At 53.0% G+C, this 137233-nt stretch overlaps 8 protein-coding genes and 3 long non-coding RNA genes across 14 annotated transcripts in view; 5 read left to right on the top strand and 6 right to left on the bottom strand.

Moving 5' to 3' along the window:
• Positions 1-926: 926 nt before the first annotated feature.
• Positions 927-6398, top strand: LOC142068946 (CD276 antigen-like). The gene is made up of 4 exons (XM_075119060.1): positions 927-1072; positions 2577-2912; positions 5450-5788; positions 5898-6398. The coding sequence occupies exons 1-4, from the start codon at positions 1006-1008 to the stop codon at positions 6014-6016; spliced, it is 861 nt and encodes a 286-aa protein (XP_074975161.1). The 5' UTR covers positions 927-1005; the 3' UTR covers positions 6017-6398.
• Positions 6399-22651: 16253 nt separating this feature from the next.
• Positions 22652-33223, bottom strand: LOC142069162 (uncharacterized). Its single transcript, XR_012665004.1, has 4 exons — positions 33045-33223; positions 31527-31688; positions 25838-26677; positions 22652-24545 (listed from the first exon to the last, which is right to left on the bottom strand). It is a non-coding gene; the product is annotated as an uncharacterized LOC142069162 (long non-coding RNA).
• Positions 33224-40479: 7256 nt separating this feature from the next.
• Positions 40480-43194, bottom strand: LOC142068996 (uncharacterized). Its single transcript, XM_075119118.1, has 5 exons — positions 43128-43194; positions 42337-42408; positions 41521-41868; positions 41302-41424; positions 40480-40983 (listed from the first exon to the last, which is right to left on the bottom strand). The coding sequence occupies exons 1-5, from the start codon at positions 43192-43194 to the stop codon at positions 40910-40912; spliced, it is 684 nt and encodes a 227-aa protein (XP_074975219.1). The 3' UTR covers positions 40480-40909.
• A 1196-nt stretch (positions 43195-44390) lies between these two features.
• Positions 44391-51291, bottom strand: LOC142069161 (uncharacterized). 2 transcript variants are annotated; one of them, XM_075119603.1, is made up of 7 exons: positions 51117-51291; positions 49785-49919; positions 47958-48296; positions 45822-46169; positions 45593-45712; positions 45311-45348; positions 44391-45008 (listed from the first exon to the last, which is right to left on the bottom strand). In XM_075119603.1, the coding sequence occupies exons 2-7, from the start codon at positions 49849-49851 to the stop codon at positions 44898-44900; spliced, it is 1023 nt and encodes a 340-aa protein (XP_074975704.1). In that variant the 5' UTR covers positions 49852-49919; positions 51117-51291; the 3' UTR covers positions 44391-44897. The 2 variants fall into 2 exon arrangements, with proteins under 2 accessions (XP_074975704.1, XP_074975703.1); XM_075119602.1 differs by lacking the exon at positions 51117-51291 and having other exon boundaries at positions 49785-50554.
• A 3523-nt stretch (positions 51292-54814) lies between these two features.
• LOC125621272 (uncharacterized) lies at positions 54815-61012 on the bottom strand. Of its 3 annotated transcripts, none has more exons than XM_048817996.2 (4): positions 56193-61012; positions 55468-55815; positions 55249-55371; positions 54815-54930 (listed from the first exon to the last, which is right to left on the bottom strand). In XM_048817996.2, exons 1-4 carry the CDS (start codon positions 56449-56451, stop codon positions 54857-54859), a joined length of 804 nt encoding a protein of 267 aa, XP_048673953.2. In that variant the 5' UTR covers positions 56452-61012; the 3' UTR covers positions 54815-54856. The 3 variants fall into 3 exon arrangements, with proteins under 3 accessions (XP_048673953.2, XP_048673952.2, XP_074975702.1); XM_048817995.2 differs by having other exon boundaries at positions 54832-55371; positions 56193-56264; positions 56552-61012; XM_075119601.1 differs by having other exon boundaries at positions 54832-55371.
• On the top strand, positions 57656-64774 carry LOC142068995 (uncharacterized). The gene is made up of 8 exons (XM_075119116.1): positions 57656-57722; positions 58261-58452; positions 59588-59762; positions 60435-60553; positions 61022-61369; positions 62646-62768; positions 62959-62984; positions 63936-64774. The coding sequence occupies exons 1-8, from the start codon at positions 57656-57658 to the stop codon at positions 64044-64046; spliced, it is 1161 nt and encodes a 386-aa protein (XP_074975217.1). The 3' UTR covers positions 64047-64774.
• A 472-nt stretch (positions 64775-65246) lies between these two features.
• Positions 65247-69049, bottom strand: GPANK1 (G-patch domain and ankyrin repeats 1). Its single transcript, XM_048817992.2, has 3 exons — positions 68782-69049; positions 66878-67502; positions 65247-66618 (listed from the first exon to the last, which is right to left on the bottom strand). The coding sequence occupies exons 2-3, from the start codon at positions 67450-67452 to the stop codon at positions 66159-66161; spliced, it is 1035 nt and encodes a 344-aa protein (XP_048673949.1). The 5' UTR covers positions 67453-67502; positions 68782-69049; the 3' UTR covers positions 65247-66158.
• Positions 69050-70864: 1815 nt separating this feature from the next.
• CSNK2B (casein kinase 2 beta) lies at positions 70865-78158 on the top strand. Its single transcript, XM_048818008.2, has 7 exons — positions 70865-70991; positions 73010-73092; positions 73308-73410; positions 76054-76169; positions 76480-76555; positions 76896-77085; positions 77832-78158. Exons 2-7 carry the CDS (start codon positions 73021-73023, stop codon positions 77920-77922), a joined length of 648 nt encoding a protein of 215 aa, XP_048673965.1. The 5' UTR covers positions 70865-70991; positions 73010-73020; the 3' UTR covers positions 77923-78158.
• Positions 78159-81128: 2970 nt separating this feature from the next.
• Positions 81129-84243, bottom strand: LOC142068945 (uncharacterized). Its single transcript, XR_012664805.1, has 3 exons — positions 84137-84243; positions 83892-84025; positions 81129-82288 (listed from the first exon to the last, which is right to left on the bottom strand). It is a non-coding gene; the product is annotated as an uncharacterized LOC142068945 (long non-coding RNA).
• Positions 84244-84302: 59 nt separating this feature from the next.
• Positions 84303-87207, top strand: LOC125621279 (16 kDa beta-galactoside-binding lectin). Its single transcript, XM_048818012.2, has 4 exons — positions 84303-84655; positions 85297-85376; positions 86291-86462; positions 86981-87207. Exons 1-4 carry the CDS (start codon positions 84578-84580, stop codon positions 87125-87127), a joined length of 477 nt encoding a protein of 158 aa, XP_048673969.1. The 5' UTR covers positions 84303-84577; the 3' UTR covers positions 87128-87207.
• A 49455-nt stretch (positions 87208-136662) lies between these two features.
• Positions 136663-137233, top strand: part of LOC125621278 (uncharacterized) — a 12352-nt gene continuing 11781 nt past the window's right edge. Inside the window, exon 1 of the long non-coding RNA XR_012665003.1 lies at positions 136663-136716. This is a non-coding gene — a long non-coding RNA (uncharacterized LOC125621278). The remainder of the gene's footprint in view (positions 136717-137233) is intronic.

The raw sequence follows: 137233 nt of genomic DNA, 5'->3' as shown, positions 1-137233 counted from the left end.
CAGGGTTCAGCTGATCGCCGTATTTGGGGTCGGGAAGGAATTTTCCCCCAGGGCAGATTGGAAGAGGCCCTGGGGGTTTTTCGCCTTCCTCTGCAGCATGGGGCACGGGTCACTTGCTGGAGGATTCTCTGCTCCCTGAAGTCTTTAAACCAGGATTTGAGGACTTCAATAGCTCAGACTCAGGTGAGAGGTTTATCGCAGGAGTGGGTGGGTGAAATTCTGTGGCCTGCGTTGTGCAGGAGGTCGGACTAGATGATCATAATGGTCCCTTCTGACCTAAATATCTGTCAGCTCCAGCAAACGTTTGGAACCCAATTAACATCAACTTAAGGTAGATATTACTGTTGTTTATAGTACAGGAATCTTGGCATTTAGCCATGAAAGCAATATGGTCGTGTTCCTGTTTCCCTTCTCATACAAGAAGAACAGGAGGACTTGTGGCATCTGAGAGACTAACAAATTTATTTGAGCATAAGCTTTCGTGAGCCACAGGTCACTTCATCAGAAAACATTTCTGTACAAAACATTTCTGTATAACGCAGATAAAGACTGTCCGGAGCATGTTTGGTTTTTTAGAAGGAATACGCCGATGGCAAGAGATACGTGTTGCAAAAAATAAATATACCTCAGTATGTGAAAATAAAAGATATTAAGCAAAAATTCCTTTCTGTAAAATAATGTTATTCCTCATGACAAAATATCCCAGAGAGGGTAAGGAGCATGACCCAAGATGAGAGAATGAACTGAGGACTGAACCCAGGAGTCCTGGCTCTCAGCCCCCCATCTCCCCTTGCTCTAACCACTAGACCCCACTCCCCTCCCAGCACGGGCCAGAGGAATGCACCCCCCCGCCCCCGTCCAGCCCTCGTCCCCAGCCTCTTGCAGCAGCCATCTCAGAAGCTCAGGCCACAAAACTTTCCACCGGCCCCTCCCCGAGGTGACATTTCCGGAGGATGCTGAGGCTGAGCTGAGCTGGGCTGCGGAGCTCCCCAGAGAGCAGGGACCATGGAGCAGCTGCCAGCCCTGAGCACCGTCCTCTGCGCCGTCCTCCTCATCCCCACCTGGGGAGCAGGTACTAATTTAACGTGTCCATCTATCCACCTACCCCACCCCTAGATCCATCTCTGTCTGTCCATCCATCCACCTACCGCAACCCTAGATCCATATCTGTCTGTCCATCCATCCATCCACCTACCCCATCCCTAGATCCATCTCTGTGTGTCCATTCATCCACCTACCCAATTCCAAGATCCATCTCTGCCTGTCCATCTGTCCTTCTACCCCACTCCACTATATTCAGCCCTATCTGTCCATATACCCTATCCCTAGATCCATCTCTGTCTACCCATTCACCCTACCCCTACATCTCATCTATCTTTTTATCTATGTACCCATTCATCCCACCCCAAAAAGAATATCTATATCTATCTATGTATCTATCTATCTAGATCTAGGGGTGGAGGATGTGTGCATGGATGCATAGATAGATATGGATATGTCCCATCAGGTCAATGAGAAGTATTCTGTTTCCATAAAACAAATGTTTCATTTCAGTATTGACTCTTCTTCATAATATCAAATCAAACCAGTCTGGAAATGCAAAATCAAATCATTCCCTATTGACCCTATCCAAAATGCTTTCTCTGCCCCAGTTTTAAACCAATTGTCACCCTGTCGATGAGACGGCATTTCCCAAGAGGAAAACGTTCCGTCAGGACGAATTCTGACCCCCTCTGGTTTGAAGCACTAATTGTATAACGTGGAGGCATGTGTTTGTGGTGTATTTAAAAGGGTTAAAATGACAAGCTGCCAATTTAATTTGTAAGGGGGTTTCCTGGTCCTTGTAAGGGGGAAACCGTTCCATACCCCTCATTGTTTTGGTTGCCCTTCTCTGTACCTTTTGCAATTCTAATGTATCTTTTTTTGATTTGAGGCGACCAAAACTGCACGCAGGGTCCAAGGTGCGGGCGAAACATGGATTTATATAGAGGCGATAGGATATTTTCTGTCTTTTTATCTCTCCCCTTTCTAATGGATGCTCACAGTCTGGTGACTTTTTTCACTGATGCTGCAGATGGAGTGGATGTTTGCAGAGAACTATCCACAACGGCTTCAAGATCTCTCTTGAGCGGTAACAGCTAATTGAGACCCCATCAGTTTGTATGTACAGTTGGGATTCTGTTTTCCAATGTGCATGACTTTGCATTTTCCACCCTTGAGTTTCATCGGCCATTTTGTTGCCCTGTCACCCAGTTTAGTGAGATCCCTTTGTAATTCCTCGCAGTCTGCTTTGGACTTAGCTGTCCTGAGTGATTTGACGCCTAACGTCTCTGTGGGCATCTGCCATGCCCAGAGCTGTGTTGATGTTGGGTCTCTGTTGGGGTGGAAGTGAAAGCCCCGTGCAGTGTGTTATCGAGAGTGTTGTGAGCAATAGCAAGGTGGACAGGAACGCACAATTCTTTCCCCTTAGCTTCTTCTCTCTGTGCTGCTAAGGTTTCAGGCGGCTGGGGCGTGTCTTGATACCACTCGTCGTCGTTTTCCTTTGCTGCTGTAATGTTTTTTGCTGGTTCACGAAGGTCTCACAGTGCGTCAGAGCCCCGTTGTCCGAGCGTACGTCGGCGAGACCGCGACACTCATCTGCTCCTTCGAGTATAGATGGGGCAGCATGGTCAATGTGTGGTGGACTAGAGCACCCGGGGTTGTGCTGGAATCTCACCATCCCTTCTGCAGCGGACGGCTCAATGTGTCCTTCCAGGATCTGTTCTGGAAAGGGGAGGTCACGCTGACCCTGTCGGAGCTGGAGAAGCGGGACTCTGGTCTCTATCGGTGCCACGTCAGCATCCGCCAGGGAGAGAGCGGGACAGGAGTGGGCACCGAGCTTCTGGTGGTGGAGAGAAACCAGATTGACACAGGTGAGGTGGGGAATGGGGCATAGGGTCTTCCCCCTCAATGGGGTGCCAGCACCGATCCAGCCCCAGGGTGGGGGACTGGCTGGCTCAGGAGGTGGGAATGGCTTACGGGGCTGTCCCCTCTATCGGGCGTTGGTCCAGGAATCTCCTAACCCCTCATTTCTATTGTCTATGGTTTCCAGGGGGACGTCCACATACCCCACCCCTAGATCCATCTCTGTCTGTCCATCTGTCAATTTGCACCACCCCTAGATCCATCTCTGTCTGTCCGTCTGTCCTTCTACCCCACTCCACTATATTCATCCCTATCTGTCCATATATCCTATTCATAGATCCATCTCTGTCTGTCCACCCATCCACCTACCCCACCCCTAGATCCATCTCTGTCTGTCCATTCATCCACCTACCGCATCCCTAGATCCATCTCCGTCTGTCTGTCTCTCCATCTGCCCCACCCCTAGATCCATCTCTGTCTGTCCATCTGTCCTTCTATCACACTCCACTATATTCAGCCCTATCTGTCCATATACCCTATCCCTAGATCCATCTCTGTGTGTCCATCCATCCACCTACCCCACTTCTAGATCCATCTCTGTGTGTCCGTCTGTCCTTTAACCCAACCCCTAGATCCATCTCTGTCTGTCCATCTGTCCTTCTACCACACTCCACTATATTCAGCCCTATGTGTCCATATACCCTGTCCCTAGATCCATCTCTGTGTTTCCATCCATCCACCTACCCCACTCCTGGATACATCTCTTTCTGTCCGACTGTCCATCTGCCCCATCCCTAGATCCATCTCTGTCTTTCCTTCTGTCCATTTAGGCAACCCCTACATCCATCTCTGTGTGTCCATCCATCCACCTACCCTATCCCTAGATCCATCTCTGTCTGTCTATCTGTCCATCTGCCCCATCCCTAGATCCATCTCTGTGTGTCCATCCATCCAACAACCCCACCCCTAGATCCATCTCTGTCTGTCCATCCATCCACCTACCCTATCCCTAGATCCATCTCTATCTGTCCATCCATCCACCTACCCCCCCCAGATCCATCTGTGTCTGTCCATCTATCCACCTACCCCATCCCTAGATACATCTCTGTCTGTCCGTCTGTACATCTGCAACACCCCTAGATCCATCTCTGTTTGTCCATCTGTCCTTCTACCCCACTCCACTATATTCAGCCCTATCTGTCCATATACCCTATCCCTAGATCCATCTCTGTCTGTCTATCCATCGACCTACCCCATCCCTAGATCCATCTCTGTCTACTCATTCAGCCCTACCCCTACATCCATCTCATCTATCTTTTTATCTATGTACCCATCCATCCCATCCCAAAAAGAATATCTATCTATCTATCTATCTATCTATCTATCTATCTATCTATCTATCTATCTATCTACATAGATCTAGGAGTGGAGGATGCGTGCATGGATGCATAGATAGATGTGGATATGGCACATCAGGTCAATGAGAAGTATTCCGTTTCCATAAAACAAACATTTCATTTCAGTGTTGACTCCTCTTCATAATATCAAGTCAAACCAGTCTGGAAATGCAAAATCAAATCATTCCCTTTTGACCCTATCAAAAACGCTTTCTCTGCCTCAGTTTTAAACCAATTGTCACCCTGTCGATGAGACGGCATTTCCCAAGAGGAAAACGTTCCGTCAGGACAAATTCTGACCCCCTCTGGTTTGAAGCACAAATTGTATAACGTGGAGGCATGTGTTTGTGGTGTATTTAAAAGGGTTAAAATGACAAGCTGCCACTTTAATTTGTAAGGGGGTTTCCTGGTCCTTGTAAGGGGGAAGCCGTTCCATACCCCTCATTGTTTTGGTTGCCCTTCTCTGTACCTCTTCAATTCTAATGTATCTTTATTTGATTTGAGGCGACCAAAACTGCACGCAGGGTCCAAGGTGTGGGCGTACCATGGATTTATATAGAGGCAATAGGATATTTTCTGTCTTTTTCTCTCTCCCTTTCCTAATGGATGCTCACAGTCTGGTAACTCTTTTCATTGACGTTGCACATTGAGTGGATGTTTGCAGAGAACTATCCACAACGACTCCAAGATCTCTCTTAAGTGGTAACAGCTAATTGAGACCCCATCAGTTTGTATGTACAGTTGGGATTCTGCTTTCCAATGTGCATGACTTTGCATTTTCCACCGTTGAGTTTCATTGGCCATTTTGTTGCCCCGTCACCCAGTCTAGTGAGATCCCTTTGTAATTCCTCGCAGTCTGCTTTGGACTTAGCTGTCCTGAGTGATTTGACATCTAACGTCTCTGTGAGCATCTGCCGTGCCCAGAGCAGTGTTGATGTTGGGATCTGTTGGGGTGGAAGTGAAAGCCCCGTGCAGTGTGTTATCGAGAGTGTTGTGAGCAATAGCAAGGTGGACAGGAACGCACAATTCTTTCCCGTTAGCTTCTTCTCTCTGTGCTGCTAAGGTTTCGGGCGGCTGGGGCGTGTCTTGACACCACTCGTCATCGTTTTCCTTTGCTGCTATAATGTTTATTGCCCTGGTTCACGAAGGTCTCACAGTGCTTCAGAGCCCAGCTGTCCTCCGAGCGTCCCCCGGCGAGACCGTGAACCTCAGCTGCTCCTTCGAGAACAGACAGGGCAGCGTGGCCAAAGCATCGTGGACTAGAGCACCCGGAGTCGTGCTGGAATCTCACCATCCCTTCTACAAGGGGAGGCTCAATGTGTCCGACCTGGATCTGCTCCGGAAAGGGGAGGCCACGCTGACCCTGTCGGAGTTGGAGAAGAGGGACTCTGGTCTCTATCAGTGTCACATCAGCAACCGCCAGGGAGAGAGCGGGACAGGAGCGGGCACCAAGCTGCAGGTGACGGGGAGAAACCAGAGTGACACAGGTGAGGTGGGGAATGGGGGCATGGAGCCTTCCCCCTCTCCGGCCCCAGGGCAGGGGACTGGCTGGCTCAAGGGGCTGAGAATCCCCTAACGCTCCTCTCCATCTCCCAGGTAAAGAACCTGCCCCCGTAGGGTGCTGCAGCTGGGAGCTCCTGTACCAGGTCACCATCGCCTTGGGGCTCCTTCTCATCCTTGGCCTGGTGGCCACCCTCCTCCTGAAGAGATGCTGAGATACGAAACCGGAGCCTTCCCCCTGCTAAACTCCTGGCCCCCATGCGCCAGGGCCTCTGCTCGTGAACACACCCGAATGGCCGTCTGTCCGTTGTGGCCCATGCTGGGTTGTCTGTCTATATAATTAACCCCCCCACGTCCTTCCTTCTTCTCCCGTCCCTAGATCTCTGCAGCTTCCCTCTTCACCCCAGACTCTCTCTCACACTCCTCCGTTTTAACGTTCCTTTCTTCTCCCTTCTTCCGCAGCGCCGCCCCCCTCGCAGCCCCGCCAGCGGCAGCCGAAGGTGAGACAATGCAGGCTGGGCCCTGTTCCATACAGTGCTTGGGTCTGGTCTCCGGGTGCCAATAAGGACTGGTACAATACAGTGAGAGGAGAGAACCCAGGAGTCCTTGCTCCCATCCCCCCTGCTCTAACCCACTAGACCCCACTCCTCTCCCAGAGCTGGGGATAGAACCCAGGAGTCCTGGCTCCCATCCCCCCTGCTCTAACCCACCAGCCCCCACTTGCCTCCCAGAGCCAGGGATAGAACCCAGGAGTCCTGGCTCCAAGCCCCCCTGCTCTACCCAACTCGACCCCACTCCTCTCCCAGAGCTGGGGAGAGAACCCAGGAGTCCTGACTCCCAACCCCTCCGATCTGGGGTAACACTGTGGGATTTGCTCCCTGGGAGCTGCCTAAATTGGCCAGAATTAAGAGACCAGATCTGGGGTGACGGCGTCCTCACAGTGTGTCTGTCCAACACAGGGCCACGGCAGCCGGGGGGCCGAGGAGAGCGAGAGCGTGCAGTATGCAGAGATTAAAATCCAGACTCCAGGACGCAGGGAACACACCTCCAACCACGCCCAGCGGCGCTGAGTCCCTCCGCACCCAGCACCACCTGAGTCCCTCACACTCACAGCCACGCCGCCAGGAGGGAATTCCCCACAGGAGGAGACCCTCACAGGGTTTGAGAGAGAGCAGAAGAAAATTATGGGTGTGAAAGTCCATGTGAACCCCAACAAAACCCAAGTAGCCCTCTCTACGGCAGGGAATAATCGACTAGGGCATGGTCTGACCCTCAGGAAATGCCTTCTCCGGGCCTCCTGGATATAACTATATCACGTCCCTGTGTGTTATTTCCCTGTCCTCTCTGGCGTGATTGCAACGCCTCCCTGTGGAGCGTGACCAGCTGGGGGTAATTAGCGCAGCGTCTGGTCCCTCTTCCTAACTGAGCACGAAGAGAAACGCTCGCCCAGCTCAGCATGGTGTGGGCGGTGGAACTGGTCTGAGTGACCAGCATGACTGCTCCAGCCAGCTGGTCTTGCTCAAAGAAAGTGATTTTTTTTGGTCTAAAAATAAAATAATTTCTTTGTGTGAAAAATTGTCTGTTTTGAGAGTTTTTTGAAAAAATGTGTTTGGGTAACCTTCCAACGCGGCTCCTGTTTCCCACCCGGACCCCATGAGGAACTATGGGCAAGTCCTTCGTTGAGGTTAGAGGGGTTGATGCCACTTCCGTTTTCTTTCCGCCCTCACTGAGATCCACTTCCACTGTCTCCCCCTCCCTTTGAAGCATTAATACCAGTTTCACCCGCCCCCCACCCCGCTTTAAATCCTGGGGGATCCACCACTCCCCGGAACCCTCCCCCTCGTCTTTCCCACCCGGATCATCGAGAGCGTGGCACCCAACTGTGGGCAAGTCGTCTGTGGCTATAGTCCTGACGCCACATCCGGTCCACTCCCGCCCTGTCTTGGACCCACTTCATGGACGGTCTTCTGTCCCCCTCCCCCACCACCTGCTCTCCTTGGGGCCATTTAACCGCTGCAGAACCAAACACACCCCGAAACTTTCCCTCGAGGCCTCCTGTTTCCCACCCGGAGCCTGTCGGGCTTTGCACCAAGGCTGTGGGCAAACGCCCCATCGTGGCAGGCGGCGTGACACCGCTTCCACGTCACTTCCGCCCTCCTTGTGGCCTCCTGGCCTCCCCTCCACTTCTCCTCTCCTGGAACATCAGGTTGTTACAGACACAGCTGAAGTGTTCGCAAATCAGTCAGTTCCTCTCTAGATATGAAACAAACACACGTCCCCTTTGAAAAATATGGAGACGAAACTCACTTGAGTAACGCACCAGAAACTGATGAACTCTTGACCTTGCATTTTGAGATTTCCTTATGCTACCCCCTGAGCTGCTTCCCTTTTTGTCTAAACGTGAGAAACCAGGTGCAATAACTTGCAGGTCGAACACCTGCGTGGAGGATGCTGATGCCAGAGAAATCCCCCGGGCTCCATGGTGTACCCCTGGCTTTCATTGTAAACGAGCAAGAGTCAGGCCCACGCGCGGAGCGGCAGATCCCACAGCGCTAACAGGTAGAATTGGCGGGAAAAGCGAAGGGGGGCAAAGGTCAGCCGATCCGAACGCTGAGGGAAACAACGGCTGCGGGCTAAAAACAGAACGGACCGTCTGGAACGCGGGCAGTTGGGCAGCAGAGGAGCCAACCGCGGCCTCCCAACTCGACCCCCGTCTGCCCCTGGCCCCGCCCCGACTCCGCCCTTGCCCCGCCCCCATTCCAACCCCTTTCCCAAAGGCCCCGCCCCAACTCTGCCCCCTCCCTGCCCCCATTCCAACCTCCTTCCCCAAATCCCCGCCCCATCCCGAGAGCGCGCCGAGTCCCCGCTCCTCCCCCCTCCCTCCCGGAGCTTGTTCCGCCACGAAACAGCTGTTTTGCGGCAGCAAGTGCTGGGAGGTGGGCAGAGAAGCAGGGACGCGGCGTGCTCAGGGGATGAGGCGGAGGTTCAGTGACGTGAGGTGAGGTGGGGTGGGGGGGGAGCTTGGCTGCTGGTGTGTGCAGAGCACCCACTAATTTTCCCCCATGGGTGCTACAGCCCCAGAGCACCCACGGAACGGTGCCTGTGCCTGACAGGGTGGTATAAACGTCAGTGTGTCAGCAGACAGCCAAGAGGTAGGTGGAGAGCGAGTGGACGGTGAGGAGAAGGAGAGAAAAGCAGAGAGACGCTTGCTGAGCCGTCCATCTGTCCAACAGCCGAATGGGGAGCCGACGGAGCAGCAGGACATTGCCCCGTCCTGTCCAGCAGCAGAGGGAGGAGATGCAGAAACCCAAAAACTGTGTGTGTGCATTTGCATTTTTGTGTGTGTGTTTACTTCTATATATAAGAGCTGACACAATATGCTCCACCCCAGTGCTAGCTGCATTTATGGAAATTCATGATTTTTCTTGATAAAAATATTGTTCTCTATATAATAATACCTGTCAAGCTTCACCCCAGTGGTAGTTGCATTTATGGAACATATTTGATTCTTCTTACATAAATATCAGTGTTATTGAAACAAACACATTTGCACTTGGAAATATATCTGTCTTGTGAATGGACGACACACCTGGCTGCGAGGAAATTTCTAGCAGAACGAACGGGGCGAGTTTCTTCAGGCTTCTGACTTTTCCCCAGTACAAATGTTTGTTTTGAAATCACCCTAGGTCCCGACTCGATGTAGGGGGAGAGATTGAAACAGAGAAGAGGAGGTGACAGAAGGCTGGAAAATAAGGCTGTTCACCCCGTCTCAGACTACATGAGGAAGGGGTGTTGGGTGGAATTTCAAGCACTCCCAGGTCAGATGTTCAGAAAACAGATTTTCCATCTATATTTTAACGCTTGTTTTTCTCTTGAATTGGGACAAAAAGGTGAGAAATTGGAAATTTGGGTGGAAAGTAAAATTCTAGCAGGAGAGACCCCCCCCCGAGCCAGCCCACTCCCATCACTGCCTGGATCACATTAGGGGCAGCTCCCCCCTCTCAGAGCGATCAGCTCACGCTCTCTGCAGACTCAGGCATGGGTCCCACCCGTCCCTGGTTAGAGAGATTTCTTTGCACCTGTGAGGGCTGGAAGTATTTTTGGCTCTGCAAGCTGAGCGCCTAGAGATCGACTCCGGCTCACGGGACGGAAACCGTGGTCAGTTATTTGTGCGTCGCACCCGGCCCTGACTCCGACACTTCTGTAGCTGATTGTAACTCACCCCTGGTCCCCCCTCCCCCCAGGCCCCCCCCCAGCTGCCACCTTTGCAGAAGCTGCAGCCATGCAAGAGGCTGAATTTCCTGTTTCTCACCACGATGCGCAGGGGTGAAAGTGAAGACAGAGCCCCGAGCAACTCGGCACGTTTCAGCCCACCACAGAAACTGCAGAAAGTACCAGTCGCAAATGGACCCTCCCTCATGCTGCTCAGTACTGCACAGACCCCCTCCCCTCTGGGAAAGATCGGGACCCCTGTCGTGCCAGGCTCTGCACAGACCTGAACTGAAGGATGACAAAGGGTCTGGACTCCTGGGTTCTCTCCCAGCTCTGCGATGGGAGTGGGGACTAGGGGGTTAGAGTCAGGGGGGCATGGGAGTCTTTTTCTGCTAGACCACACTGAACCAGAACTTAGGATAGAACCCAGGAGTCCTGACTCCCAGCCCTCCCCCCGGCTCCACCTCTCCTCACTCTCTCCCCACAGCTGCAGTGTGAGGATGGTGCCCGTGGGAGCCAGCTGAGGTCACTCAATCAGGGTAAATGGCAAACAGAACGAGGAAGACAAACCCCAACAGCTGGTGGATATTCCAATACTGAGATTTACCCAGCCAGCCCCAAACAGCCTCTGTACGACCTCCCTGGTTACTCAGAAGTCCAAACAAGGAGTTCCCTTAAACTGCCCGGCCTCGTTGCATTTCAAAGCTCTATTCATTTACAGATCTGTCTAACCAGCCTCTAAAGTTCAGCCATGGATCAGGTCAGTCTGGGAGTTCATTGACTCTTTCTGGCCCTGTCACCTTTCAATGAGATATATTACAGTCATAACTTCACACCCCCAATGCAAAATGGATGCAGGAAGGGATGACAAAACATCGCTGAGTGCATCCCAAGAGCTCCCCACCCTTGGTTCTGATTTACTACAGCAAGTATTGGGTTAGAAGCCGTACCAGTGTAGAAGAGAAATGGTTTATCCAAGTCATGGTCCATAACGTGATTGAATCTCTTTATAAACTCAAGGTAAAACTTGGTGAGAAGAATAGTGGATTGGATCTGCTGTTGCAGCAGGATTCCCGTATATCTCACGTGATCTTGCCAAGATCTATAGAAAAGAGCTACTGGATCCATACAGGAAAGAATTTTCTGTAGTATCTGGCTGGTGAATCTTGCCCATATGCTCAGGGTTCAGCTGATCGCCATATTTGGGGTCGGGAAGGAATTTTCCCCCAGGGCAGATTGGAAGAGGCCCTGGGGGTTTTTCGCCTTCCTCTGCAGCATGGGGCATGGGTCACTTGCTGGAGGATTCTCTGCTCCCTGAAGTCTTTAAACCAGGATTTGAGGACTTCAATAGCTCAGACTCAGGTGAGAGGTTTATCGCAGGAATGGGTGGGTGAGATTCTGTGGCCTGCGTTGTGCAGGAGGTCGGACTAGATGATCATAATGGTCCCTTCTGACCTTAATATCTGTCAGCTCCAGCAAACGTTTGGAACCCAATTAACATCAACTGAATGTAGATATCACTGTTGTTTATAGTACAGGAATCTTGGCATTTAGCCATGAAAGCAATATGGTCGTGTTCCTGTTTCCCTTCTCATACAAGAAGAACAGGAGGACTTGTGGCATCTGAGAGACTAACAAATTTATTTGAGCATAAGCTTTCCTGAGCCACAGGTCACTTCATCAGAAAACATTTCTGTACAAAACATTTCTGTATAACGCAGATAAAGACTGTCCGGAGCATGTTTGGTTTTTTAGAAGGAATACGCCGATGGCAAGAGATACGTGTTGCAAAAAATAAACATACCTCAGGATGTGAAAATAAAAGATATTAAGCAAAAATTCCTTTCTGTAAAATAATGTTATTCCTCATGACAAAATATCCCAGAGAGGGTAAGGAGCATGACCCAAGATGAGAGAATGAACTGAGGACTGAACCCAGGAGTCCTGGCTCTCAGCCCCCCATCTCCCCTTGCTCTAACCACTAGACCCCACTCCCCTCCCAGCAGGGGCCAGAGGAATGCACCCCCACACCCCCGTCCAGCCCTCGTCCCCAGCCTCTTGCTGCAGCCATCTCAGAAGCTCAGGCCACAAAACTTTCCACCGGCCCCTCCCCGAGGTGACATTTCCGGAGGATGCTGAGGCTGAGCTGAGCTGGGCTGCGGAGCTCCCCAGAGAGCAGGGACCATGGAGCAGCTGCCAGCCCTGAGCACCGTCCTCTGCGCCGTCCTCCTCATCCCCACCTGGGGAGCAGGTACTAATTTAACGTGTCCATCTATCCACCTACCCCACCCCTAGATCCATCTCTGTCTGTCCATCCATCCACCTACCGCAACCCGAGATCCATATCTGTCTGTCCATCCATCCATCCACCTACCCCATCCCTAGATCCATCTCTGTGTGTCCATTCATCCACCTACCCAATCCCAAGATCCATCTCTGCCTGTCCATCTGTCCTTCTACCCCACTGCACTATATTCAGCTCTATCTGTCCATATACCCTATCCCTAGATCTATCTCTGTCTACCCATTCACCCTACCCCTACATCTCATCTATCTTTTTATCTATGTACCCATTCATCCCACCCCAAAAAGAATATCTATATCTATCTATGTATCTATCTATCTAGATCTAGGGGTGCAGGATGTGTGCATGGATGCATAGATAGATATGGATATGTCCCATCAGGTCAATGAGAAGTATTCTGTTTCCATAAAACAAATGTTTCATTTCAGTATTGACTCTTCTTCATAATATCAAATCAAATCAGTCTGGAAATGCAAAATCAAATCATTCCCTATTGACCCTATCCAAAACGCTTTCTCTGCCCCAGTTTTAAACCAATTGTCACCCTGTCGATGAGATGGCATTTCCCAAGAGGAAAACGTTCCGTCAGGACGAATTCTGACCCCCTCTGGTTTGAAGCACTAATTGTATAACGTGGAGGCATGTGTTTGTGGTGTATTTAAAAGAGTTAAAATGACAAGCTGCCAATTTAATTTGTAAGGGGGTTTCCTGGTCCTTGTAAGGGGGAAACCGTTCCATACCCCTCATTGTTTTGGTTGCCCTTCTCTGTACCTTTTGCAATTCTAATGTATCTTTTTCTGATTTGAGGCGACCAAAACTGCACGCAGGGTCCAAGGTGCGGGCGAAACATGGATTTATATAGAGGCGATAGGATATTTTCTGTCTTTTTATCTCTCCCCTTCCTAATGGATGCTCACAGTCGGGTGACTTTTTTCACTGATGCTGCAGATGGAGTGGATGTTTGCAGAGAACTATCCACAACGACTCCAAGATCTCTCTTGAGCGGTAACAGCTAATTGAGACCCCATCAGTTTGTATGTACAGCTGGGATTCTGTTTTCCAATGTGCATGACTTTGCATTTTCCACCATTGAGTTTCATCGACCATTTTGTTGCCCCATCACCCAGTTTAGTGAGATCCCTTTGTAATTCCTCGCAGTCTGCTTTGGACTTAGCTGTCCTGAGTGATTTGACGCCTAACGTCTCTGTGAGCATCTGCCGTGCCCAGAGCAGTGTTGATGTTGGGTCTCTGTTGGGGTGGAAGTGAAAGCCCTGTGCAGTGTGTTATCGAGAGTGTTGTGAGCAATAGCAAGGTGGACAGGAACGCACAATTCTTTCCCCTTAGCTTCTTCTCTCTGTGCTGCTAAGGTTTCAGGCGGCTGGGGCGTGTCTTGATACCACTCGTCGTCGTTTTCCTTTGCTGCTGTAATGTTTTTTGCTGGTTCACGAAGGTCTCACAGTGCGTCAGAGCCCCGTTGTCCGAGCGTACGTCGGCGAGACCGCGACACTCATCTGCTCCTTCGAGTATAGATGGGGCAGCATGGTCAATGTGAAGTGGACTAGAGCACCCGGGGTTGTGCTGGAATCTCACCATCCCTTCTGCAGCGGATGGCTCAATGTGTCCTTCCAGGATCTGTTCCGGAAAGGGGAGGCCACGCTGACCCTGTCGGAGCTGGAGAAGCGGGACTCTGGTCTCTATCGGTGCCACGTCAGCATCCGCCAGGGAGAGAGCGGGACAGGAGCGGGCACCGAGCTGCAGGTGATGGAGAGAAACCAGAGTGACACAGGTGAGGTGGGGAATGGGGCATGGGGTCTTCCCCCTCAATGGGGTGTCAGCACCGATCCGGCCCCAGGGTGGGGGACTGGCTGGCTCAGGAGGTGGGAATGGGTTACGGGGCTGTCCCCTCTATGGGGCGTTGGTCCAGGAATCTCCTAACCCCTCATTTCTATTGTCTATGGTTTCCAGGGGGACGTCCACATACCCCAACCCTAGATCCATCTCTGTGTGTCCATCCATCCACCTACCCCATCCCTAGATCCATCTCTGTCTGTCCGTCTGTTCATCTGCCCCACCCCTAGATCCATCTCTGTCTGTCCATCTGTTCATCTGCCCCACCCCTAGATCCATCTCTGTCTGTCCATCTGTCCTTCTACCCCACTCCACTATATTCAGCCCTATCTGTCCATATACCCTATCCCTAGATCCATCTCTGTCTGTCCATCCATCGACGTACCCCACCCCTAGATCCAACTCTGTGTGTCCATCCATCGACCTACCCCGTCCCTAGATCCATCTCTGTCTACTCATTCAGCCCTACCCCTACATCTCATCTATCTGTTTATCTATGTACCCATCTATCCCACCCCAAAAAGAATATCATCTATCTATCTATCTATCTATCTATCTATCCCCATACAACCTATCTATCTATCTATCTATCTATCTATCTATCTATCTATCTATCTATCAACATAGATCTAGGGGTGGAGGATGCGTGTATGGATGCATAGATAGATGTGGATATGTCACATCAGGTCAATGAGAAGTATTATATTTCCATAAAACAAACATTTCATTTCAGTGTTGACTCCTCTTCATAATATCAAATCAAACCAGTCTGGAAATGCAAAATCAAATCATTCCCTTTTGACCCTATCAAAAACGCTTTCTCTCCCCCAGTTTTATACCAATTGTCACCCTTTTGATGAGAAGGCATTTTCCAAGAGGAAAACGTTCCATCAGGATGAATTCTGACCCCCTCTAGTTTGACGCACCAAATTGTATCAAGTGGAGGCATGTGTTTGAGGTGTATTTAAAAGGGTTAAAATGACAAGCTGCCAATTTAATTTGTAAGGGGGTTTCCTGGTCCTTGTAAGGGGGAAGCCGTTTCATACCCCTCATTGTTTTGGTTGCCCTTCTCTGTACCTGTTGCAATTCTAATGTATCTTTTTTTGATTTGAAGCGACCGAAACTGCACGCAGTATCCAAGGTGCGGGCATACCATGGATTTATATAGAGGCGATAGGATATTTTCTGTCTTTTTATCTCTCCCCTTCCTAATGGTTGCTAACAGTCTGGTGACTTTTTTCACTGCCGCTGCACATTGAGTGGATGTTTTCAGAGAACTATCCACAACGACTCCAAGATCTCTCTTGAGTGGTAACAGCTAATTGAGACCCCATCAGTTTGCATATATAGTTGGGATTCTGTTTTCCAATGTGCATGACTTTGTATTTTCCACCCTTGAGTTTCATCGGCCATTTTGTTGCCCAGTCACCAAGTCTAGTGAGATGCCTTTGTAATTCCTTGCAGTCTGCTTTGGACATAGCAGTGTTGATGTTGGGTCTCTGTTGGGGTAGAAGTGAAAGCCCTGTGGAGTGTGTTATCGGGAGTGTTGTGAGTAATAGCAAGGTGGACAGGAACGCACAATTCTTTCCCCTTTGCTTCTTATCTCTGTGCTGCTAAGGTTTTGGGCAGCTGGGGCGTGTCTTGATATCAGTCATTGTCGTTTTCCTTTGCTGCTATAATGTTTATTGCCCTGGTTCACGAAGGTCTCACCGTGCTTCAGAGCCCCGTTGTTCTCCGAGCGTCCCCCGGCGAGACCATGAACCTCAGCTGCTCCTTCGAGAACAGACAGGGCAGCGTGGTCAAAGCGACGTGGACCATAGCACCCGGGGTTGTGCTGGAATCTCACCATCCCTTCTACAGCGGACGGCTCAATGTGTCCGACCTGGATCTGCTCCGGAAAGGGGAGGTCACGCTGACCCTGTCGGAGTTGGAGAAACGGGACTCTGGTCTCTATCAGTGTCAGATCAGCATCCAACAGGGAGAGAGCGGGACAGGAGCGGGCACCGAGCTGCGGGTGATGGGGAGAAACCAGAGTGACACAGGTGAGGTGGGGAATGGGGGTACGGGGCCTTCCCCCTCTCTGGCCCCAGGGGCTGAGAATCCCCTAAATCTCCTCTCCATCGCCCAGGTAAAGAACCTGGCCTCATAGGGTGCTGCGGCCGGGAGCTCCTGTACCAGGTCGCCATCGCCTTGGGGCTCCTTCTCATCCTTGGCCTGGTGGCCACCCTGCTCCTGAAGAGACGCCGAGGTACCAAACCGGAGCCTTCCCCCTGCTAAACTCCTGGCCTCCATGGGCCAGGGACTCTGCTAGTGAACGCACCCTAGCGGCCGTCTGTCCTCTGGGTCCATGCTGGGCTGTCTGTCCATATATCTAACCCCACCACGTCCTTCCTTCTCCTCCCATCCCTAGATCTCTGCAGCTTCCCTCTTCACCCCAGACTCTCTCTCACACTCCTCCGTTTTAACGTTTCTTTCTTCTCCCTTCTTCCGCAGCACCGCCCCCCTCGCAGCCCCGCCAGCGGCAGCCGAAGGTGAGACAATGCAGGCTGGGCCCTGTTCCATACAGTGTTTGGGTCTGGTCTCCGGGTGCCAATAAGGACTGGTACAATACAGTGAGAGGAGAGAACCCAGGCATCCTGGCTCCCATCGCCCCTGCTCTAACCCACCAGCCCCCATTTGCCTCCCAGAGCCAGGGATAGAACCCAGGAGTCCTGGCTCCCAGCCCCCCTGCTCTACCCAACTCGACCCCACTCCTCTCCCAGAGCTGGGGAGAGAACCCAGGAGTCCTGACTCCCAACCCCTCCAATCTGGGGTAACACTGTGGGATTTGCTCCCTGGGAGCTGCCTAAATTGGCCTGAATTAAGGGACCAGATCTGGGGTGACGGCGTCCTCACAGTGTGTCTGTCCAACACAGGGCCACGGCAGCCGGGGGACCGAGGAAAGCGAGAGCATGCAGTACGCAGAGATTAAAATCCAGACTCCAGGACGCAGGGAACACACCTCCAACCACACCCAGCGGCGCTGAGTCCCTCCGCACCCAGCACCACCTCACACTCACAGCCACGCCGCCAGGAGGGAATTCCCCACAGGAGGAGACCCTCACAGGGTTTGAGGGAGAGCAGAAGAAAATTATGGACGTTAAAGTCCCTGTGAACCCCAACAAAACCCAACTAGTCCTCTCTACTGCAGGGAATAATCTACTAGGGCATGGTCTGACCCTCAGGATATGCCTTCTCCGGGGCCTCCTGAGCTATAACTATATCACGTCCCTGTGTGTTATTTCCCTGTCCTCTCTGGCGTGATTGCAACGCCTCCCTGTGGAGCGTGACCAGCTGGGGGTAATTAACGCAGCGTCTGGTCCCTCTTCCTAACTGAGCACGAAGAGAAACGCTCGCCCAGCTCAGCATCGTGTGGGCGGTGGAACTGGTCTGAGTGACCAGCATGACTGCTCCAGCCGGCTGGAATTGCTCAAAGAAAGTGATTTTTTTTTGGTCTAAAAATTAAATAATTTCTTTGTGTGAAAAATTGTCTGTTTTCAGAGTTTTTTGAAAAAATGTGTTTGGGTAAAAACTTTTGCTTTTTCTCCCTCACTTCCCTCTTCTCTTCAGTCCCCTTGTCGTGGTCCAAAATCTTACAATCATTTCTGAAAATTTGATTTTCAGAAAATTAACCTTTTTCCGTATAAAAAAATGATATTTTCCTGAAAATATGATATTTTGTTCTGGAACATCATCCTCCCCCCGCCCAGTGAAAATGTTTCATTTTATCCCTGAAAATTGGGACATTTCCCTCCCCCCCCCCCCAAAACAATACTTTTTTTCATGAAAATCTTTTCTCCCCTGTAAATTGGAATTTTGCCCCCCCTGCAAATGTTATTTTTTTAAATGATGAGTGGGGGAAGAAGGAAAAAAGCGAGAAAAAGAAGGAACTTAATAGAAATCACTGGGGAAAATCAACCAGCAATGTTGAGAAGTAATTGAAACACCAGGGGGCAAATTGGTCTCTGATTTTTTCCCCTTTGGGTATTTACCATTTTTGTGGGACTTTTGTCCCTCCCGCACTTTTCTCCCCTCCCCACCTATCACCTCCCCATCGTCCCTGGCCTGGGGAAGGGGACTCACTCCCTTTCTGATACCCCCCAAATACATCCCGGAACCTTCCAACGCGGCTCCTGGTTCCCACCCGGACCCCATGAGGAACTATGGGCAAGTCCTTCGTTGAGGTTAGAGGGGTTGATGCCACTTCCAGTTTGTTTCCGCCCTCACTGAGATCCACTTCCACTGTCTCCCCCTCCCTTTGGAGCGTTAATCCCAGTTTCACCCGCCCCCCCGCCCCTTTAAGTCCTGCGGGACCCACCACACCCGGAACCCTCCCCCTCGTCTTTCCCACCCGGATCATCGAGAGCGTGGCACCCAACGCTGGGCAAGTCGTCCATAGTCCTGATGCCACATCCGGTCCACTCCCGCCCTGCCTTGGGCCCACTCCATGGACGGTCTTCTGTCCCCCTCCCCCACCACCTGCTCTCCTTGGGGCCATTTAACCGCTGCAGAACCAAACACACCCCGAAACTTTCCCTCGAGGCCTCCTGTTTCCCACCCGGACCCTGTCAGGCTTTGCACCAAGGCTGTGGGCAAACGCCCCATCGTGGCAGGCGGCGTGGCACCGCTTCCACGTCACTTCCGCCCTCCTTGTGGCCTCCTGGCCTCCCCTCCACTTCTCCTCTCCTGGAACATCAGGTTGTTACAGACACAGCTGAAGTGTTCGCAAATCAGTCAGTTCCTCTCTAGATATGAAACAAACACACGTCCCCTTTGAAAAATATGGAGACGAAACTCACTTGAGTAACGCACCAGAAACTGATGAACTCTTGATCCCGAATTTTGAGATTTCCTTATGCTACCCCCTGAGCTGCTTCCCTTTTTGTCTAAACGTGAGAAACCAGGTGCAATAACTTGCAGGTCGAACACCTGCGTGGAGGATGCTGATGCCAGAGAAATCCCCCGGGCTCCATGGTGTATCCCTGGCTTTCATTGTAAACGAGCAAGAGTCAGGCCCACGCGCGGAGCGGCAGATCCCACAGCGCTAACAGGTAGAATTGGCGGGAAAAGCGAAGTGGGGCAAAGGTCAGCCGATCCGAACGCTGAGGGAAACAACGGCTGCGGGCTAAAAACAGAACGGACCGTCTGGAAGGCGGGCAGTTGGGCAGCAGAGGCGCCAACCGCGGCTGGCGGGTGCTCGACCCCCGTCTGCCCCCGGCCCCGCCCCGACTCCGCCCTTGCCCCGCCCCCATTCCAACCCCTTTCCCAAAGGCCCCGCCCCAACTCTGCCCCCTCCCTGCCCCCATTCCAACCCCCTTCTCCAAATCCCCGCCCCTGCCCTGCCTCTTCTCCGCCTCCTCCTCTGAGTGCGCTGAGTCCCCGCTCCTCCCCCCTCCCTCCCGGAGCTTGTTCCGCCACAAAACAGCTGTTTTGTGGCAGCAAGTGCTGGGAGGTGGGCAGAGAAGCAGGGACGCGGCGTGCTCAGGGGATGAGGTGGAGGTTCGGTGACGTGAGGTGAGGTGGGGTGGGGGGGAGCTTGGTTGCTGGTGTGTGCAGAGCACCCACTAATTTTCCCCCATGGGTGCTACAGCCCCAAAGCACCCACGGAACGGCGCCTGTGCCTGACAGAGCGGTATAAAAGTCAGTGTGTCAGCAGACAGCCAAGGGGTAGGTGGAGAGCGAGTGGACGGTGAGGAGAAGGAGAGAAAAGCAGAGAGAAGCTTGCTGAGCCGTCCATCTGTCCGACAGCCGAATGGAGAGCTGAGGGAGCAGCAGGACATTGCCCCGTCCTGTCCAGCAGCAGAGGGAGGAGACGCAGAAACCCAAAAACTGTGTGTGTGCATTTGCGTATATCTGTGTGTGTGTTTACATCTATATATAATAGCTGACACAATATTCTCCACCCCACTGCAAGCTGCATTTATAAAACATATTTGCTTCTTCTTACATAAATATCAACGTTATTGAAACAAACACGTTTGCACTCGGAAATATATCTGTCTTGGGAATGGACGACACACCTTGCTGAGAGGAAAGTTCTAGCAGAACGAACAGGGCAAGTTTCTTCAGGCTTCTGACTTTTCCCAAGTGCAAATGTTTGTTTTGAAAACACCCTAGGTCCCGACTCGGTGTAGGGGGAGAGATTGAAACAGAGAAGAGGAGGTGATAGAAGGCTAGAAAATAAGGCTGTTCACCCCGTCTCAGACTACATGAGGAAGGGGTGTTGGGTGGGATTTCAAGCGCTCCCAGGTCAGATGTTCAGAAAACAGATTTTCCATCTATATTTTAACACTTGTTTTTCTCCTGAATTGGGACAAAAAGGTGAAATATTGGAAATTTGGGTGGAAAGTAAAATTCTAGCAGGAGAGACCCCCCCCGAGCCAGCCCACTCCCATGACTGCCTGGATCACATTCGGGGCAGCTCCCCCCTCTCAGAGCGATCAGCTCACGCTCTCTGCAGACTCAGGCATGGGTCCCACCCGTCCCTGGTTAGAGAGATTTCTTTGCACCTGTGAGGGCTAGAAGTATTTTTGGCTCTGCAAGCTGAGCACCTAGAGATCGACTCCAGCTCATGGGACGGAAACCGTGGTCAGTTATTTGTGTGTCGCACCCGGCCCTGACTCCGACACTTCTGTAGCTGATTGTAACTCACCCCTGGTCCCCGCTTCCCTCCCAGCTACCACCTTTGCAGAAGCTGCAGCCCTGAAAGAGGCTGAATTTCCTGTTTCTCACCACGATGCGCAGGGGTGAAAGTGAAGACAGAGCCCCGAGCAACTCGGCACGTTTCAGCCCACCACAGAAACTGCAGAAAGTACCAGTCACAAATGGACCCTCCCTCATGCTGCTCAGTGCTGCACAGACCCCTCCCCTCTGGGAAAGATCGGGACCCCTGTCGTGCCAGGCTCTGCACAGACCTGAACTGAAGGATGACAAAGGGTCTGGACTCCTGGGTTCTCTCCCAGCTCTGCGATGGGAGTGGGGACTAGGGGGTTAGAGTCAGGGGGGCATGGGAGTCTTTTTCTGCTAGACCACACTGAACCAGAACTTAGGATAGAACCCAGGAGTCCTGACTCCCAGCCCTCCCCCCGGCTCCACCTCTCCTCACTCTCTCCCCACAGCTGCAGTGTGAGGATGGTGCCCGTGGGAGCCAGCTGAGGTCACTCAATCAGGGTAAATGGCACACAGAACGAGGAAGACAAACCCCAACAGCTGGTGGATATTCCAATACTGAGATTTACCCAGCCAGCCCCAAACAGCCTCTGTACAACCTCCCTGGTTACTCAGAAGCCCAAAGAACGCAGTTCCCTTAAACTGCCCGGTCTCGTTGCATTTCAAAGCTCTATTCATTTACAGATCTGTCTAAGCAGCCTCTAAAGTTCGGCCATGGATCAGGTCAGTCTGGGAGTTCATTGACTCTTTCTGGCCCTGTCACCTTTCAATGAGATATATTACAGTCATAACTTCACACCCCCAACGCAAAATGGATGCAGGAAGGGATGACAAAACATCGCTGAGTGCATCCCAAGAGCTCCCCACCCTTAGTTCTGATTTACTACAGCAAGTATTGGGTTAGAAGCCGTACCAGTGTAGAACAGAAATGGTTTATCCAAATCACGTTCAATAACATGATTGAATCTCTTTATAAACTCAAGGTAAAACTTGGTGAGAAGAATAGTGGATTGGATCTGCTGTTGCAGCAGGATTCCCGTATGTCTCATGTGATCTTCCCAAGAGCTAAAGAAAAGAGCTACTTTATCCATACAAGCTCCGGCAAACGTTTGGAACCCAATTAACATCAACTTAATGTAGATATTACTGTTATTTATAGTACAGGAATCTTGGCATTTAGCCATGAAAGCAATATGGTCGTGTTCCTGTTTCCCTTCTCATACAAAAAGAACAGGAGGACTTGTGGCACCTGAGAGACTAACCAATTTATTTGAGCATAAGCTTTCGTGAGCTACAGCTCACTTCGTCGGAAAACATTTCTGTACAAAACATTTCTGTATAACGCAGATAAAGACTGTCCGGAGCACGTTTGGTTTTTTAGAAGGAATACGCTGATGGCAAGAGATACGTAATATTTATATATATAAATATACCTTAGGGTGTGAAAATAAAAGATATTAAGCAAAAATTCCTTTCTGTAAAATAATGTTATTCCTCATGAAAAAATATCCCAAAGAGGGTAAGGAGCATGACCCAAGATGAGAGAATGAACTGAGGACTGAACCCAGGAGTCCTGGCTCTCAGCCCCCCATCTCCCCTTGCTCTAACCACTAGACCCCACTCCCCTCCCAGCACGGGCCAGAGGAATGCACCCCCCCCGCCCCCGTCCAGCCCTCGTCCCCAGCCTCTTGCTGCAGCCATCTCAGAAGCTCAGGCCACAAAACTTTCCACCCCCCCCCCCAGGTGACATTTCCGGAGGATGCTGAGGCTGAGCTGAGCTGGGCCGCGGAGCTCCCCAGAGAGCAGGGACCATGGAGCAGCTGCCAGCCCTGAGCACCGTCCTCTGCGCCGTCCTCCTCATCCCCACCTGGGGAGCAGGTACTAATTTTATGTGTCCATCCATCCACTTACCCCAACCCTAGATCCATCTCTGTGTGTCCATCCATCGACCTACCCAATCCCTAGATCCATCTGTCTGTCCATCTGTCCTTCTACCCCACTCCACTATATTCAGCCCTATCTGTCCATTTACCCTATCCCTAGATCCATCTCTGTCTGTCCATCCATCCACCTACTCCATCCCTAGATCTATCTGTGTGTGTCCATCCATCCACCTACCTTATCCCTAGATCCATCTCTGTTTACCCATTCAGCCCTACCCCGACATCCATCTCATCTATCTTTTTATCTATGTACTCATCCATCCCACCCCAAAAAGAATATCTATATCTATCTAGATCTAGGGGTGGAGGATGCGTGCATGGATGCATAGATAGATATGGATATGTCACATCACGTCAATGAGAAGTATTCTGTTTCCATAAAACAAATATTACATTTCAGTATTGACTCTTCTTAATAATAGCAAATCAAATCAGTCTGGAAATGCAAAATCAAATCATTCCCTTTTGACCCTATCAAAAACGCTTTCTCCCCTACATTTTTAAACCAATTGTCACCCTTTCGATGAGATGGCATTTCCCAAGAGGAAAATGTTCCGTCAGGACAAATTCTGACCCCCTCTGGTTTCAAGCACAAATTGTATGAAGTGGAGGCATGTGTTTGTGGTGTATTTAAAAGGGTTAAAATGACAAGCTGCCAATTTAATTTGTAAGGGGGTTTCCTGGTCCTTGTAAGGGGGAAACCGTTCCATACCTCTCATTGTTTTGGTTGCCCTTCTCTGTACCTTTTGCAATTCTAATGTATCTTTACTTGATTTGAGGCGACCAAAACTGCACGCAGGGTCCAAGGTGCGGGCGAAACATGGATTTATATAGAGGCAATAGGATATTTTCTGTCTTTTTATCTCTCCCCTTCCTAATGGATACTCACAGTCTAGTGACTTTTTTCACTGACGCTGCCCAGTGAGTGGATGTTTGCAGAGAACTATCCACAAGGACTCCAAGATCTCTCTTGAGTGGTAACAGCTAATTGAGACCCCATCAGTTTCTATGTATAGTCGGGATTCTGTTTTCCAATGTGCATGACTTTGCATTTACCATCATTGAGTTTCATCGGCCATTTTGTTGCCCAGTCACCGAGTTTAGTGAGATCCCTTTGTAATTCCTCGCAGTCTGCTTTGGACTTAGCTGTCCTGAGTGATTTGACGTCTAACGTCTCTGTGAGCATCTGCCGTGCCCAGAGCAGTGTTGATGTCGGGTCTCTGTTGGGGTGGAAGGAAAGCCCTGTGCAGTGTGTTATCGAGAGTGTTGTGAGCAATAGCAAGGTGGACAGGAATGCACAATTCTTTCCCCTTAGCTTCTTCTCGCTGTGCGGCTAAGGTTTTGGGCGGCTGGCGAGTGTCTTGATACCACTCCTCGTCGTTTTCCTTTGCTGCTATAATGTTTATTGCCCTGGTTCACGAAGGTCTCACAGTGCTTCAGAGCCCCGTTGTCCTCCGAGCGTCCCCCGGCGAGACCATGAACCTCAGCTGCTCCTTCGAGTACAGATGGGGCAGCGTGGACAAAGTGATCTGGACCATAGCACCCAGGGTTGTGCTGGAATCTTACCATCCCTTCTACAGCGGACGGCTCAGTATGTCCGACCTGGATCTGCTTCGGAAAGGGGAGGCCACACTGACCCTGTCTGAATTGGAGAAGCGGGACTCTGGTCTCTATCGGTGTCATGTCAGCATCGGCCAGAGAGTCAGAGGGACAGGAGCGGGCACCAAGCTGCAGGTGATGAAGAGAAACCAGAGTGACACAGGTGAGGTGCGGAATGGGGGCACGGGGCCTTCGCCCTGTATGGGGTGTCAGCACCGATCCGGCCCCAGGGTGGGGGACTGGCTGGCTCAGGAGGTGGGAATGGGTTACGGGGCTGTCCCCTCTATGGGGCTTTAGTCCAGGAATCTCCTAACCCCTCATTTCTATTGTCTAGGGCTTCCAGGGGGATGTCCACCTACCCTACCCCTAGACCCATCTCTGTGTGTCCATCCATCCACCTACCCCACCCCTAGATCCATCTCTGTCTGTCCATCCATCCACCTACCCCACCCCTAGATCCATCTCTGTCTGTCCGTCTGTCCATCTGCCCCACCCCTAGATCCATCTCTGTCTGTCCATCTGTCCTTCTTCCCCACTCCACTATATTCAGCCCTATCTGTCCATATACCCTATCCCTAGATCCGTCTCTGTCCATCCATCCACCTACCCCACCCCTAGATCCATCCCTGTGTGTCCATCCATCCACCCACCCCACCCTTAGATCCATCTCTGTGTGTCCATCCATCGACCTACCCCACCCCTAGATCCATCTCTGTCTACTCATTCAGCCCTACCCCTACATCTCATCTATCTGTTTATCTATGTATCCATCCATCCCACCCCAAAAAGAATATCTAATCTATCTATCTATCTATCAACATAGATCTAGGAGTGGAGGATGAGTGCATGGATGGATGCATTGATAGATAAGGATATGTCCCATCAGGTCAATGAGAAGTATTCTGTTTCCATAAAATAAATTTTTCATTTCAGTATTGACTCCTCTTAATAATATCAAGTCAAACCAGTCTGGAAATGCAAAATCAAATCATTCCCTTTTGACCCTATCAAAAACTCTTTCTCTCCCCCAGTTTCAAAACAATTGTCACCCTGTCAACGAGACGGCATTTCCCAAGAGGAAAACGTTCTGTCAGGACGAATTCTGACCCCTCTAGTTTGAAGCACAAATTGTATAAAGTGGAGGCATGTGTTTGTGGTGTATTTAAAAGGGTTAAAATGACAAGCTGCCAATTTAATTTGTAAGGGGGTTTCCTGGTCCTTGTGAGGGGGAAACCGTTCCATACCCCTCATTGTTTTGGTTGCCCTTCTCTGTACCTTTTGCAATTCTAATGTATCTTTACTTGATTTGAGGTGACCAAAACTGCATGCAGGGTCCAAGGTGCGGGTGTACCATGGATTTATATAGAGGCAATAGGATATTTTCTGTCTTTTTATCTCTCCCCTTCTGAATGGATACTCACAGTCTGGTGACATTTTTCACTGCCGCTACACAGTGAGTGGATGTTTGCAGAGAACTATCCACAAGGACTCCAAGATCTCTCTTGAGTGGTAACAGCTAATTGAGACCCCATCTGATTGTATGTATAGTTGGGATTCTGTTTTCCAATGTGCATGACTTTACATTTACCACCCTTGAGTTTCATCGGCCATTTTGTTGCCCAGTCCCCGAGTTTAGTGAGATCCCTTTGTAATTCCTCGCAGTCTGCTTTGGACTTAGCTGTCCTGAGTGATTTGACATCTAACGTCTCTGTGAGCATCTGCCTTGCACAGAGCAGTGTTCATGGTGGGTCTCTGTTGGGGTGGAAGGGAAAGCCCTGCGCAGTGTGTTATCGAGAGTGTTGTGAGCAATGGCAAGGTGGACAGGAACGCACATTTCTTTCCCCTTAGCTTCTTCTCTCCGTGCTGCTAAGGTTTTAGGCAGCTGGGGAGTGTCTTGATACCACTCGTTGTCATTTTCCTTTGATGCTATAATGTTTATTGTCCTAGTTCACGAAGGTCTCACAGTGCTTCAGAGCCCCGCTGTCCTACGAGCTTCCCCCGGCGAGACCGTTAACCTCAGCTGCTCCTTCAAGTACAGACAGGGTACCGTGGCCAAAGCGACGTGGACTAGAGTACCCGGAGTCATACTGGAATCTCACCATCCCTTCTACAGCGGACGGCTCAATATGTCCGACCTGGATCTGCTCCGGAAAGGGGAGGTCACGCTGACCCTGTCGGAGTTGGAGAAGCGGGACTCTGGTCTCTATCAGTGTCACATCAGCATCCACCAGGGAGAGAGCGGGACAGGAGCGGGCACCGAGCTGCAGGTGATGGGGAGAAACCAGAGTGACACAGGTGAGGTGGGGAATGGGGGCATGGAGCCTTCGCCCTCTGTGGCCCCAGGGCAGGGGACTGGCTGGCTCAAGGGGCTGAGAATCCCCTAACGCTTCTTTCCATCGCCCAGGTAATAAACCTGCCCCAGTAGGGTGCTGTGCCTGGGAGCTCCTGTATCAGGTCGCCATCGCCCTGGGGCTCCTTCTCATCCTCGGCCTGGTAGCCACCCTCCTCCTGAAGAGACGCCGAGGTACCAAACCGGAGCCTTCCCCCCGCTAACCTCCTGTCCCCATGGGCCAGGGCCTCTGCTAATGAACAGATCCTAGTGGCCGTCTGTCCGTTGTGGTCCATGCTGGGTTGTCTGTCCATATAACGAACCCCCCATGTCCTTCCTTCTCCTCTCGTCCCTAGATCTCTGCAGCTTCCCTCTTCACCCCAGACTCTCTCTCACACTCCTCCGTTTTAACGTTCCTTTCTTCTCCCTTCTTCCGCAGCGCTGCCCCCCTCGCAGCCCCGCCAACGGCAGCCGAAGGTGAGACAATGCAGGCTGGGCCCTGTTCCATACAGTGCTTGGGTCTGGTCTCCGGGTGCCAATAAGGACTGGTACAATACAGTGAGGGGAGAGAACCCAGGAGTCCTGGCTCCCATCCCCCCTGCTCTAACCCCATAGTCTCCAGTCCCCTCCCAGAGCTGGGGATAGAACCCAGGAGTTCTGACTCCCAACCCCTCCAATCTGGGGTAACACTGTGGGATTTGCTCCCTGGGAGCTGCCTAAATTGGCCTGAATTAAGAGACCAGATCTGGGGTGACGGCGTCCTCACAGTGTGTCTGTCCAACACAGGGCCACGGCAGCCGGGGGGCCGAGGAGAGCGAGAGCGTGCAGTACGCAGAGATTAAATTCCAGACTCCAGGACGCAGGGAACACACCTCCAACCACGCCCAGCGGCGCTGAGTCCCTCCGCACCCAGCACCACCTGAGTCCCTCACACTCACAGCCACGCCGCCAGCAGGGAATTCCCCACAGGAGGAGACCCTCACAGGGTTTGAGGGAGAGCAGAAGAAAATTATGGGTGTGAAGGTCCCTGTGAACCCCAACAAAACCCCACTAGCCCTCTCTACGGCAGGGAATAATCGACTAGGGCATGGTCTGACCCTCAGGAAATGCCTTCTCTGGGGCCTCCTGAGCTATAACTATATCACGTCCCTGTGTGTTATTTCCCTGTCCTCCCCCCCCCCGTGAAAATGTTTCATTTTATTCCTGAAAATGGGGACACTTCCCTCCCCCCTCCCCCACAAAACAATATTTTTTTTCATGAAAATCTTTTCTCCCCTGTAAATTGGAATTTTGCCCCCCCTGCAAATGTTGTTTTTTAAAATGATGAGTGGGGGGAGAAGGAAAAAAGAGAGAAAAAGAAGGAACTGAATATAAATCACTGGGGAAAATCAACCAGCAATGTCGAGAAGTAATTGAAACACCAGGGGGGAAATTGGTCTCTGATTTTTTTCCCCTTTCGGTATTTGCCATTTTTGTGGGATTTTTGTCCCTCCCGCACTTTTCTCCCCTGCCCCCCCACCTCCCCATTGTCCCTGACCTGGGGAAGGGGACTCACTCCCTTTCTGATACCCCCCAAATACATCCCGGAACCTTCCAACGCAGCTCCTGTTTCCCACCCGGACCCCATAAAGAACTATGGGCAAGTTGTTTGTTTATGTTAGAGGGGTCGATGCCACTTCCGGTTTCTTTCTGCCCTCACTGAGATCCACTTCCACTGTCTTCCCCTCTCTTTGAAGCGTTAACCCCAGTTTCACCCGCCCTCCTTTAAATCCTGCGGGACATGAAACAAATACACTTCCCCTAGCGTCCATTTTAAGTAAGCAAGAATCTCTCCTCAATTTGAAGCTGCAGGTCACAGAGCTCTAAAAATAGAATTGGCAGGAAAACCGAAGTAGGGGAAAGGTCAGCAGATCATAACTCTGAGGTACACAACGTCTGCAGGGTAAAAACAGAACGGACCGTTTGGAATGTGGGCAGTTGTCATGCGCAAGACAGTCCTGACAGGGCCGTATAAAAGTCAGTGTGTCAGCAGACAGCCAAGGGGTAGGTGGAGAGCGAGTGGACGGTGAGGAGAAGGAGAGAAAAGCAGAGAGAAGCTTCCCTGAGCTGTCCGACAGCCGAATGGAGAGCTGATGGAGCTGCAGGACACTGTCCTGTCCTGTCCAGCAGCAGAGGGAGAAGATGCAGAAACCCAAGGAGAACACAGCAGCGGAGGGAGGCAGAGAGAGAGCGCAGGAGAAACAGTCAGCAAGCGGGGTCAATCGGTTCTAGCTCCATCTAAGTCAATGGGGCCAGATCCCAGCTGGGGTCAGCTGGCCCGTGCTCCACTGGAAGCAATGGGACCAGAGCCCCAGTTTGTGTCAATCAGCTGTAGCTCCATCGGAGTCCAAGGGGCCAGACCCCCAGTTGGTGTCAATCGTCTTTAGCTTTTCTGACTTCAATGGAACTGATTTACAGAGACTTAGTACCTGGCCCCACTGAGGTCAGTGCAGGTGTGGCTGCTTGACACCAGCTGGGATCTGGCCCCAACTTTTTGCCCCGATTCACCCTGTCAGGATACATGCAGTTGCTGAAATTAATGAGTCTGTCTCCTTAACGCTCCCAGGCTACAGGGTCTCCCTGCTGCCCCTAACCCGCCTCCCTCTCCTCCTACACCCCCAGGAAGGGTCACTAGCTCAGCATGGTGCTACCCAGGGCCGTCCTTAGGATTTATGGGGCCCTACGCAGTATTATTAAACTAGTGCCCCTAGGCCTGACAGCAGCCCTGCGGGGGGAGGGATGAGGCAGCAAAGGACACCGAGGCGCCTGGCCTGCCTCACGGCGGCGGAGCGTCACGGTTCCCCGCAGAGACCCCCGGACCCTCTGCCTCATGCAGAATGCGCGGTGCCGGTTCATTCGGCTCTGTGAATACGGCCCCTGCCTAAGACACTGCAGCGCATACTGGGTGTGCGGGAGCCGACCCACTCTTACCTGCTGTCGTGGGTGGGGGTGAAGCTGCCACTTGGGGAGGCTTGTTCCCCAGCCCACCTGTGGCCCTGCCCATACTCCACCCCTGCTCTGCCCCAGGCCCCGCCCCCACTCTGCCCAGGCCCCGCCCTCTCCCCACTGTTTCCCTCCGCTCTTCCCTGCTCATCCCCTTCCAGCCAAATCCCTGAACTCAAATGAAGCAAATGACATTTGAAAAGACCACTCTTCCGCCATTTCTTTCTAAAGAAAATGGAGCATGTTTCCCACTGCAGGCCCGATGGTGAAGACTGGACATGCAGAAGGTACCTAATTAAAAGCACTACATTTGGGAATAAAAAATGTCAGTCACAGAGATTTTGATATATCCTGAAGTTTGTCAGAGATTTATTTGCAAAAGCTTTGTAGTAAGGGTGAGTCAGCTGCCCTGCTGAACACAGCGTTAAATATTATGGGATACATGAGGCAGCTCTTCTCTGTTTTACATTTTCTTATTCAGTATTTCTAACCTGATTTATATTCTAAATGTACTCTTAAGCCTTCAGAAAGTAATCATTCCAGATTACTACATATTTAACTCACTGACACAAAGACATTATTTTAAATTAATTGATCACAGAGGTTTCGTGTGTTCATAACAACGTTCACTCCTTTTAGAAAAAGGGAACACTAATTTACTTTGTGTGATCTCCATAACAATAGACGTGTTTATGAAATTTCACCAACTTTAAAAAACATGTTTCCAAAGATTTTAGGCATAACAAAGGATTTTATATCTTACTAAGGTACTGATTTTGCTGGAGCGTTCTCTTAAAACTAGTTCATCAGATAGTCAGAAGAAAGGGAAACTCGTTTGTCCAGCTATCTGGAAGGAAAGGGGTGTTAAGGGCGTTCTTCACCAGGGGGGGTGAAGGGAGAATGGGATGGACAGAAAGGACAGGAAGACTTTGGAAGCAAGTTTTTTGTCCTATAGTCATTAAAATGTGTATTTTAGAGAAGGGTGGTCTTTTGAAGGATTTATTTAAAAAACTATATGTCTGAAGATCCAAGCATTTAAGGCTAAAGATGAATACTCAGATGGTGCATCTATAAATCTATGCAAGGATTTTTTAGAGATGTGATTTTACAATCTTCAGCGACACACTAATTAAATATTTTTAAAGTAAATTTTAAAGTAAGGTCCTGTAGACTAACAAGTTCCGAGTAAATATTACAGTAATGCACAACTGTTTTGGTCAGTAAATTCAGAAACTAACCGTATATACCTGCGGATTGGCAAATGCCTGTCACATGGCTTCATTACCCCATGAATGGCTCTTTAACAGTTTCAATGTTGTGCTAATAGGTCTGGCAGGCTGGAGGCTTTTTCACTTTTAAGTATTGGATCCCCTCTGGAGGAAGACTCACCAGGCTGCAGCAGCAGCCAGCTGTGGTGGGAGCCTACAGGAAGGGTCAAAAAGGGATAGGAAGAGGCAGGAGGGAGGACATTAAGACCCAGGGGTGCCCCAAATTTTTGGGTGCATATGCTGCATATGCCTAAGGATGGCCCTGGGAGGGATAGATCCTGTGGGGGGAAGGATGGAGGGACATATTGTCGAGGGAAGGCTGGATGGATAGATAGAGGGAAGGATGGGTGGATGGATACTGCACAGGGATGGATAGATAACCGAGGGGACGGTGGATGGATTAGTTTAGATAGATGGGGATGTATGGGGATGGCTCAATATGGCTGTGGGGATGGGGAGGGACGGACAGATGGATCTGGGGGAGTAGACAGACCGACCCCCAGGCTAGCTAGCCAGGATTTGCCGACATACCTGCTGGCCAAGTGGGGATGAAGAGGAGGACGCAGAGGACGGGGCTCAGGGCTGCAGTTGCTCCATGGTCCCCGCTGTCTTGGGTGGCTTTGCAGAGGGCTTTCCCCTTCACCCCCTCCCCTGGTTCTTGTCATGCAGACAGGAAGCAGAAGACCAGAAGTCCTAAGCGCAGACAATGCAACGTTTATTGGGGTTCATTTCCAAGCAAGAATATTCCAAAGCCCTTTGCACCAGTCGGGCTTATCTCTGTATGTGATAATCTGTTCCCCAGTGTTCCCTTCCCGGCTCCAACGCCGCAGAGCGTTTACCCCGCACCCCCCCTCCCGGCTCCGACGCCGCAGAGCCTTTACCCCACGTGCCCCCTTCCCGGCTCCAACGCCGCAGAGCGTTTACCCCGCACCCCCCCTCCCGGCTCCGACGCCGAAGAGCCTTTACCCCACGCCCCCCCCTCCCGGCTCCGACGCCGTAAAGCCTTTACCCCACGTGCCCCCTGCCCGGCTCCGACGCCGCAGAGCCTTTACTCCGCGCCCCCCCCCGGCTCCGACGCCGCAGAGCCTTTACCCCGCGCCCCCCCTCCCGGCTCCGACGCCGCAGAGCCTTTACCCCGCGCCCCCCCTCCCGGCTCCGACGCCGCAGAGCCTTTACTCCGCGCCCCCCCCCGGCTCCGACGCCGCAGAGCGTTTACCCCCGCGCCCCCCCGCCCGGCTCCGACGCCGCAGAGCCTTTACTCCGCGCCCCCCCCCGGCTCCGACGCCGCAGAGCGTTTACCCCGCGCCCCCCCTCCCGGCTCCGACGCCGCAGAGCGTTTACCCCGCGCCCCCCCGCCCGGCTCCGACGCCGCAGAGCGTCTACCCCGCACCCCCCCTCCCGGCTCCGACGCCGCAGAGCCTTTACCCCGCGCACCCCCTCCCGGCTCCGACGCCGCAGAGCCTTTACCCCGCGCCCCCCCTCCCGGCTCCGACGCCGCAGAGCGTCTACCCCGCACCCCCCCTCCCGGCTCCGACGCCGCAGAGCCTTTACCCCACGTGCCCCCTGCCCGGCTCCGACGCCGCAGAGACTTTACCCCGCGTCCCCCCTGCCCGGCTCCGACGCCGAAGAGCCTTTACCCCACGCCCCCCCTCCCGGCTCCGACGCCGTAAAGCCTTTACCCCACGTGCCCCCTGCCCGGCTCCGACGCCGCAGAGCCTTTACTCCGCGCCCCCCCCCGGCTCCGACGCCGCAGAGCCTTTACCCCGCGCCCCCCCTCCCGGCTCCGACGCCGCAGAGCCTTTACCCCGCGCCCCCCCCCCGGCTCCGACGCCGCAGAGCCTTTACCCCGCGCCCCCCCCCCGGCTCCGACGCCGCAGAGCCTTTACTCCGCGCCCCCCCCCGGCTCCGACGCCGCAGAGCCTTTACCCCGCGCCCCCCCCCCGGCTCCGACGCCGCAGAGCCTTTACTCCGCGCCCCCCCCCCGGCTCCGACGCCGCAGAGCCTTTACCCCGCGCCCCCCCCCCGGCTCCGACGCCGCAGAGCCTTTACCCGGCGCATGAAGGGCCCTGAGTGGTGATCCTCACGGGGGGGGTCACTAGCGTCCTGGGGGGGGCAGGGGCAGGTCTGGCTCTTGGGGGTGCAGGATTGGGGCCCTGGGGGGCTGGGGCCCAGGGGAGGGTTGGAGCAGGACTGTGTCTCTGGGGGGCAGGCAGCCCGGGGGGGGGGAGCTGGGGCCATGGGGGGGAGCTGAGCTGGGATCCCGGGGGGCAGGAGGCCCTAGGGGGTGGGGTTAAGTGTCTCGGGGTGGGGGCGGGGCTGGGTCCCTGGGGGGCGGGGCTGGGTCCCGGGGGGCGGAGCTAAGTCCCTGGGGGCGGGGCTTGGCCCCGGAGGGGGAGGTGGCTAGGGCTCGGTCCCTGGGGGCGGGGTTAAGTGTCTCGGGGTGGGGGCGGGGCTGGGTCCCTGGGGGGCGGGGCTGGGTCCCTGGGGGCGGAGCTAAGTCACTGGGGGCGGGGCTTGGCCCCGGAGGGGGAGCTGGCTAGGGCTCGGTCCCTGGGGGCGGGGTTAAGTGTCTCAGGGGTGGGGGCGGGGCTATGTCCCTGGGGGGGCGGGGCTATGTCCCTGGGGACCATTAAAAGGCGCCGGGCGCTGGAAGCGCACGCGCGTTAGATCCGCCGCGGCAGTGGCGCGAGAGGGCGGCCGCCGCTCGGAGAGCAGTGCGCAGCCGCGGGGTTCTGCTCCAGACATGCGCATTGGGGGCCGGGAAGCCGCGCGGGATTTGGATGCGCATGCTCAATCGGGAAGGAGGCTCGGAGGCGGCTTCCCGCCGGCTCGTTACTCTGGGCAAGGAAGAGCGGTCAGCGCGCATGCGTATTGAGCGGCCCCGGAATGGCGACTGCCCATGCGAATCTTGTGCACTCAAGGGGCGGCAAAGCTGGTTTCACGCATGCGCACTCAGGAATAATCCCTGTGAGAGGGAGGGGTAGACGCATGCGCACTGGAACGCAGTGAAACCAAACGAGTCGGCGCACGTGCCGCCGACTCTGGAGGGAACCGAAACTGAAATCAGGCGCATGCGCACCCCGGTGGCCCACCGAGGGGTTAGCACAGCGCATGCGTACGTATCGTGCCCCCCAACTACCCTTCCCACGCCCCCTAACGGCCGCTGCCTGGCAGCGCGAGGCGCCTGTCCCCACAGCCTTCTGTCGTTGCGGCCGTTTAACTAATTTGCATATTTCCCAGCGTGCCGTTTCCCCTCAAACCCCGTCCAGTAGCGTCTTTTTTACCCATTTCAAGGAGAAAATTAAGAAAAAAAAAATTAAAAATATTAACTGCTAAGAACTATGTGATGTTACCCAAATTTCACTTCATTAACTAACAATATTTTATCTCACCCTAAGCTCGTTATGTAGTCGAAATACACCTAGGAATTAAGGTCTAATTAAAATATTCATAATGACTCTTTAGGGGACTAGTTAATTTACTAACCCGACCCGCTTGGTGCTAATTCACATTCCGGTGAGGGATGAGCAAAACGGACCCCATGGCGCACAGCGGAGCCAGCAACCGGGGCTGCCCCCCCAGTGCAAAGGAGGGAGGAGGGAGTTGATCTTCCAGTGCAAATGGGGGGAAGGGGGCACAGGCCCTCCAGCGACGAATGATCTGCCCCTGTGCAAAGAGGGGAGGGGGCAGGGGGTGGTGGTGTCCTCACGGCTCTGTGGGTCGCAGCCCCCTCTCGCGGCCCTGGAACGATCCCCCGGTGGACCCCAGAGGGAGCTGCTGGCCCCGGGGGCCGCCAGAGGAGGGCAGGTATCCCAGGGGCAGCTGGCAGTGAGCTGGGAGCTGCAGGACCATCCAGGGCTTTCCATTGTCAGGGCGGAGACCGGTGCGCAGGCAGAGCTGGAGATGATGGGGGTCAAAGGGAAAACGGGGTGAAGACAGAGAGCGCGTAGTACGGGGGGGGCGGGACGGAGCTATAGGCTACACAGGCCCCTAGCGCCGCCCTGGGGCAATGGGGCCAGTCCTGGCTGCCTGAGGACAGCGCCCCCCGCTCGGGGCCAGATTCACCCGCAGACAAACCAGCCACGCACCTAGACCTCGAATTGGGCCACAATGGGCTTTGGGTCAGGTCCACGGGCCGTGGCACAGAAACACCGATTCCTCTGTGAATGCCGGGATTTGACCAAATCTCCCCAGAGTGGGGCTGCAGTTTTCTAGGACCTTTTCTCAGATACCTTTTGAGGCGCTGCTGCCCTTGACTGCTGCCCTCAAGGAGACATTTTGCAGTTGTCTTCTACATCTCCTTCTCATCCGGCTGGTAAATATTCGTAGCTCCTGTGTGCTTTAATATTTCTGAGGGCACAGGAGAGTCTCACAGACTTGAGTAGCAACAGTGGATTTCATTGCGGTGCTCTTAACACACTGGAAACCTCCTTCCTACTGAGTCCTTTGTATTTATCATCACTATTTGTATAAACCTTCCATGCACAGAAACCCGAGCCAATCTGAACAGTTTGTAAGATTTGGCTGCCAAAACTTGTTCGTTATAGGTCAATGCTGGTAACATCCAGCCTTTATTAATACCCTAGATAGTGATTCTTTCTAAAGGTACAGACCAATACGTTCATAAAAAAAAACTTTGTTTCAATGAACAGATTGGGCTACCGTGGGGCTAGCTTTTAAGTGACTTTGGGCTATTCATGCAGTAGAAATCTGGCAACCCGATTCTGCCCAGTCTGTTCTTACGAATCCCGTAACCCGCCACCTCATGGCGCTCTTCACTTTAGCAGGAAATTCATTCGCTCGGGGTGCCAGTTTCCTGAGTTGAAACAGGCCCGGGTGTGATACCCACACTGCTGCAGTTTGGAAGAATTTCAGACGTGGTTTCCTGTTCTGAAATTACACGTCATCTGAACATTACTTGGTGTTTCCTTTTTTTATATAGGAACTAGCTGACAGGAGCACTGTGTCTAATTTCTAAGTTATTATCTGCAAAAAAACCCCTAGATTTTTCAGGTGCGGGATCCATGGGCACACCTGGAAAACAGAACGAGAGCGTCACTGAACCTACTGGGGGCGGGGGGGGGGGGAATGCTACGGGGAGCCCTATAAATACCAGAGAGAGAGAGAGAGAGGGAGAGAGATTCTGATTCCCCCAGGGAACGGGTCAAAAATGAATGACCCAACCACCGAGCAGCCCCGGGTTCGATGTTCCAATGTTCAGTCCAGTCTAGCTGATGCTGGCTCCACATTTCCTGTTTGTGATGCATTAGAGGTGCATGAGGGGATCTTGAGGCGGGAGGGATGGACGGACAGACACTGTGGGTGGGAGGGATGGGTCAAGACCGCAGAGAAATGGGGAGATCCTGCAGAAGGAGGTGGGTTAGAGTGGATAGATGGGTGTACATGGGGCTAGGTAGACAGACACGGAGCTAGGGGTGGGGTTAGATGAAAGGATGGGTAAAGATCTAGGGACGGAGCTGGCGGACAGATGTATAGATAGATCGGTATGGATGCTGTAGGGATGGAGGATGGACAGATGAACACATAAATGAAGTGGTGGGGTGAGATGAGTAGATAGATAAGGATCTAGACTTAGAGAACAGATGCAGCTGGATCTAGGGGTGGGGTAGATGGACGGATGGACAGAGATGGATCTAGGGATGGGGCAGGTGGACAGATTAAATTAGCCAGGATTTGCTGACATACCCGCTCCCAGGTGGGAGTGAGGAGGACAATCCAGAGGACAGGGCTCAGGGCTGGCAGCAGCAACATGGTCCCTGCTCTTTGGGCGACTCGGTGGGGCCAGCTCAGCTCAGCCTCAGCATCCTCCGGAAATGTCACCTCTGGGGGGTGGGGGGCGGTGGAAGGGTTTGTTTTGAGCACCTCTGAGACGGCTGCAGCGAGAGGCTGGGGACAAGGGATGGATGTGGGGTGGCGGGGGGTGCTATGCACAGTGTGAGGGGCTGGCTGGTGAGTGTGCGTAGCTGCACCCCACTGGGAGGGAAGTGGGGTCTAATGGTTAGAGCACGGGGGGCACAGTCTGGGAGCCAGGACTCCTCGGTTCTCTCCCCGGCTCTGAGACAGGAGTGGGGGCTAGTGGGTACAGTGGTGCTGGGAGCCAGGACTCCTGGGTTCTGTCCTCAGTTCAGTGTCTCATCTTGGGCCATGTTCCTTCCCCTGAGGGAGCGGGGGGCAGGGCCAGCTGTCAGGGTTGACTCACCCCCGGCCCCCAGCCCTGGGTTCCTGCTGGCGCCCGGCTCACCTGGGCTGTGGGTCTGAGCAGGGGCGGCAGGTGAGCATGGGGAGGCTGCTGGCCCCCGGCTCCATCCTCCTTACCCCCCGCCTGACTGTGCCGGCTGCTGGGGCTAAGCTTATTCCTCTGGGTGACTCCCCTCGGGCCGGAGGAGAACCCAGGAGTCCTGGCTCCCAGCCCCCCCCCCACTCTAACCACCAGCCCCCACTCCCCTCCCAGAGCCAGGGAGAGAACCCAGGAGTCCTGGCTCCCAGGCCCCAGGTCAGAGGGGCCTGTGCCGTGCCTGGGTCCGTGGGCCTGGGAGTGGGGCTCCATTTGCTACTGTGGTACTTGCTGCCGTTTCTGTGGCAGGCCGGAGCGCGCCGATTGGCTCGGGGCTCTGTCTGCACTTGAGCTCCTGGGGGTCGTGGTGACAAACAGGAAATTCAGCATCGGGCGAGGCCGCCGCTTGTGCAAAGGCAGCTGCAGGCGGGGCGGGGGGTGATTTACAGTCAGCGACAGATGTGTCGGAGTCGGGGCCGTGTGCGATGCACAAATAACTGACCACGGTTTCCGTCCCGCGAGCTGGAGTCGACCTCCAGGCGCTCAGCTTGCAGAGCCAAAAATGCTTCTAGCCCTCATGGGTGTAAGAAATCTCTCCAGCCAGGGGCGAGTGGGACCCATGCCTGAGTCTGCAGAGACCCTGAGCTGGTCGCTCTGGGAAGGGAGAGCTGCCCCAAGTGTGATCGGAGTGGGCTGGCTCAGGGGGGCTCTAACTCACTGGACCCCTCTCCTCTCCCAGAGCTGGGGAGAGAACCCAGGAGTCCTGGCTCCCAACCCCCTGCTCTGAACCCACAAGACCCCACTCGCCTCCCCGTGTACGTCACCCTCTGGCGAGCATAAAGGGCCGATTCAGGTTTGATTTTCTAGGGTTCCTTCCGAAAATGTAACTCTGCCCAGCTCGAGCCCCACCCCGAGACCAGGTCACAAAAATTTATGCTGTCAAAGCCTCTGGGCCGGATCCCAGCTGGTGTCAAGAGGCCGCGCGGCCACTGACCTCAATGGGGCCAGATCATGAGCTTCTGGGAACCCGTTCCACTGAAGTCAGATGCGCTACAGACGATTGACACCACCTGGGGCCTGGCCCTAGAGATCCCTGAAGAAGGATCACACCAGCAGCCCTGCAGGGGCCACAGTCCCCTCCCCAGACCCACCCACACCCCGTGGCGGATTTAGAGTTAGTGGGGCCCTGTGCTCAGCTTCATTTTTGGGGCCCCGGCACCTTAGAGACTAACCAATTTATTTGAGCATGAGCTTTCGTGACCCCCATCCCTGTTTTTCGTTCTTTTTTTTCTTCCTCCCCCTCCTCTAGTATAAGGAATAGGAAGTAAATGAAAATCAAGTGAGGGACCTCGATGGCTTTTGTCGTCGAACTTTTTTTTCACAGACCACTTGAAAATTGCTAAGGGTCTCGGTGGACACTTAACGATCTTTCCAAATATTGTTTGTACCGTTAGCCAACTAGTGTAAAGTGCTTTGGATAAGAGCGCTTTATAAAAAAAACCATTGCGGTGCAGGGTCGGGCCAGGAGTTCGGGTGTGGGAGGGGGCTCAGGGTTGGGGTGCAGGGTCTGGGAGGGAGTTAGGGTGCAGGAGCAGGGTGGGGTTGGGGTGCAGGGTCTGGAGTTACGGTGTGGGAGGGGGCTCAGGGTTGGGGTGTGGGGTCTGAGAGTTAGGGTGCAGGAGCAGGCTGGGGGTTGGGGTGCAGCTTCTGGGAGGGAGTTAGGATGCGGGAGGGGGCTCAGGGCTGGGGCAGAGGGTTGGGGGGCAGGGCGCTTACCTGGGGCAGCTTCTGTTTGGTGCGCGAGGTGCAGGTGGAGATGGGGGGGGTGCAGGAGTCAGGGAGGTCGGGGGCTGGGGTGTGTGAGGGGGGTGCAGGAGTCAGGGCTGGGGTTGTGGGGAGGTCAGGAGCGAGGGCAGGGGGCTGGGTGTGTGGGGGCCTCACCTGGCCGCCAGCACCAGCCAGCAGCAGGAGCCCCGGGAGCCAGCAGGAGCCCGGCTCACCAGCTGGGCGAGCGCCCCGCACGCCACACCTCCAGCACGGCCCTTAAATGGCTCCCTCCCTGCTCTCCCCCGCAGCTTCTGCCCCCGCAAGGGTCCCCCCGCAGGGGGTCGTGGACGGTGCTGGGCTGCCCGGCCCGGGGTCCCCTTGTAGTTGGGGGGCCCCATGCCGGAGCACTGTGTGTTTGATTGTAAATCCGCCTCTGCCCACACCCAGGAGCCCGACGCCCGGAGCCACAGGCCGTTTCCTGTACCAAGGAGAACGATAACGGCAGCGGCCACTAGGGGGTGACAAAGCTCCCAGGTACCCACTGCTCCTGCACAGCCCCTTCTGCTCGCTCCCCGGGGCCGCTCGACAGGGGCGCCATTGTTGGGGGGGCAGGGGGCCTCCGGCCCCACTGCCCGCGCGTTTTTGCCCAGCCAATAAGAACGCGGAGGTGTATCTGGGAAACAGAGTGAAAGCGTCACTGAACCTCTTGGGGGGGGAAATGCTACGGGGATGGAGCTCTATAAATTCCAGCGAGAAAGAGAGAGATACGGTTCCACCAGGGAATGGGTCAAAAATGAACGACCCAACCACCGAGCAGCCCCGGGTTCGATGTTCTGATGTTCAGTCCAGTCTAGTTTATGCTGGCTCCACACTTCCCGTTTGCAGTGCGCTAAAGATGCATGAGGTGGGGGATTTGCCAACATACCCGCTCCCAGGTGGGGGTGAGGAGGACAATCCAGAGGACAGGGCTCAGGCCCGCCCTCTGGGCGACTCCATGGGGCCAGCTCAGCTCAGCCTCAGCATCCTCCGGAAATGTCACCTCCGGGGGAGGCCGGTGGAAGGGTTTGTTTTGAGCACCTCTGAGACGGCTGCAGCGAGAGGCCGGGGACAAGGGATGGATGTGGGGTGGCGGGGGGTGCTATGCACAGTGTGAGGGGCTGGCTGGTGAGTGTGCGTAGCTGCACCCCACTGGGAGGGAAGTGGGGTCTAATGGTTAGAGCACGGGGGGCACAGTCTGGGAGCCAGGACTCCTCGGTTCTCTCCCCGGCTCTGAGACAGGAGTGGGGCCTAGTGGGTACAGTGGTGCTGGGAGCCAGGACTCCTGGGTTCTGTCCTCAGTTCAGTGTCTCATCTTGGGCCATGTTCCTTCCCCGCCCTGTCATTTATTTTCTACGAGGAATAACATGATTGTGAATAAAGGAATTTTCACGTAATGGATTTTATTTCCACACATTGAAATATATCTATTTTTGCAACACGTGTCTCTTTGAATCGGCAAATTCCTTCTGACAAATCAAGCCTGCTCCAGACCGGTTTTTCCTGTATAAACCAGGTACCTTTTCTCTAGAATTCGGTTTTCTCTGGCAGCTGACTCCATTACACCATGTAATTTACATTCGTAAAAGGAAAAATATTGTCCAACACGGAATGAATCTGGAGAAATATTTCCTTTTCTTTACTGTTCTTCTCACACCCATGATGTGGAGGTCAGACCCACAGACAGAAGCAGAGAAGAGCGGAGAAGCCCCGCCCACGCAGAAGCCCCCGGCAGGTGGCTCAGAGTCCAGCGAAGTCTGACGGCTTCTGAACCTGGAGCTCGGAAAATCCGGCTGGTGACTGGCCCCCTGAGGAGCTAAATAAGAGACACCTGTCCTGGTGCCGGGGGCGGCTTGGAGCCAGCACCCACTGCGGGATCCACGGGGACAGCTGGGAAACAGAACAAGAGCGTCACTGAACAGACTGGGGGGAAACGCTACGGGGATGGAGCCCAATAAATACCAGAAAGAGACTGATTCCACCTCTGGGGTAGAACGCAGGGGCTGTTTATACAGGGACCCCTCACGCGGCGCTGGGACACGGCCCCTCTGGAGTGGGTTGTGGCGCCTGGTAACATGGGGATCCCTCGCACAGTGCTGAGAAGCAGCTGCTCTGGGGTGGGGCAGGGGCTGGTTACCAGCCCGTGCAATGATGCCATGTAACTGTTTGGGACAGGAAGTGAAGGCAGAACCCGCGTGGAGGCGGTACCGTTCCAAGGCCGCAGGCTGAGGATGATTCCCAGGGAGAAGAGAACGACGAATGACAGGGAGATGATGGCTCGGTAAAAGAGGGGCCCAAAGACCCGACAGAGCTCACGTTCCCCTGCAGCCCCTAGACAATAGAAATGAGGGGTTAGGAGATTCCTGGGATGACGCCCCCTGGAGGGGACAGGCCCCGTGCCCCTTTCCCTGCCCCCCTCACTCTCACCAGTCGCACTCTGGTTTCTCCGCATCACTCTCAGCTCGGTGCCTCCTCCCATCCCTGTCTCCCCACGGTCGAGTTCGATGCAGCACTGATAGAGGCCGGAGTCCCGCTCCTGCAGCTCAGCCAGGGTCAGCGTCGCCTTCCCCTGTCTGTGCTCGTCCATCCTGGACACACGGAGCCGCCCCCGGTAGAAGGGGTGGTTAGAATCCAGCTCCAGATCCTCTCCGGATCCCCTGAGCCAAAGCACCTTGGTTCTCTTGCTGTCTCTGGTCTGGAAGGTGCAGCTCAGGGTCATGTTCTCCCCGGCTGTCATGTTGAGGGACCTGGGCTCCTGGGAAACTCCCAGACCAGCTAGGGAAGAAAGAGAATCTGCATCATACACCAGACAGCACCGTGCAGCTGGATAGACCCGTCCTGGCCTTTAGAGAGAGCATCAGCCACTGTATTCCTGTGTGTAGAGCTAATCTTCCATCTCTCTCTAGTTTAGTAGCAGTTTCTGTCTCTCTGTTCCCTGATTCTCCTTCATCCCTCCACCCATCCTCTGATCCTAGATCCATCCATCTATTCTCCTATCCTAGCTCCATCCATCTGTAGACCCAGCTGGTCATAGACCCATCTCCAGTCCTAGATCCGTCCATCCAAACTCTCATTCCTAGATCCATGTCTGTCAATCCATTCATCCATTCTCGTCCCTCGCTCCCTAGATCCACATCCATCTGTCTATCCCCACGGAAGATCTGCAATCCCAGATGCTGGATAAATCCAGTAATTTGCTCACCTTATCAAGAGCCGTATCGCTGAGCTCTGTGGCAGACTCACCTGGTTTCTGGGCAGACGCTCCAACATTTGGGATCTGCACTCTCTTGCAACCGGCTGGAATTTCTGCGACAGCTTCGTTTGAATGAAAAAACAGGAGTGGGTGGGTGAGGATCTGTGGCCTGCAAGGTGTAGGAGTTCAGACCAGATGATCATGATGGTCCCTTCTGGCCTTAATGGCTATGAGAATATTTTAGTGCATTTCTGATGGCCACCATCTTGGCCAACACCCTGCGGATTGAACTGGGGACCTCAAAATCTAAAAGCACAAGTTGCTACAGCTTGAGCTAGAAGAGCTGGGGGAAGTAGCCATTTGTATTCTGGGTAGATCAGCAGGGAATGTGATCTCTTAACTCTCACTCTCCAGTGAGTGACACATTCAGTACGGAAATGAACGATCCAGTCTGCACAGCAGCCCTGGGTTGGCAAATCCGATGTTAAATCCAGTCTAGTTGACACTGGCCCCACGTGCTCTGTTTGCAGCATGCTAAAGATTTGTGTGGGGAGCGAGAGATTAGAGACATCTCAGGAAGGGAGGGATAGATCCCATGGGGAGAAGGATGGAGGGACAAGTATTGTCGAGGGAAGGATTGATGGAGGGAAGGATGGGTGGATGGATACTGCACAGGGGTGGATAGAAAACAGAGGGGAGGGTGGATGGATTAGTTTAGATAGATGGGGATGTATAGGGATGGCTAGATACGGCTGTGGGGATGGGGAGGGATGGACAGATGGAGCTGGGGGACTAGACAGACCGACGCCCAGGCTAGCTAGCCAAAAAGTTGCTGACATACCTGCTGCCCAGGTGGGGATGAGGAGGACAATGCAGAGGACGGGGCTCAGAGCTAGCAGCTGCTTCATGGTCCCCGCTGTCTTGGGCAGCTCCGCGGGGCCCGCTCAGCTCCGCCTCAGCATCCTCCGGAAGCGTCAGCCTACGAGGGCCGGTGGAAGCATTTGTGGTCAGCACCTCTGAGATGGGCCGGATAAGGGGGGGAGGAGAGTTACATGTGCGTCTGTGCTATTAAACGTGACAGGGGCCTGTGTACGTGTCTGTGACCATGTGCGACCCCTGCTGGCATGGATCAGCCCCGCTCCTCTGTGTGTCCTGGACCCCAGACCACCCACAGCTGTGGGGGATTCCCCTCTACTCAGAGCTGGGGTGGCCTGTGAATCGGGAGCAGGGGGAGTGGGGTCCCCGTCCCCACACCTCCTTGTAGCTCCCCGTCAGCCTTGGGATGTAGCAGAGGGACAGCTGGCCTGTCTGTAAGGTAGGCGGGTTTGGCACCGTGTGTTTTATTAGGGGGGATGTGGATGGAAGAGGGTGGAACGATCCGTCCTCAGCGCTTTCGGTCTGTCTGTCAGCAATTCATCCTGTCCATCTGTCTGTGGAGAAGGCCCTGTCTGCATCCACCCATCTCTCCGTCCAACCACCACTCCATCCATCTGTCTGTGGAGAAGGCCCTGTCTGCATCCACCCATCTCTCCATCCATCCACCACTCCATCCATCTGTCTGTGGTAGGGCCCTGTCTGCATCTGTCCACCCATTGCTGTGTCCATCCATCCATCGCTCTGTCCATCTGTCTTTGGTACGGCCCTGTCTCCATCCATCTGTCTGTGGTAGGGCCCTCTGTCCGTCCATCCATCCATCCATCTGTAATACACTCTCTATTTGTCTATAGTGCTGTCCCCCTCCCCTCTGTAATATGCTCTCTCTTTTCATCCCGCACATCCCATTTTCCCAATCCACCCCCGTCACCTCCAGCTCCTCCCTGACAGTGGAAACCCCCCAGTGATCCTGTCACCGACACGTAGCTCCCAGCTGTCCCTGGGATAGCTGATCTCCTCCAGCAGTCCCTGGAGTCAGCAGCTCCCTCCGGGATCCACTGGGGGATCATTTCGGGGCAGTGAGAGGGGGCTGGGACCCACGGAGCGATAAGGAAACCATCACCACTGGGAGACCACGACAAGGAGACTGAAGAGAAGAGGGAAGTGAGGCAGAAAAAGCAAAAGTTTATACCCAAACACATTTTTTCAAAAAACCGCTGAAAACAGACAATTTTTCACACAAAGAAATTATTTAATTTTTAGACCAAAAAAAAATCACTTTCTTTGAGACATTCCAGCTGGCTGGAGCACTCACGCTGGTCGCTCAGACCAGTTCCACCGCCCACACGATGCTGAGCTGGGCGAGCGTTTCTCTTCGTGCTCAGTTAGGAAGAGGGACCAGACGCTGCGCTAATTACCCCCAGCTGGTCACGCTCCACAGGGAGATGTTGCAATCACTCCGGAGAGGACAGGGAAATAACACACAGGGACGTGATATAGTTATATCCAGGAGGCCCCGGAGAAGTCATTTCCTGAGGGTCAGACCATGCCCTAGTAGATTATTCCCTGCCGTAGAGAGGGCTAGTGGGGTTTTGTTGGGGTTCACACGGACCTTCACACCCATAATTTTCTTCTGCTCTCCCTCAAACCCTGTGAGGGTCTCCTCCTGTGGGGAATTCCCTGCTGGCGGCGTGGCTGTGAGTGTGAGGGACTCAGGTGCTGCTGGGTGCGGAGGGACTCAGCGCCGCTGGGCATGGTTGGAGGTGTGTTCCCTGCGTCCTGGAGTCTGGATTTTAATCTCTGCGTACTGCACGCTCTCGCACTCCTCGGCCCCCCGGCTGCCGTGGCCCTGTGTTGGACAGACACGCTGTGAGGACGCCGTCACCCCAGATCTGGTCTCTTGTTTCAGGCCAATTTAGGTAGCTCCCAGGGAGCAAATCCCACAGTGTTACCCCAGATCGGAGGGGTTGGGAGTCAGGACTCCTGGGTTCTCTCCCCAGCTCTGGGAGGGGACTGGGGGGTTAGAGCAGGGGGGATGGGAGCAAGGACTCCTGGGTTCTCTCCCCACACTGTATTGTACCAGTCCTTATTGGCACCCGGAGACCAGACCCAAGCACTGTATGGAACAGGGCCCAGCCTGCATTGTCTCACCTTTGGCTGCCGCTGGCGGGGCTGCGAGGGGGGCGGCGCTGCGGAAGAAGGGAGAAGAAAGGAACGTTAAAACGGAGGAGTGTGAGAGAGAGTCTGGAGTGAAGAGGGAAGCTGCAGAGATCTAGGGACGGGAGGAGAAGGAAGGACATGGGGGGTTCGTTATATGGACAGACAACCCAGCATGGACCACAACGGACAGACGGCCACTAGGATCTGTTCATTAGGAGAGGCCCTGGCCCATGGGGACAGGAGGTTAGCGGGGGAAAGGCTCCGGTTTGGTACCTCGGCGTCTCTTCAGGAGGAGGGTGGCTACCAGGCCGAGGATGAGAAGGAGCCCCAGGGCGATGGCGACCTGATACAGGAGCTCCCAGGCACAGCACCCTACTGGGGCAGGTTTATTACCTGGGCGATGGAAAGAAGCGTTAGGGGATTCGCAGCCCCTTGAGCCAGCCAGTCCCCTGCCCTGGGGCCGCAGAGGGGGAAGACCCCATGCCCCCATTCCCCACCTCACCTGTGTCACTCTGGTTTCTCCCCATCACCTGCAGCTCGGTGCCCGCTCCTGTCCCGCTCTCTCCCTGGTGGATGCTGATCTGACACTGATAGAGACCAGAGTCCCTCTTCTCCAACTCCGACAGGGTCAGCGTGGCCTCCCCTTTCCGGAGCAGATCCAGGTCGGACATATTGAGCCGTCCGCTGTAGAAGGGATGGTCAGATTCCAGTATGACTCCGGGTACTCTAGTCCACGTCGCTTTGGCCACGGTGCCCTGTCTGTACTTGAAGGAGCAGCTGAGGTTCACGGTCTCGCCGGGGGACGCTCGGAGGACAACGGGGCTCTGAAGCACTGTGAGACCTTCGTGAACTAGGACAATAAACATTATAGCATCAAAGGAAAATGACAACGAGTGGTATCAAGACACGCCCCAGCTGCCCAAAACCTTAGCAGCACGGAGAGAAGAAGCTAAGGGGGAAGAAATGTGCGTTCCTGTCCACCTTGCCATTGCTCACAACACTCTCGATAACACACTGCACAGGGCTTTCACTTCCACCCCAACAAAGACCCACCATCAACACTGCTCTGGGCACGGCAGATGCTCACAGAGACGTTAGATGTCAAATCACTCAGGACAGTTAAGTCCAAAGCAGACTACGAGGAATTACAAAGGGATCTCACTAAACTCGGGGACTGGGCAACAAAATGGCCGATGAAACTCAAGGGTGGTAAATGTAAAGTCATGTACATTGGAAAGCAGAATCCCAACTATACATAGAAACTGATGGGGTCTCAATTAGCTGTTACCACTCAAGAGAGATCTTGGAGTCGTTGTGGATAGTTCTCTGCAAACATCCACTCACTGTGTAGCGGCAGTGAAAAATGTCACCAGACTGTGAGTATCCATTCAGAAGGGGAGAGATAAAAAGACAGAAAATATCCTATTGCCTCTATATAAATCCATGGTACACCCGCACCTTGGACCCTGCATGCAGTTTTGGTCGCCTCAAATCAAGCAAAGATACATTAGAATTGCAAAAGGTACAGAGAAGGGCAACCAAAACAATGAGGGGTATGGAACGGCTTCCCCCTTACAAGGACCAGGAAACCCCCTTACAAATTAAAGTGGCAGCTTGTCATTTTAACCCTTTTAAATACACCACAAACACATGCCTCCACTTTATACAATTTGTGCTTCAAACTAGAGGGGTCAGAATTCGTCCTGACAGAACGTTTTCCTCTTGGGAAATGCCGTCTCGTCGACAGGGTGACAATTGTTTTAAAACTGGGGGAGAGAAAGAGTTTTTGATAGGGTCAAAAGGGAATGATTTGATTTTGCATTTCCAGACTGGTTTGACTTGATATTATTAAGAGGAGTCAATACTGAAATGAAAAATTTAGTTTATGGAAACAGAATACTTCTCATTGACCTGATGGGACATATCCTTATCTATCAATGCATCCATCCATGCACTCATCCTCCACCCCTAGATCTATGTTGATAGATAGATAGATAGATTAGATATTCTTTTTGGGGTGGGATGGATGGGTACATAGATAAACAGATAGATGAGATGTAGGGGTAGGGCTGAATGAGCAGACAGAGATGGATCTAGGGGTGGGGTAGGTCGATGGATGGACACACAGAGATGGATCTAAGGGTGGGGTGGGTGGATGGATGGACACACAGGGATGGATCTAGGGGTGGGGTAGGTGGATGGATGGACAGACAGAGACGGATCTAGGGATAGGGTATATGGACAGATAGGGCTGAATATAGTGGAGTGGGGAAGAAGGACAGATGGACAGACAGAGATGGATCTAGGGGTGGGGCAGATGGACAGACGGACAGACAGAGATAGATCTAGGGGTGGGGTAGGTGGATGGATGGACACACAGAGATGGATCTAGGGGTGGGGTAGGTGGATGGATGGACAGACAGAGATGGATCTAGGGGTAGGGTAGGTGGACATCCCCCTGGAAGCCCTAGACAATAGAAATGAGGGGTTAGGAGATTCCTGGACTAAAGCCCCATAGAGGGGACAGCCCCGTAACCCATTCCCACCTCCTGAGCCAGCCAGTCCCCCACCCTGGGGCCGGATCGGTGCTGACACCCCATACAGGGCGAAGGCCCCGTGCCCCCATTCCGCACCTCACCTGTGTCACTCTGGTTTCTCTTCATCACCTGCAGCTTGGTGCCCGCTCCTGTCCCTCTGACTCTCTGGCCGATGCTGACATGACACTGATAGAGACCAGAGTCCCGCTTCTCCAATTCAGACAGGGTCAGTGTGGCCTCCCCTTTCCGAAGCAGATCCAGGTCGGACATACTGAGCCGTCCGCTGTAGAAGGGATGGTAAGATTCCAGCACAACCCCGGGTGCTATGGTCCAGATCACTTTGTCCACGCTGCCCCATCTGTACTCGAAGGAGCAGCTGAGGTTCATGGTCTCGCCGGGGGACGCTCGGAGGACAGCTGGGCTCTGACGTACTGTGAGACCTTCGTGAACCAGGGCAATAAACATTATAGCAGCAAAGGAAAACGATGAGGAGTGGTATCAAGACACTCCCCAGCCGCCCAAAACCTTAGCCGCACAGCGAGAAGAAGCTAAGGGGAAAGAATTGTGCATTCCTGTCCACCTTGCTATTGCTCACAACACTCTCGATAACACACTGCACAGGGCTTTCCTTCCACCCCAACAGAGACCCGACATCAACACTGCTCTGGGCATGGCAGATGCTCACAGAGACGTTAGACGTCAAATCACTCAGGACAGCTAAGTCCAAAGCAGACTGCGAGGAATTACAAAGGGATCTCACTAAACTCGGTGACTGGGCAACAAAATGGCCGATGAAACTCAATGATGGTAAATGCAAAGTCATGCACATTGGAAAACAGAATCCCAACTATACATAGAAACTGATGGGGTCTCAATTAGCTGTTACCACTCAAGAGAGATCTTGGAGTCGTTGTGGATAGTTCTCTGCAAACATCCTCTCCATGTGCAGCGTCAGTGCAAAAAGTCACTAGACTGTGAGCATCCATTAGGAAGGGGAGAGATAAAAAGACAGAAAATATCCTATTGCCTCTATATAAATCCATGTTTCGCCCGCACCTTGGACCCTGCGTGCAGTTTTGGTCGCCTCAAATCAAGTAAAGATACATTAGAATTGCAAAAGGTACAGAGAAGGGCAACCAAATCAATGAGAGGTATGGAACGGTTTCCCCCTTACAAGGACCAGGAAACCCCCTTACAAATTAAATTGGCAGCTTGTCATTTTAACCCTTTTAAATACACCACAAACACATGCCTCCACTTCATACAATTTGTGCTTGAAACCAGAGGGGGTCAGAATTTGTCCTGACGGAACATTTTCCTCTTGGGAAATGCCATCTCATCGAAAGGGTGACAATTGGTTTAAAAATGTAGGGGAGAAAGCGTTTTTGATAGGGTCAAAAGGGAATGATTTGATTTTGCATTTCCAGACTGATTTGATTTGCTATTATTAAGAAGAGTCAATACTGAAATGAAATATTTGTTTTATGGAAACAGAATACTTCTCATTGACGTGATGTGACATATCCACATCTATCTATGCATCCATGCACGCATCCTCCACCCCTAGATCTAGATAGATATAGATATTCTTTTTGGGGTGGGATGGATGGGTACATAGATAAAAAGATAGATGAGATGAATGTCGGGGTAGGGCTGAATGGGTAAACAGAGATGGATCTAGGGATAAGGTAGGTGGATGGATGGACACACACAGATAGATCTAGGGATGGAGTAGGTGGATGGAAGGACAGACAGAGATGGATCTAGGGATAGGGTAAATGGACAGATAGGGCTGAATATAGTGGAGTGGGGTAGAAGGACAGATGGACAGACAGATGGATCTAGGGATTGGGTAGGTCGATGGATGGACACACAGAGATGGATCTAGGGTTGGGGTAAGTGGATGGATGGACACATAAAATTAGTACCTGCTCCCCAGGTGGGGATGAGGAGGACGGCGCAGAGGACGGTGCTCAGGCCTGGCAGCTGCTCCATGGTCCCTGCTCTCTGGGGAGCTCCGCGGCCCAGCTCAGCTCAGCCTCAGCATCCTCCGGAAATGTCACCTGGGGGGGGGTGGAAAGTTTTGTGGCCTGAGCTTCTGAGATGGCTGCAGCAAGAGGCTGGGGACGAGGGCTGGACGGGGGTGGGGGGGTGCATTCCTCTGGCCCGTGCTGGGAGGGGAGTGGGGTCTAGTGGTTAGAGCAAGGGGAGATGGGGGGCTGAGAGCCAGGACTCCTGGGTTCAGTCCTCAGTTCATTCTCTCATCTTGGGTCATGCTCCTTACCCTCTCTGGGATATTTTGTCATGAGGAATAACATTATTTTACAGAAAGGAATTTTTGCTTAATATCTTTTATTTTCACACCCTGAGGTATATTTATATATATAAATATTACGTGTCTCTTGCCATCGGCGTATTCCTTCTAAAAAACCAAACGTGCTCCGGACAGTCTTTATCTGCGTTATACAGAAATGTTTTGTACAGAAATGTTTTCCGATGAAGTGAGCTGTAGCTCACGAAAGCTTATGCTCAAATAAATTGGTTAGTCTCTCAGGTGCCGCAAGTCCTCCTGTTCTTTTTGTATGAGAAGGGAAACAGGAACACGACCATATTGCTTTCATGGCTAAATGCCAAGATTCCTGCACTATAAACAACAGTAATATCTACATTAAGTTGATGTTAATTGGGTTCCAAACGTTTGCCGGAGCTTGTATGGATAAAGTAGCTCTTTTCTTTAGCTCTTGGCAAGATCACACGAGACATACGGGAATCCTGCTGCAACAGCAGATCCAATCTACTATTCTTCTCACCAAGTTTTACCTTGAGTTTATAAAGAGATTCAATCATGTTATTGAACGTGACTTGGATAAACCATTTCTGTTCTACACTGGTACGGCTTCTAACCCAATACAAGCTGTAGTAAATCAGAACCAAGGGTGGGGAGCTCTTGGGATGCACTCAGCGATGTTTCGTCATCCCTTCCTGCATCCATTTTGCATTTGGGGTGTGACGTTAGGAGTGTAATATATCTCAGAGAAAGGAGACAGGGCCAGAAAGAATCAATGAACTCCCAGACTGACCTGATCCAAGGCCGAACTTTAGAGACTGGTTAGACAGATCTGTAAATGAACAGAGCTCTGAAATGCAACGAGGCCGGGCAGTTTAAGGGGACTGCGTTGTTTGGACTTCTGAGTAACCAGGGAGCTCGTACAGAGGCTGTTTGGGGCTGGCTGGGTAAATCTCAGGATTGGAATATTCACCAGCTTTTGGGGTTTGTCTTCCTCGTTCTGTTTGCCGTTCACCCTGATTGAGTGACCTCAGCTGGCTCCCACGGGCACCATCCTCACACTGCAGCTGTGGGGAGAGAGTGAGGAGAGGTGGAGCCGGGGGGAGGGCTGGGAGTCAGGACTCCTGGGTTCTATCCTAAGTTCTGGTTCAGTGTGGTTTAGCAGAAAAAGACTCCCATGCCCCCCTGACTCTAACCCCCTAGTCCCCACTCCCATCGCAGAGCTGGGAGAGAACCCAGGAGTCCAGACCCTTTGTCATCCTTCAGTTCAGGTCTGTGCAGAGCCTGGCATGACAGGGGTCCCGATCTTTCCCAGAGGGGAGGGGTCTGTGCAGCACTGAGCAGCATGAGGGAGGGTCCATTTGCGACTGGTACTTTCTGCAGTTTCTGTGGTGGGCTGAAACGTGCCGAGTTGCTCGGGGCTCTGTCTTCACTTTCACCCCTGCGCATCGTGGTGAAAAACAGGAAATTCAGCCTCTTTCAGGGCTGCAGCTTCTGCAAAGGTGGCAGCTGGGAGGGAAGCGGGGACCAGGGGTGAGTTACAATCAGCTACAGAAGTGTCGGAGTCAGGGCCGGGTGCCACGCACAAATAACTGACCACGGTTTCCGTCCCGCGAGCTGGAGTCGACCTCCAGGCGCTCAGCTTGCAGAGCCAAAAATGCTTCTAGCTCTCATGGGTGTAAGAAATCTCTCCAGCCAGGGGCGAGTGGGACCCATGCCTGAGTCTGCAGAGACCCTGAGCTGGTCGCTCTGGGAAGGGAGAGCTGCCCCAAGTGTGATCGGAGTGGGCTGGCTCAGGGGGGCTCTAACTCACTGGACCCCTCTCCTCTCCCAGAGCTGGGGAGAGAACCCAGGAGTCCTGGCTCCCAACCCCCTGCTCTGAACCCACAAGACCCCACTCGCCTCCCCGTGTACGTCACCCTCTGGCGAGCATAAAGGGCCGATTCAGGTTTGATTTTCTAGGGTTCCTTCCGAAAATGTAACTCTGCCCAGCTCGAGCCCCACCCCGAGACCAGGTCACAAAAATTTATGCTGTCAAAGCCTCTGGGCCGGATCCCAGCTGGTGTCAAGCGGCCGCGCGGCCACTGACCTCAATGGGGCCAGATCCTGAGCTTCTGGGAACCCGTTCCACTGAAGTCAGATGCGCTACAGACGATTGACACCACCTGGGGCCTGGCCCTAGAGATCTCTGAAGAAGGATCACACCAGCAGCCCTGCAGGGGCCACAGTCCCCTCCCCAGACCCACCCACACCCCGTGGCGGATTTAGAGTTAGTGGGGCCCTGTGCTCAGCTTCATTTTTGGGGCCCCCCCCCAGGACCCAGCCAAGAAAAAACATTCTCTCTTCTCTCCCCCATCCCTGTTTTTCGTTCTTTTTTTTCTTCCTCCCCCTCCTCTCGTATAAGGAATAGGAAGTAAATGAAAATCAAGTGAGGGACCTCGATGGCTTTTGTCGTCGAACTTTTTTTTCACAGACCACTTGAAAATTGCTAAGGGTCTCGGTGGACACTTAACGATCTTTCCAAATATTGTTTGTACCGTTAGCCAACTAGTGTAAAGTGCTTTGGATAAGAGCGCTTTATAAAAAAAACCATTGCGGTGCAGGGTCGGGCCAGGAGTTCGGGTGTGGGCAGGGGCTCAGGGTTTGGGTGCAGGGTCTGGGAGGGAGTTAGGGTGCAGGAGCGGGGTGGGGTTGGGGTGCAGGGTCTGGAGTTACGGTGTGGGAGGGGGCTCAGGGTTGGGGTGTGGGGTCTGAGAGTTAGGGTGCAGGAGCAGGCTGGGGGTTGGGGTGCAGCTTCTGGGAGGGAGTTAGGATGCGGGAGGGGGCTCAGGGCTGGGGCAGAGGGTTGGGGGGCAGGGCGCTTACCTGGGGCAGCTTCTGTTTGGTGCGCGAGGTGCAGGTGGAGATGGGGGGGGTGCAGGAGTCAGGGAGGTCGGGGGCTGGGGTGTGTGAGGGGGGTGCAGGAGTCAGGGCTGGGGTTGTGGGGAGGTCAGGAGCGAGGGCAGGGGGCTGGGTGTGTGGGGGCCTCACCTGGCCGCCAGCACCAGCCAGCAGCAGGAGCCCCGGGAGCCAGCAGGAGCCCGGCTCACCAGCTGGGCGAGCGCCCCGCACGCCACACCTCCAGCACGGCCCTTAAATGGCTCCCTCCCTGCTCTCCCCCGCAGCTTCTGCCCCCGCAAGGGTCCCCCCGCAGGGGGTCGTGGACGGTGCTGGGCTGCCCGGCCCGGGGTCCCCCTGTAGTTGGGGGGCCCCATGCCGGAGCACTGTGTGTTTGATTGTAAATCCGCCTCTGCCCACACCCAGGAGCCCGACGCCCGGAGCCACAGGCCGTTTCCTGTACCAAGGAGAACGATAACGGCAGCGGCCACTAGGGGGTGACAAAGCTCCCAGGTACCCACTGCTCCTGCACAGCCCCTTCTGCTCGCTCCCCGGGGCCGCTCGACAGGGGCGCCATTGTTGGGGGGGCAGGGGGCCTCTGGCCCCACTGCCCGCGAGTTTTTGCCCAGCCAATAAGAACGCGGAGGTGTATCTGGGAAACAGAGTGAAAGCGTCACTGAACCTCTTGGGGGGGGGGGGGAAATGCTACGGGGATGGAGCTCTATAAATTCCAGCGAGAAAGAGAGAGATACGGTTCCACCAGGGAATGGGTCAAAAATGAACGACCCAACCACCGAGCAGCCCCGGGTTCGATGTTCTGATCTTCAGTCCAGTCTAGTTTATGCTGGCTCCACACTTCCCGTTTGCAGTGCGCTAAAGATGCATGAGGTGGGGGATTTGCCAACATACCCGCTCCCAGGTGGGGGTGAGGAGGACAATCCAGAGGACAGGGCTCAGGCCCGCCCTCTGGGCGACTCCATGGGGCCAGCTCAGCTCAGCCTCAGCATCCTCCGGAAATGTCACCTCCGGGGGAGGCCGGTGGAAGGGTTTGTTTTGAGCACCTCTGAGACGGCTGCAGCGAGAGGCCGGGGACAAGGGATGGATGTGGGGTGGCGGGGGGTGCTATGCACAGTGTGAGGGGCTGGCTGGTGAGTGTGCGTAGCTGCACCCCACTGGGAGGGAAGTGGGGTCTAATGGTTAGAGCACGGGGGGCACAGTCTGGGAGCCAGGACTCCTCGGTTCTCTCCCCGGCTCTGAGACAGGAGTGGGGCCTAGTGGGTACAGTGGTGCTGGGAGCCAGGACTCCTGGGTTCTGTCCTCAGTTCAGTGTCTCATCTTGGGCCATGTTCCTTCCCCGCCCTGTCATTTATTTTCTACGAGGAATAACATGATTGTGAATAAAGGAATTTTCACGTAATGGATTTTATTTCCACACATTGAAATATATCTATTTTTGCAACACGTGTCTCTTTGAATCGGCAAATTCCTTCTGACAAATCAAGCCTGCTCCAGACCGGTTTTTCCTGTATAAACCAGGTACCTTTTCTCTAGAATTCGGTTTTCTCTGGCAGCTGACTCCATTACACCATGTAATTTACATTCGTAAAAGGAAAAATATTGTCCAACACGGAATGAATCTGGAGAAATATTTCCTTTTCTTTACTGTTCTTCTCACACCCATGATGTGGAGGTCAGACCCACAGACAGAAGCAGAGGAGAGCGGAGAAGCCCCGCCCACGCAGAAGCCCCCGGCAGGTGGCTCAGAGTCCAGCGAAGTCTGACGGCTTCTGAACCTGGAGCTCGGAAAATCCGGCCGGTGACTGGCCCCCTGAGGGGCTAAATAAGAGACACCTGTCCCGGTGCCGGGGGCGGCTTGGAGCCAGCACCCACTGCGGGATCCACGGGGACAGCTGGGAAACAGAACAAGAGCGTCACTGAACAGACTGGGGGGAAACGCTACGGGGATGGAGCCCAATAAATACCAGAAAGAGACTGATTCCACCTCTGGGGTAGAACGCAGGGGCTGTTTATACAGGGACCCCTCACGCGGCGCTGGGACACGGCCCCTCTGGAGTGGGTTGTGGCGCCTGGTAACATGGGGATCCCTCGCACAGTGCTGAGAAGCAGCTGCTCTGGGGTGGGGCAGGGGCTGGTTACCAGCCCGCGCAATGATGCCATGTAACTGTTTGGGACAGGAAGTGAAGGCAGAACCCGCGTGGAGGCGGTACCGTTCCAAGGCCGCAGGCTGAGGATGATTCCCAGGGAGAAGAGAACGATGAATGACAGGGAGATGATGGCTCGGTAAAAGAGGGGCCCAAAGACCCGACAGAGCTCACGTTCCCCTGCAGCCCCTAGACAATAGAAATGAGGGGTTAGGAGATTCCTGGGATGACGCCCCCTGGAGGGGACAGGCCCCGTGCCCCTTTCCCTGCCCCCCTCACTCTCACCAGTCGCACTCTGGTTTCTCCGCATCACTCTCAGCTCGGTGCCTCCTCCCATCCCTGTCTCCCCACGGTCGAGTTCGATGCAGCACTGATAGAGGCCGGAGTCCTGCTCCTGCAGCTCAGCCAGGGTCAGCGTCGCCTTCCCCTGTCTGTGCTCGTCCATCCTGGACACACGGAGCCGCCCCCGGTAGAAGGGGTGGTTAGAATCCAGCTCCAGATCCTCTCCGGATCCCCTGAGCCAAATTATCTTGGCTCTGCTGCCATGTCTGTTCTGGAAGGTGCAGCTCAGGGTCATGTTCTCCCCGGCTGTCATGTGGAGGGACCTGGGCTCCTGGGAAACTCCCAGACCAGCTAGGGAAGAGAGAGAACCCGCATCACACACCGGGCAGCCCCGTGCGGCAGGATAGACCCGTCCTGGCCTTTAGAGAGAGCATCAGCCGCTGCATTCCTGTGTGTAGTGATAATCTTCCACCTCTCTCTAGTTCCGTAGCCGTGTCTGTCTCTCTGTTCCCGGACTCTCCTTGGTGCGTCCATCCATTCTCCAGTCCTGCAGCCATCCATCCATCCTGCTACCTATCCACCCTTCCTTTCTACATCCATCCTCCCTTTCTATCCCTCCCGCCCTCCATCCACACTGCTCTGTCTACCCCCAGAGAAGAGCGGCAATGCTGGAGACAGGATAAATCCAGTCATTTGAGCAGTTACCCTGAACTCTGGGGCAAACTCACCTGGTTTCTGGGCAGATGCTCCGACATATGGGACCAGCGCTCTCTTGCAGCTGGCTGGAATTTCTGTTACAGCTTTGTTTGAATTAAAAATAAGAGAAGAATTTAGCGCAGTCAATGCAAAGTGAATGACCCGACCACCCAGCAGCCCCGGGTTGGCTGTTCTGGGAACAGAGCTCCCGTCCCCCTGGGACTCTAGACAACGGAAATGAGGGGTTAGGAGATTCATGGGCTGGCACCCCCTAGAGGGGAAATGCCCCATTCCCCACCCTCCTGAGCCAGCCAGTCCCTGCCCTGGGCCCAGATCAGAGCCGGCACCCCCCGAGAAGGAAAGACCCCATGTCCCAAGCCCCCCAAATCACCTCTGCCCGCCACAGTCAGGGTGGTCCCCGTGCCCTTCGCCTGCTCGCCCTGCGGGTGGGTGATGTAGCAGTGGTAGAGATCTGTGTCCCTCTCCATCAGCTCTGACAGGGTCACCGTGGCCTCTGCCCGGCCCTGCTGGTTCCGCTGGCTCTTGGCCAACCGCCCCTGGTAGAAGGGGTGGTCAGGGTCCAGCACGATGGCCTCCTGGGAGCCCCTGGCCCAGGTGACTTGTGTCCCGGTCTGGTTGTGGCTGTGGAAGGTGCAGCTCAGGGTGATGCTGCCCCCGGCCAGGACGCTCGCCGTGGGGGGCAGCTGCTGAACCCCGAGACCTGCAGGGAGAACGAGCCATGTGATGGACACAGGGCAGGGACTGTGCTGCTGTCACGGGGCGCTGTCCGCGTCTGTCTGTCTGTCCCCCTGGCCTTCCCGCAGCAGAGTCTGTCTGTCTATCATCTATCACTCGACCGCTCTACCCAGCCTGAGACCCGTCTGTCCTCAGCACTTTCCGTCCATCCACCATCGGCTCTGTCCATCCGTTCGTCCTCAGCTCTGTCCATCTGTCTGGCCACCCACCCATTTGTCCACAGCCTCATCCATCTGTCCTCAGCTCTGTCCATCTGTCCATCCATCCACTTGTTTATCCCCTGCGCCATCCAGCCACCCCCAGATCCATCTGTCCATCCACCCACCCATCCTCAGCCCTGTCTGTCCGTCCATTCATCCTCAGCTCTCTCATCCATCCACCCGTCTGTCTGACCTTATCTCCGTCCATCCACCTGTCTGTCCATCCATCCATCCGTCTGTCCGTCCTCAGCTCCACCTATCCATCCATCCACCCTCAGCTCCATCCATCCGTCCGTCTGTCTTCAGCTCCATCCATCCATCCATCCATCCATCTCTCCTTCCATCCATCCACCCTCAGCTTTGTCCATCCCTCTGTCCTCAGTTATTTGGCCTTCCCTCCATCCATGCTCAGTTCTGTCCGCCTAGCCATGCATCCACCGCTAACCTGAACCACCCATTCCCCTCCACACCCCGCTACCCACGAACCCCAGCCTGCAGCCCCGGGAAGCACATCGCATTTCAAGGCAATGCAAGTAACCATGCGGACTTTAGAGCACTTAGGAGAGTCAAGCTTTAAAGACAAAGCTGGTCTAAACCTTAACGATGGTAGGCCAGACAACCCTCTAGAATAAACCTATCCATCCCGGTACAACCCCTGCACGTATTCCCCTATCTATCCATCCATCCACCCCAAACAACCCCTCCCTCTCTCCCTTTCCATCCATCCACCCCCCTCCATCTCTCTCCCTTTTCATCCATCCACCCCCAAACACCCACTCCATCTCTCTTTATCCATCTATTCCCCTAAACACCCCTCCCCTCTCTCCCTTTCCATCCATCTGTCCTCAGCTGTCTATGTATTCTGAAACCATCTCTCCATACCACTATGGGAGGGGAGTGGGGGTGGGTTAGAGCAGGGGAGGGGGGCTGGGAGCCAGGACTCCTGGGTTCTGTCCTCGGCTCTAGGAGGGGAGTGCAGGTCTAGTGCATTAGAGCAGGGAGGGCTGGAAGCCAGGACTCCTGGGTTTTCTCCCGGGCTGTGGGCGGGGAGTGGGGGTCTAGTGGGTTAGAGCAAGGGGCCTGGAAGCCACGACTCCTGGATTCTATCTCCAGTGCCCGCATAACTCTGAGCTTGTCTCACCAGCTGCTATCGAGGGGACGAGGAAGACGAAGCAGATGATGCTAGGGGCCGGCAGCCGCCCCATGCTCTTCGCAGGCTGGGAGCCGCCCCAGGAGTCGCAGACCGGGATCATCGAGCAGACGGGACCCAGGGACGACAAGAAACGGCTGCTCTGGAGCGAGCAGCCCAGGCGCGAGATGGAAACTCTTGTGGCTGGCGAGGGGGGAGGCGCCTGCTGAGATACCAGGCAGCCAGGAGGTCACTGGGCCTGTGCACAGGTGGGTGTGAAAGCGAAACTGACCAGGGGTGTTGGGTTCAGCAGGAGGACGGGCTCATTTCTGCATCCCCGGGGCCCTCGGCCTCTCTGACGCAGCCGCTGGCCTTAGGGCTGTGGCCCCCCAGTGGTGATGGTTTCCTTATCGCTCCGTGGGTCCCAGCCCCCTCTCACTGCCCCGAAATGATCCCCCAGTGGATCCCGGAGGGAGCTGCTGACTCCAGGGACCGCTGGAGGAGATCAGCTATGCCAGGGACAGCTGGGAGCTACGTGTCGGTGTCAGGATCACTGGGGGGTTTCCACTGTCAGGGGGGAGCTGGAGGTGACGGGGGTGGATTGGAAAAATGGGATGTGCGGGATGAAAAGAGAGAGCATATTACAGAGGGGAGGGGGACAGCACTATAGACAAATAGAGAGTGTATTACAGATGGATGGATGGATGGATGGACAGAGGGCCCTACCACAGACAGATGGATGGAGCCATGGATGGAGACAGGGCCCTACCAAAGACAGATGGACAGAGCGATGGATGGATGGACACAGCAATGGGTGGACAGATGCAGACAGGGCCCTACCACAGACAGATGGATGGAGTGGTGGTTGGACGGAGAGATGGGTGGATGCAGACAGGGCCTTCTCCACAGACAGATGGACAGGATGAATTGCTGACAGACAGACCGAAGGCGCTGAGGACGGATCGATCCATCCATCCTGCCCCGTTCCACCCTCTTCCATCCACCTCCCCCCCAATAAAACACACGGTGCCAAACCCGCCTACCTTACAGACAGGCCAGCTGTCCCTCTGCTACATCCCAAGGCTGATGGGGAGCTACAAGGAGGTGTGCGGACGGGGACCCCACTCCCCCTGCTCCCTATTCACAGGCCACCCCAGCTCTGAGTAGAGGGGAATCCCCCACAGCTGTGGGTGGTCTGGGGTCCAGGACACACAGAGGAGCGGGGCTGATCCATGCCAGCAGGGGTCGCACATGGTCACAGACACGTACACAGGCCCCTGTCACGTTTAATAGCACAGACGCACACGTAACTCTCCTCCCCCCCTTATCCGGCCCATCTCAGAGGTGCTGACCACAAATGCTTCCACCGGCCCTCGTAGGCTGATGCTTCCGGAGGATGCTGAGGCGGAGCTGAGCGGGCCCCGCGGAGCTGCCCAAGACAGCGGGGACCATGAAGCAGCTGCTAGCTCTGAGCCCCGTCCTCTGCATTGTCCTCCTCATCCCCACCTGGGCAGCAGGTATGTCAGCAACTTTTTGGCTAGCTAGCCTGGGCGTCGGTCTGTCTAGTCCCCCAGCTCCATCTGTCCATCCCTCCCCATCCCCACAGCCGTATCTAGCCATCCCTATACATTCCCATCTATCTAAACTAATCCATCCACCCTCCCCTCTGTTTTCTATCCACCCCTGTGCAGTATCCATCCACCCATCCTTCCCTCCATCAATCCTTCCCTCGACAATACTTGTCCCTCCATCCTTCTCCCCATAGGATCTATCCCTCCCTTCCTGAGATGTCTCTAATCTCTCGCTCCCCACACAAATCTTTAGCATGCTGCAAACAGAACACGTGGAGCCAGTGTCAACTAGACTGGATTTAACATCGGATTTGCCAACCCAGGGCTGCTGTGCAGACTGGATCGTTCATTTCCGTACTGAATGTGTCACTCACTGGAGAGTGAGAGTTAAGAGATCACATTCCCTGCTGATCTACCCAGAACACAAATGGCTACTTCCCCCAGCTCTTCTAGCTCAAGCTGTAGCAACTTGTGCTTTTAGATTTTGAGGTCCCCAGTTCAATCCGCAGGGTGTTGGCCAAGATGGTGGCCATCAGAAATGCACTAAAATATTCTCATAGCCATTAAGGCCAGAAGGGACCATCATGATCATCTGGTCTGAACTCCTACACCTTGCAGGCCACAGATCCTCACCCACCCACTCCTGTTTTTTCATTCAAACGAAGCTGTCACAGAAATTCCAGCCGGTTGCAAGAGAGTGCAGATCCCAAATGTTGGAGCGTCTGCCCAGAAACCAGGTGAGTCTGCCACAGAGCTCAGAGATACGGCTCTTGATAAGGTGAGCAAATTACTGGATTTATCCAGCATCTGGGATTGCAGATCTTCCCTGGGGATAGACAGATGGATGTGGATCTAGGGAGCGAGGGACGAGAATGGATGAATGGATTGACAGACATGGATCTAGGAATGAGAGTTTGGATGGACGGATCTAGGACTGGAGATGGGTCTATGACCAGCTGGGTCTACAGATGGATGGAGCTAGGATAGGAGAATAGATGGATGGATCTAGGATCAGAGGATGGGTGGAGGGATGAAGGAGAATCAGGGAACAGAGAGACAGAAACTGCTACTAAACTAGAGAGAGATGGAAGATTAGCTCTACACACAGGAATACAGTGGCTGATGCTCTCTCTAAAGGCCAGGACGGGTCTATCCAGCTGCACGGTGCTGTCTGGTGTATGATGCAGATTCTCTTTCTTCCCTAGCTGGTCTGGGAGTTTCCCAGGAGCCCAGGTCCCTCAACATGACAGCCGGGGAGAACATGACCCTGAGCTGCACCTTCCAGACCAGAGACAGCAAGAGAACCAAGGTGCTTTGGCTCAGGGGATCCGGAGAGGATCTGGAGCTGGATTCTAACCACCCCTTCTACCGGGGGCGGCTCCGTGTGTCCAGTCTGGACGAGCACAGACAAGGGAAGGCGACGCTGACCCTGGCTGAGCTGCAGGAGCGGGACTCCGGCCTCTATCAGTGCTGCATCGAACTCGACCGTGGGGAGACAGGGATGGGAGGAGGCACCAAGCTGAGAGTGATGCGGAGAAACCAGAGTGCGACTGGTGAGAGTCAGGGGGGCAGGGAATGGGACACGGGGCCTGTCCCCTAGAGGGGGTACTGGCTCCACTCTGGCCCCAAGGCAGGGGACGGGCTGGCTCAGGGAGCGAGGAATGGGACATGGGGCTGGCTCCAAGCTGGAGTGGAGATCAGGAATATCTGAGCGATGATCATGCGGGGAGTGGGGGTGGGGGGATCAGGTTTATATGGAACGATCTCCCTGCGATTTGAGGCACTTTGTCTGCTGAGTCGTTCTAACTGCAGCTCTGGTGTGTCTCACATCCTGTCAGTGCCTCGGGGTGAGAGAGGTGGTTAGAAACCCGGACCCCCACTTCTCCCGGGCGCTCAGAGACGTCTCTCTCTCTGTTCTCTCGCTATTGGCCCGGGTTGGCTCTGAGCTCTTTGGCCTGCTGCAGGTGAGGTATGACCCGGCCCTGCTGACTCACTGCGGGAAGATCAGACTCATACTGGCAGCTGCGAAGGGCCTTTTAATAAGCGCTGGTGGAGACTGGGGGAGTTTTCTTGCAGTGTTTGTTGAACAGGAAATTGGTTGCTGAATGCAGGGGTGAGTGAAGGGCACACACAACCCCAGATCCATAGACACAGAGAGGAGCACACAGCGCCAGAAATCAGACACCCACAGCCCCATAGACACGCAGCCGCTGACCCAGAGAGAGACCAGAATGGCCCCGTGACCCACACGGCCCCACCACGCTCTCTGGTGTGCCAGTCTCTTGAGATTCGCTCCCGTTGGTCCCATGTATGAATGGAGGTTGCTGGCTATTAGCCCAGACCCCAGGAGGGCAGCTGGCCACTAACACGCTGCACCAACCGAACCGGACCCTCCTCTGTGGCCTCCATTTGGGAGCAACTCCACAGACATCACCGGGGTCACTCCAGATTCACTGAGATCAGAATCAGGAGTGACGCCATTGGTGTCAGTGGGCTCACTCTGGGGTCACCCCAGAATCACTGAGATCAGTCTATGGCCCCGATTCCCTTGGCATCAGTGGGGTCACTCTGGATTCACACTGGGGTCATGGAGACCAGAATCCAGACTGGACTCCATTCACTGCAATGGAGTTACTCCAGATTCACTTTGGGAGCTCTGAGATCAGAATCCAGCCCTGACTCCATTAGGATCAGCGGAGTCACTCTGCATTCACACCGATATGGTACCAGTGAGATCAGAATCCAGTGCAACAAAAACCACCAGAAATGGCTTCCTAGGGCTCTTCCCAGGAGAGAACTGGGAACATTAACATCCTTCCTTTTATTTAGACGACAGAAAGGAATCGAAGCGGGATACCAGCACAGAACTCACCATCTACAGAGCCACGATTGCTCTGGCAGGCGTCAGCATCATCCTCTTAGTTACCAACCTCCTGCTGCGCGGACGCAAAGGTATTTACTCCTCCTCCCGTGCTCACTCCATCTGCCCGTTCTTTCTGCATTCAAAATGTACTTCTCTTCCGTCCCACTGGTGCAAGGGGGAATGGGAGCCTCCGATCTACATTCTCCAGTCCTCTGTTCAGTTCGTACACCTCCATTCATCTCCTCGAACAATAACCCATGCCTCCTTTTTCCTCCCCAGACACCCAACGCCAGCAGCCGGCAAAGGTGAGACCATGAAAATTGGAACCTGAGTTCAACTGGGTGGCAGTGTTGGTTTCAAGACCGTGCTGAGGCGTGGTCCCTGTGACTCTGGTAGAAACCTGACCAACGGAACACAGGAGAGGGTTCGGGGTGCTTTAGCCCTTAAATATTACAGTCACAGAAGCTGCAAAAGAGTACCAGGTTATCTATCATCTAGACCAGTGGTTTTCAACACCGAGGGCTTCAGTGGGTGCATCAATTCATCTCGATATTTGCACCGGTTTACAACAGGCTACATAAAAAGCACCAGCAAAGTCACTAGAAACTAAAATATCATACAAACAGTGACTTGTTTATACTGCTCTGTACACTCCACGCTGAAATGTAACTATAATATTTATATTCCAATTGAGCTTTTCTAATGATATGGTAAAAATGAGAAAGGCAGAAATTTTTCAGTAATCGTGTAGCTGTGACACTTTTGTATTTTGATGTCTGATTTTTTAAGCCAGTAGTTTTTGAGTGAGGTGAAAGTTGGGGAATGCGAGACAAATCAGACTCCTGAAAGGGGTACGGTAGTCTGGAGAGGCTGAGAACCACTGATCTAGACAGACAGACGTGCACATGGGGATAGGCAGACATGTACGTATGTACAGATCAGGGTGCAGAAAGACAGGTGGACTGATAAAATCTCAACTCGCAGCCCCTCTGCTGTTCCAGCCCTGGGCTCCCTTCTCCGCACGCAGCTCTGCCGGTGCCTCTCAATCCCAAGCTGTAGCCAATTGGGGGGGTCCCTCTGGGGGCTGAGTCACACCGGCCTGGGGCTATGTGTGCTGGGGACAATAGCACACACGAATCCCCCACCACAAAGCCAGGGTCCCCATTTTACCCACTTCCCCCTTAAATGCACTAAAGGGGCTGGAAAGAGGGCAGCGGGAGATGGAGCCCTGGTGACTTGATTTGTGTCTTCAACAGGGGGACAGCAGAGCTGGTGGTAACACGAGCGAGGATCTGCACTACGCCAAGATCACTTTCAAGGCTCCGGCTCACACAGAATACGCCTCCATCCTGACCCAGCAGCTCTGAAGAGTCACAGATCTGACTGTGCAGCAAAGGGAGAGGCAGGGAACGGCAGGAGATCCCTTCATCATACAACCTTGGAGGCATCTCCCAGGGTTAGTGCTCGCTTAGTCAATGCGCTGAGCCTTTTGCTTCTGGACAGTTACTTACAGATGACCGTAGGGATAGATGTGTGAGGCTGTGGGCCAGATCCCCAGCTGGGGTCAATCATCTGTTGCTCCATGGGTGTTGATGGGGCTAGATCCCCAGCTGGTGTGAACTGGTGTCACTCCTCTCACCAGGAGGGGAGGCAGAGTTCAGCCCGGGAGCCTGGCCCACAGGAAAGGAGGCACCCAAACTTCCAAGTGGTGCCCCACGGGAGTTCAGGTGCCTCATTCTCTACGAGGCAGGCTCCTTGGAAGAACTACATCTCCCATGATGCACCATGTTCTCTCTCGATGAGGGGACGGTGTTATGGGAGTCCCTAGCAGGGATGCATCATAGAATATACACTCTGGCCCAAAGAGAACGAGGCCTGGAATGACAACTCCTACACAGCCCTGCTTTGAATCAAAACAGTTCGGGTTTTGAGATTTTTGCCACAAAGTTGAAATTCTCTGCCGAAAATAATTAATGAGTGTAAAATTTATTTGTCGAAATTTTCTGTGGAAAAAAAAAAATCCTTTTCTCTCCATCAACTCTAAAGCTGAGATTCCATTTTATTTTTTTTTGGTGCTGCCTCTTTCTTGAAAGAATAAAACTGACCAGCGAAAAGACGTTTCTCGGTCACGACCAACTTGATGGCTTCCGCTGGGTGTTATATATAGCCACGCAGTGGGCTGTGAGTGAATGAGTTTCTGTGTCTTTATCAAACACAAAATCAAACAGACCGAGAGCGTGAGGTCAGGGTTTCTGAACGAAGCAGAGAAAGCAGCAGCAGCAAGAAAAAGCATCTGGACACAAGGACATAAAAGGCTCGTTTTGCAGACTTTACACAAAAATAAAAAAGAAAGGGCTAGATGCTGATCTCAGTGACCCTGAGCTAAATCCAGAGTGTCCCCACTGATGTCAATGCAGCCAGGGCCAGGTTCTGCCCTCATTGAATCTAGAGTGACACACGGGGTAAATATGGAACGTAATGGAGTCAGGGCTGGTGTCTGATCTTAGATAAATTAGGAAATCCAGATTGCTTTGACAGGGGTAATTATTAGAGCCATAAAACAACCAGTGAGGGACCATATTTATTCTCTCTCAAAGATTTCAGATCAAACCGAATCCTAACAAGTGAGGAGATTCGTTTTCCCCCAGATCAGTCAATGCAGCAAAATCTCCAGAGATCCAAAAGTCCTCCTGGTGTCTTTTCCCACCCAAATATCTCAGGGCTTTCTAAGCGGAAGGGAGACCAGAACACAGGCCACATTCCCATCATTGGATTGTCTCCTCTTGGGTTACAGGAAGGAGAGCTTCTGCATGTTGCTCTGGTCAGGAGATCTGGCATTCTAAGACCCTCAGGGATGCAGAGATGTGTCTCTTCGCTGATCACAACTGGCCCTTTAAGAAAAGTGATGTCATATCATCCTGCCAATCCAGGAATCCAACAGGCCAAATGCTTTAAAGGGCTGTAGGCTCACTGGTTAAAGGTACAGAGATGCCACTGAGATGCCCCCGGTTAATAGTCAATCTTGCGTTAGGGGTTTGCGTCCAACCAGTCAAGGAAGTCAATTGGCTGACAACTTTCAAGGACCGTGCATTTATTGGTTAATGGTGCACCACAGAGATGACATCACAGGTTAAAGGTCAACGCTCGTGTAGACATGAGGGATCTGATTGGCTAAACATTTTCAGGGGCTGTAAGTGTGTTGGTTGATGGTGCAGGTGTCAGAAGTACCACAAGTCGAAGTTCCTGGAAGGTACCCCATCTAGTTAATCCAACTGGTGACACCGTTTTAGAGTTATTGATTAGCCACTGGGGGGGTTAAAGGTCAGAGTTGATGTAGACACACCATCCCGGCAATCCAAATAGCTGAATGGTTATAGGGGCTACTGATCATGAATGGTTAAAGGTCAAAGTTCATGTAGGTGCACCATCCAAGCAACCCCAGTAGCTAAACGACTATAGAGACTCTTGATCCCAAGAGTTCAAAGGTCAAGGTTCATGTAGGTTCGGAGGTCACGCTCCCAGGCCTTTGCTTTGGCCTCTCTGCGACGGGCCTCTCTCTTCCCCACTGTAGCTGCCCGTTCCGTCCTAGGCTGCTGCTCCTTGGGCCGCGCCACGGCACTGGAGTCATTGGCGTTGAAGTGGGTGACCTTGGGCCGGAGGTCGCTATGGAAGCCCAAGCCCTTCTGGTCCCTCTTGAGGATGGTCTGGACGGGGAACTTACGGCCGGTGCCCTCAGGCCCCAGCCCGGCCTCGCAGTCCCAGCCCCCCTTGACCATGAGCTGGAAGCCGACGTTGCTCTCGGGGATGTGGTAGCGGGTTGGAGGGAGCGGGTCACGCCGGTTGAAGAGGTGGGCAGTGGAGCGTTCATGGAGCTCCATGCTATCCTCGCTGTAATGTGTCTGACACACGGCGCAGTATTTCCTCTCCGCTGGAGTCCTCCTGATGGGGAGACAATGGGGTCAGGGGCTTCTAGGATGAGCATATTGGTTGGCTTAGGAAGGTGGGGAATGGGACATGGGGCTTTTCCCCTTTAGGGGCCGCTGGTTCCCATCCAGCCCCAAGTTGGGGGAACTGGCTGGTTCAGGCATGAGGGGAATGAGACATGGGGCCTTTCCTCTCTAGAGGGTGCTGGCTCCGATCCAGCCCCAGGGTGGGGTGGGGACTGGCTGGGTCCAGGGCAGGGGAACAGAAAACTCACCTGGCCATCCTCTCCTCTGGCTGCGCAGTTTCACGCTCCTGTAGGATCCTCACCACGTCCTGGTGCCCGGCTTCCTCGGCTAGGTCCACCGCGTCCCGCCCCTGCGACTCGCACACTCCCACCCACGCGGCTCCCCGGGTCAGCAGGTACCTCACGGCCTCCCCCTGGCCTGCGTAAGCAGCACACATCACTGCCGTCCAGTAGTAACCATCCCGGTAGTTCACATCGCACCCCTCCTTCTCCAGCAGCCGCTGCAGGGTCCCCATGTCGCCCTCCTGGGCCGATCTCAGCAGGAGGTTCCCCCTTCGAGGGTCCGTCTGACCTGGCCGGATGATGGATGGCTCAGGCACCCCCAGGGGCCTCAGTGGGGCCTTGCGTTTCCGTGGGAGGCTTGAGCTGTCGCCCGAGGCCAGGAGACTCTCATAAAAGCTCCGGGCTTCCTCACCCTCTACGTCCCCCTCCTTTTCCCGGCGGTTGGCAGGGGAACCGACCCGTTTCCGGAGCTGCCCATCCTTCCAGCAGTCCGATTCCTCCCGGGCACGGGTGAAGGTGATGAGCTGGGGGCCGTGGTTCATGGCTGGCGGTGGAGACAGGGGATGGAGGTGGGTCACTGGGTGGGATCAGCCTGTTTGGGGGCAGGAACAAAGTCAGCAAATGAAGGACACTGAGTGGTGATCCTCATAGGGGGCACTAGTGTCCCTGGGGGAACAGAGGACAGGGCCATGGGGTGGGGCAGGTCTGGCTCTTGGGGGTGCAGGGCTTGAGGAGGGTGGGAGATGGGGCCAGGTCCCTGGGGGAAAGGTGGGGGAAGGCATGTGTCTCTGGGGGCCAGGGCTACATCCCTACAGGGGTGGGGCAGGGGCCCTGGGGGGCAGGGCAAGTTCCATGGGATGGGGACAGGGCTAGGTCCCTGGGTGGCGGGGCCGGGACCCTGGAGGGCAGGGGGAGGGGTGGGACTAGGTCCCTGGGTGGTGGGGCCAGGGCCATGGGGGGGCAGGGGAAGGGAGGGGGCGGGGCTAGGTCTCTGGGGGCAGGGAAAAGGAGGGGGCAGGGCTAGGTCCCTGGGTGGTGAGGCCAGGGCCATGGGGGGTCAGGGGAAGGGAGAGGGTGGGACTAGGTCCCTGGGTGGTGGGGCCAGGGCCATGGGGGGGCAGGGGAAGGGAGGGGGCGGGGCTAGGTCTCTGGGGTGGCAGGGCTGGGGACATGGGGTCGGGGAAGGAAGGGGGCGGGGCTAGGTCTCTGGGGGGCGGGGCTGGGGCCATGGGGGGGCAGGGGAAGGGAGAGGGTGGGACTAGGTCTCTGGGGGGGCGGGGCCAGGGCCATGGGGGGGCAGGGGAAGGAAGGGGGCGGGGCTAGGTCTCTGGGGGGGCAGGGCTGGGGACATGGGGTCGGGGAAGGGAGGGGGCGGGGCTAGGTCTCTGGGGGGCGGGGCTGGGGCCATGGGGGGGCAGGGGAAGGAAGGGGCGGGGCTAGGTCTCTGGGGGGCGGGGCTGGGGCCATGGGGGGGCAGGGGAAGGGAGAGGGTGGGACTAGGTCTCTGGGGGGGGCGGGGCCAGGGCCATGGGGGGGCAGGGGAAGGAAGGGGGCGGGGCTAGGTCTCTGGGGGGGCGGGGCCAGGGCCATGGGGGGGCAGGGGAAGGAAGGGGGCGGGGCTAGGTCTCTGGGGGGCGGGACTGGGGCCATGGGGGCGGGGAAGGAAGGGGGCGGGGCTAGGTCTCGGGGGGCGGGGCCAGGGCCATGGGGGAGGGGTTAAGTGTCTGGGGGGCGGGGGGAGCGGCTGGGACCCAGAGGGGCGGGGCTAGGTCCCTGGGGCGGTGGGGGGCGGGGCTGGAAGCCGGCCCCGGCCTTGACCAAACTCCCGCTCCCCTTGGCCTTCACCCAGAAGCCTCCGGGGCCCGACTCACCATAGAGACGCCGGAGGCCGGAGCAGCCCGCCGCCGCCCCCAGACGAAGGGCCGACGCATGCGCATTAGAAGGCGCTGGGGAGCTGGAGGCGCACGCGCGTTAGACCCCGTCGCGGCCGTGGCGCGTGAGGGCGGACGCCGGTCGGAGAGGAGTACGCAACCGCAGGGTTCTGCTCCAGACATGCGCATTGGGGTCCGGGAAGCCTCGCGGGATTTGGATGCGCATGCTCAATAGGGAAGGAGGCTCGGATGTTCTCCTGTGGGCTGGTTACTCTGGGCAACGAATAGCGATCACCGCGCAAGCGTATTAAGCGCCCCCGAAGTGGCGACTGCACATGCGCATAGTGTGCCGGGGAGAGAGCAGCTTTTACGCATGCGCACTGGGGAATAATCCCTGTGAGAGGGAGGGGTAGACGCATGCGCACTGGAACGCAATGAAACCAAACGAGTGGGCGCACGTGCCGCCGACTGTGGAGGGAACCGAAACTGAAATCAGGCGCATGCGCACCCCGGTGGGCTACTTAGGGGTTAGCACAGCGCATGCGTACGCATCCCGCCCCCAACTACCCCTCTCACGCCCCCTAACGGCCGCTGCCGGGCAGCGCGAGGCGCCTGTCGCCGCCGCCTTCTCCGGTCGTTGCGGCCGTTTAACTAATTTGCATATTTCCCAGCCTGCCGTTCCTCCTCAAACGCCGCCAAATAGCGCCTTTTTTAACCCCATTTCAGTGAGAAAATTAACAAAAAATATGAACTAAAAATATTAGCTGCCAGTAACTATGCGACTTTGCCCAAACCTCGCTTCAGGAACTGACCCTATTTTATCTCACCCTACCCGGCTGTGGAGTCGAACTATGCCTAGGGATCGAGGTCTAATTAACATATTCATAATGGCTCCGTAGGGGACCAGGCAGTTGACTAAGAGGGGATGCTTGGTGCTGATTCACAGCCTGGCGAGGGATGAGCAAAACGGGCGCCATGGAGTACAGCAGAGCCAGCAACCGGCGGAGCAGCGCCAGCCTCAGAGACGGTAAAAGAAGGCGGAGGGGCTCAGGAGGCCACGCCCCTTCGGGGAGGCCACACCCACTGAGTGGGCTAGGCCACGCCCATTCATTGGGCAGGCCACGCCCCTTTGGGCAGGCCCCACCCATCACAGTAGAGGCCACACCCTCATCGAGTTTAGACCACGCCCCCTTATGGGCAGTCCTTTAAGAGAGGCCACGCCCCTCTTGGATGAGGCCACGCCTCCTTATGTGCAGGCCTTTAAGAGAGGCCACGCCCCTCTTGGATGAGGCCACGCCTCCTTATGTGCAGGCCTTTAAGAGAGGCCACGCCCCTCTTGGGTTAGGCCACGCCTATTTCTGATGGCTCCCAGTCCCACCCTGCTCTGACCTGCCAGACCCCACCCCCTTCCCAGGGCCAGGACAGAACCCAGGAGTCCGGGCCCCCTGCCCCCCAACATGCGTCTGTCTTGTCGTTCTCTGGTCTCCTGTTCCTATGAGCCTCCGTGGGGCCCCTCCCATGATGCTCCGCGCCCCTGCCCCAGGGTCCCTCCCTTCCCTGCCCCCTCCCTCTGAGCTTTGTAGTTTCACAGTGTCCCTCTCCCCATTCACTCCAGCCAGGCCCAGGCAGCTACAGGACTACAATTCCCATGGTGCCTTGCGGTTACATCCCCTGCTTGTGCCCCCCCCTCCCCGGACACTTTCTATCACCCTGGTTGTAGTTTGATGGAGTCCAAAGCCCCAGTCATCCCCATGGAGTCAAGGAATGCAGGCACTACAAGTCCCATGATGCCATGCGGCACCCCCCGCGTCGCTCAGGCCCCCTTCCTGCCTTGGTGAATAGTAAAAAGACACGGAGGACTCCCCCTTTGCCCCCACGCCCGGGAATGTAGTTCGGAGGGGCCCCGCTGCCCAGTCATCCCAAGGAACCTGGGGTCGCTGGAGAACTACATCTCCCGCCATGCCCTGCGGCCTCCCATCATTCCCCGCCCCTCGCCCCTGTGCGTCTCCCCGATTTGCATTGTGGGAGCGGCAGTTCCCGAGCGGCCTCGCTCCCGTCTGCTCCTATGGGGCGCCTCCGACTGTAAAACTACATCCCCCGTGATGCCCCGCGCGCCTCCGCGTCTGCGCGCTGGGGGGGACAAGCGGGGCGGCCCGGGCCTGAGCGCGTTGGGCACCTCTTGCAGCTGAACGCGAGCTGAGACCCCGGCGGTGAGTGGGACGCGCCCCCCCCCCCCCCCCGTGCAAAGCGGGCAGGGGCCGGGGGAGCTGCCCCCTAGTGCCTGGGGGGGGGAGAGAGAGGAGGGAGCTGCCCCCTAGTGCAAAGGGAGCGGGGAGCTGCCCCCAGTGCAAAGGGGGCGGGGAGCGGGGAGCTGCCCCCTAGTGCCTGGGGGGGGGGGAGAGAGAGGAGGGAGCTGCCCCCTAGTGCAAAGGGAGCGGGGAGCTGCCCCCAGTGCAAAGGGGGCGGGGAGCGGGGAGCTGCCCCCTAGTGCCTGGGGGGGGGAGAGAGAGGAGGAAGCTGATCCCCCCGTGCAAAGGGGGCGGGGGGCGGGGGAGCTGCCCGAGTGCAAAGGGGGCGGGAGAGGAGGGAGCTGATCCCCCCCGTGCAAAGGGGGCAAGGAGCGGGGGAGCTGCCCCCTAGTGCAAAGGGGGCGGGGAGCGGGGAGCTGCCCCCTAGTGCTTGGGGGGGGAGAGAGAGGAGGGAACTGATCCCCCTAGTGCAAAGGGGGCGGGGAGTGGGGAGCTGCCCCCTAGTGCAAAGGGGGCGGGGAGCGGGGAGCTGCCCCCTAGTGCCTGGGGGGGGGGAGAGGAGGGAGCTGATCCCCCCGTGCAAAGGGGGTGGGGGCGGGGGAGCTGCCCCCTAGTGCAAAGGGAGCGGGGAGCTGCCCCCTAGTGCCTGGGGGGGGAGAGAGAGGAGGGAGCTGATCCCCCCGTGCAAAGGGGGCGGGGGCGGGGGAGCTGCCCCCTAGTGCAAAGGGAGCGGGGAGCTGCCCCCTAGTGCCTGGGGGGGGAGAGAGAGGAGGGAGCTGATCCCCCCGTGCAAAGGGGGCGGGGGGCGGGGGAGCTGCCCCCTAGTGCAAAGGGGGCGGGGAGCGGGGAGCTGCCCCCTAGTGCCTGGGGGGGGAGAGAGAGGAGGGAGCTGATCCCCCCGTGCAAAGGGGGCGGGGGAGCTGCCCGAGTGCAAAGGGGGCGGGAGAGGAGGGAGCTGATCCCCCCCGTGCAAAGGGGGCAGGGAGCAGGGGAGCTGCCCTAGTGCAAAGTGGACAGGGGGCGGGGGAGCTGCCGTAGTGCAAAGGGGGCGGGGAGGGGGGAGCTGTTCCCTAGTGCCGGGGGGGGGGAGAGGACGGAGTTGATCCTCCTGTGTAAAAGGGGGCAGGGGGCACCGACCCACAGTGCAAAGGTGGGGGAGGCGGGAGTTGACCCTCCAGTGCGAAGGGGGCAGGGGGATTTGCACCCCAGTGCAATGCAGGGCAGGATTTACCCCTCACCTCCGCTTGTGCACCTGGGGGGGGGCTAATGGGGGGAAGGGCCATTCACCTTCCCCCCTCTGGAGGGGCAGGGTGATTTACCCTCCAGTGCTCCGTGGGGGAACCACAGGTGGGTGATCCCGCCCCCCCCCCCCATCGCACTGCGGAAGGTGGGGAGGGTCGTTGAGGGGGCAGGAGTTCCCTCTACTGCACAGCCCGGGGGGGACCCCCTTGTCCAGGGGTGGATGGTTCAGGGAGCACCCCTCCCCCGTGTGGCTGGGAATGGGGAGTCCCCAGCCTGAGGGTGAAAGAGGCAGGGGTGCCCCGTCGTTCCTGAGCCAGTGGTAATACCCTGTGTTGGTTCAGGGGGGTCAGCCCCACCCCAAAGCCAGCTCATCTCAGTGCCGGGCAAGGGGTCCTGTATAACTGACCCCCCTTCCCTTCCCCAGAGCCAGCCGCATCTCTACAACAGGTGAGGGGTCCCTGTATAACGGGCCCACCCCAGAACCAGCAGTATCTCGGCGCCAGGGAAGGGATCCCCGTATAACTGCAGCTCAGCGCTGGGTGTGGGGTCCCTGTATAACTAGCCCCCTGCCCAGAGCGGGGCGCATCTCAGCACTGGCTGGGAGACCTTGTACTGTCTGTGCTGGGAGCTTGCGTGAGTGTCGGCTTGTGGGGCTGCAGGCTGAGCCCCCACCACGCTCATCACACAAGTGAGCAGGGCTTTGGTGTGGGCTGGGCTGATGCCGCGTCTCTCTGCAGAGGACGGGAAGATGAGCAGCTCTGAGGAAGTGTCCTGGATTTCCTGGTTCTGTGGCCTGCGTGGAAATGAATTCTTCTGTGAGGTGAGCGGCGGGTCTGGGAGCCAGGACTCCTGGGTTCTGTCCCCGGCTCAGGGAATGGTGGGGGCTGGGTGCCAGGACTCCTGGGTTCTGTCCCTGGGTCTGGGAGGGGAGGGGGCTGGGCGCCGGGACTTTCCTGGCTGTGGGAGGGGAGTCTAGTGGCCTGGGGGAGCGGTGCACCCGGACTCCTGGGTTCTCAGCCTGTCTCTCTCCCCCAGGTGGACGAGGATTACATCCAGGACAAGTTTAACCTGACGGGGCTGAATGAGCAGGTCCCCCATTATCGCCAGGCGCTCGACATGATCCTCGACTTGGAGCCAGGTGCCGGGGGGGTCCCAGGGCTGGCATGGAGAGGGGTCCCCGTCTGAGCCCCCGGCCCCAATCTGCTCCCCCCCGCTTTGTGCGTGGCCTTTGTCTCCTTCCTTGCGGGCAGGCCCTGCCACTGCCCTCGCCCCACCGAATGAGCCAGCCCCGAGCCTGGCACGCTTGGCACCTGCCCTTCGCACGACTGACAGGCCAGGCTGCGTGTGGCACGGTTGTGTGTGTGGCAGGGTGTGTGTGTGTGTCTTGTACAAGCATGGAGGACAGGTGTGTGTTCATTACATGGTCTTGTGTGTCTTGCACAAGCGTGGAGGACAGGTGTGTGTGTGTTCATTACATGGTTGTGTGTGTTGCCCAGCATGCGTGTGTGTCGCACAAGCCTGGAGAACAGGGTTGTGTGTTGATCGCAGAGTTGTGTGTCTTGCAGACGCGCGGAGGTGGGTGCGTGTGTTGCACAGCGAGTGTGTCTCTTTCCCAAGTGTGGAGGAGGGGTGTGTGCGGGTCCATCGCATGGTTCTTTGTGGACAACAGATGCATGCGGCACCCCTGGCTCTGAGCTCCTTGTCCCCTCTTGCACAACTGTGAGGGCCTGAATTGTACGTGCCTGCCCTTTGCACAACACGAGGGTCTGACGTGTGTGTAGCTGCCCCTTCGCTCGTGCGCAAGGAGCCCCAGCTTGTGCGTATCACACTGGGGGGTGGGGGTGGGGGGCAGTGGCCGCACTCTCACCCGTCCAGTTGTGCGAAAGCGGCGTGGGGGTCTCGGCCATGCCACGGGCTGAGCTCGGGGGTGTCCGTTGCCCCCATCGCTGGGACTGGGGGCCAACCCTCTCCCGCCTCCTCCTTCCATTTTAATATGGCCAAATATAAGCCCGTACGACCAGGAATAAAGACCGCCGGCCAACGGGGATCCCGGGGGAGAATCAGCTGAACGGGAACTCCCTGTGCAACGCGGGTGGATGCGAGGCTGGGATGGAGATTAAGAGATTTCAAGGCCAGGGGAGTCGTTGATTCAGCAACTCCTGGGTTCAAAGGGACCACGGTGCTCAGCTCACCTGCCCTCCCGGATCACGCAGGCCGGAGCCCAATGATTCCTAGCGCGGATCTGTTAGAAAAACATCCCGTCTTGACTGCAGAATGGCTGGTGATGGAGAATCCCCCATGACCCTCGAATTTGTGCCAATGGTTCATTGCGCTCCCTGGTACACATTTATGCCGGATATAAACGGGGGAATCGCGAGGTTCTTTTCCCTCTGGTGCGACCGCTGCTCAGATCCTGCATCCGGTTCTGGTGGCCGCGATTCCGGAAGGAGGGTGGTCGATTGGTGAGGGGCCGGAGAAGAGCCACGGGAACGAATAAAGGATTGGAAAACGGAGATTCCAGGCGCTCGCTCGGTTGAGCTTTAGAGCCCTGTGCGGGAGTACTCTTTTAATCCGACTCCCGCCTGCTTCCGCATTGGTTCTTGCGTTTTTATCCCGCTTCCACCTGCAAAAACCTTAGATCCCGCAAATCCTGCGAGCGAGACAGTTTTCCCCCATGCTACCAAAACCAAAAGACCCCATGGTCTTTTTTATATATATAAATACACACACACACACGGAATTCAGACACAATTTTGACCTCTAAAAGAATAAAACAAATCATGCTTAAGCCATGTTAAAAAAAACCCAAAAAACTCCTGTTATAACAGACCTCAAATCTTTCTATCAGTCCCTACAATTTAAATGTTAAAACCTTTATTTAAAAACACACAACACTTGCTTTACGCTGCTGAAATTCGATGTATGACAAACTCTTGCGGTGTGTAGCTCGCCCAGCACGTCAAACCAAATTATGCCACTCTTTTGCCGTAAGTGCAGTTTTTTTTAATGCTTATGAATAATAAATTTTAAAAAAAGCTGGGAGTTTTTTAAACCACTTTTGCACCGGTTTTAGACCGTGGAAACATAGCGTTCAAGTTATTTATATGTCGGAATTATTGTGGCTTCTTGAAAAACATTTACCAGGAAACCTGCCCCCAGCGCTAGGGTTTTGGGTCGAAATAAATCTGAAAAAGAGTCTCAAGCTAAGTAGCTAAACGTGTGTTTTTGTTTTCCCGCAAATTCCCACGGTCTGGTATTTTTGCCCATCCAATCCTGCCCGCAACGAAGTCCGTTTGCCCCACTCCTGCTATTATGGCAGTGGATCCCAGCCCCACTGCCGAGCTCTGCTTCACAGCAGGAGGGCGAAGGGGTGATTTGATCCTGGTTGGATGTGCCCCTGCGGAGGAGAGATTTGGCAGTGGGCTCTCCGATCTAGCAGACGGGAACCCCATGGGCGGAGGTGGACAGATGCTAGATGAATTCAGAGGGGAAGTAACACGCATTGTTAGCACTGAGGAGGGTGATTTGCGAAGGGTCGGGGTGGATGTACGGTCGCTGGCGATGTTTAAATCCAGAAGGGCTGGTTTTTCTCTCCGATCGGCCGTAGGAATTAATTCCAGGCAGTCGTTATGGTCTGTGGTAGGAGCTCAGACTGTACAGTCGCCGTGGCCCTGGCGGTCCCTTCCGGCGGGGGTGACCCCGAGCACCCGGTGTTCCCTGCCCCCTGGCTCTGTGGGGTCCACCGCCTCCCGTCTCTCTCATGCAGCCCATTTCCTTGCAGATGAGGAGCTGGAGGACAACCCCAACCAGAGCGACCTGATCGAACAGGCGGCGGAGATGCTGTACGGGCTGATCCACGCCCGGTACATCCTCACCAACCGCGGCATCGCTCAGATGGTGAGTGCCGGCCCCCTGCCCCCCTGAGCTAGCCAGTCCCTTGCCCTGGGGTCGGATGGGAGTCGGCGCCCACGAGAGGGGATTGGCCCCGTGCCCCATTTCCCACCCCCGGAGCCAACCAGTCCCCAGCATGGGGCCAGATGTAAGCCAGCGCCCCACAGAGGAGACAGGCTCTGTGCCCCATTCTCCACCCCCCTGAGCCAGCCAGTCCCTGTCCTGGGGCCGGAGGGGAGCTGGCACCCCCTAGAGGAGAGAAGTCTCATTCCCAGCCGGGTGTCTTATTCTTTCTCTCTCTCTCTCTCCTTCCCAGCTTGAGAAGTACCAGCAGGGGGACTTCGGCTACTGCCCTCGTGTCTATTGTGAAAACCAGCCCATGCTGCCCATTGGTAAGCGCAGGGGGGCAGTGGGGTCTAGTGGTTAGAGCAGGGGGGTGGGGGGCTGGGAGCAGGACTCCTGGGTTCTCTCCCTGGCTCTGGGAGGGGACTGGGGCTCAGTGGTTAGAGCTGGGGGGGCGGGGTGGGTGGGAGGGACGCTGGGAGGCAGGACTCCTGGGTTCTCTCCCTGGCTCTGGGAGGGGAGTGGAGACTGGTGGTTAGACTGGGGGGGCTGGGAGGCAGGACTCCTGGGTTCTCTCCCTGGCTCTGGGAGGGAAGTGGGGGCTAGTGGGGGAAGGAAGCTGGGATCCAGGACTCCTGGGTTCTCCCTGACCCCTCCCCCGCCCCCCAGGCCTGTCCGACATCCCTGGCGAGGCCATGGTGAAGCTCTACTGCCCCAAGTGTATGGACGTCTACACCCCCAAGTCCTCCCGCCACCACCACACGGACGGCGCCTACTTCGGGACCGGCTTCCCCCACATGCTCTTCATGGTGCACCCCGAGTACAGGCCCAAGCGGCCAGCCAATCAGTTCGTCCCCAGGTGAGCTGCCGCCCGCGGCCATTGGCTGGGGCAGAGTCCGGTCCCGGCGGGTCGGGGGATCCAGCTCCGGGGTTTCACCCTTTCCTGATGGGCTGGAGCCCAAGTCCGTGCTGGGGGGGGGGCCAGACTCTAGTTCTTCCCGCCCCCCTGCAGGCTGCGGCCAGAGTCCGTTCCAGTGGATTCTGGATCTGCCTCCAGCTCTTCCATCTCCTCTGGAGAGCTGTATCTGGCAGCCCATTCCAGTGGATCCAGACATCTAGGTCTTCCATCGATCCCCCTGGGGACCTGGCCCCTCCCTCCTGCCCCACATGGGGCAGTGTCCAGAGTCTATTCCAGCTGGGAACACGGATCTGGCTCCAGGTTTTCTCCTCCCTCCCCCATTGTGGCTTCAGCCAGACTCCATTCCAGGGGGATCCGGCTCCTGTACTTCCCCTTGCTGCTGATTGCAGCTGGGCTCCATTCCAGAGGGCATATGGAAATCTGGTTCCGTTTCTTTCTTCTCCCATGCACTAACTGGGGCTGCAGCCAGAGTCCATGCCAGTGGGCACGACTACTTCAGTTCCGGCTCTTCCTTCTCCTACAGATGTGTTCACTCTGGAACCTACTGATGTCACCACGAACCCCAGCTTGGCAGAAATTCCTAGCATCAGTGGGGGCTGTGGTGGGCGGCTTGTGGGCATGGCCAGGGCTTGGGTAACCCCCACCACTTCCTCCCAAATATTAACTTCTTTCTCTCCTTTTGGTAGGCTCTACGGCTTTAAGATCCACCCCATGGCTTATCAGCTGCAATTGCAGGCTGCCAGCAACTTCAAGAGCCCTGTTAAAACCATCCGCTGATCCTCTTCCTGGACGCCTGGGTCCCCATCTCCTAAGCCAGCCCCTTTCCCTCCACCATTTCCCCCTGGGACGGAGCCACTTTGGTTTGATTTTTTTTGGGTCCCCTTGGACTGGTCTGAGTCCCCCCCATCCCCGCTTTCCTCTGTCGATTCTGATTTTAGTTGTCTCCGGTGCGTTGTTTAAATTAATATTTCGTTCTCAGAAAAACACACATAAAACTCAGAAAAAGTTCAGAAGTATTTTCGACTCCTTTTTCAAAAATACATCGAGGAGGAGGATTTGGCTCTCAGCTCTGAAAGTGAGGTCCAGGGCGTTCGAGCCTGAACTCCTGGGTTCTATTCCAGCTCTGGGAGGGGAGTGGGGGCTTGTGGTTAGAGCAGGGGAGGCTGGGAGCCAGGGCTTCTGCCCCCAACCCCTCTCAGGACCTGGCTGAGCCTGGATCCTGTACCCAGCAGCTGTTTCCTGGCCCCAGCCTACTCGCTCTGGCTGCCGGGGTCGCTGGATCTAGTGTTCTTCCCTGGGGCTCGGGGCCAGCTGTTCTCACCCTCCGGCCTGGCTCTCATGGGGGAGTCCGGGGGCTGCTGGCTCCAGCAACTATGTGAAAGCCCTGGGGTGTCGGGGGGGCCCCCCCAGTACAGGCCTCAGCCCAGACTTCAGCTGAACAGTGGTACAAGGGAAGAGAGAACAGAACCGGGAGGAAGGTCAGGGCTCATAAGGGCTCCAGAGGAGGACAGGGAGCAGAGACCCCTATGCTCTGCCCCGAGGCACGACAGTGCCAGGGACTGGAAATAGACCCCCACCCTCACAGATCTCCCCAACATCCCAAAGGGGGGGCATCTTGGCTGGCACCCAGGGGAGGCTGGTGGGGTGATCCTCTGGCTTTGCAGGGGGTCCTGGTTGGGTTGTGCCAGGTTGCAGATTGATGGAGAGGGGGGCCAGGCTCTCCCTCTTGCCACGAAAGGGGCTAAGGCCTTGGGGACGCACCTGTGCCCATGGCTCTGCAGAGGAGCCACCAGCTGCTAGCCCCATGGCACCAGCAGGGAGCCCAGGCTGGCCCAGCTGGGTCCCTTGCCCACCTTGGATGGCAGCAGGTCCCACTGCTCTGTGTCAGGGCAGGACACGAGGACGGGGTGAAGCTCACATGTGTAGAGCTGGTTCCTGGATGCAGTTTGGGGGCAGCTGCTGGGCCTAGGTCAGGAGAGGGGCAGGCAGTGCCCTCCCACAGGGCCCTGCCCTCCCCACTGCTGGGTGAGTGGTCTCTACACAGGGCCCTGTGCTAAGGGGCTGCTGGGGAGGCCTGGGGGCAGGTCTGACCCCCTGGCTGCCTAATGCCCTCTTTATGGGCAAGGGAGGGGACCCTGTTTCTATGGGGCTCCCTGCATTTCAGCTCCTGCCCTATCCCTCCCCCAGCAAACAGACCCCACCACCTCCATCCCAGGCTCCCCCTGGCCCCTCACTCCTGTACCCAGCCAAATAACCCTCAAGGAAAGTGGGGGGCCTCTCTCTGTATTAACCCCTAGACCCCATTCTGACTAATGTAGCCTGGCTCCCCATCTCTCCCCCCTGCTCTAACCATTAACCCCACTTCCCTCCCAGAGCCAGGGAGAGAACCCAGGAGTCCTGGCTCCCAGCCCTACACCCACTGCCCTAATCCCCTGCTGAACAGCAGGTCCTGGGACACTTGTCCCTTATCACAGTAGTTTTGTTCCCTGGACAGTCTGAGCTGGGGCTGGAAGTAGGGGGGCCATGTAAGGCTAGGGAATCATAGAATATCAGGGTTGGAAGGGACCCCAGAAGGTCATCTAGTCCAACCCCCTGCTCAAAGCAGGACCAATTCCCAGTTAAATCATCCCAGCCAGGGCTTTGTCAAGCCTGACCTTAAAAACCTCTAAGGAAGGAGATTCTACCACCTCCCTAGGTAACGCATTCCAGTGTTTCACCACCCTCCTAGTGAAAAAGTTTTTCCTAATATCCAACCTAAACCTCCCCCACTGCAACTTGAGACCATTACTCCTCGTTCTGTCATCTGCTACCATTGAGAATAGTCTAGAGCCATCCTCTTTGGAACCCCCTTTCAGGTAGTTGAAAGCAGCTATCAAATCCCCCCTCATTCTTCTCTTCTGCAGGCTAAACAATCCCAGCTCCCTCAGACTCTCCTCATAACTCATGTGCTCCAGACCCCTAATCATTTTTGTTGCCCTCCGCTGGACTCTCTCCAATTTATCCACATCCTTCTCGTAGTGCGGGGCCCAAAACTGGACACAGTACTCCAGATGAGGCCTCACCAATGTCGAATAGAGGGGAACGATCACATCCCTCGATCTGCTCGCTATGCCCCTACTTATACATCCCAAAATGCCCCATTGGCCTTCTTGGCAACAAGGGCACACTGCTGACTCATATCCAGCTTCTCGTCCACTGTCACCCCTAGGTCCTTTTCCGCAGAACTGCTGCCTAGCCATTCGGTCCCTAGTCTGTAGCTGTGCATTGGGTTCTTCCGTCCTAAGTGCAGGACCCTGCACTTATCCTTATTGAACCTCATCAGATTCCTTTTGGCCCAATCCTCCAATTTGTCTAGGTCCTTCTGTATCCTATCCCTCCCCTCCAGCGTATCTACCACTCCTCCCAGTTTAGTATCATCCGCAAATTTGCAGAGAGTGCAATCCACACCATCCTCCAGATCATTTATGAAGATATTGAATAAAACCGGCCCCAGGACCAACCCTTGGGGCACTCCACTTGATACCGGCTGCCAACTAGACATGGAGCCATTGATCACTACCCATTGAGCCCAACCATCTAGCCAGCTTTCTAGAAAAGAAGAGAGGGAAGGTGGGTAAGTGGGGGAGGGAGGACCAGAGAGGGGGATGGGTCTAATTTGGAGGATCCCCCCCCAGATCCCACCATCTGCAGAAGTGCAGGGATTCCTCCATGCTGCTGCACTGAGCCCCGTAAGCCCACCCAGCAGGGACTCTTGGGCCCACTTATTAAGGGACATCCAGGAGCCATCTCAGAGAAGAAAAACGTGGCTCTCCAGGGGCAAAGTTTCAACTCACAGGGTAGCTCCCTCTTGGGATGGTGGAGATCTCTAATACTAGGAGTCACACCAGCAAAGCCACGGCCCATTCACACCAGCTGCGGACCCTGTCTGAGCCCAGCCATGGGGCTGTCGGGAAGACCCCCCCAATGGAAAGACAGACACCAAATCCACATCCAAACAACAGATGTTCAAGCTTTATTTGAGGGCGCCTGAATGACACCCAGGTCACCTGGAAATGCTAAAAACCAAAAAGGAAGTTTACATGGGGTTAAGATCTGTTGCAGCAGAAGTAGATGCCCATTTGGGGTCCAATGTCCACCCCGGGAAGCAATTACAGCTACGAGACTCCATTCCAAAGGAAGTGAAGATAGCCGCGAGGACAGAGGTCGCTGGAGAGGGCTACAGTGATGAATATGCCTGTGTAAATCAGGATTAACCCTGTTTTGAGTGGAAACGAGGTCAGAATCCAGTCCTGAAAAGGCACCAGTTGCAGTTAGACAGGGCTGAATCCTGACCTAGAACCCCAGGATGAATCCAGAGTGAGTCCACCAACGTCAATGGAGGCAATCCTTAAGTCACGTCAACTTGAGTCACTCTGGTTGCCCCGTCACTGAGAGAGGGTCAAACTCACCAACCCCAGCAAAGCACAGAGCAGAATCCGGGTCATCGCCTGTATCCCCCCCAAGACCCATTAGAATTATACTCAATATATCTCACCCATGAATGTCTTCCACAATGGAGCAACAATGGTTTCTACTATCTGGGGGATGGGGAATCTGGCCCATTTTGCTTGTGAGCCTCTTCAACAATTAACCCGTTTTGTTCATTGTGCTGGGCTTGTTGAAGAGCTAACGCCCCCCGCCCCAGTAGCTAATACATCTTCTTCACCATCTCCAAGAGCGGTCCAGCCGGGATGTAGTTGACCATCTCCGCCACGGTCTTCACGATGTTCCTGCTGAAGACTCTTGCCACGCAAGTATCCCACCGGGGCATTTTGATGTTGTACTGGACTTGCCCTTCCACATGGAAGATGGATATTTCATTCTCCTGCGTGCCGGACACGAAGACCAGCACAGTGGTCTCGCTTTGGATGGTCATCCTGGCGTTTTGCTGGATGCAAAGCGGCTCCTGGGAGAATTCGCTCAGCGCTAGATTGAAACAGGCCTTGAGCTCCTTGGTCAGCCGCCTCCGGGACTCCAGACGCGTCCGGACCTGGAGGAGCCGCTCGATGCTTAGGGGTTCTGGGAGGCTGGATTTAATCACACACCCACCCATGGGTCATCCCCAGACCTTCGCTGGGACTTGATCGCCGGAGACTAATACAATCTACAAAGGAAAGAAACTGGGGCTAGTTCCCTGGAGACCTGGGTTCACACCCACCCCCCTGTCACAAGTGAGATGAGTTTTCATTTGGTCTCAGCCTAGTTTGGTTAGTAGACCTAGTTGAAATAAACTCGAAACTCAGTAGACCCCCTTGTGACATGAATGCTGCCGAGTTCATCATCATTTTTGGTCTCCACTTAGAGGAGTCTAGTGGGTTGTGGGGGGCGCAGCTGTGAGCCAGGACTCCTGGGTTCTATCTCTGGGCCTTCCACTGACTGTACAAATGTCCCATTTTACATATGGAGAAATGGGGGCACAGAGTGGGGAAGATACTTGACAAAGGTGGCTGGTGTTTTAAGATCTCCCAAGGGAATGCACCATTGCGTGGTCTTTCAGTCACCACCCTTGAGACTTCCAAGGGGGTCAGAAACGGGTCAGAAGCTGGTGACTAGGGGTGGGCCCAAAATGTTTTTCCCATCCCAAAAACATTTGAGATTTCAAGAAAAATTTGCTGTTCTACACCTGAACTAAAGTGAGCCCTTTCCAAGTCCTCTGTGCAAAACCAGAGAGAGACACCCTGGTACGGACCCACCCCCTTATTTTGACCAAAAATTCCATCATGGACCCCAGCAATCTTCCCAACGAAGCTGTCTTTGACCCTGCCCCCTTCTGGCAGAAAGTTTCAGTTTCCACTAACTTTTGGGGGTCAAAATTCCCAGCCCGATCTGCTCGCTGCCCCTGCATCTTCCCAGCTGCTGGGGTAGGAGGGTTAAAGTCCTGCTCCAGCTACATGGAAGAAAGCTACTGGCCCCTCTCCTCGGTAGAGTTTCTCCAGGGTCACTAAGGGTTACGTCTACACTGCAGTGCCAACCTGCTGCACTGAATTGGAGGCCCAGGCTTGGGCTCGGAGCGACATGTGCAGACATTAGGCTTGGGCTAGAGACAAGTCCACGCCACAGGGTTCAGCCCAAGCCTAGCCGGATCCGGATCATCTACCCTGCAATTTTATAGCCCCCAGCCCAAGCCCCAGTCAGCTAATCCAAGCCAGCCAGGGGTCTTCCATTGCCATGTAGACGTACCCGTGGTCAGCTACTTTTCCTCCACTCCAGGCTGTTCATGCTCAGCAAGAACCCCAGAACTTTCCCCCTTATTCCCACTCACTCTTGTTTGCTACTTAGCATGAAGCCAGGGGTCAGATCCTCCCCCACACCCTAGGGATCAGCCCCCATTTAACCAGCTGATTTACTTGGATTAACAGAAACTCAGGGCATAGATGGTCTCTGCACAGCACAGCAGGTCCGGCAAGCTCAGATGGGACTAGAACCCAGGAGTCCTGACCCCAACATGTGCTCTCCTCTCACCCACTAGCCCCCACTCCCCTCCCAGAGCTGGCGTGAGAACCCAGGAGTCCTGGCTCCCTGCTCTAACCCACCAGACCCCTCCCCAAGCCAGGGTGAGAACCCAGGAGTCCTGGCTCCCTGCTCTAACCCACCAGACCCCTCCCCAAGCCAGGGAGAGAACCCAGGAGACCTGGCTCCCAAGCCCCCTACTCTAACCACGAGACACCCCCCTCCCAGAGTCAATGAGGGAACCCAGGAATCCTAACCTTAAGCCCTACTGGAATACACTTGTATGCAGCTGTCCCTCAGTGAAAGTACCCCCCAGACAGGGCTATCCTACAGCAGTAGGTTCCACAGGTTAAAAACACTCATCAAGACATATTGGAAAGTTAAAGCAGTCCTAGAAAAGAGAACACAATACTAAAAGTTACAAGGGTTAAATAACAGCAACAAGGTTATCAGAACCCCCTCTAAAAACCCCCCAAATCCTAGCCCCTGTTTAACCCCTTACCAGGACAGGGGACTCTCCTGTGTCTTGCAGACAAAAGAAAGACCAGACAGCACATACCCCTCTAACCACACACAGCAATATCATAGAAACAGCCCCTCTTGTGTCCTTTTTATAAGCAAGTAGCTCCCAAGGGAGGCTGGGAGTTGGGAGCTAGGAATGCTGGGAATTGTAGTTTCTTAGCCAATTTGCAAAAGGCTCCATTTCTGATTGGCCTGGGAACGAAAGGGGGCCGGGCCCTAGACCACCGTCTACCTACTCCATTGGTCTTTTCTGCTCTTCCCGATCCAGGGTATGAGCTGGGCTGTGATTGGCCCAGCCCACCCAGACAACTAGGTCTCAAGGTTCCACTGGCCACACCCCTCTCCTCTCTGATTGGTCAGTTTTTTCGGGCTTGGGGTGCCTGATTGGTCCCAAGGGCGGTGTCCCAGCTATTTAAAGCTCATGGGTGGGTTCTGCCCCTATGGTGGTTGGAGCTGGGTGTTGTCTTGTCTTGTTTCTGGAGCAGCTGCCATGGAGTGTGTAAGTTGTGGGGGGCGGAGGGGTATTAAGGCTGGTTCTCTGGGGGGTGGGATGATAGCGGTGGGAAGAGATTGGTAGATATGTGGAGCAGGAAGTCTGGTGGCAGGGGGTTGTTGGGTTCTTGGGGTGTCTTTAATTTCTTTCCCTGGGCTGGATGATCCCTAGTCCTGCCCCTTATTTGTATGGGGTGAGTTGTGTCTGTCTCTTGGTAGCCAACTCCCCTGCCCCGTGACTGGGAAGCTGTGAGATACCCAAGGTTGGGGGTGGGTGATGGGATCCTCTAGGGCTGAGAGGGTCATGTTGGAGGGAGGGGGGGCCCAGGTGTAGTGGGCTGGGGGGTCACAGCTTTGTCACCTGCACCTGTGGGAAATTAATATTCCTTGTCTGCTTCCCCATCTAGTGGCCCCCTAGAAGGGATGTGCCCCATTCCTAGCCCCCCTGAGCCAGCCAGTCCCTGCCCTGGGGCTAGGTGGGAGCTGGCTCCTCCTGTGTCCCATTTCCTGCGCGCCCCCCCCCTGAGCTGGCCAGTCCCATGCCTGAGGGCTGGATGGGGGCCTGTGCCCCATTCCCTGTCCCCTCTGGGGAGGGGTGGTGGGGGAGTCGCTGGGGGGTGCTCACCTCTGCCCTTCCCCCACCGCCAGGGGATGGTTCTGACCCACTTGAAGGTCCAGCCTGGCGAGAGCATCGCCGTGAAGGGGACGGTGCTGCCGGATGCTAAGAGGTGAGTCTGGGCTGATGGGTATGGGGAGGGAAGGGTTAACCTGATCCTGGGGGGGGCCAATGCTGGGGTCCCCCTGCTGCCAAACAGCACAGTGGGGGAGTCTCTGGGACCCATGGATGGGGCTTAGCCCCTGCAAGGGGGCAGCATCTCCCTGCAGGCCCCTCACTCCCTGGATCTGCATCGTCTCAGCCCCCCTGAATCCTCCAGGGATCCATGTCTCAGCCCTGACCCCCATCCCCACAGCTCCCCCTCAAGGGGGTATGTGCTAGTGGGCTTCCCCATGGGATGGGGGAACTGGTCTCCCCAGGACTGACCCCTGGGGGGCTGGCTCTCAGCCCCCTACATGGGGTGAGCTCAGTGGGTAAGAGCACCGCAGGGGGCTGCAGGGGGCCCGGGGCTGGTGTTGTCCCCCCAGTGCTCCCCTCCACCCTGGGTAGGGGCTGGAGGGCAGCAGAGAGGATGCTGGGAAAGCTGCCCCATAGGCTGGTGCATTGTGGGAGGCTCCCAGGTGATGCCTAGCAGGTGACCCTGCTGCCGAGGATGCTGGGAAACTTAAGCCCAGGGGATTCTGGGAGACTTGCCCATGACCTGGAGCCTGTGGGGGGGTCACAGCAGGGGATGCTGGGGGAATTCCCATGATGCAAAGCGTGTCACTAAAGGGGCTCCATGATGTGGTGCTGTCCCAGAGGATGCTGGGAAGCTTCCCCCAATGCACCAGTTCAGAGCAGAGGGGATTCTGGGGGATTCTCCAAGGGTGAAGGGGAATTTCCCATGATGCTCTGCATGGCAGAGGGCTGGCTGAAGGCTTCCCACAATGCAAAGCAATTGGTTGCCCCTGGGGCAGGATCCCTGCTGGCCCCTGGGGAAGCTGCCTGGCCCAGTGGGGTCCCAGCCTGTGTCTCTCTCCCCTCCAGCTTTGCCCTGAACATGGGCCGCGCCGGCTCGGACCTGGCCCTTCACTTCAACCCCCGCTTCGAGAGCCACGGGGACACCCGCATCATCATCTGCAACTCGCTGCAGGGCGGGGAGTGGGGGGAAGAGCAGCGGGAGCCGGACTTCCCCTTCCAGCCGGGGCAGGACGCCAAGGTGAGGGGGGGCACTGCCTAGGGGAAGATCCCAGCTCTCTCTCTGTGGGGTGGGAGATGAATTGTGAGCTCCTCCGTGGGGGAGAGCACAGCCCCCTTCTCACCTAGCTAGGGTGGGGTGCAGGGCACTGTCCAGGGGAAGATCACAGCTCCCATTCCTGGTGTGAATTGGGAGGGGGTGGGGGGAAGGGCACTGTGAGGTGGGGGTAGAGCCCATGTTTTGGGGGCAGGACTCGCTCTCTCTGAAGGCAGCCTTCTCCAATCTCTGGGAGACTGAGGAAGATCCCAGCTTCCCTTTGCTGGGGTCAGCTGGGTGGAGGGGGAAAGGGGGCAGGGCACTGTGTGGGGAAGACCGCAGCCACCCCATCTCGAGCAGATGAGTCTCTTGCTGGTGGGGATGTCTCCTGCCCTGGTTGGGATGGGAGTGTGTGTGTGTGTGTGTAAGGCTGGGATGATATTTAACCCTGTAGGGGGCAGGTGTCTCTGGCTCCGCCCCTCACCCTCTGGCTCCTCCCCCAGATCGGCGTCTCCTTCGATGCCCAGGAGCTGACGGTGGCGCTGCCGGGGGAGCAGCAGCTCAAGTTCCCCAACAGGCTGGGGCTGGAGGCCATCGAATTCTTCTCGGTGGAGGGAGACTTCAGGGTCAAGTCCATCAAGTTCAAATAGCTCCGCCCCTTCCCTGCTGGCTCCACCCCCTCCATGGGGGGTTGAAATCTACCAATAAACATAATCTGCTGGTCACCCTGCACTGTCCCTGGGCTCGTTATTCACCCCAGTGCAGCCTGGGAGCTGGGACTGGGGGCCTGGCCCAGGGGAGCTGGTTGGGTGGAGACTGGGCAGGGAGAGGCTGCTAGACCAGGATGTATGGGGGAGATTCTCCTTTGGAGACATGGGTCTGTCTGGGACCCATACAAGGGATGGGGGAATCTAGGGGTGCAATAGTGGAACATCAGTGGGAGCCAGGACTCCTGGGTTCTATCCCAGCTCTGGGAGGGGAGTGGGGTCTGGGGATTACAGGATGGAGTGGGGTGCTGGGAGCCAGGACTCCTGGGTTCTTGCCTGGCCATGGTAGGGGAAACCTCTTGCTGGAGGGAGAGGACAGGGGCTGTCTCACCCTCTTTACCTTCTCCTCTCCCACTTTGAGATATTTTTATCTTGACCTTCTCAATGTCTAGTAGCCACTTCAGGGTAGGGGGGACCTTTCTCCTCAAGCCAGCCAGTGTCCCCACCCTGGGGCCAGACTAGAGCCAGGCCACCTCGATGGAAACAGGCCCCATGTCCCACTACCTAAACCAGCTGTTCTCACACTGTGGCCCCAGGGGCTCCATGGCCGTTGCACAGGGGCTCTGCGAAATGCTATGGGGAGAAAAACCTCCCTGCTCACCCACATTCAGGGCGGGGGGGGGGGGTGGGTGTGTCACATACCCGCCCCCCCACATTTGTGCCTTCCATGGGGCCCTGGCGCTGCTGTAGCGTCTCCTTGGCTAGCTGCTGTCTGCTCATGGAGTCATGGCTGGGAGCCCCCCCCCAAAGGCAGGGGTGGGGTGGCAGATAATCTCTCTTCGGCCGTGCAGAGTGGGGTGGGGAGGGGCTAGAGATGGGGCTCCTTCCCCAAGCCCTGCTTTGCAGGGCTAACCTGAGCCCTCAAAGGTTTTGGGGGTGCAGAGGAACATTTGAGGTGGGGGGAGCGGTGAGCCTGACCAGTTCAGACTGAAAGAGTCTCCGCTGTCCACACCGGCCTTTGTGGGGGCGAGGGGTGGCTTTTTCCCCGCACCTCTGGCCATTTACTGATAAATGGGCTAGTGTGGACATAACTTCAGTAAACGCTGATTAACTTTTCTGGCTGGCCCCCTGCAGACAAACCCCCGAGTTAAATGCACTCAGGCCTCCTCGTGGGCAGATTGTAAATAGTTTTTATAATGCAACAAGCCTCCAGAAAAGTCCTTTAACTAAAGGAGAAATAATTCACAGTGTTTTACGAAAGCACCGAGAGAATGGTCCGCTTCCCCCGCCCATGCACCGTACCCCAGCGCTTGCAAGGCCCCAGTCCCTACACCCCTCTCCATAGCCTAACCACCGCACATGTACAGGCATGGGGCTCAAACTATTAACAACAGGCATCCCTGACGCTACTCCCCCGGGTGTCGGTGTTTTCTACGACTGGCTACTCTGCCTCCCAGCCGTTGTTAAGGCTGTCTCTTTGCTCTCACAGCTATTGTGCAGAACACAACACGCAGTTACGGTGTTCTGAATTTTTCCTGCTGCTTCCAGCCTGTCCCTTAAACAGTGTCATCTGCCCGTCAGGCGGCCCAATGCACACTCCCCCGCCATTCTGCAGCTACCAGGGCCAGAGTGAAATGTTCCTTCTTTCTGTCCACATGGCCTGCATGTGGCCTCATTAACCAGGGTATCAGAGGGGAAGCCGGCTCTCCCAGAATAATGGGATCAACCTCCATGCCATTAATGTCCATCGTGTTCCTAGGGGTAAACAGCCCTTCCTCCATTAATTTAAACAGCATTGAGTGTTGAAAGATCCTACCAGCACGGACTCTCCCAAACCACCCTGCCTGTCCGTCTTTGGCACGCAATGGAGAAATACCACTTCGTGTTTATAAATTCTGTGCCCTGGTTAGGGGGGCAAATGACAGGCACATGGGTCCCATCGGCTGTCCCGACACAGTTTGGGAACCCCGTGCGTGCAAAGCCACCAGTGATTTCCTGAGCGTTACCCAGCGTCGTGACCTGGCTGGCCAGCACCTTGTCAATGGCACAGCCGACCTGCCCCAGCGTGGCCCCAACAGTTGATCTCCCCGAGCCGGCTGGGTTGGCTACAGGCCAGTAACGTCGTGGGGTGGCCAACGTCCAGAGGGCAGTGGTGAGCCGCTTCCCCAGGGGTCTGGGCACCGCGTGTCGCTACGTGCCGCTGAAGGCTCCGGAGTCGGTTCTGCACCGAGCCCAGAAGAGGTAACCGTCCCCAGCCGGACACCGTCTCACCGCTGCTGGGTCGCCCCAGCCCTGCAGAACCGTCCTCTCCCACCGACCCACGCTGGCTTCCCGGGCCCAGCAACGGCGCTGAACGCTGTGTAGCTGGTCCAGGAGCCGGCCCTCTAGTTCCGACAGCTCAGTGTCGTCCTCTGCCTCCTGCTGCCGCCAACGCAGCGCGGTCTCTGCCAGAGAATAATCTCCTGCGCCCCCCTCATCTGCGCGGTGGTGCAATGGGCGAAGTCCAAGGCCAAATTCGTCCGGCTTTGGCTGCTGTAATACAGACCAAGCAACCTCTGTGCACTGGCGGTTGCCACCATGGTGGAGGGGAGCAGGTTGACAATGGCACAAGCCCAGGGCAAAAGGAACCACGGGGGTGCAGACAGCGGAAACGTGGGACTTCTTGAAAAAAACATTTGAACCCAGCTGGCTTCCCACAATGCACAGAAAAAACAATCCCAGGATGCTCGCTGCTCAGGAGTGAAGCAAAGGACCATGGGATGTCCCCGGAGGAAGTTACACCCTCAGTTTGCAGCAAACGGCTGCTGTGCGTTCCCATGATGGGATCTGAAACCAGAACGGGCCGTGCGTGGGCACTCCATTGCATCCTGCAAGTTACCCGATGCATCAAAGAGCTTCGGATTCAAGCCCCCGTGTAGACGCATATTTAGTCTCTTCCCAACACTTTGCAGCTTATGAGAAGTCTAGCAATCCATGGCCACCATCCTGACACCCGAACCATGTATTGGATTCTCCCTTCTTCACCTTTACACACGGTGATTAAATTCTCCCCCCGCCCAGAGACAAACTCCAGCTTCTCCCCACCCCACTGGATCAGCAGCTTGGCGTTGGCCTGCACACACCAAGGCTCCTGGCAGAAACGCTCCCAGGCGTGGTGAAAACAGGTTCTAAGATTGCCTCTGTTCCCCTTACAAGACCCCAGTTTGTCCCGCACTCTCCGTAGGGTGTCGGCACTCAGTGGTTCTGGGAGGGAGCGTAACCGAGCCAGGTACATGTGCATGGGAAGCTTCCCGACCTTGTATTGGGGTCTCCCGTCTCTGTAGTACACGGAGATCTCACACTGCCCCTTCCCCGACAGGAACTGCAGGCTCCCCCCGTCCCACTGGATCAGCAGCCTGGCGTTCTCCTGCACGCACGGGGGCTCCCGTCTGAACTGGAAATTGGCCTCCCCAAAGCAGCTGCTCAGCTCCTTGCCCAGCCCCCCCCAGCGCCCCAGTCTGTCCCGCACCCTCGCCAGGTCTGCGACGCTCAGCGGCTCTGGGCTGGCGTGTGACCAAGTCACTGGCCTGTCCCCTCCCAGCTCTGTGATGTGATACTGGGGTCTCCCATTGGCGAGGCGCACCGAGATCTCACACTGCCCCTGGCCGGAGACAAACTGCAGCTTCCTCCTACCCCACTGGATCAGCAGCCTGGCGTTCTCCTGCACGCCCCAGGGCTCCTGGCGGAAACCCTCCCAAGCTCGGTCAAAACAGGCCCTCAGGGCACCAGTGTCTCCATGACAGGCCCCCAGTTCACTCCACACTCTCCGCAGGGTGTCTACGCTCAGTGATGGCCGGTGGGCGCGTAGCTGAGCCAGGTACACATGCACTGGGATCTTCCTAACATGGTACTGGGGTTTCCCGTCCTCATAGCTCAGTGCGATCTTACATTCTCCCTTCCCCGAGGTGAACCTGACCTGCCACTTCCTGCACTGGATCAGCAGCCTGGCGTTGGCCTGCACACTCCGGGGCTCCCGTCTGAACCCCTCCCAGGCGCAGTGAAAACAGGCTCTAAGATCATCAGTGTCCCCCGTACAGGACCCCAGTTTGTCCCGCACTCTCCGTAGGGTGTCAACGCTCAGTGGTTCTGGGCGGGCGCGTAACCGATCTAGGTACATGTGCACGGGGAGCTGCCCAATATCATACAGGGGTCTCCCGTCCCTGTAGTACACGGAGATCTCATACTCTCCATCCCCCGACAGAAACTCCAGCTTCCCCCTTTCCCACCGGATCCCCATCCTGGCGTTCTCCTGCACGCACCGGGGCTCCCGGCTGAACTGGGAAATGGCCTCTCCAAAGCAGATTCTCAGCTCCTCACCCAGCGCCCCCCAGCGCCCCAGTCTGTCCCGCACCCTTGCCAGGTCTGCAACGCTCAGCGGCTCTGGGCTGGCGTGTGACCAAGTCACTGGCCTGTCCCCTCCCAGCTCGGTGATGTGATACTGGGGTTCCCCATCGGCGAGGAGCACGGAGATCTCACACTGCCCCTGGCCGGAGATGAACACGAGCTCCTCCTCACCCCACTGGACCAGCATCATGGCGTTCTCCTGCACACACCGGGGCTCCTGGCGGAAACCCTGCCAGGCTCGGTGAAAACAGGCCCTCAGGGCACCAGTGTCTCCATGACAGGACTCCAGTTCATGCAACACTCTCCGCAGGGTGTCTACGCTCAGTGACAGGCAGCGGCCGCGTAGCTGAGCCACGTACACGTGCTCTGGGAACTTCCCAACACGGTACTGGGGTTTCCCGTCCTCATAGCTCACTGTGATCTCACATTCCCCCTTCCCCGAGGTGAACCTGACCTGCCTCCTGCCCCACCGGATCAGCAGCCTGGCGTTGTCCTGCACAGACGGGGGCTCCCGGCTGAACCCCTCCCAGGCGTGATGAAAACAGGCTCTAAGATCATCAGTGTCCCCCGTACAGGACCCCAGTTTGTCCCACACACTCCGTAGGGTGTCGGCACTCAGTGGTTCTGGGTGGGCGCATAACCGAGCCAGGTACATGTGCACGGGAAGCCCCACAACCTCGTAATGGGGTCTCCCATCCCTACTGCACACGGAGATCTCACACTGCCCCTCCCCTGACAGGAACTGCAGGCTCCCCCCATCCCAACTTATCCCCATCCTGGCGTTCCCCTTCACGCACCGGGGCTCCCGGCTGAACCGGGAAATGGCCTCCCCAAAGCAGCCACTCGCCTCCTTGCCTAGCACCCCCCAGTGCCCCAGTCTGTCCTGCACTCTCACTAGGTTTTGGGTGCTCAGAGGCTCCGGGCTGCACTGGACCCAAGTCACTGGCCTGTCCCCTCCCAGCTCTGTGATGTGATACTGGGGTTCCCCATTGGTGAGGAGCACAGAGATCTCACACTGCCCCTGGCCGGAGACAAACTCCAGCTCCCCCCCGCCCCACCGGATCAGCAGCCTGGTGTTGCCCTGTATGCTAAGCGGCTCCCGGCTGAACCGGGCAATGGCCTCACCAAAGGAGCTGCTCAGCTCCTCGCTCAGCCCCTGCCACCACCCCAGTCTGTCCCGCACCCTCGCCAGGTCTGCGACGCTCAGCGGCTCTGGGCTGGCGTGTGACCAAGTCACTGGCCTGTCCCCTCCCAGCTCTGTGATGTGATACTGGGGCCTCCCATCGGCGAGGAGCACCGAGATCTCACACTGCCCCTGGCCGGAGACAAACTCCAGCTTCTCCCTGCCCCACTGGACCAGCAGCCTGGCGTTCTCCTGCACGCACCGGGGCTCCCGTCTGAAGCCCTCCCAGGCTTTGAGCAAGCAGGCCCTCAGCGCAGCAGTGTCTCCCCAACAGAGACCCAGCTCAGTGTGAAATTTGAACAGGCTGTCAGCACTGAGCGGGTCCTTGCGGGAACGTAACCGGGCCACGTACAAGTGTCCTGGGAGATCATCAACATGAAAATGATAACAGGGATTTCCTTCCTCATAGGATACAGAGAAAACGTACTGCCCCTCCCCTGACAGGAACGCCAGGCTCCCCCCGTCCCAACACAACCACGTCCTGGCATTCTCCTGCACGCACGGGGGCTCCCGGCTGAACTGGGAAATGGCCTCCCCAAAGCAGCCGCTCAGCTCCTCGCCCAGCGCCCCCCAGGACTCCAGTGTGTTTCGAACCCTCTCCAGGTTACTGATGCTCAGCGGCTCTGGGTGCGAGTGTGTCCAAGCCACAAACACGTCCCAGGTTTTCTCTGTGATGTGGTATTGGGGCTCCCCGGCGCTGCAGGACACACTGATCTCACACTGCCCCTGCCCGGAGACGAACTCCAGCTCCCCCCCATCCCAGCGGACCAGCATCCTGGCGTTCTCCTGCACGCACAGGGGCTCCCGGCAGAACCTCTCCAGGGCGAGGTCCAGGCAGCTGCCCAGCTCCTCGCCCAGCTCCCCGCGTCGCTCCAGTCCGTCCCGCGCTCCCTGCAGGGTCTCCATGCTCAGCGCCTGGGGTCGGGTGCGTAACCTGGCCAGATACACGTCCCCCGTGGGCTCAGCGACGTGGCCCCGGGGCTCCCCATCAGTGTCACACACACGCATCTCACACTCCTCCTCCCCTGAGGTGAGCGTCAGCTCTGCCCCCTCGCTGCGGTCGGCCATCCTGGGGCTGCCCCCACACACGAGGGCTCCCTGCTGGACTCAGTGGAAGCAGCTTCTCCGGGATTTGGATGCTTCCTGCTGGAGAGTCACTCTCTGCACTGTGATGTGCAACTTATCCCACTCACAGACTTTGGGTTGGACCCTGATGAAGGCCGATCCATGGCCCCATCAGTGAGTTGCCCGTTCCTCCCGTCTTCTCCCCTCTCTGTCCATGGAGACGCACCCGCACCACGGGCCCGAGCTCCGGGTCGCAGTTTGGTTTTGTGTTGCCCTGAGTGGGGCTCTAGGTCGGACTCCTGCAGAGCGGGGCTGAAACGAGCTCTCAGCTCATCTGTCTCTCCCCACTGGGATTGCAGCTTCCACCAGGTTCCCAGGGTGGAGCAGAGGCAGGTCGCATGGATTCAGTTCGGTCCTTCTGGGGCGTCCTCCTCCCAAGGGCTCCGCTCAGCTTCTCTCCTGCCCTGCTCCAGCAGGTCCTGAGAAGGAAACGAGAGACGCCCATTTCAACTGGAGAACATTAGGGCTGGTCAGGGGCACAGGCGCCGACTCTTTGGGTGCTCTGGGGCTGGAGCACCCTCGGGGGGAAAATGTGGGTGCACTGAGCACCCACCGGCAGCCCCCCATCAGCTTCCCCCCAACTCCCCCAATGCCTCCCGCCCGCAGATCAGCGCCTCCCCCTCCCTCCCTGCACCTCCCGCCCGCCGCCATCAGCTGTTTTGCAGTGTGCTGGGGGCTCTGGGGGGAAGGAGGAGGAACGAGGACACAGTGTGCTTGGGGGAGAGGCGGGGCAGGAGTGGGAAGAAGCGGGTAGGGGTGAGGCTCTGGAGGAGGGGGTGGTCTGAGAGCAGGGGAGGGCCTGGGGCAGAGCCAGAGGTTGAGAACCCCCCAGCACATTGTACAGTCAGCGCCTGTGGTCAAGGGGGTGAGTCTGGAGTCTCCCCGAGCTGTAGATCTCAGGTCACAGCCCCAGGCAATGGCTCATGGAGCAGGCACAAGAGAGAAGTATTTCTGTCTTTAACGGCACCAGGTGGGGTGTCCAACATGCAGCCTGGGGCCGGATCCAGCCTTCCTCTGCGTGTAGGTGGCTGCAGGACATGTTCAGCTTGTGCAGGGTTTGGGAGCGGAGGCACCAAAGGAACGAAGCGCGGTGACGCTGCGTGTCACCACGCCCGACTTTCCGGTGTCTGGCAGATCCCTGCCATTCACCGCACCTGAGTTCGGTGCCTGGGCTCCTACACAACGCCTGGGGAGAGCCGGGCACAGCGACAGCAATTCACAAAAGCCAGTAGGTTGGGCAGGGGGCCACCTAAGCCAGCCAATGGGAGGGGTGCACGGTGGATAAATAACTGAAAAGTCATTGGCGCAGGGGGACTGGATCCTGGGTCTCCCACCGCTGAGCACAGCTACCGGATTGCGTTCCGCAGGTGAGTGAGGCCAATGAAGGCCTGTCTTCCCCCCGGTTTGTGAATCGCTCTGGGGTCAGATGGGAACTAGGCAGCCCGGCACTAGAGGTAGACACATAGGTGTGGAGGGAACTTTTATGGCAAATACCTAGGTGCTGAGGGAGTTTAGGTGCTTACAGGGCTCAGCAGGAGTTGTGTGCATCTCCGTGGAGCCTAAAACTGGGATTTAACTGCCTGGCTCCGTTTGTGCATCCAGGCCAGGGCTTTCATTTACAAATAAAGAGTGAGGCCCAGCTCCACAAAGGTGTTTTGCTACCTAACTTCAGGGCCTACATTTCTTGCCCTGATGGCAGCAGAAATAGCCTTCCAAAAAGGAACAGCATATAACTGGCCCAGCGATGTCTGCCGGAGTCTGCAGAGAGCCTGAAGCCATTCCCAAGTGAATGCTTCTGCCCTGGATTCACTTCTAAAGCCCGGGGCTGATAACAGTTCAGTATCAAACGTAACGATTTCACTGCTGATCATTTCAACAGATTGCACTGGGAAAGGGGTGGGAGTGGAAGCCCATAGCAAGGGAAATGGAGAATTCCCTCAGAGAAGGAAAGGCAGAGCTGAGAACAGAGACTTGCACAGAAAAGACAACGAGGAAGGAAGAGAAACGAAGGGCAAACATAGAGGGAGGCTGTAAGGGAAGCAGATTTTCTCATTGAGCAGTGAATGTGGCCCTAAGACCAGATTTTGAAATGTATTTCGGTGCTGAACTTCCATCTCTGCTTTATTTCCTTCCCTGCCACAATTCACAATTTCTGACCTCTGGGCTTCACCCCCACGGTTGGGAAACTGATTTCAATGGAAGTTAGGTGCCTAAATACCTGTCAAAATCTGGGCATTAATTGTTACCTAAAGGCCACATCCTGCCATTGACCTGAGCGGGAGCCCCGCTGTGCGTTGTGGGGAGGGCGTGGTCCAGAATTTACACCCCAGCGCAAGGATCACAGCCCGAGAGGGAACCCGGCTCTGTGCTCTGAAGGAGTCTGACACCCCTGCCACAAGCGTGGTCACTTGTTTGAGAACATCACATCCCACTGTGTCTCCTTCTGTTCTTCATCTCCTGCCCCTTCCCATGTGGTCTGAACATTTCTATATCCCCGTACGTGCGTCTCTGCTGCCTGAACCCCTCTCCGCCCCACCACCTACACGCGTTTCCCTGCTAGCTATGTCACCTGCATTCCCTCCTCAGCTTCCTCAACACCTGCCGTTTAGCAAAGGGGCCTAAATACACACATCCCCCGTGGATGGGTCTCTGAAAGGCTGGGCCACTAGTGGTGGTCCTTTAAAGCCAGCAGCAGTGGGTTTAAGGGGGTGAGGGGGCTCTAAAGCAGGTGGGTTTGGGGAAGGGAGTTGCTGTCCTGTCCTCCTTGAGCAGAGCAGGTGGAAGAAAGGATGCGAAATGCGGAGTTCTCTTGTGATCAGTGGGCCTGAAATTAACCCTCACTGTGAGCTCAACTGTAATTAGTATGCAAAAGTTCATAAAATGTTACAATCTATAGTAAGAAACGCTGAAGGGAAAAGGTACAAACAAGAGACAGAAAGATGGAAGTTAATCCAAAAAAAATGCCTCCTGATACAAACCAAGGATGGTGTTAAAATCGTGCCTGGTAAATGAGAAAATGTGGGTCTGGAAATTAATGAACCACAATCGGTGAGTAGGGCATTAGGCCTAATGGGTGGACAAAATAATGAGGGGATGGGCTACTCCTCCCATCACTCCCTTTTTGCATCCTCGAGGAGAGAGACTTGAGGGGGGAAATACAGAAGAACAGACGGAGGCTGTCATCATCATGGCTTCTGACCCCCACCCTTTCCTGGGACCCTGGGCCTTCATCATCCTGATCCTGAGAAATGTTCTGACCAGAGCAGGCCAGAGAGTCTGATCCAGATAACACCGCCACCCTACCGACTCCTCCTGAATCCCAATCACCACTGGAGATGAAACGGGATCGGACTTTAACAACAACTCCAGTCCATCTCAACTCACTTCTTCTCTTTTCCCCAAGGGACAGTTATTACCATCTTCGATACCCTCTAATAGACTGTCAAACAAACAGGTTTTTTCTTTAAAGACTCTCTCCAGCTAAAGGGAAAGTCAACAAGGGATATTGTTATGATGAAAGCCTTACTTAATGCTTTCCATTTCCAGGGCTTTCACTGTTTTTCCTTCTTTTCTTTGCCTTTAAAGATAGGTTAAAAGGATTTTTAATGGGGTGTTTGCCATGAGACTAAGCAGGCTGATGTCTCTGGAGACCAAACGCCAAACCATAATTCTGGACAGGGGCTGGGTTATGATAACACCTTTGTATTTCATGTTCTTTCTAAATTAATTCGCAGGCCCCACCTAGAATGTGAAGCACTTGAGAGCCCTGGTCGTCCTCTCCCCCTCTACATGCTTCCCTGCCACTTGGTTCCTTTCTCCTTGCTCCCTTGGATCTAGCCCCCAATAGCCTGCTCTCAATTATTTTCAACCCGAAAGCCTGCACAGGGGTTTGCCAGACTCTCAGTTCTCCAGAAGGCAGAGACGTGGTTCTAATTAGACACAGCGCACACTAAGGGGGGCTGAAATGTGTGACAGGTTCATACACAGGGGTCCCGATGAAAAGTTGATGAGAGAAACATACAAAAAATGGATGGGAATTAGGGGGAATTTTGTTTTCTAAGAAGATGAGTAAAATTACTGGGAAACGTTAGACTGTACTACACTTAAATACTATTGTATTTGCTGTCAAATATTAACACTGCTGGTTTAAAAAATCGCCAGTGGTTTCTTATACAAGAGAGAAGAAGTGATATGGTTTGCAGGTACATGCTGACCCTATTGGTTATGTAAAACCAGAACATTTTATCTAATCCTACTCCTTGGAGTTTCTCCTCATCATATAGTCATTGCATCCGTATGATTCAAAGTACAAATTTCAACCATCCTTTCCCTGGCAGAAGGATTTCCATTGGCTGGGAGATAACACATGACCCTTTCCTAATTATGTAGATGAAATATACTTTTGAATTGTACATAGTAGAGACCACCGGTCCTTTGCTATGGAGAATTGCTGACCATCAATCTGCTGTTAGGCAGGGAGGTACCATCTCCCCTATTGTCATTTCATAGATCAAAACCATTCTGTTAGCCCCTTAGGATTATGGGGGGTTGAATATAATTTTAGATCAAACAGAGGAGGAGAGAGAACTAACAAACTTCAATAATGAAAGGGGCTGACAAAGGAGGTGCTGTTGTCATCATGAAGAGGTCGGATTATGAACAGGAGGCTGCCAGGCAACTCTCCAACACCACATTCTAGAGGCCACTTTCCTCTGACCCCACTGAGAGTACCAAAAGAAACTACACCATCTGCTCAAGAAACTCCCTGCTACAGCACGGGGACAAATCTACACGGACACACCCCTAGAGCCCCGACCAGGCGTATTCTATCTGCTACCCAAGATCCATAAACCTGGAAACCCTGGACGCCCCATCATCTCAGGCATTGGCACCCTGACAGCAGGATTGTCTGGCTATGTAGACTCCCTTCTCAGGCCCTACGCTACCAGCGCTCCCAGCTATCTTCGAGACACCTCTGACTTCCTGAGGAAACTACAATCCATTGGTGATCTTCCTGAAAACACCATCCTGGCCACCATGGATGTAGAAGCTCTTTACACCAATATTCCACACGAGGATGGACTACAAGCCGTCAGGAACAGCATCCCTGATGAGGCCACGGCACACCTGGTGGCTGAACTTTGTGACTTTGTCCTCACCCATAACTATTTTACATTTGGGGACAATGTATACCTTCAAATCAGCAGCTGTGCTATGGGTACCCGCATGGCCCCACAGTATGCCAACATTTTCATGGCTGACTTAGAACAACACTTCCTCAGCTCTCATCCCCTAGCACCCCTCCTCTGCTTGCGCTACGCTGATGACATCTTCATCATATGGACCCACGGGAAGGAGGCCCTTGAAGAATTCCACCTGGATTTCAACAATTTCTACCCCACCATCAACCTCAATCTGGACCAGGCAACACAAGAGATCCACTTCCTGGACACTACAGTACAAATAAGTGATAGTCACATAAACACCACCCTATATTGGAAACCTACTGACCGCTATACTGACCTACATGCCTCCAGCTTTCATCCAGACCACACCACATGATCCATTGTACACAACCAAGCTCTAAGATACAACCAAATTTGCTCCAATCCCTCAGACAGAGACAAACACCTACAAGATCTTTATCAAGCATTCTTACAACTACAATACCCACCTGGAGAAGTGAGGAAACAGATTGACAGAGCAAGACGAGTACCCAGAAGTCACCTACTACTGGACAGGCCCAACAAGGAAAATACTAGAATGCCAGTGGCCATCACATACAGCCCCCAGCTAAAACCTCTCCAGCACATCATCAACGATCTACAACCTATCCTGGAAAACGATCCCTCACTCTCACAGACCTTGGGAGGCAGGCCAGTCCTCACTTACAGGCAGCTCCCTCAACCTGAAGCAAATACTCACCAGTAACTACACACCACAGCACAGAAACACTAACCAGGAACCAATCCCTGTAACAAACCTCGTTGTTTACTCTGTCCCCATATCTACTCTAACGACACCATCAGAGGACCCAACCCCATCAGCCACACCATCAGGGGCTCGTTCACCTGCACATCTACCAATGTGCACTTCTCTCTATGCCATCACTTAGCTGCCATCCTGTGCCAGCAATGCCCCTCTGCCATTTACATTGGCCAAACCGGACAGCCTCTACGCAAAAGAATAAATGGACACAAATCAGACATCAGGAATGGTAACATACAGAAGCCAGCAGGAGAACACTTCAATCTCCCTGGACATTCAATAACGGATTTAAAAGTAGCCAGCCTGCAACAGAAAAACCTTCAAAAACAGACTTCAGAGAGAAACTGCAGAGCTACAATTCATTTGCAAATTTAACACCATTAATTTGCGCTTGAATAGGGACTGGGAGTGGCTGGCTCACTACGAAAGCAATTTTTCCTCTCTTGGTATTGACACCTCCACATCAATTATTGGGAGTGGACCACATCCCCCCTGATTGAATTGGCCCTGTCCACACTGGTTCTCCACTTGTAAGGTGACTCCCTTCTCTTCATGTGTCAGTATTTTTATGCCTGTATCTGTAATTTTCAGTCCATGCATCTGAAGAAGTGGTTTTTTTACCTACGAAAGCTTATGCCCAAATAAATCTGTTAGTCTTTAAGGTGCCACGGGACTCCTTGTTGTTTTTGTGGATGCAGACTAACATGGCCACCCCCTGATACTTCATCAAAGGGAGACGATTTAAATTTAAAACCCTTGTCAATTCTTGGAACGTAGGAATTCCCAGATGGGATCAGACCTGTGGTCCATGTTGCCCAGTCCCCTGTCCCTGAGAGAAGAGGCAATAAACTCCAAAGTTAGTTGGGACCCTAACAGCCCCTCAGTCCCAGCTGGCAAAGAGTTCAGTCACATAACAGCAACTCGAATCAGACCTGACAATCTCACCTAAACAACCCTTTGTGTCACCCACCTCAGAACAACTGAAAACAGCAAATGATCCTATCCTTATAGAAACAAACATTGAAAAGTCTGAAAATACACAGTGCAAGACACCAACACAACCTTAAATCTGCCCTCTAGTTATTATTGTTAATCGGCTGATTGTGCATGAAATAACTAACCTCCCTCCCCAAACTAGAGTCCTCCTCCTTCACATCTTCCTCTATCTCAGGGGTTCTCAAATATTTTTTGCTGGGACCCCCTTTGAAAATATTTCAGGCTGGGACAACCCCCACCCCAAGTGACGACCCCCGCATACCACGTCACCCTTACTTCTGTGCTGCTGCTGGCCGCAGCGCTGCCTTCAGAGCTGGGTGTCCAATTAGCAGCCACTGCTCTTGCAACCCCCCTACAATAGTCTTGCAACCCCCTTTAGGGTTGGGACCCCCAGTTTGAGAAACGCGGCTCTATCTGTTCTTCCTTGCTGAAGCCAGATCGGAAAACAAATGTAGAGTCTCTAGGCCAAACCCATTTTATCCGAGCTATGAAGGGAATGTTTGGAAACTTTTTGAAACTCCAGAAGAGCTTTTTCCTGTATCCCCTGGACCTCAGTAATGCCTTGTTTGTTTCACCGCAAATTTTCCAGGAATATTCTCCCCTTCTAGAAACCCTTTCTGCCACTTTTCAGGCAGATTGGTTATGCTCTAGTGAAGTGACAGAGGGCACAAATGAAATGAGAGAGTCTCATTTCATGTTTTAACCACCACTGTTGAAGGGAGAGGATTTACTTGTCGTATCCTTCCACTCTGAAATGTAGCTCTTAGCCCTAGAATGAGAGAAAAGAGTCAGGCAAAGGGTTTGTAGTGGGGTGGTCACCCACTCTTGCCCTGAAGGGCTGAAAAGCCAGCCCTTGGAGAGGGCTGTAGGCTAGAAGCTGGGCTCATTGGGGAAGTAGCCGCAGCTGGGCCACGTGCCAATCAGGGCCCAGCTGGCCCTTATAAAGGCTGGGAGCCAGCAGCTCAGCCAGAGTCTCTCTAGTAGGAGAGATAGGCCTGGCTGCAGGGGACCCAGAGTGAGGCAGGGCTAGGGAAAGGCCTCAGAAGCTGGGAAGCCCTAGGTTAGCAACTCCCCAGGCTGCAGGGCCTGGTTGCAGAGGGGCAGCCTGAGGGTGGGTAAAGGCAGCCAGTCCAAACCCCTTGTTGCCTGTGATGATGGGCTTTTACGCTGCAGTCTGCCCCAGGGTGCGGGGGCTAGATGGTGACTGGCAGTAGCCACTACTGAGGCAATGGGGGGATAGTCAGTGAGGGTTCCCTGGGGTGGGGAGACCCAGGGAGTGGGGGTACTGCCAGGGGGGCAGCACCCAAGGCAAGAGCACCAGGTCTGGGAGGGATACGGGGGCCAGTGGTAAGGCAGATCACTGGCCTGCGGAGGGCGCTCTGGGCTGGCAAGTGAGCTAATTCCTAAGAACGACCAGCAGGAGGTGCCGCAGGGGTGAGTCTGAACCCCTTTACAGGGTCAAAACGACCCTGGATCTGTTTCTCCTTTGCCTGGCTACTAGTTGGAGTCATTCACACCTGAGCAAAGTGTGTATAAAACACCACCAACCACAATCTGAGCCCAGGACACACGGGTGGGATGATTCTTCACTTCTCTCTACGCCATCACTTAGCTGCAGGGTCATCCACAAGATACCACGGGTAGCAAGAGCCTCTCTAATGGGGAAAATGGGGGTAGTTGGGGGCTCATGGGCTGCCATTAGCCTCACCGAACTTTTGGTTTCCAAATGACTCTACAGCTCATCTAGCAGCTGCTGCTTTGAGCTGGGGTTGGGCATTTTCTAAACACCCCAGACTTTGGGATCAGGCTAGTCCTATACGCTGAGCCCGGCTCCTCCCACTGACACCAGGTCTAAACCAAGTGGGGGGGCTAGTCCCAGGAAGAAGGTAGGATGTGAATTTAAAGCAGATTAGCTATTCTCAATTAACTGCATGCGTGGATACTCTTGGTTCAGAAGAGGGGCTCCTGACTAACTCCTCTTGTGGCTGCTCTTTGTCCAGAACAGGAGTGCCTTGTTCCGAATTAGCCTCATGCAGTGGATAATGCTAATTCGGAATAAGGCACTCTTATTGGACAAAGAGCATCCACATATGGAATTAATTGGGAAGAGCTCCTCTGTAACGCCCCCCACCCCCACCCCACCATGTAGACAAGCCCTGACTCCAGTGAAGTCATTGGCATTACGTTGGTGTGAATCTAGATTGGCAAGAGGGGAAGCAGCCTATCACCTGCGTCCGTGCTGCTCGGGGCAGGAGGGGAAACACACAGCTGAGGATATCTGAAAAGCTTGTTATTCCTGCCCTGGGGACTGTGATTCCAGATGGAGGGAGGGTGACACACACAACTGGGAGAAGAGAAATTCCTCATGGGATCCCGGAGTAGGAATCCCTTCCTACCCCTATAAAATCTCCCATGGGGACACTGGGGCCTCCTCCTAGCCCCTTCCCCTCCCAGCACAGACACTTGCAGCTCAGCTCAGGGACTGGTTATTATTTGTGTAGCCACAAAACCCTCTGATAACTCACAGTGTCATCTGCTGAGCTCTGTTCCCAGCCCGGCTAAACCATCTCAGCCCCCTTACTAAAAACACCCAAACAACTAAGGGCATCATGAGCTAAGGTGACAATCCTAATGTTCTGTGCCCAAACAGCCTTAACTGTGCCCCTGCAACAAAACGTGTCCACCTACTATGGGACAACACCTAAACCAACCTTCGCTGTCCACTCTAAAACTGTCTCTCCTAACCAACAAAAAAACTTTAATCCCTCCCTCTTCTCCCCAAACCAGAGTTATTCATTAAAAAACAAGCAACAAACCAGTTAATATTGTCAAGTGACAAGAAGGTACTTAAACAGAGCTGTGTGTCAGGCGAGCCCAGGGCTGAGCTAGCAGGGGCTGCGGGGCAGGAGTGAGGGGCATTGGCAGAGGCATGGGAAGCCTAGGGCTGGGAGAGCAGATGGCTGTGGGTCAGGATTAAGGGGTACTGGCGGAGCTGAAGGGGGGAGGGTATCTCAGGGCTGGGATACAGGGGGCTGGGAGGGCAGAAATAGATGGGAGGACAGAAATGTAGGGGGACAAAATATGGGGGACATATGAGGACCGACATAAAAGGGGAAGAGAGACCATGGGAGTTAAAGAAGAGAAATGAGGGAGACCTCAAAGGCAGCAAAAGATGGGAGCACCATAGGAAGAGGGTGGGGTAAGCCCTATGTCTTCTCAGGAGACAGAGAAATGGGAGAACCCCTTGTTGCACCCCATAATGCTTTATGGGAATATGCTTATGAATGTATATACAACATAACTGGAATATGTTTTATGCTACATATGCCATGTAACATATCTTGGTAAAGATTATGATCTACGGAATATAGTCATCCTATTTGTATGTATGTATCATTTTTGTATTCAAAGTTATGAATATTGGCCGTGTACTTGTTTAATTTTAAGTAGCCTCGGTGAAGCAGTTGGTCAGCTTCCTGAGAAAAGACCATTCTCAGTAAGTGCCCAATCAAGAAACACTTAAGCCAACAATGAACTTGGAGATGCCAATCCACATCTGAACTTTCCCAGGAATGTGGCCTGGCTGGTAAGGAACTCAGTCATGCATGAACATGTGACTTGCCCATGTGACTCCAAAACTCCATCTTGGAGCTGAATTCGGGATAGGAGGGGGACCACCCACAAGAGAAAGTCTATTTAAGCCTGAGGGAGACCCCTCCATTTTGTCTTCAGCTGGCTCAAGAGATAGCCTCTCCACCCCCAAAGGTTACCTGAAAGAGACTGGAACAAAAGACAGTAACTACAGGGGTGGGAGTGATTGCTGGACCCAGACTAGAAGGAGCCTAGTCTGTAAAAGAACCTTACTGGAACATCTCTGAGGGTGAGATTTCATCTGTGATCACTTTCTTTCTGTTATTAGGCATAGACTTGCGTGTTTTATTTTATTTTGTTTGGTAATTCACTTTGTTCTGTCTGTTATTACTTGGAACCACTTAAATCCTACTTTTTGTATTTGATAAAATCACTTTTTACTTATTAATTAACCCAGAGCATGTATTAATACCTGGGGCGGGGGGACAAACAGCTGTGCATATCTCTCTATTAGTGTTATAGAGGGTGGACAATTTGTGAGTTTATCCTGTATAAGCTTTATACAGGGTAAAATGGATTTATTTGGGGTTTGGACCCCATTGGGAGCTGGGTGCTAGAGACAGGAACACTTCCTAAGCTGTATTCAGTTAAGCCTGCAGCTGTTGGGGGACACGGTTCAGATCTGGGTCTGGGTTTGCAGCAGACAAGCGTGTCTGGCTCAAACCAGGCATGGCACTGAACTCCTAAGCTGCCAGGGGAAACAGGCTCAGGGGCAGTCTCAGCATATCAGGTGGCAGTCCCCAACGGGGTTTCTGTGATCCAGCCCATCACTCCCCTTTACCACAAGCTGAGAAGGGAAAGGAGAAGGCTTTGGGGAAGCCCCCGAAAATGCCGAGGGGTGGGAAGAGGCTCACGGTTTGAGGAGTGGGGACAGCTCATTCCATGCCCGGTGCCGGGCACAGCTGAGGGGCCTCCTGCAAGCTGCCATGGGGAACAAGAAACTCCTCACTGGGGGTGGGAGGCACTTCGGGGGGGGCTGCAGGACCCTGGGTGGCTCATAAAAGGTTACCACAGGGTCAGAGACTTGCCCCAAATCCTGAGGGGACTCCATTAATATGGAAAATAAGCAACATTTCCCTGAACGATCCCCCCTACCCCCACCAATTCCCATCTCCTAAAGCCAGCGCCTCAGCCCACTCTCTGAAAACCTTGGGTGAAATCCTGGGAGTTTTTCCACTGACTTCAGTGGGGCCTGGACTTCATCCTTTCCATGTAGGAGAGGGAACGAGAGACAGGAACAGAGAGAGAGACCCTGGGACAAGGTCACCTACTTACCAGGTTTGGGGGTATCCGCGGAAGGACCCTGAAATCTCCCCGATTCCTTCCTCTTTTCTAGGGCTCAGCCGACGGGCTCTGCTCTGGCCCCAAATCCACCATTATCCTCATGACACGTGTCGGTGTCCAAATGGCGCCGGGGCCTTTTCCTGGTCTGCACAGCCTTAGAGCTCAGGTTACAGCTGGCCTATGCCCGCAGCTGGGCTGGGCGTGGTGAGACACGCAGTGGAGAACTAAGGGCCTTTCGCCTGCCCTGATACATCTCCCCTGTGGACTTTGATTCCAGGTGGAGGGGAAAGAGATAAACAAGTGACTGGGAGAAGAGACACACCCCATGGGAGCCCGGCCCAGCTGTCCTGGATTTCCCATGCTGATGTGTCCCATTTCAGACGCCGGCTCCAGCCCCTGCCACTCAGCTGGGATTAGCTGTTGTTAATTATCGGCCTGTCATGTATCCCTTGCACCAACCATCATGCTGCCCGCACAGCTCGTTAGCTTAGAATGAAGGTTGATAAATGCCATTCACAGCCACGCTAAACTCTCCCACCCCTCCCCAACACCCAGACATCTCTGCTGCTGTGGAGAGCCCCCAGGGGCCGCTCCCTGCCCAGCTCACCCTCCAGACGGAGATCCCCGTGCAGAACGGGGTTTTATAGTAATGCTGCTCTTCCAGCTTGTGGCCAGCCTGGGCGGCTGTGCTCCCGCAGCTGGCCCCATCACCTCCTTCTTGCAATGCACAGCGGCCTGCCCACCCCACCCTGAGCGTCCCTGAGGGAGGAGGGGAAGCTGGGATTCATGGCTGGGATTCTCTAAGGAACGGGGAAGAAACAGACTCAGATGGGCCCAGGGTGCTGGGAGAGGGGTTCAGAAGAATTAGGCCGGGGTAGTCAATTATTGTTGTCAAGGTCCAAATTTCTTGGTCAAGGTACAGTCAAGGTCCGGACTCCAGAGAAACATTTTTTCACCCTCCATAACAATAATGATACTAATAAGTAAATAAAAAGGTTTGTGGTCCGTTCAAAAGTGTCTGGTGGTCCGGATTTGGCCCACGGTCTGCCTATTGACTGCCCCGAACGAGGCAGTGTGAGGAAGAGTTGTGGGATGACAGAGAAGAGGCCACGTAATCTACTGGCTCAGTGTATTCCAGGCGCCACGGAAACCAAACTAGGCCACAGGGAATCGAGGTGCCATGGAAACCAGGCCTCAGAGAAACAGGTGCCACAGGAGCCCAGCCTCAGGAAAACCCAGGGAATTCAGACCTCTGAGAAACGAGGTGTCATGGAAACCAGGCACTATAGAAACCAGGCACCATAGGAATCATGGGCCACAGAAACCAGGCCTCAGAGAAACAAAACACTGTGGAAACCAGGCCTGAGAGAAACCAGTTGTCATGGAAACCAGGCCCCTGAGAAACCTGGTGTCATGGAAACCAAGTTGTACAGAAAATGGGCTTCAATGACAACGTGAGCCTCAGGGAAACAGGCCTACAAAGAAGCAGGGTGCCATGGAAATGAGATCTCAGGGAAACTGGGCCTCAAGGAAAACAGGCTGTCTAGAAACCAGGCCTCAGAAACCAGGTTTCAATGACTACAGGCCTGTGGGAAATTGGGTGCCATGGAAACTAAGCCACAGGGAAAACAGGCTATACAGAAACCAGGCATCAGGGAAACTGGTACCAGGGAAACCAGGCTTCAGGGAAAGGGGGTATTAGAGAAAATTATTGCCCCAAAAGGCCATTAAGACACCAGGCCCCAGGGAAAGCAGCTCATGGAGTCAGCTGTCCTGACAGTGAGTCTATTTTTATTATTTCACAGCAAATAAGGTGCTTGGCACTGTAGATGATTCCCAGGGCGGGCCCAGGTGTCTGATTTCCTCCCGCAGCAGGTGATTGTATAGGACAAGGGCTGGTTGGGCAGACCCTCTCTGCAGGCCTGGTGCGGCCGTCCTGGCTGTGAATGGGCGGCCGGCCAGGGAGCCCTTTGTTCCCGTGTAGGCGAGTGGAATAACCTGCTTCGGGTTTAGTGTTGAGTCTGGTTTTGCTGAATATTCGTAGACACACTGGGTTAAATTCTGATGACATTTATAGCAGCGTAGATCTAGAGTAACTCCAGAGTCCAACGTTTTGTATCCATATGATGGACCTGATTCCTCGCTGTGTGACTCTGGTTTCACACGGGTATAACTCCTCTGATTTACAACGGACTCTAACTGGTGTAAACCTTGAGTAACACCGTAGCGAATCAAGCCCTGTGTTTGGGTCTGTGTCTGATCGCTGATACATGAAGCGTCCTAGTGACAACTACAGCTAATGTTCCCCCATAAGCCTCTACACCCACCCCGTCCTAGGACCCCTGCCAGCGAGCTTTGGGTCCTTCCCACTTCCCAGCCCTCAGCACCAAGAGACAACGCCATGGTTTCAGAAGGGTCCGGCCTGCAGAGGAGGACCCAGGTGCCGGCCATGCTCCCAGCCATGTGATGTGTGCAGTTGTGACAAGATCACTGCTCAGCCATATGTGTTTACAGCTTACAGGGAACCCTGTTCCGAGCACCTCCTTGCGGGGCTCAGCAGGAGTGCGAGGTGTGGGTGCCTTTCCCAGGCACGTCCCCCCGCAGCCATGCTCAGTCTGACAACCACCCTGGCAGAAATCTGGGGGGGGGGGCACATGACCCTGCATACTGCCCCGCCCCCATTGCCTCTGTGCGTGGGGCTGACAGGGCTCCCGCTGTCAGCCCTGGGCGGCTGGGCTCCCCCGTCAGCCTCACGGGGCTGAAACAAACAAATCCTGACATTTAAGAGTTCTAGCGCGAGACCATGAGTGAGGCTTAATTTATCTCAGAAATCATGCCGTGGAACGCCGATTCTGGGCTCGGGAAACAAGCACAGACTGGTGGGACCGCATAGTGTTGCAGGTCTGGGACGATTCCCAGTGGCTGCGAAACTTTCGCATGCGTAAGGGCACTTTCATGGAACTTTGTGACTTGCTTTCCCCTGCCCTGAAGCACATGAATACCAAGATGAGAGCAGCCCTCACAGTTGAGAAGCGAGTGGCAATAGCTCTGTGGAAGCTTGCAACGCCAGACGGTCAGTTGGGAATCAATTTGGAGTGGGCAAATCTACTGTGGGGACTGCTGTGATGCAAGTAGCCAACGCAATCAAAGATCTGCTGATATCAAGGGTAGTGACCCTGGGAAATGTGCAGGTCATAGTGGATGGCTTTGCTGCAATGGGATTCCCTAACTGTGGTGGGGCGATAGACGGAACCCATATCCCTATCTTGGCACCAGAGCGCCAAGCCGTCAAGTACATAAACCACAAGGGGTACTTTTCAATAGTGCTGCAAGCACTGGTGGATCACAACGGACGTTTCACCAACATCAACGTGGGATGGCCGGGAAAGGTACACGACGCTTGCATCTTCAGGAACTCTGGTCTGTTTCAAAAGCTGCAGGAAGGGACTTTATTCCCAGACCAGAAAATAACCGTTGGGGATGTTGAAATGCCTATATGTATCCTTGGGGACCCAGCCTAAACCTTACTGCCATGGCTCATGAAGCCGTACACAGGCAGCCTGGACAGTAGTCAGGAGCTGTTCAACTACAGGCTGAGCAAGTGCAGAATGGTGGTAGAATGTGCATTTGGACATTTAAAAGCACGCTGGCGCAGTTTACTGACTCGCTTAGACCTCAGCGAAACCAATATTCCCACTGTTATTATCACTTGCTGTGTGCTCCACAATATCTGTGAGAGTAAGGGGGAGACGTTTATGGCGGGGTGGGAGGTTGAGGCAAATCGCCTGGCTGCTGGTTACGCACAGCCAGACACCAGGATGGTTAGAAGAGGACAGGAGGGCGCGGTGCGCATCAGAGAAGCTTTGAAAACCAGTTTCATGACTGGACAGGCTACGGTGTGAAAGTTCTGTTTGTTTCTCCTTGATGAAACCCCCCGCCCCTTGGTTCACTCTACTTGCCTGTAAGCTAACCACCCTCCCCACCTCCCTTCGATCACCACTTGCAGAGGCAATAAAGTCATTGTTGCTTCACATTCATGCATTCTTTATTCATTCATCACACAAATAGGGGGATAACTACCAAGGTAGCCCAGGAGGGGTGGTGGAGGAAGGAAGGACAAGGCCACACAGCACTTTAAAAGTTTAAAACTTTCAAACTTATTGAATGCCAGCCTTCTGTTGCTTGGGCAATCCTCTGTGGTGGAGTGGATGGGTGGCAGGAGGCCCCCCCACTGCATTCTTGGGCATCTGGGTGAGGAGGCTATGGAACTTAGGGAGAAGGGCAGTTGGTTACACAGGGGTTGTAGTGGCAGTCTGTGCTCCTGCTGCCTTTCCTGCAGCTCAACCATACGCTGGAGCATATGAGTTTGATCCTCCAGCAGCCTCAGCATTGAATCCTGCCTCCTCTCATCACGCTGCCGCCACCTTTCAGCTTCAGCCCTCTCTTCAGCCTGCCACTTACTCTCTTCATCCCGCCACCTCTCCTCCTGGTCATTTTGTGCTTTCCTGCATTCTGACATTGTCTGCCTCCACGCATTCGTCTGTGCTCTGTCAGTGTGGGAGGACAGCATGAGCTCAGAGAACATTTCATCACGAGTGCATTTTTTTCGCCTTCTAATCTTCGCTAGACTCTGGGAAGGAGAAGATCCTGTGATCATTGAAACAAATGCAGCTGGTGGAGAAAAAAAAGGGACAGCGGTATTTAAAAAGACACATTTTATAAAACAGTGGCTACACTCTTTCGTTCCAAGGTCGCATTTTGCCTCCCCCCAGCACGTGGCTAGCCCCTCCCCTCTCCCCCCTCTCCGTGGCTAACAGCGGGGAACATTTCTGTTCAGCTACAGGCAAACAGCCCAGCAGGAATGGGCACCTCTGAGTGTCCCCTTAAGAAAAGCACCCTATTTCAACCAGGTGACCATGAATGATATCACTCTCCTGAGGATAACACAGAGAGATAAAGAATGGATGTTGTTTGAATGCCAGCAAACATACACTGTAATGCTTTGTTCTACAATGATTCCCGAGTACGTGCTACTGGCCTGGAGTGGTAAAGTGTCCTACCATGGTGGATGGAATAAGGCTGCCCTCCCCAGAAACCTTTTGCAAAGGCTTTGGGAGTATATCCAGGAGAGCCACAAATGCCAGGGGAAATTAATCATTAAACATGCTTGCTTTTAAACCATGTATAGTATTTTAAAAGGTACACTCACCAGAGGTCCCTTCTCTGCCTGGCGGGTCCGGGAGGCAGCCTTGGGTGGGTTCGGGGGGTACTGGATCCAGGTCCAGGGTGAGAAACAGTTCCTGGCAGTTGGGAAAACCGGTTTCTCCGCTTGCTTGCTGTGAGCTATCTACAACCTCATCATCATCATCTTCCTCGTCCCCAAAACCTGCTTCCGTGTTGCCTCCATCTCCATTGAAGGAGTCAAACAACATTGCTTGGGTAGTGGTGGCTGAACCCCCTAAAATGGCATGCAGCTCATCATAGAAGTGGCATGTTTGGGGCTCTGACCCGGAGCAGCCGTTCGCCTCTCTGGTTTTCAGGTAGGTTTGCCTCAGCTACTTAAGTTTCATGCGGCACTGCTTCGGGTCCCTGTTATGGCCTCTGTCCTTCATGCCCTGGGAGATTTTGACAAATGTTTTGGCATTTCAAAAACTGGAACGGAGTTTTGATAGCACGGATTCCGCTCCCCATACAGCGATCAGATCCCGTACCTCCCGTTCGGTCCATGCTGGAGCTCTTTTGCGATTCTGGGACTAAATCATGGTCACCTCTGCTGATGAGCTCTGCATGGTCACCTCTGCTGATGAGCTCTGCATGGTCACCTGCAGCTTGCCACGCTGGCCAAACAGGAAATTGAAATTCAAAAGTTCATGGCCCTTTTCCTGTCTACCTGGCCAGTGCATCTGAGTTGAAAGTGCTGTCCAGAGCGGTCACAATGGAGCACTCTGGGATAGCTCCCGGAGGCCAATACCGTCTAATTGTATCCACAGTACCCCAAATTCGACCCGGCAAGGCCGATTTCAGCGCTAATCCCCTTGTCGGGGGTGGAGTAAGGAAATCAATTTTAAGAGCCCTTTAAGTCGAAAAAAAGGGCTTCATTGTGTGGATGGGTGCAGGGTTAAATCGATTTAACGCTGCTAAATTCGACCTCAACTCCTAGTGTAGATCAGGGCTATGTTACACCCAACACTCCTATTAGTACATCCAAGAATGAAATTTGCCTTTTTTGCAACAGCATCACAGTGTTGACTCATATGCCTTTTGTGATACACTATAACCCCCCAGATCCTTTTCTGAAGTACTGCTGCCTAGCCAGTTATTCTTCATTTTGTGTTTGTGCATTTGATTTTTCCTTCCTAAATATAATGCTTTGTACGTGTCTTTATTGGATTTCAACTTGTTGATTTCAGACCAATGCTCCAATTTGTAAAGGGCGTTTTGAATTCTAATCCTGTCCTTCCAAGTGCTAGCCACCTCTCCCAGCTTGGTGACATCTGCACATTTTATACGTATACTCTCCACTCCATGGTCCCACTTCATCATCCAAGTCGTTAATGAAAATAATTAATAGTACCAAACCTAGGACAGAGCCCTATGGGACCCCACTCAATACATCCTCCCATTTGACAGCAAACCATTGATAACTTCTCTTTGAGAACAGTTTTTCAACCAGTTGTTCACCTACCTTGTAGTAATTTCACGTAGACCATATTTCTTTAATACGCTTATGAGACTGTCATGTGGAACTGTGTCAAAAGCCTTAATAAAGTCTAGATATAACACACCTACTGCTTTCTGCCATCCACTGGGCTGGTTATGCTGTGAAAGAAGGAAATCAGATTGGTTTGGCATGATCTATTCATGACAAACCCACGTTGGCTGTTTCTTACAACCCTATCATCCTCTTGGTTTGAACAAATCCATTGTGTAATAATTTGTTCCAGTATCTTTCTGGGTAGTGAAATTAGGCTGGCAGGTTTCTAATTCCCTTGATCTTCCTTTTTAAAGATAGGTGCTATGTTTGCCTTCCTTCAGTCTGCTGGGACTTCACACATCCTCCTTGAGTCCTTGAAGATAATTGCTGCTGGTTCCTAAGGTGAAAATTCTTCAGGCCCCACAAACTTAGATGTAGTTAATTTATCTATCAGAGGGGTAGTCGTGTTAGTCTGTATCTGCAAAAACAACGAGGAGTTCTATGGCACCTTGAAGACTAACGGATGCATCTGACAAAGTGGGTTTTTGCCCACGAAAGCTTATGCCCAAATAAATCTGTTAGTCTTTAAGGTGCCACAGGACTCTTTGTTGTTTTTTAATTTATCTAAATATTCTTTAATCTGGTCTTTCCCTATTTTGGTATGAGATCCTTTTCCCTTGTTACTATTAAGTATCTGGTCACAATTAACCGTTCTGGTAAAGGCCTGAAGCAGAATACGTATCCTCAACTTCAGCCTTCAGAAACAGTAGCACAGGTTAGAATTTTTTCATTGCAAACTGGCTTTTCAAAGGAAATGAAAAATGTTGTGGGAAATTTTTTTCATTCCTTTGAAATTTTCCAATATTTAATGAAACTAAATGACAAAATGTTTACTTTTTTAAATAAAAAAAATGCTTTTGTGAGTCTTGGCTTCTGAAAAAGTGAAACAGACTTGGAGTTTTGGGTGTGTCTGTCCCACCTTTCTTTCTCCCCCCTCCCTCCCCAATTTTCCACTGGAAGGGAGAGAAAAGGCAGAGCATTAGGGGGTGTGTGCGTGTGTGTGTGTGTGAGAGAGAGAGATAACAACAAAAGAACTCCATTTTTTTGTTAAATTTGTTTTTTTTTTTTAACTGGGAAAAATTCCGTGAAAATTGTCAAACAAAACAGTGTTTTTCATTCAATTTTTTAATTTTTAAAATTAATTTGGCGGAGAACATATTTTTCTCCTAGCTCTAAGAAGCAGCACCTGTCTTGGAGCCCTGCAAAAATGCTGACTCATACAACAGTCGATTAATCATAAAGAATGTGAAATTTGTACCCTAACAGTTAGCCCAACATTAAACTTTATAACACAATCTGTCAATATTAGCTTTGCCCTAAACACTGTCTCAGGGCACAGTCACTTCAGCATCTTAATTATTTCACTTTCACTGAAAGAGAAAGGGACAATGCCTCGGCTGAGTTTCGGGACTACACAGGGTGGGGAGCTGTTTGTTCATCTGAGGAGAGAGCTCACAGCACTAGATATTTAAAGACTAAATACCTTTGAAAAATCTGGCCCTCAGATCGGTGTCTGGTCCCTCTCTTGCCTCTGTGTCATGACACTCTGCCAATCAGTAGTAATTAATGGATGGTGCTGTACAGAGCATGGGCTGTTGTGCTGTATGAACATGGTGCTGGTGTTGCGTGGAGCAAGGGGGACATTTATCCCTGGCTGTTACCCCCCCTAGCTTTGAAGAGATTTCACTCAACACCTGGCATAACAATACTTATACGCAAAACATTCCTTCTCAGTGTCCTCAGGTCTGCTGGCCATAGCTTTCTCATGTCCTCTTGCCTCTCATCAATTTTCTGTGATTCCTAACAGTGAATATAAATGTGACACTATCCATTCCCCCTTTTCTCTGTTATAGTTTTTATTATTATTATTATTTTATTTTATTTATTATTATTTATAGCACCTTTTTTCACCTCCCCTCTAAGCAAGATTGTGGGGGGTGGGGAGTTCCCCCTAGCTAGTATAGCTTTCCTTCTCAGTTGCAGAATTGTGGCTTATTGGGCATTTAGTCAAATGCTCATTAACAGCTCCCAATTATCATTCACATTTTTCACTTTAAATCCTTTCTCCCAAAGCACCTTGTGCGTGTATATTGTGGCGGGGCAAGGCCAGAGGGCTATAGGAAAGTCGTGAGAAACAGGTATATTAGCCCCAGGCTAAACCAATCCCTGTTACCATGGTAGCCAAATGGCAGTTGCTCCAGGTCAATTAAGACACCTGGGGCCAATTAAGATCCTTCTAGAAAGCAGTGGAGACAGCTAGGTTGATAGGGTCACCTGAAGCCAATCAAGGGCTTTCTGGAACTAGTTAAAAGCCTCCCAGTTAGTCAGTGAGTGGGGCATGTCAGGAGCTGTAGGAGGAAGTCATGCTGCTGGAGAAACTGGGCAGTACAAATCCTATCAGGCACAAGGAAGGAGGCCCTGAGGTAAGGGTGAAGTACGTGTTGAGGAAGTGGGGAGCTGCTGTGGGAAAATGGCCCAGGGAATTGTACCTGTCCTGTTTCAAAAGATCAGCTACCAATAGCTGCTACTATTAGGGTCCCTGGGCTGGAGCCTGGAGTAGAGGGCAGGCCCGGGCTCCCCTCCCTCCACTCCCCCCTGATTAATCACAGAGACTGTGCAAAGGAGGGTTGCTTCTTCCCACCTCCCTTGTTGGCTTATGTTGAAAATGGCTCAGTAAGCTGTGACCCTTGCCTCTAGAGAGAAGGGCTACATGGAGGGTCACAGTAAGTCTCTGAGGCCAGCGAAATCTGCCTAGAAGCGCGGGACCCATTAAGACAAGGTTGGAGCTTTGTCACAATATATATTACTTCTATAGACACAGTCTGGACTTCATTCTGTTTGCACATAATAAATGTACTCAAGTCATGATCACTTGGACCCCACAGCCCTACCTTTCAGTTCTCAATTCCTCATTGTCTGTCCAGATGAAATCTGATATAGAATTGCCCCGTGTTGGATGTAACGTCTTGAGTTAGGAACTAGTCATCTCTAATTTTGAGGAAATGACAGCAGGAAAAAAACATTCAGCATATGCCACTCAGATTGACATCCTTCATAACATGGCAATTTCTCCTCTACATGTCATGAAGCCGCTCATCCTGTTTTCTCTATCACTTCTTTCCAGGATACAGTCCTCCATCCCGCAACTGTGACCTGTGTTCTTTGTTTCTAGATGTAGGACCTTGCATTTGGCAGCGTTAAGTTAATTGAATTGCATTGTCTGAGAACAGATCCCTTCACGAATTCATTAGAAACACCCCATTGGATGATGATTCCCCACTTACAATTACATTTTGAGATCTATCCATTAACCAGTTTTTAGTCCATTTAATAGGGAATGAATTGATTTGGCATGGAGCTCAGAATTCTTTTACCATGATAAGTCTCGCTTTGGTTCCACATTCCCATAACATGTCTTGGGCTCAGAGGGCAAGCTAATTCGGTGATTATGAATGTTATCATCTTCATCTAGTTTCATTTCTGGTAGGGTAAAACATTACACAAGCAATGTCAGGCTTCCAGTAACTTATTTAGATAATATTCATGCACTTTTCCCTGCACTTTTATTTTAGACTGACTAGGCAGTGACTGGAGGATCATAGAGTCATAGAAATGTCGGACTGGAAGGGACCTCAAGAGGTCATCAACTCCAGACCCCTGTGCAGAGGCAGGAGCAAGTGACCTTAGACCATCCCTGTCCAACCTGTTCTTAAAAGCCTCCAATGATAGGGATTCCACAACCTCCCTTTGAAGTCTGTTCCAGAACTTAACTAGCTTTGTAGTGCTGACTCTCATTCAATTTGTGATCCACTATAAGCCCCAGATCCTTTTCTGTAATGGCATACAGATGCTCCCTGACTTACGCAAGCATTCCATTCTGGAATGCCTTGCGTAATTCGAATTTTGCGTAAGTCGGAAAGGTATCTCTGACCAGTACGTGGGGAAAAAAACCCCAACCCCTCTTATTTTTAGCTTATGGAACTTTTTCCGTAAACTTGGATTTGCGTAAATCGGGTTTCCGTAACTCAGGGAGTGTCTGTATTAGATTTTTTTTCCTTCCTACACGTAGTACTTTGTACTTGTCTTTAATGAATTTTATCTTAGAGATTTCAGACTATTTCTCCAATTTATCAAGAGCATTTTGAATTCAAATCCTGCCCTCCAAAGTGCTTGCAACCCCTCCCAGGATGGTGAAACCGACCCAGATCAGAGGGTCCAGCAACACAAAGACGCCCCAACTAAACAATCAACACCTAACAGCAGGGTTCTTCCTCAGTCAGGGAGGGGGGCAGGACATGGGACACGGAGCATTTCCCCTCTAGGGGATACCAGCTCTGATCCAGCCCCAGGAGAGAGGAGGAATTTGACAAGGATGTGACCCCCTCCCGGCACACTACACATGGGCCACCCCTCAAACGTGACCGAGAGTACCTAGACTGTCACCCCTCATGGGGATCTCAGAACTTCAAAGTTGGACTTGGCTATCAGGAGGTACAACCTGGCTCTCACCACCACTGCCACAGCTTAGTGGGGGGCAAAGGTGGGCGTCACTTTGAATTCACACAGCCTCCCTGCATCAACCAAGGGTGACGAGGGCATGCCCAGCCCAGGGCAGGGGAGCAGCTAAGACATCCCAGCTGTCCACTCTTCCCCCCCACCAGAGCTCCTACCCCACTCCCAGTCCCAGCTGACTCTCCCACGCCATTGCAGCTAGAAATTCAACGCCCCATCCAATGGGTCCAGACAGGGCTTAACCCACCCATGAGCTCTAGATAGCTGGGACACCTCACTTTTGACCAATCAAAAAGGCTGAGCCCTAAGAAACTGAACAATCAGAGAGGAAGGGGCATGGCCACTTGAATTTGAGACACAGCTGTCTGTGTGGCAGACTTGCACTGAGGAGACCTGTGTACTACATACATTGTACCTAGGTTCCTTCCCACTTCCTTCCCTGTCCAATCAGCTGCCTGTCCTGTCCAAAGTGAGCCTTTTGCCGACTGCCTTGCCTATTAAAAGGCTGCAGTTGGGTGTGTTTCCAGTCTATCACTTTGTGTGTTTGTGAGCTGCTGTGGTAGTGTAAGCCGGTAATGTGTTGTCTGGGGTTTCTTTTGGCTGGAAAGAAGTGGAGAGTTCCTTGAAGTGGTAAGAGGCTGAATATGGGTTACTCTTTGGGGTGTTTTGTATGGGGGGATTTTTTTTTGGCTGACTATTTAACCATTGGTTTCAGAGGAACAGCGCTGTAGCTCACGAAAGCTCATGCTCAAATAAATTGGTTAGTCTCTAAGGTGCCACAAGTACTCCTTTTCTATTTAACCATTGTAACTGCTCGTATTCTGTTATGAAGTTGCCGGATATTTAAATAGAGGGATTTAAATAGAGACATTTGTATTACTGTAGTGCTTAAGGTTAGGATTTCTGGGGTCTGTTCCTGGCTTTAGGAGGGAAGGGGTGAAGGGGCGGGGGGGAGTCAGGACTCCTGGGTTCTATTCCCCCTTTGGAAGGAGAGTGGGATCTAGTGGGTTAGAGGAGAGGGTGGGTCAGAGGCAGGACTCCAATTGGCAGTTCTGTCAGATAGCTGCCCAGAGTGCACCGCTCCGAATGCCTCTGCAAGCAGATGACAAGTGTGAACACACAACAGTGGTTTCCCTTCAGCGCTCTCTGAGTGGCGATGTAACTGCCTGCGGAGAAACTCTGCCGGTGTAGACATCCCCTAAGTAAATCCGATAGCTAAAGGGGATATTAACCCTAGTTCCTGTGGGAGGAACTGATCCCCTCGTGTGATGCTAAGCACCAAATAAGAGTGTGTGGGAATAATGGGGAAAGTACCTGAGATTACGGGGGAGAATGAACAGGGGTTGAGGGAAAGTATGTGACTAAAAGACGCTGGAGAAACGCTGCCCTGAAGAAGAACTAGTAGTATTCTTCCAGCTAGACGGAGAAGCAGTTCTTGGTCTCTTCCCTTCTGGCACTCCCAGTGCCCCACCCCAGCAGCAGTGTGGGAAGAGCAGGGGCGCTGAGTAGAACAGGTGGGTGGGAATTAGGACAGAAAAAAAAGTTAGTGGAAACTGAAACATTCTGCAGGAAGGGTTGGGTTCAAAGATTGCTGGTTACTTAACCATTGTAACTGCTCGTATTCTGTTTGGGATTTGGGGGGGTATTTAAATTGAGGGATTGCTTTACACACTTGTATTACGGTAGTGCTTAAGGTTAGGCTTTATGGGCTCTATTCCTAGCTGTAGGAGGTAAGTGTGTGTGGGGGGGGTGTCTAGTGGTTCTAGTGGGGGCTGGGCATCAGGACTTCTGGGTTCTATTCCCACCTTTGGAAGGAGATTGGGGTCTAGTGGGCTAGAAGAGGGGGTGGATGGGAATCAGGACTCCTGAGTAGTTTTCCCGTCTGAGCTCAGAGGACTCCTAAACAGTCTATTCCCTATAAAGCTTGTAGTCTAAGTAAATCCAATAGCTAAAGGGGATATTAACCCTAATTTCTGCGTGAGGAACTGATCCCCTCATGTGATGTTAAGTAGCAAATAAAAGTGTGTGGGAATAAGGGGGAAAGTACCTGAGATTATGGGTGAGAATGAACAGCCTGGGGTTGAGGGAAAGTGTCTGACTTTGTCTACACTACGCAGCTTTTAGCAACACAGCTGTGCTGTTAGAAGGCGCGCAGTGTAGCTGCTGTTTGTTGGCAGGAGCGCTCTTGGGAAACTCTACCTTGAAGAGGAACTAGTAGCATTCTTCGAGCTAGATAGGGATGCAGTGCTTGGTCTCTTCCCTTCAGGAACTCATGATGCCCAACCCTAGCAACATGGGAAGGGCAGGGGCATGGAGTAGAATGGGATTTTTTTTGAAATCTCAGCAGGGTAAAACCATTTAAGGCCAGCTCTAGTGTTCAGGTTCCAACTCCCATTCGTGACCCACTTGGGGGTCCCAAGGGTGATGGCTTGAAGACCACAGAATGGTGCATTCCCTTGGGAGATCTTAAGGCACTTGACAAAGGTGGCTGGTATTGGTCCCCCTCTGTGCCTCCATTTTCCCATCTGTAAAATGGGAAGTTTATATAGTCAGTGGAAGAGCCTTGGATAGAACCCAGGAGTCCTGGCTCTCTGGCCCTCTGCTCTAACCACTAGATTCCTTTAAATAGAAAACAGAAATAACCTAGAACTCAGAAGAAGCATCTGTGTCACAAGGGGGGTCTACTTGGTTACCAGTTTATTTCAACTAGGTCCACTAACTGAACTAGCTGAGACTTGATGAAAACTCATCTCACTTGTGGCCAGGGGAGGGGTATGAACCCAGTCCTCCAGGGATCTAGCTCTGATTTCTTTTCTTTGTAGATTAAACTGTTCTCCTATGACTGAGTGCCAGCAGCATGGGTGTGTGTGTGCCTAAATCCACTACCCCAGAACCCTTGAGCATTGAACAACTCCTCCAGGTCCGGGGGCGTCTGGAGTCCCAGAAGCGGCTGACCAAGGAGCTCAAGGCCTGTTTCAACCTGGCATTGAGTGAGTTCTCCCAGGAGCCGCTCTGCATCCAGAAGAACGCCAGGATGACCATCCAAAGTAAGGCCATGGTGCTGGTCTTTGTTTCCGGTACAGAGGAGAATGAGATATCAGTGTTCTCTCTGGAGGGGAAGATCCAGTACAGTATTAAAATGGGGCAGAAAGTCCTCTGGGGTTCCACAAGCCAAGTACAATGAGCAATGAAGAGGCTCACCAAAAAATGGCCCAGATCCCACCCCCAGGCTAGTAGAAACCATTGTTACTCCATTGTGGGACCAGAAATTCAGCTAGTGGGAGCCATCCTAGCTCAGACTTCAATGGAGCTATGTTCACTGATGCCAGCGGAACTTCTAGCCCAATACATGCAGGGCTCTATGACTCCCTCTCCCTCCAATTATCCCTTATCGATAGAACATCTGATTTACTCTCCTTGAGTTTTGCCTTAGTGTTTGAATATTGATCGAAAACGGACACAGCTGCTGAAGTATAATACAGATGTGATATAAACAGGGACTGACAGGGATTTTGATTTGTTACTTAGGGATCTTAACACATCAAAGACAAATGGAGAAACAGGCACAAGGGAGCATCTGCGGACATGGGGTGGGTATGCGAGAATCACTTGGGGGGAGGCGGGGATTTTATAGAGCTGTGCTATTCAGATAAGATTATCTTAAGGCTCCCTTCTGGCTCTAACATCCGGGAGAGCCATGACCCTTGGCAGGGAATTGGAGCAAAAGAGAGAATGTGAGAAATGAAAAGGAGGACTTGTGGCACCTTAGAGATTAACCAATTTATTTGAGCATAAGCTTTCGTGAGCTACAGCTCACTTAAAGTGAGCTGTAGCTCACGAAAGCTTATGATCAAATAAATTGGTTAGTCTCTAAAGTGCCACAAGTCCTCCTTTTCTTTTTGTGAATACAGACTAACACGGCTGCTACTCTGAAACCTGTTAATGTAAGAAATGTCACCTACTTACTGAGGTGGGGATGATGCGAAAAGACCAGAAAAGCTCCCCTGCTTCTCCTCTCTTCTCCAGGGTGTAAATGACTGATGACACTCAGACTAAGCACTGTGTTGACAGCGTCCCTGTGCACGTTTGCTTCTGAGTAATAACGGCACCTACCAGCGGGTCAGGGCTTTTATTTTCCTCACTCAGTTTAAATGACAGAATCGCTTCTCTCTCTTTCTTCAAAATCTCCAAACGGCTCCAAATTTGGTCCTAACAAAAGAAAAACTGGTTTAGTTTTGGTTGTTTTTGGAGGATTTCCCCCCATTTCTTTATATTTGCAAGAATATCAAATACATAATAAAATGGGTGAGTGCTCTAACCACATGACTATACCGTCACTCTCATGCTTGTGGTCTCTCTCTCTTTGGCCCAAATGACATTTTATCCCCAGTGGAATAGCTTCTCCAGGGGAGAAGGCGGGAGCCCCACATCACAATAGCTCACTGTTCGGGCACTCCCCTGAGAGATGGCAGATCCTTGTTCGAATCTCCTCTCCTCATCAGGTGGAGGAGGGACTTGAACCAGTGTTTCCTACTTCCCAGGTGAGTACCCTAACCCCTGGGCTACAAGTTAGGAGAGAGGCTGCCTCTGTGTGTACTAGCTTGTGGGGCCTGGTCTGGCAGGTGTGCTCAGAGGCCACCTACCAGGTTGTGCCCCACACTCTACTTAGGCAGCTGAATGCCTATCTTCCTCCAGACTGTGAATCGCTCTAGGGCTTAGGTGGGAAATAGGTGTCTGGATGCCTAGAGGGAGGCAGCACTGCAGTGTGCATGCCTAGAAATATAGAGATGGTGTAAAAGCTGGAATGAGCCAGAAAGACCCAGAACAACATTTTAGTCAATAAAATTGTTGCAAAGACCAGCAGGTATTTTTACAGATGGTTAAGAGCAATATTTTAGTAATGAGAACAGACTCATAACACATTGTACTCCTGGGGGAATTCTGAGCCACTGCGCAACGCAGAATTTTGCAGAAATTAATGTTGGGCAAGCAAAATTTCCTTTTTTCCCCACAGAAATGGGCTGCAGAGATGTTGACCACCACTAGGGGCTGCTGGGCTTGGCAGAGCCCAGCTCACAAATAGAAGACAATGACAGGAGTGTTCCCAGCAGCTGTTGCAGTTGCCAACACGCCCCGAGGGAAGGACGGGGGCAGCAGCAAGCAGGAAACTCTGTGCAAGCATCAGGCTGTTTCTCCTTCTGGATCCCTGGGCTCTGGAGAGGAAGGGTCTGTGAGTGTCTGGGCTGGGGGGAACCTTGCAGCTGGCCTCTGGGGGGAGAGGGGAGTGTGAGTGTCTGGGCTGGGGAGGGGTCCCCAGCTGGGCCCTGGGAGGGAGGGGTTGTGAGTGTCTGGCCTCCCAGCTGGGCTCTGCGGGGGAGGAGGCAGAGAAGCAGGAACTGGGTTGTTGTAGGGGTTTCTTAAGTCCCTATTCCTGGGGGCGGGGGGAGGAATTTTGTGTCTGTATTGTTACAGACATTCTTGCTGACAGGTATTTTGAATAAATTACAAAAATAATTGAAACTGGTGTGATTGTATAGAGTTGTTTTGACAAATAAAATTTTCAGAATTTTGCAGAATTTTAAAATATTGTGCGCAGAATTTTAATGTTTTTGGTGCAGAATTCCCCCAGGAGTAACATTGTCATTAACTCATTTTGGTTCAAAACCATATTTTAAACCCCAAAAAACCCCAAAAAGACCTTGAGGACAATATTTTACCGCTGAGAACTGATCATAGAATCATAGAAGATCAGGGTTGGAAGGGACCTCAGGAGGTATCTAGTCCAACCCCCTGCTCAAAGCAGGACCCATCCCCAACTGATTACTAGCACACTGTCATTAACCTGTTCCAGCCCAGAGCCAGTTTTTGAATGCTACTAGGAACCAGGAATACACAGTTCCAAAGTGGCAAAGGGACAAAATTTATACATACAGCACATTACCTTGAGGACAATAGTTTAGGAATAAGAACTGATTAACAGCTGACTGTCATTAACCCATTCCAGCTCAGAACCATTTTTAAAACCAAGGAGGAGCCTGAACAGTCAGTTCTGAAGTGGCTCGGGGGACCAAGTTTTACATACAGCACATATAGGTGAGACTGAGATAATGCTAATGAGAAACTTGTCTGAACCGACCTTTAACGCGGGTTTTCGGGTGATAATTAGCTTTATTACTAAACCCACCCAGAACACCTGGTCCAAAGTGACACAGGGGACAAAAATGATGCATATAATACAAGGGAGAGCAGCATGGTACTACGGAAAACACCGGCCAAACCAGCCTTTAACTGCCTGCTCTGTGCAATGATGGCGTTAATTATGAATAAAACACTGTTCCGAAGTGTCCCAGAGGATGGAAGTGAGTTTTTTGCCTCCTACTGCCTGGCTCTGGTTAAATATTCTGAGTCTCTCTTGCTCCTTTTTGCTTTGAAGCTGATTTGCTGCCTCTCTCTGTGTACCTTTGTGTAAGCTCGAAAGCTTGTCTCCCCAACAGAAGTTGGTCCAACCAAAGATATTACCTCACCCACCTTGTCTCTCTGCCCCCTGCAAGTCCATTTCCTTACTCTGATCTCACTTTTCCATCAGTGCTCACTCCTAGACCAGCTCAGATGTTACCACGGAAATGGGGCCAGGGAGCAGGCAGCAAGGGGGACAGTGTGGGTATTCCCAGGGGGCGAATATTCACTTTCTTGCTGCTTCAGAATGCATGTACCTTTGGGAACACCTGTTTTCATCCTGTTTTCACCTCTGTTCCTCTGCAGTTTGGAACCTTGACCTTCCCCCCGCACGTAGCTCCCAATTGGTGTAGAGAATGCACAGAGCTGCTTAGAGGGTGTGGAAATCCCCTGTGTGTACAGTTGCATGGCACATAAGTAGGTTCAGAATAGGCCACTAACCTCCTAGGTCCCTATCATTGTTGCCAATCACTGAGCTGGTAGTGTGTGTTGCTTAAATGCAATACGTTATTCTACTTTAATCATCCTACTCTATCATCGGTTGCGTCTCGACAATTGTCCAGTTGGTGGTGTGTCTCACCCGTAACTCTAATCTGATTTGCGCAAAGCCTTGCAGAAGATTTAACAAAACTTAAAGTTCACAGGTGCACAAATATAATAAAATAGATTGTATAGTCTTTCTTTCCTCCAGTCTGTGTAGTTTAGTTTCTATGTATAAATTGGGACCACTTTCACTGCAAGAAGCACTGGACATTTTAAGAAATCCTATAAAAGACAAAATATCGACTCTTCCAGCTTCTAAGCCAAAAAATGGACAGCTGCTTGCATACAGTTATGAAGGGCAAAAGGACAAAAAAGATGACAGGAGGTGTGATCAATACAAATGGATGCACAGAGGAAGACATCTTTTCCCAATGGGGGGAGCCTCGGGTAAGGAAGAGATATTTCTGAAGGCTGACCAATACAGATGAGGTTTTGTGTCACAGATACGGATATGAAGTTCTTGATGGAAATGTGAACAAAATGATTGTTCATTATTTGGGACAAGACAAAACACCTGACCCATGTGTGCCCTATAGGAATATGGGAAAATATCCCTTGAGATCTCATGGTCGTACAATGCCGCCTGAACTGTCAAAAGTTGTGGAGCAGAAACATTCAGGCCTCTCTAAAAATTACCAGTGAAAAATAACAGACTCTAATGTCTCAGCTGTGCACATGAGAGTGACTCTTCTTAAAAATACACAAGAAATAAAAAATGTTACTGATATTTTTTAAGAGGTGACAATATTGAAGCCAACTTCACTTGTTCATAGGCCACATTTCAGCTGGGAGACTTTTCCTCTCCCCCTTCATGTGCCTTTTTACAGGAAAACCCAGCCATTCCTGTGTCGGCGCTGATTCCTGACAAGTGCACAACACATGCACACAAGATGTTTTTCATTTCTAGCAGAATCTGTGGCCCAGGTCAGCAGCAGTCCCACTGTAACAGCACTGGGCTATAGGTACACATTTCAGCCCCTGGGCAATTCAGAACTGACTTTTCTGGGTCCTTATTGGTGTTAAAAATGGTTGTGAGGGAGGGTGGGACACAGGAGCTCCTTCCTCAGGTGATAGACCCGATAGCAAGTCCAAGACCCCATACCTGGAAAAGGGAAACAGAGAGGCACATTGGGGTTCATGGAGATTTAATTTTTCCCTGGTTACAAGTACCAGAAACCACCCTTCCAGAAGCAACAGAAGACACCTCACCCTCCTCTGGCACATGTCATTGCTTCCTTCCCCCTCTCCTGTCCTCCCCCCAGCACTGAATGCATCTTTGTTTGAGCGATTGGCTGAACAAGAAGTAGGACTGAGTGGACTTGTAGGCTCTAAAGTTTTACTGTGTTTTACTGTTAAGTGCAGTTATTCTTTTTAACATAATTCTACTGTGACGGTGCACCCCATAAGGCTCTATGGAAATATGCTTATGAATGTATATATCTGACATAAATGGAATATGTTTTATGCTACATATGCCATGTAACATATCTCTGTAAAGGTTAGGATCTACTGAATCTATTCCTCCTATTTGTAGGCATGTATCATTTTTGTATTCAAAGTTATGAATATTGGCTGTGTACTTGCTTGATTTCTAAGTAGCCTTAGTAAAAGCATTTGGTCAGCTTCTTGAGAAAGGAATGTGCAAGTTAAGTGCCCAGTCAAGAAGCACTTAACAGACAATAGAGCTTGGGAGGTTCCAATCCACATAAGAAGTCTACCTGAGGACTTTCAAGGTAGCATGTGAACCATGGCTGCTACCTGTAAGTTCTGAGTCATCCATGGACATGTGACTTGCCCATGTGACTCCAAAACTCCATCTCGTAGCTGGAATTCTACACAGGGGGAGGAAGGGGTATCCATCCACAAGAGAAAGTCTATTTAAACCCCTGGGAGAGCCCTCTATTTTGTCTTCAGCTGTCAAGAGATAGCCTCTCCACCCCCCAAGGATACCTGAAAGAAACTGGAACAAAGGACAGTAACCACGGGGGGTGTGAGTGTTTGCTGGACTCAGGCTAGGGGAAGACTAGTCTGTAAAAGGAAGTTTACTGGAACACCACTGAGGGTGAGGTGTTATCTGTATTCAGTTTTATTACTGTATTCGAGATAGATTTGCATGTTTTATTTTATTTTACTTGGTAATTCACTTTGTTCTGTCTGTTACTACTTGGAACCACTAAAATCCTACTTTCTGTATTTAATAAAATCACTTTTTACTTATTAATTAACCCGAAGTACGTATCAGTAGTACCTGGGGGGGCAAACAGCTGTGCATATCTCTCTATCAGTGTTATATAGAGCGAACAATCTATGAGTTTACCCTGTCTGAGCTTTATACAGAGTAAAACGGATTTATTTGGGGGTTGGACCCCATTGGGAGTTGAGCATCTGAGTGTTAAAGACAGGAACACTTCTTAACCTGTTTTCAATTGAGCCTACAGCTGTTAGGGGACATGGTTCAGATTTGGGTCTGGGTTTCTAGCAGGCTAGCAAGTCTGACTCAAACCAGGCAGGGCACTGAAGTCCCAAGCTACCAGAGCAGGAAAGCAGGGGCAGAAGTAGGCTTGGCACATCAGTTGGCAACCCCAAAGGGGTTTCTGTGATCCAACCCGTCACAGTGGCATAGTCGAGCAGGGTCTGCACACAGCTGATTGCTTGGAGATACTGGTAGTGATTTTAAGTGAGTTTTGGGTGTTGTTAGGATATACATATTCAGGCCTGTCTGTAAAGGCCTATACTCTAATTTAGGTGTATTCTTATCACTTAGCTAGTTATAGAGGTATAAAAGAAAGAATCAAAATCACTGTCTGCCAGTGTAAGGGCCTTCTCTCACTGTGACAGTCTGAGGTCCTGTTCTTAGGCTAAGGCCCTTGGCTAAGCAACAGAGGCAGCCATAAGCTGGGAAGCGACCGGTCACCTCCTCACATTCCAAACTAGTCACATTGAAATCAGGTGCTATTGGGCTGTTAGGAATACAATCCTGTCCTGATAATGCCTATTGCCTCCAGAGAAAGGGAAGTGCCTAGAAGATGTGAAAGGAAACTTAGTTTGATAGCATCCTGTCTGGCAAGAACTCACTTATCAATAGCGGGGATGTGAAATCCTCACTTCTGTGTTTGTTCTATCACTGTAGTCCCCATTTCCCTATTGTTTGTCTGTATAATCTCTGTCTGCATCTGTGATTGTTCCTGTCTGCTGTATAATTAATTTTGCTGGGTGTAAACTAATTAAGGTGGTGGAATATAATTGGTTAAATAATCATGTTACAATATGTTGGGATTGGTTAGTTAAATTTCAGTAAAATGATTGGTTAAGGTATAGCTAAGCAGAACTCAAGTTTTACTATATAGTCTGTAGTCAATCAGGAAGTGTGTGGGTTGGGGGGGGGGAAATGGGAACAGGGAATGGGGGTGGGGAAATTGGAATCATGTTTGGCTAAGGGCAGGAATGGGAACAGGGACACAGGTGTAAGGCTCTGTGGTGTCAGAGCTGGGAAGGGGGACACTAAGGAAGGAAACTGGAATCATGCTTGCTGGAAGTTCACCCCAATAAACATTGAATTGTTTGCACCTTTGGACTTCGGGTATTGTTGCTCTCTGTTCATGTGAGAAGGACCAGGGAAGTAAGTGGGTGAAAGAATAAGCCCCCTAGCAGGTGTGGTAGCTGGAGAACAGACAAAGTGGTTACTGGTTTGTTGTTTTCTGTTTGCTTATTTCGGGGAAGGGAATAGAGGCAGGAAAATCAGCAACATGAGTGAGAGCGAGGCTCAGACAAAGCTAGAGCTGCAGACGTTGCAAATGGCTGAGAAAGAAAATGAACATAAAAGACTGATCAAATTAAAACAATAAGAAATTAATGCAGAGGAAGCTGCCCACAAGAGAGCTATGGAGGCCGAAACAGCCAGGGAGGAAGCTGCCCACAAGTGAGCTAGGGAGGCGGAAACAGCCAGGGAGGAGGCTGCCCACAAGAGAGCTACTGAGGCCCAGAAGCATGAACTGGCTGTTATGGAGTGGAAGAGACAAAACCCTCCAGCTGCTGGCTCCACTTCCCCAAAAATCCACAAATGGGAGCGACTATGTCCACAGGATGATGAATCCAGCAATATTGCTGAATATTTCATCACCTTTGAGAGACTGTGCACCCTCCATGCAATCCCTGAAGATCAAAAGAGATAATAAGGCACTTCAATTAACACCAGGACTTTATCACACCTTTGTCACAGACCCAAAATTTATCCTGGTTTTGTGCTAATCTGAGTGGGTGATTTTCCTGTCAACATGGAATTATAGATCCTTAAGTAGAGATTCTTATTTATCTCCAATCAAGCTTATTTGCCAGTGGAATTATGGGACTGCTTATGTCAGTTCAACCAAATGATTGTCAGCTAGGATTTAGAAATTTTGACACATTACTGAATTATCAAACAATGTCAATTTCACTCAAAAAATGACCTTGCAAGGCTGAGGCTCAGAGCCAGACTTTGGCTCTTATAAATGTATAAAACTATCGCACCTATAGGCATGGAAGAATTTTATAATTTTGATGGATAATATCAAAGTTAATTTTTAAGCATTTTTAATTTTTTACTTGATTTTAAATAGCCACTATTGTGGGAAATGGGGGGTTGGGGATGGGAGAGGGCTCAGACAATAATTATTGAATGACAGTAGAGGTTGGGATGTTGTACTTAAAGTAATGCTGTAATGATGTTGTACTTAAAGTCAGGATCTCTTCAGGGTGAATAAGGCAAAGCGCCACATTTATTGATAATACATATTGTGACAGGGTCGGGCCAGATGCCTACAGGAGAGTAATAGAAGGCAGATATATTAGCCCCAGACTAAGTAGGTCCCTTTTCCCTGGGCAAGGTAACAGGGAAGGTTCCAGAACAATCAGGAACCTTCTGGAGACAATTAAGACAGACAGGCTGATTAGAACACCTGCAGCCAATCAAGAAGCTGCTAGAATCGATTAAGGCAGGCTAATCGGGGCACCTGGGTTTAAAAAGGAGCTCACTTCAGTTTGTGGTGCGCGTGTGAGGAGCTGGGAGCAAGAGGCACAAGAGGAGCTGAGAGTGCGAACGCGGACTGTTGGAGGACTGAGGAGTACAAGCATTATCAGACACCAGGAGGAAGGTCCTGTGGTGAGGATAAAGAAGGGGTTGGGAGGAGGCCATGGGGAAGTAGCCCAGGGAGCTGTAGCTGTCACACAGCTGTTCCAGGAGGCACTCTAGACAGCTGCATCCCACAGGGCCCTGGGCTGGGACCCGGAGCAGAGGGCGGGCCCGGGTTCCCTCCAAATCCTCCCAACTCCTGGTCAGACACAGGAGGAGTCGACCTGGACTGTGGGTTCAGAAAAACGGCCAAGCTGAGGGCTGCCATGAAGCTCCAAGGTGAGCAAATCCGCCAATAAGCGCAAGGTAGAGGAGGAACTTTGTCACAATATGCATATGATATATATTACATTCATGCACTCACATACACACACAAACACACTCTGTCTTGTTGTTGTTACCAACTAGTTGATCCCCTTAACTTCACTGGTCAGGTGAGTTAGATGGGGGAGGGGTGGAGCCAGGCTTCTGGCAATCCGGATCGATGCTCCGATGTTGACAAGACGGGGACCCGGGGTCCTCTGCAAGACGCCTCACATTTATAGCAGCTTCCCTCTCATGCAAATCTATAACAGATACGAAATCTGTGTCTGTGTCCATTGGTCCTTTGTGGCGCTTCCTTCTGGGTGTCCTCTTAATGCTGCCACATTTATTTTCAAAGAGGGTGTTTTCAAAAGAAGGTGCTCGCTTTTAACTCCCAAGGCCGTCAACATGTCTGATCTTCTTTAGTGAGCCCACTTGACAAGTTTTATTGTTCTTGGGTCTGGCTTCCATCCCCTCTTCCTCTGTTGCAGCTGTCTGGAGGTGCTTGTCTTCCACACCTTACTCATTCACACCTTGTTCATTCAACAGGGCAATTGATTAACTGGGGGTGGCGGGGCGGAGATCTTATTCTACTTCTAGCGAAAAGACATTTTTCTCCTACCTTAACTATCCTTAGGGGCTATAACATTATACCAAGGCTCAATACAAAGTTTCTATATAAGGATTTGATACAAAGTTCCTATATCATAGGACTCAATACAAAGTTGTATGAAAATAGAGGTTATATATGGATAGGCTTAATACAAGGTTATATGAAGAGGCATAATACAAAGTCATATGAAAGTTATGTGAAGATGCTTAATACAGAGATTTATCTACAGGGATAGTTAAAGAAAGTTAAAGCTTTGTCTCTGTTAAAACACAAATAGTCAGCATCACATGTCAAAATATACAAAGTATATAACCTTAAATCAGGTTTCAGAGTAGCAGCTGTGTTAGTCTGTATCCACAAAAAGAAGAGGAGGACTTGTGGCACCTTAGAGACTAACAAATGTATTTGAGCATAAGCTTTTGTGGGCTAAAACCCACTTCATCAGATGCATAGAATGAAGTGGGTTTTATCCCACGAAAGCTTATGCTCAAATACATTTGTTAGTCTCTAAGGTGCCACAAGTCCTCCTCTTCTTTTAGCCTTAAATCAAACTCCACTAAGTTCTCAAGCACCATGTTTCTTACTGCACCTATCTGTATATTTCAGTTGTTATTGATGGAATTGTTTTTTCATCCATTTATGTGTGTGTGGTGAAGTTGATGTTTACCAACATTTACCAATAAAAATCAAAGCAAATCCTTCCAAGCCACACCTACGTTCTGTGAGTGTACAGCACCTAGCACCGTGAGGTTCTGGCCCATGACTGGAGCATCTCTGAGCTATGGTAATACAAATAATAACACAAAAGCCAAAACAAAATGTGCAGGTGATGATTTTGATGCCATTTCTCTCTGGAATTTCACGGGTGCTGTAAACACTGATGCTACTTTCACCAAAAATTCAAATGCCGATGAAATCTTTCGCTTACAGGCCAAGCCAAAGTTTCTTCCACTTTTTTCAAGGAAACTGGCCGTTCTTTCCCCTAGAAAATCTGTGTGACTTTAGGCTTTGAACCTTTTGAAACAATTGGGATTTTTCACAGTAACTTTTGCCATGGTTGAAGCAGTTTCCTCTTATTTAGCATGCTAAGATTAATTAGTATAATGAGTTTCTCCCAGTTCAACATTTGCAATTGCCTGTTGATTTAGTGTGACTTCTAGACAGCTTTAGTGAAACATCATACATTCAGAGAATTTTAACACAGGTATTTTCTGTCTGTAGCCCACGAAAGCTTATGCTCAAATAAATTTGTTAGTCTCTAAGGTGCCACAAGTCCTCCTTTTCTTCTTACAAATGTTATAGGTGGAGAGAAGAAGAAAGATTAATGCTGTTTTGCTTGCCCACAAAAATAAAACCCACAGCAGCTTTCAGTTGTGTTCCCCCATTTTGCTATGGAAAAAGGAGTGGGGAGGGAACCACTGCAAAAATAAAAAATGGAAAACATTTTTTTACAGGTTTCATTGAAAAAAATGGAAAATTCCAAAAAAGTCCAAAAATTTGCCAGGAAGATTTACATTTTTTATGAGCTGTTTTTTGATAAAACAAGGTTTGTTCTCAGCATTATGACCCACTCTAATTTTGGTTTGGTGCTGAATTTTATCAGCGCCAATTTATCTCCCAAATTAATTGTATTAAATTTGGGATTGATGGTCTCATCCACTGTAGGATCAAGTTGAGTATAGTATCTCTTCTCCTATTTAACATTCTAGCTACCGCTATGAGCTGCGAGGCTGTTAAGTCATACTGGGCTCCTCTATTAGCAAAGAAGAACACACAGATTTGACATTCACCCCTTCCTGAACTAAATTCCAGCAATTTGCCTCTGGATTGGATCACCATCCTTGCATTCTCCTGGACAAACTTGGGCTCTTGGAGATACTCATTGAGAGCGAGATCCATGCAGCTTCTCAGCTCGTCCGTCATCTGCCCCTGGGTTTCTAGATTGCTCCTCATCCGTAAGAGATGCATGGTGCTCAGAGGTTCTGGATCACGGCGTAATTGAGTGAGGAAGCTGGCTGTTTTCCTCAAGTTATAATGGGGCTGGCTGTCGATGGTGAAGAAGGTAAACACACATTCACCCTTCCCGGAGATGAATTCCAAGATGTCACTGCGGCTCTGGATGACCACCTTGGCATTCTCCTGAACACCCATGCACTCCTGAGGGAACACCTGCAGCACTTTGTCAAAGAGGCTTCTCAGCTCGTTGGTCATTTTCCCTTGAGACTCCAAACGAGATCTCACTCTCAGGAGACTTTCAACACTCAGTGGGCGTAGGCCGGGTGGTCTGCTGAAAATCAAGCCCATCTGGATCTCTTTAGGATAGCTTTCGATTCTGGACAAAACCCCTTTTCCAGCCTGAAAATGAAGCAGAACGAAATCCTTGGAGCTCAGATAAATTAAGCCAAGGAAGTCCACCATCCTGCCTTCCACAGACGACAGGGGTGACTTGGTTAGGATGTGTGAGTTTGGCAGAGATTTTCAGAAAAGGGGTACTCAACTTCCAGGTGCCTGACTTTCAGTGGGTGGGATCGGTATGACAATCAGGCCACTCTAAGGTGTCTAAAAATAGATTGTACAAATTCAAGGCCCCTAAAATCAGCAGTCGGTTTTGGAAGTTGTGGTCCCTGATCCTAGTTTATTAACTGCTTCCACCTCAGAGGTGAGGTGATATTCAGCACCCGACACTGCTCAAGAGAATCTCCGGGACTGGACACAAGGGGGGGTTGTAGGCTCAGAATGAGGGGGTCAGCAGAGCTCTTTGAGGGGGGTGCCTTTAAGGGCTGGGATAGTGGAAGGGGGCACTTCGGGTCAGGCGTGAGGGGACCACTATTTTATACCGGAGGCTCATGCAGGATTGGGGCCCCATTCTATGAGGTACAAGGGCCCAAATCCTCTAATGTGTTTAGGCTTATATTGGACTTTAATCACTTTACATTTTTACAGTAGTGGGAATTCATGAGGGATCAGACGATGGGCGGGGATCAGTCAATGTGTATTTAATGACCGTAGAGATTGAGATTCAAAAAGTTAAAGCTTTATTGACGGTTAAAATATAAATTGTCAAAAAAAACCACCTGTCAAAATATAGAAAGGAAATAACCTGAAATCCAACAGCAGTGCCTTCTCAAGGAACATCTTTCTGACTTTGCATGTCTGTAAATTTCAGTTATTATCAAGGACAATAGTTGTTTGTCGGTTGGCGTGTGTGCAGAGAAATCAACATTTATTGCTATTTACCAATAAAATATAATTCTTCCAAGCCTATTTATATAGCACTCTGAATCCTTTGTAAACATTTTTTTCTCCCAGCGAGGTTTATTTAATTCTTCTTTTTCATTTTTAAGGTAGACTTTGCTGAATTGATTCTCTCTGAGAATTCAGGCCTAGCAATGACTTGCATTTTTCTGAGGGCAGCCATTTTCTTCCAGAAAGTCCTCGCACTTAACAACGGCTTGTTGGATTTAGCATTAATTTTCCATCAGTAAGTTACTCTCTTTTGATATATTTTAGGCCAATTAGATATTTTAATCCAAAAAGTTATTAACAGGGTTAGAATGGAGGATAGTTAGAACCCTAATCTTATGAGCAACTGATTAATGCACCATTTTTCCCAACCGGAAAAAATAATCATATCCCCCAATCAATAAAGTTCACAGATACACTATGTACTTACAAGATTACTCAGTGTAATATGTTGTTGAAGCCATGTTGGTCCCAGGATATGAGAGAGACAAGGTGGGTAGGTAATATTTTTTATTGGACCAACTTCTGATGGTGCAAAGAGGCAAGATTTCAAGCACCACAGAGCTCTTCTTCAAGCAGAAGACCTGAAGTAGAGCTGAAGAGGTTGAAGAGTAGAAGAAGCGCTCCGTAGCACTCAAAAACTTGTGTCCAATAAAATATATTAACTCTCCTACCCTGTCTCTCGCAAGATTGTAATAGGTACGCTGTAGATATTTATTACTATGTCTGATGGACATGATCACCGGGCGTTTAATAAATTGCCATTTGCATGCTACTTAATATAATTTTGAGATGTTCAGTTTCACGAACTCCCCACTCCCTGAGTCGTTCATACAATAGGGGCGCCGCAATATCAGAATGGAGAAGAGCATTCAGCTTCAACCCTTGAGTCACAAAACCAAGGCCCCGGCGCCGCTGCATTTGCGAGTGTGTCATAGGGGCAGCACCTTTTGTCTTCCACCTTCTTTTACACACGACTCACTTTCTATACGCCAATGCGCTTGTGAATGTGGGTGTTTGGGGGCATAGTTCCCGCAAGGCTTGACCCTAAATGACTAGTATTTTTTCTGCCGCTGATTCAACTCTGGCTTCAATGGTTGGGCTTCTTTATTCTTGTATGGGGCTTATGCATGTTCGCTCTCCACCTTGTTCTTGTACAGTCTGTAATCTACCTGCGCCGCCATAATTTCATCTGCCTAGACCGGCACTGGCCTTTTTATCTGGAGAAGGCTGCTCCCAAAATGATGAAAATGCAACGTGAGGAACACAGAGAGAGAAGCAGAAGCATACGAAGAAGGAAAAGTTTGAGTAAATGTGAGCTACTTACTAGATTTTGAAGAGCTGGACAAGACCACAAGTCTTCTGCAGAGAGAAACAACTCTGATGAATTGCAGTGAAAGAAACATCCCATCACATGAACACCAGGATGTGTGATCACATAAAGTGAAGGGGCGTGGAGAGAGGGCAAAAAGAGAGAAGAGAATAGGCAGCAAGGTGACCGTACATCTTGTTTTGCCCGGGACCATCCCTTTTTTAAGCCCTGTCCTGGCCATCCCAACTTTTTTGGCAAAAGTGGACATTTGTCCCGTTGTCTCTTGCCAACTCGATCATCAGTTGGCAAGAGCCAATGAGACAAATGCCCAGGTTTGGGGAGGGTGCGGGGGTGAATGGCAAAGCCAGCCCTGTGTGGGAGGGAGGGTTTGGGACAGCGGCTCAGGCCGGGCCAGCCCTGCAGGCAGTCTTTCTCTCAGGCCTTTCCGAGCAATTCCCTTGCCCTTGCTAAGGTTCACCCTCTTCAGAGAGTACCACACTATTATTCCATTCCTACATCCCTGCACGGTGACATCAGTGCTTGGGTCAGGGCTTTAGATGGAGCCTGTGGGCCCTGTGCACCACCAAATTTGCCCATCTTGCTCATTCCCATGAATTACCTCCCTAATTATCACATGGAGGCTTCTGAATCTGAAACAGCAATTAGATTGCAATAAAACACGGTGGCAGAAGAGTCAAAGTCATGGCTAATTTTCTCTCCGGATCCCTGTCTACATGACTTTTGTCCAGGTCTCTAAATGCAAGATTTGCCTAAACCACTATTGCAAACGAAGCACAGAGACACAGCTATGGACAGAATAACATGTATGGGCCAGGTTCTCCGCTGACTTCAGTGAAGCTTCGGCCAATTGACACCAGTTGGGGATCTGGCTGCATTGAGTTGACGGAGTTACACTAGCTGGCCAGTGTAAACCCAGGTGTCTAATTCTTTGTGTCTTCTTCTAGCTCCACCCAAGGTCATCCAATTCTGGAAGGGTCGATTATATCACGGCCTCTTTTCAACAAAAGATGGCTAATGGGGACGGAGAATCGTTCTTTGGTTCACACGGCCTCAGGCTCCATTGCCAGCAGTGTGTAGAAACAACCAGCGAGTGGAGAGACTGAAAATAGATGTCACAGCCTGGAAGATGCTTTAGCTAAACATGAGGTGGTGGGCTCAGTCAAGGGAATCAGGGTGAAATGTGAAGCCCTGTGCTGTGCTGGAGGTCAGACTAAAATATCATATAATGGTCCCTTCTGGCTTTAAACTCTAGGAAGCTATGAAAATCTATTAAATCAATAGGTCTCCTGTGGGGGCAGGGGTCAGCTTGTAGGATCGGGGTCTTGGTGAGAAAACTTTCCTTGTGGGTGTGGAGTAAGTGATTCAGCTGAGAAAAAGTCTACACTGCAAAAAAATGCTTATCCATCTGCCAGGGGTTGAACCCAAGCTGCAAGGCCCCGTTAAAAGCCATGTCACCACGATTTTAACCTGGGTTAGGAACTCACCTTTTATTTATTTATATATATATATATATATATATATATATATATATATATATATATAATTTTAGTACATACTCTGCAACTCAGTGCTGGCTAAGTTTTTTGGTTTTCAATCAAGGACAAGCAGAGTTTTCTGTGCCGAAAACCAGGCTGCACTGGGCCCTTGGATATACCCCTACTCTTGAACGGCAGACATGTACTCGTGCTATTTGATAGGTTTCAGAGTAACAGCCGTGTTAGTCTGTATTCGCAAAAAGAACAGGAGGACTTGTGGCACCTTAGAGACTAACCAATTTATTTGAGCATAAGCTTTCGTGAGCTACAGCTCACTTCATCGGATGCATGCTGTGGAAAGTGTAGAAGATCTTATTATATGCACAAAAAGCATGAAAAAATACCTCCTCCCACCCCACTCTCCTGCTGGTAATAGCTTATCTAAAGTGATCATTCTCCTTACAATGTGTATGATTTGATCTTATTTGATGTGGTCTGGAAACACAGTGTCAGCAGCAGAAGAGGGCAGGAAATCAGCTCACAGTATCTTGCAGCTTGAAGTCAGACAAGGTGCAGTAATGTAAGTCGGTTTCAGTTTTGTGAGACTTTGTCCCTTTTGTGTGAATTTCTGCCTCCTACTTCTGCATTTATTCCTGCCTTGGATATGGAGTGCACCATGTTCCCAGCTCTGGCAAGGGAGTGAGAATTAATGGTTAGAGGGGGGCTAGGACCCAGGACTCCTGGGTTCTATCCCAGCTCTGGGAAGGGAGTGGGGTCTAGTGGGTTGGGGGCAGGACGGGGAGTCTGGATGCTTGGGGTCTATCCCCAGATCTGGGAGGGGACTGAGGTCGAGTGGGTTGAGGGGAGCTGGGAATCAGGACTCCAGGGTTCTATCCATCATTCTTTTTTCCCAGTGGTCTTCTCTGTATCTCAGGTTCCTCATCTATTCTGTATAAATGGAATATAACACCCACCTGTGTAAAAGGCTTAAAGCCTCTGAGGGGCTTGGGGAAAAGCCAGTCTACAAATTCAGAATGTTGTTAGGCTCGATATATAATCGTTCCTAGCAAAGGCTGCAAGCGACTTTCCAGTCTGCA

This window comes from Caretta caretta, chromosome 14 (assembly GCF_965140235.1).
Source record: "Caretta caretta isolate rCarCar2 chromosome 14, rCarCar1.hap1, whole genome shotgun sequence".
NCBI classification, from domain to species: domain Eukaryota; kingdom Metazoa; phylum Chordata; order Testudines; family Cheloniidae; genus Caretta; species Caretta caretta.
This window is presented reverse-complemented; position numbering and strand designations above follow the sequence as displayed.

Excerpts from the sequence above, each read along its gene's own strand:
- LOC125621272 (XM_075119601.1), bottom strand. The coding sequence starts at position 56,451 with ATGGGGCATTTCCCCTCTAGGGGGTGCCAGCCCATGAATCTCCTAACC. Across the intron at positions 55,816-56,192 it reads AGCATCTGCCCAGAAACCAG|CTGGTCTGGGAGTTTCCCAG; the intron begins GTGAGTTTGCCC and ends TCTCTTCCCTAG. Across the intron at positions 55,372-55,467 it reads GAGAAACCAGAGTGCGACTG|GGGCTGCAGGGGAACGTGAG; the intron begins GTGAGAGTGAGG and ends TCTATTGTCTAG.
- LOC142068996 (XM_075119118.1), bottom strand. The coding sequence starts at position 43,194 with ATGAAGCAGCTGCTAGCTCTGAGCCCCGTCCTCTGCATTGTCCTCCTC. Across the intron at positions 42,409-43,127 it reads CATCCCCACCTGGGCAGCAG|CTGTCGCAGAAATTCCAGCC; the intron begins GTATGTCAGCAA and ends ATTCAAACGAAG. Across the intron at positions 41,425-41,520 it reads GAGAAACCAGAGTGCGACTG|GGGCTGCAGGGGAACGTGAG; the intron begins GTGAGAGTGAGG and ends TCTATTGTCTAG.
- LOC142068946 (XM_075119060.1), top strand. The coding sequence starts at position 1,006 with ATGGAGCAGCTGCCAGCCCTGAGCACCGTCCTCTGCGCCGTCCTCCTC. Across the intron at positions 2,913-5,449 it reads GAGAAACCAGATTGACACAG|GTCTCACAGTGCTTCAGAGC; the intron begins GTGAGGTGGGGA and ends TGGTTCACGAAG. Across the intron at positions 5,789-5,897 it reads GAGAAACCAGAGTGACACAG|GTAAAGAACCTGCCCCCGTA; the intron begins GTGAGGTGGGGA and ends TCCATCTCCCAG.
- LOC142069161 (XM_075119603.1), bottom strand. The coding sequence starts at position 49,851 with ATGGAGCAGCTGCCAGGCCTGAGCACCGTCCTCTGCGCCGTCCTCCTC. Across the intron at positions 48,297-49,784 it reads CATCCCCACCTGGGGAGCAG|GTCTCACAGTACGTCAGAGC; the intron begins GTACTAATTTTA and ends TGGTTCACGAAG. Across the intron at positions 45,349-45,592 it reads CCTCCTGAAGAGACGCCGAG|CGCCGCCCCCCTCGCAGCCC; the intron begins GTACCAAACCGG and ends CTTCTTCCGCAG.
- LOC142068995 (XM_075119116.1), top strand. The coding sequence starts at position 57,656 with ATGCGGACTTTAGAGCACTTAGGAGAGTCAAGCTTTAAAGACAAAGCT. Across the intron at positions 60,554-61,021 it reads AGCGTCTGCCCAGAAACCAG|CTGGTCTGGGAGTTTCCCAG; the intron begins GTGAGTCTGCCA and ends TTTCTTCCCTAG. Across the intron at positions 62,985-63,935 it reads AACGCCAGCAGCCGGCAAAG|GGGGACAGCAGAGCTGGTGG; the intron begins GTGAGACCATGA and ends TGTCTTCAACAG.
- CSNK2B (XM_048818008.2), top strand. The coding sequence starts at position 73,021 with ATGAGCAGCTCTGAGGAAGTGTCCTGGATTTCCTGGTTCTGTGGCCTG. Across the intron at positions 73,411-76,053 it reads GATCCTCGACTTGGAGCCAG|ATGAGGAGCTGGAGGACAAC; the intron begins GTGCCGGGGGGG and ends ATTTCCTTGCAG. Across the intron at positions 77,086-77,831 it reads GCCAATCAGTTCGTCCCCAG|GCTCTACGGCTTTAAGATCC; the intron begins GTGAGCTGCCGC and ends TCCTTTTGGTAG.
- GPANK1 (XM_048817992.2), bottom strand. The coding sequence starts at position 67,452 with ATGAACCACGGCCCCCAGCTCATCACCTTCACCCGTGCCCGGGAGGAA. Across the intron at positions 66,619-66,877 it reads CCAGAGGAGAGGATGGCCAG|GAGGACTCCAGCGGAGAGGA; the intron begins GTGAGTTTTCTG and ends TCTCCCCATCAG.
- LOC125621279 (XM_048818012.2), top strand. The coding sequence starts at position 84,578 with ATGGGTGGGTTCTGCCCCTATGGTGGTTGGAGCTGGGTGTTGTCTTGT. Across the intron at positions 85,377-86,290 it reads GTGCTGCCGGATGCTAAGAG|CTTTGCCCTGAACATGGGCC; the intron begins GTGAGTCTGGGC and ends TCTCCCCTCCAG. Across the intron at positions 86,463-86,980 it reads AGCCGGGGCAGGACGCCAAG|ATCGGCGTCTCCTTCGATGC; the intron begins GTGAGGGGGGGC and ends CTCCTCCCCCAG.